Raw genomic sequence first — 105,212 nt, forward strand, 5'->3', positions numbered from 1 at the left:
CTTTCGTTGACTGTTCAGCTGGTTCCCGCCTCCTCCTTGCCCACCTAATCCTGTTACACTCTCATTCTTAGGAACGTGACTGTTGCACTAATACCACAGTTTAAAAGATTTTCAAAAGAATCACAAAGTGAAATATGATATTTGTAAGACATCAAATACAAACATCTGATTTATGCACCGATAACTGCTGCTGTCAGCCCCAAATAGCTAAAAACTTTATATTTACTTTTACCTTAGGAAATTCTCTAAAACTTTACCCACTGTTTTCTTGTCCGTAAACTTGCTTGTGTGAATAATCCAATGTGAATTTCTGCAGTTAATCCAGGATGGACTTCAAAGACATTAGTCATTAATCTTACTGTTCATACAAAATCTTTGTTTAAACACTGGACCTTAACACTTACTTAGTTTACTAATTTTAAATCATGACTTGCACTGCACATAAATAACTAATATTGGCATTAAATTCATGCTGTTTATCCAGAGGGGAACAGGCACCCACAGTGAGCCTGGTTTCTCCCAAGGTTATTTTTTACCATTAACCAACATCTTATGGAGTTTTGTGTTCCTTGACATAGTTGTCTTCGGCTTGCTCACTGGGGTTATAAATACAATTATTATTTAATTATTTATTTTTATACACAATTTACAATCATATTTAATCAAATTACATGATGACTCTAAGACTTTATAGATATTACAGTTCCATTGTCTGTTAAACATGATTTTCTGTAAAGCTGCTTTGAAACGATGTGTGTTGTGAAAAGCACTATACAAATAAAAATGACTTGACTTGTTCAGAATAAAATATGCAGTGCCGCAGGAAAAGCATGCTAAAGAAATCATCAGAAATATATGTTATCGACTACTCATCATAAAGCGGAGGATCTCAGCTTTCTAATGACACCTAGATTGAGCTTCTAGTCCACTCAGAGGTTGAGATATTTGATGAAAAAAGGGGGGTGGTGCAAGAACTGAAAATTTGACTGAATGTCTATGGACGAACACATCTGCGATGGCTAAAATGCATTATAGCACCACCTACATTTCAGATCAGCATTTTGTGATGGAAGGAGATAGAGGAAAACTGCTTTTTTCTAGTACTTCCTGCCATCTAGTGGAATAAATAAGATTATTTGGACAATGATGGGGTGAACAGTACCAAAATTACATGCTTACAAATTTAAGAACAAAAAAAAAGTAGTTTCTGTTTGTCTTAAGATTAAAAATCTTGCTCTTATTTATTAAGAATTGGAGTCTTTTTTTTATTTAGGGGGGTTCTCTGAAAAATTTGACCACTTTTTTGCAATTATTCCACAGTATGTGTAAATGGTGAGATTTTAAATTTGAGTTTGCTCAAATCATCCATTTGATTATCTAAACAGCCAATCGTGTCGCAGCAGTGAAGCGCATAAAATCATGCAGATACGGGTCAGGAGCTTAATTTAATGTTCACATCAACCATCAGAATGTGGAAAAAAATTTGATTTCAGTTATTTGGAGCGTGGCATGATTGTTGGTGCCAGATGGGCTGGTTTGAGTATTTCTGTAACTGCTGATCTCCTGGGATTTTCACGCACAACAGTCTCTAGAATTTACTCAGAATGGTGCCAAAAACAAAAAAACATCAAGTGAACGGCAGTTATGTGGACAGAAATGCCTTGTTGATGAGAGAGGTCAACAGAGAATGGCCAGACTGGTTCGAACGGACAAAGTCTATGGTAACTCAGATAACCACTCTGTACAACTGTGGTGAGAAGAATATCATCACAGAATGCTGTTCTGAGATGCGGGTTGGTGCTGTTTTGGTGGCACGAGGGGGACCTACACAATATTAGGCAGGTGCTTTTAATGTTGTGGTTGTATATACAAAGTAATAATAAAAGCAGCTTATTATGTTGTGTGTTACATTTTATGCATGTTCCACAGTGTTTCAGTTATTGTCCTGTTATGGTCCTGTTCCACTGGTTGTCCTTTTGTCATGACAGGACTTGACATACCTTGCAGCAAGGTTTGAACTTGCTGGGGTTTCTCCAAGTAGGTATGAAAGTTTGTCCTGTTGCTTCTGACCGATGTTTAAATATTTTTCTTTTTTTCTTTTAATCATTAGTTTTGGTCTATCTGGTGTTTTGTTCTGGGGTTCAGCTGGACATGTTTTGGACTGTAAAGTCAGCTCTAAGACCAACATGTATGTTAGACCCAATGCCAACCAAGCTCTTAAAAGAGGTATTTCCTGTAATCTCAAAACCTCTTCTTAATATTATTAACTCCTCATTATCTTTACGGCATATCCCAAGAAACTTTAAGATAGCAGTAATCAAACCTCTTATCAAGAAACCACAGCTTGATCCTGGAGTGTTGGCTAATTATAGACCAATAATTAGCTCCCATTTATGTCAAAAATAGTAGAAAAGATAGTGTCCTCTCAGCTATGTTCATTTATATATATATATATATTTGAAGAATTTCAGTCAGGATTTAGACCCCATCATAGTACAGAGACTGCACTTATCAGAGTTACAGATGACTTACTTTTATCATCTGATCACTGCTGTATTTCTCTTCTAATGCTTTTAGATCTTAGTGCTGCCTTCAACACCATAGATCACGACATTCTCTTGGATAGGCTTGAGAATTATGTTGGCATTTGTGGACAGGCATTAGCTCGGAAACACTTCTCATATTCAACAAGGACATTTTTTACAGTTTATATTTACAGTGTGTATTTCACTAAGTGAAATTGTGTTGCTGTCATTTTAATGAAGTAAACTTTGAATTTTACTTTGGAGTTTACTAAACTCAGATTATTTTGACACTCAAAATTATTTGTTGAGTTTTGTCATATTATGAAATGCACCACATAAACTCAATATCTTGTGTCACAAATGTAGCATCAAATAAAGTTCAAAACATAACTTTATAATTAAAATCTTTTTTTTTTTCAATGAACAGTATTTGCTGAAAAATGTAAATTTGGTGTGAATACATGTATTTTTAGGGGAATTTAACACTTTTGGTAAAAAACTGAAATTAATGTTCAATTATACTGTATTTACTCTGTAAAAATATTTTTTTACACTGGAAAAAAATATTTTTTACGGACCTATTTTTACAGATATCTCAGGTTAAAATGTAATTTTCACATGTGAAAAACATGACGTTTACCTTAATTTAAAGGAGAATGCCTGTTTTGTTTTGTTTTTCAGTAACAGCAGCAAAAACAACTAGTGAGCGACTGTTTACTAGGGGTGGGCAATATGACCAAAATCTTATAACACAATATGAGTAATTTTATATCACAATAACGATATATTGTATATCACGATATAGTAAAAATTTTCTGTAAAATCAATATAAATGGATTTATGTATTAAATAACCATATTGTAATGCCTATTTTTGGAACTCCAGTCAGTGAATTAAATACTTTATAAATAAAAACGACTTCCTCTTTATTTGGAACAAGGTAAACAATGTAAAAGTAAAATCAAAATCAACTTTATCAAAGTGCTAAATTTCAAAGTCTGCCACATTTCAGTTTGAAATGTTGTTGATCATTATTAATATTATTACTATAAACTTTCATCAAGAAACTTAAGATCTTCTCAAAGCAATGTGACAAAGAAAATAAAACAGAAGTAAAAAACAAATATACAGTGAAAATAAATATCAAATAAATATCACATCTTGCAAAATAAATAATTGACTGAATTAATGCAGAGTTCATCTTTTGGCTTTCATAATATTCTTTTGCGTGCTTCATTTTGAGGTGGTAAAACAGATTGCTTGTATTATAAGTGATTATCATCGTACAGTTTAAATTTTTCTGCTCTGTGCAGGCTTTTGTGAACCCACACCACAGATGTCACACCTGTGTTGTTTTAATAACAAGCTCCTCTTCATTTCCTTGACCTGTTTGGGAGTCGTCCCGCTCTGTGGAGATTTCTTTCTACATTTGGGGTTTTCCTGGGTCAGAAATGATTCAGTAGAGCGAGTGATCCCACTTTGAGCTCTCCTGTCTCTGGAGCACAAATATCGGAAAGCCTGCTGGATTCACACGCATTTCGGAGCTCCAGTGACAGCGCACGCCACAGTCACGTGAAACATTTGTGTATCAGATGAGAAGAATATTTAGCGCTTTTAAAGTGCCAAACGTGCAATGAAGGTCATTCAATTTGCTTGGGCGGCCACAGAAAAAATGGAAATATTATTCATGTTTGTTCTATTTTCTCAGTCTCATGTTAAGCCCTGTACACTGATAGATACGTCCACACCACCAACATGAATATTTACATATCGCGATATACACAATATAGCATAATCTCTATCGATTGACACATTATATTGTCGTCACGATATATATATATATATATATATATATATATATATATATATATATATATATATATATATATACACTACCGGTCAAAAGTTTTGAAACACTTGAATGAAATGTTTCTCATGATCTTAAAAATCTTTTGATCTGAAGGTGTATGCTTAAATGTTTGAAACATATTAATTTATTTCATTATAAAACTAAAATTGTATTTAAAAAAATTTTTTTTTGAAATTGATGACTTGGACCAAATAATAAAGAAAAGCAGCCAATAAGTGCCCAATATAGATGGGAACTCCTTCAGTACTGTTTATAAAGCATCCCAGGATGATACCTTAAGAAGTTGGTTGAGAAAATGTTAAGAGTTCATGTCTGCAAATTCTAGGCAAAGGGTGACTACTTTGAAGATGCTAAAATATAACACAGTTTTGATTTATTTTGGATTTTTTTAGTCACAACATAATTCCCATAATTCTATTTATGTTATTCCATAGTTTTGATGACTTTACTATTATTCTAAAATGTGAAAAAAAAAAAAAAATTATAATAAAGAATGAGTGTTTCAAAACTTTTGACCGGTAGTGTATATATATATATATATATATATGCTGAGCCCTACTGTTTACTGTTTTCAGAAATAATAAAAGCTATTAAAACAATTTTACAACTGTTTTTCTTTTGAAAATAATATTTAACCCCAGCCCAACACTATTTTGTGGTAGAGAAAATAACAGTTCACAATATTTTAGACGAAAGAGAAACCATTTGCTCCACAGCATAGAGGAATATATTTAAAGCACATTAGGACAGTTAAACACAATAATGTGAGACACTGCACAGATTAAGAGAAATGCGCATTTCATTGGTGTGGACGGACATTCTTCCTCTCTTGTCCAAAAAGACTATTTATTATTTATACTGCAAAAACGACTTAATGCTTTCTGATATCAGAAACCCATTAACGCATGCACACCTCCATTTTCACATCAAAAATGCTAATTTTTTTATAAGATTTATCCTATAAGTGAGACTTGAAGTTTAATTAATTAATTCATTGTATACACACACACACACACACACACACACACACACACACATATACATATATATTAATATTGAAAGGTGAGTAAATATGTTGGTAGGTCAAGTCAGTTATGTTTTTCATTAAATAAAAAGGCATACAGTATATAATAATACATAATTCTTATAGGAAAAGTACACAGTTATCAAGTGAAAGTAATATATTATTACTGATAAAACCAAATGAACTACTGAACTAAACCGTTTAATTGCTGTTGTGTTTTAGTTTGACTCTGCTGAAGAATCTCCTGAATCCAGCTGTGTGTCCATGAAGAGTGATACATCAATGGGTCGACCGATTAACCTCAGTTCAGGAGAGGGTTGTGTTGATGTGAGCTGAGGACAGTCTGATGGTTTAGAGAAGTAAATCACTTCATCAGTCTGTTTTCTCTGGAGGAGTCTGTGTTGCTGATGTGCACATATTCACCTGTACACTCAGACAGCAAAATCCCTGGTGTTAAATATACACTCCTGGTGTTCATTTGGGTCTCACCTGCTGGTGTTAAAAACTAACATTGAAGCAGTGTTGAATCTACACTTTGTAGTGTTGAATGTTGAATTGCCAAAACAGATAATTAAATAAAGCATTCAAAGTGAGGATTTCTTAAAAGAATTATGACATAAATAGTTTTCATTAATCAATTAATGTCATACAAAGTCCAGTAAACAGAAAAAAAGTGTTGTATACGCTTTTGCCTTCAAAACAGCACCAATTCTACTACTTACACCTGGACACAGTTTTTCTTGGTTGTTGGCGGATAGGATGTTCCAAGCTTCTTGGAGAATTCACCACAGTTCTTCTATCTAGTTAGGCTGTCTCAATTGCTTCTGTCTCTATATGTAATCTCAGACTGACACGATGTTCAGTGGGGGGCTTTGTGGGGGCCATGACATCTGTTGCAGGGCTCCCTGTTCTTCTAATCTAATCTTTTCTATTTGCAAAATTAATGTTTGGGAGACTAAAATATCACACTAACGCTGAAGATATAAATAACCATCTTAAGACAAATGTTTTTGTGAAACATCTTATGTGCCTAAGACTTTTGCACAGTACTTTATTAGATTGTGTGTACTTATATGGTTCATATAGATTCCCAGGCTGAGATTAACTTCCATCTGATTTTCACCATATGCAGTTATTCATTAATTCATACACTTGATGATATGTCTTTAATAAGTCACTGTCCTGTTGGCCTGCGACTTCCTATTCTTTTTCAGGTGTTTATACCTCAGGGGGTATGTTGTCACATAGTGTGGCGTGATGGGACTCACGTGACATTTCCCAAAAGCGCTTACTGCAATGTTGAGTGAACTGAATCGGAAGCAAACGACTCTGGTTACACATGTAACCTCGGAAGTGGAGAACATCCTTGTTCTCAAACAGTGAAGTATTCAATCGCCATCTAGGGGGTGGGTGTGGCTGGTGCTCTGCGAGAAAATTGATGCTGATGGGGGCATGATCCGAAATACTGATAGAATGAATAACTGTGTCAGTGATTTTATGTGTGATAGAATTGTTTGTCAAAGTAATCTACAGTACACTGAAGAGCCACAACATTATGACCACTCACAGGTGAAGCAAATAACATATAACGCTGATCATCTCCTAACAAGGCCACATGTCTGGGTAGATTAGATGGTAAGCAATTTTCAGTTTTCGTAGTCAACGTGTTGAATGCAGGAGAAATGGGCAGGAGTAAAGACCTGAGCGACTCTGACAAGGACCAAACTGTTATGGCCAGACAACTGGGTCAGAACATCTCTGAAATGGCAAGGCTTGTGGGGTGCTCCAGGTCAGAAGTGGTAAGTACCACCAACAGTGGTCCAAGGAGGGACAAACCACAAATCAGCGACAGGGTGTTGGGTGCCCAAGGCTCATCGATGCACGAGGGCAACGAAGGCTATCCTCTCTGGTCCGAACCAACAGAAAGTCTACTGTGGCAGTCACAGAAAATTCTAACGATGGTTAAGGGAGGAATGTCACTACACACAGTGCATTGCACCCTGCTGCATATGGGGCTGCGTAGCCGCAGACTGGTCAGAGTGCCCATGATGACCCCTGTCCACCGTCAAAAGCAACTACATTGGGCACATGATCATTGGGACTGGAGCAGTGGAAGAAGGTCGTCTGGTCCGATGAGTCCCGTTTTCTTTAACATCACGTGAACGGCCGTTTATGTATGCGCCATTTACCTGGGGAAGTGATGGCACCAGGATGCACTGTGGGAAGACGACAAGCCAGTGGAGGGAGTGTGATGCTCTGGGAAATGTTCTACTGGGAAACCCTGTGTCCAGTAATTCATGTGGATGTCAATTTGACACATGCCACCTACCTAACCATCGTTGCAGACCAGGTACACCCCTTCATGGCAATGGTATACCCTGATGGCAGTGGTCTCTTTCAGCAGGATAATGCGCTCTGCCACACTGCACACATTGTTCGGGAATGGTTTGAGGAACATGATGAAGAGTTCAAGGTGTTGCCCTGGCTGTCAAATTCCCCAGATCTCAATCCGATTGAGCATCTGTGGGATGTGCTGGACCAACAAGTCCAATCCACGGCGGCTCCACCTAGCAACTTACAGGACTTGAAGGATCTGCTGCTAATATCTTGGTGCCAGATACCACAGGACACCTTAAGGGGTCCATGCCTCAGCAGGTCGGGGCTGTTTTTGGACCAACAGCATATTAGGCATGTGGTCATAATGTTTTGGCTCATCAGTGTGTATGCGAATATGATTTGTGATACAGCGAGTAGTATAAATAGTCCTTATGGTTCTTAAGCCTCAAAATATCTATCAGCCCATAAAGGATGAAGAGTGGTATATTTTGCCAGCAAGATGATTTGTGAATTGAAGAAATTAAATAGCTCAGAGAATAATAAATGGATGAAGGCTTAACTGTATTAGGACTGTGTTGTATTTTCTTTTCCTATGGTTCCATTGATGATGATGATGTAATGACCTTCTGTGTTTGTCATTGTTGATCTATGGGAGAAGGCAATATTATGTCTGATAAGGATGGATACACCTCATTTTTTGGAGTTAAAGGTGGAGTGAAAATCCAATCCATCTAGCTATCAATTTCTAAGACTCTGAAAAGTGGGTTTCCTGTAGAAAGCAGATGTCTGATTTTCATTTACACAAGTGATATTATTGTTCTTTTAGCTGGAGAACTGATTCCTCTTATATTCAAAGATGTTATTATGACACATAAAGCCATATGAGTATTGCTAATGGACAAGATATTGAGATATGTGTGCCAAGTGTGGAAATATGCATTATAGGAGGCGGGGTGTGACACAAGACTGAGAGACACGTGGCAATACAGAAACTAAGCAAAGCCACGCGCTCTCACAGACACAGCAGATCTGACAATGACATGAGCACATGTCGCCAGAGACAATGGCAACATGCGCTCATGTCAAACGACAGACAAGATGGGACATTTGTGCAAGGGTTCGGCCACATATAAACAGGCAACAAAGACCAAAGTGGCCGAACCCCAGCACAACACGACAACAAACCAGGACGCACAGCACAAGGCGAGTGCAACACGAAGCACGCCCGAGGTAGCAAGAGACAAACACAAAACAATTGACACAAATGCATGCCGCAAGAATGACATAAGAGCAATGCACTCATGCCAATAACCAACAAGACAAGGGAATGCATAACAGCGCCAAAAAGGGAGAGCCATGCATTCTCTCATAGACTAGACAAAAACACTAAACAAGGATGTCAGAATGAGCCACAAAGACAACAAAACACAATCAACATATGTGGCTGAAATCTGACATTGCCCCCCCCCCAAGGGACACCGCTTGGCGTCCCAAGGGAAACACCAAACATGACACAAGACCAACAGAACAAGCACAAACACAGAACAGACAGAAAACAGGGAAAGGAGGGCAGGGAACTAGGATGGAGCCGGTAGGACAGACCAGGAAGAAGTCGGCAGGGCAAACCAGGGCGGAGCCAGCAAGACCAACCAGGGTGGAGCTGGCAGAACCAACCAGGGCGGAGCTGGCAGGACAGACAAGGGTGGAGCTGCCAGGACAGACCAGGGCAGAGCCGGCGGAACCAAACAAAGGTGGGAGGGAGGGGGAAAACAGGATGGGGGATCCGGACCGAGGCCAGAATCCGGTGGCCAAGGTGGAAGTTCTAAGGCCTGGTCCGGATGAAGCACCCAGGGAAGATGCTTCAGGAGTGGGTCAGGGTGAGGTGGCCAAGGGGGAAGTCTCTGAAGATGGTCAGAGTCCGGCGGCCAGGGATGAGTCCTCAACAGTGATGAGAGGACAGACACACTGAGCAGGGCAGGCAGGGTAATGACCGCTGGGGAGAGTTCAGGAGCGGCCAAAGGGAACTGGACGGGCTTGTCACAACATGCCTAGACTACCTTTAAAGGTGTGTCAAATATCCTATTTATGTACTCAAAGAACTTCAAGATATATTTCAAGTGCCTCAGAGCCTTTCTCTTATGATGAGTTACTGAAGAAACCGCTGATAGTCCTTAGAGGTCTTTAGAGTTCTTGCATGAACTAAGAATAAAGCCATGCTCTTACTACATGATTTTTGGTCGGATTTTGCTGTTGCAGACTGATTTCCGAGGTCTGCGACAAAACCACCAAATTTCCAGTACTCGTTATGGTTGGCCCCTTCAGGGTCTTGTGTCACCCTGAAGGGGGTTATTTTGCTATAACAACCGGCTGACTGTACATTATCCCACTTATTACATGGTTTCTAACCAAATAAATAAATACATGTACATAAAATATTGATTTGCAGTGAAAGTATGTAATTTGAGAAGAGAGAAATCGCTAAAATCCAGCTAAAATCCAGTTCTATAGTTCTGTTGATGTTTATCAACTCATATACCCGGATGAGTGGTCTGATACGTGGATCTGCAGTGGTTATAGAGAAATATCAGACGCTAGATGGCGCCATTGACCAATCAAAATCAGGATTCCAGAGAGCCGTGTTGTAAGTAAGGAATAATCCATGGCTAGGTGTGCGATAAACAATTTTAAACTATTGTTATTCTTCCAGTCAATATTTGCACTGTAAAAATCAATAACAGCTGTAACTAATCAATGCTGGCAAGTGACCATGGTATAAGTGAGATAATCCACAGCTAGGTGTGCATTAAATTATTTAACGCTTCGTGTCGGGTGGTTCTTCATTTTCACATTGTGCATTTAAATAATTTAATGCACACAAAAATATGACTGGATCTACTTGTGCAATAAACGGTTTAAAGCACACATTCAGTCCAATCAGAATTGAGTGTTCAAACAGACTGTGGTTTAAATCATTGGTAATTAGAATACAATTACATTCCAAAAGTATTTTGATTACTGAAGAGATTACTTTGCATTTTATTGTCATTTGTTTCATTTAATATTTAGTCCTTTCAGATAGAAAACAATTATACATATAAATGATGCGTTTCAAAGTGCATTTGAACAGCGGTGAAACACTTTCTTATGATGTGTTACATTCATACGAGCAGACAGAGAAGTAAGTTTGAAGTAAGTCTGGAGCAGAAGAAATAGAAATAAACCTTGTGTAAATTGTCAGCTTACACTAAGCTAAAATGCTATTTCTAGCCATTTTACATGCACGTTTCCAGGCACGATCGTATTTTCTTATCAACAAAATTTACGTTGGATCATAATTTCTTCTTTTCTAGTAAGACCTTTGATATTAGGGCAAAAATCATATTCTTGATAATAATTTTTGTATTGTTTTCCTGTAAAATCATTAAAACATGATCAGTTTGATTCATCTTGTTTTAGAAACAACACTGCATAAGATATTTAGGTTTTTCAGAGAATGTATTTTTAACATGTGTATTTTGTCTTACTGTACTGGCAGAGTTTTTATAGTCAAAACAAGTGAAAAAAATCTACCAGTGCTGAAGAAGTAATCCAAAGTATTTAGAATACGTTACTGACCTTGAGTAATCTAACGGAATACGTTACAAATGACATTTTACAGCATGTATTCTGTAATCTGTAGTGGAATACATTTCAAAAGTAACCCTCCCAACCCTGAGTACAAGTAAATAGCATCAATTACAGAACAGTTATTTAAACCTGTGGCAACTTATTTGATTGGTGGTGCTCATCATTTACTCATCCTAAAGCCATCCCAGATGTGTATGACTTTCTTTCATCTAATGAACACAAACAAAGATTTTTAGAAGAATATTTCAGCTCTGTAGGTCCATACAATGCAAGTGAACGGTGACCAGAACTTTCAAGCTCTAAAAAAGAGAAAAAGGCAACATTAAAGTAATCCTCATGACTCCAGTAGTTTAATCAATGTCTTCTGAAGAGATGCAGTTGGTTTAGGGTGAGAAAAGACAAACACATAATTCCTTTTTCACTGTACATGTTGTCATTGCTGTCTTCAGGCATGATCATGATTTCAAGCTCGATTACACTTCCTAGTGCTTGACGCATGTGCAGAGAGCTAGATGGCACTAGGAAGTGTAATCGAGCTTGAAATCATAATAGCCAAGGAGACTACGGTCAAGATTTATAGTGGAAAAGGAGTTATATTTTGGTCTGTTTCTCACCAAAAACCAACTGGATCACTTCAGAAGACATTGATTAAACCACTGGAGTCTTATGGATTACTTTTATGCACCCTTAATTTGCTTTTCGGAGCTTCAAATGTCTGGCCACCATTCACTTACATTGAAAGGACCTACAGATATTATTCTAATAAAACATTTTGTGAGTATTCCGCAGAACAAATGAAGTCATACATATCTGGGATGGGATGAGGGTGAGAAAATGATGACGAGTTTTCATTTTTGAGTGAACTATCCCTTTAATGAAGCATTCAAGTCACATCAGAATGATCATATTTAAGAGATTAGTGTACATGAAAACCACCACAAAGTCATAAATCCAGTGAGATGTTCTTGGAGTGCCGATTTTCTGAGATGGGGGCATATCAATTTAAGAAGTATGGCAAGAATCAAGCAAATTGGTGACTGTACAGTTTAGATTGAATGCATTTTTCATTTTATTGATGAAGAATAAAGCTTGCCAGAAAATAAGACTCATTTAGCTAGTTTATATGAGGTGACAGGCTTACAGAATAACATTTCCCATCAGTATATGTGGCCACACAAGAATGGTCAAATAAGACATGCCTAATGTGCAGTGTGTATGTGAATACATGTAGGGCCTATATGCCATTGCATCAGTGCTGAAAAAGTGAAAAATTGCAAAACGGACCCATTCTGTCCAACTAAAATCACTTGAACGCTCATTACATCAAAATTACGACTTCAAAATTGTAAGTACGAACTTCCCAGCAGGATTTGAACGCAGTTTAAACCACAGCATAACTGAAATAGTGTTTATATTGGCTATGTGGATTAAACATATGTGGATTAGACAAAATATGAATTGAAAACAAACTGTAACATTAAAATAGGGGCCTGAGCCATTTTAAGTGACCAGAACAGAGACTTGTGGAGTGGGCTCTTTTCATTTGGGCCAATAAGCAACCACCCAGAACACCTTAGCAACTGCATAGCAATGTGCTAAAAACTCAGTTAAAACAACTTAACAACAGCATATCAACAACCTGACAACCACCTAGACACTCTAGCAACTGCAGAGCAATGTGCAAAAAACACAGAAAACAACATAGCAACAGCATAGTAACAACCTGGCAACCACGTTCTGTAGCAATGCGCCAAAACACACAGCAGAGATTACCTTGACAACTGCATAGCATGCCCTAGCAACCATCCAGAAAACCCTAGTTACCACATACTGTAGCATAAATGTGCTACAAACAAATATAACACTTTAGCAACCACCAGAAAACTAGTTTTGCTTAGGCAAAGACCATTCATCCATCTTCATAAAATCTAAAAATAAATATTGCTGGACATTTTCATGAGCACTGGTAATTATTCATACACATCGCACCTTGGTTAAATATAAAATGTGAATGCATGTGATTAACTTTTATATGAACAGGTCTCCTGGAAAGGCGGGAAACTGATCACACAACTTCATTATTTAACAGCTTTCATAATGTTTAAGCCTAAACTTATCAAATTAATTAGTCAAAAAAACAAATTAAACGCACACGAGCAGTTTTCTGTCTTCCCCAGTGGAGACATCTGGCGCGCGCTTCGATTTTGATTCAGATTCGTGATTTGCAAAACGAATCATTCAGACCACTTTTTGAATATTTTGATCGGTTCAAAGGGATCAAATGTAAAAGATTCGACTGAAATGATTCTTTTACGAATCAGACATCACTATCGCGGATCTGCATGCATTTTTGCACGTGCAGCTTGTTATTTTTTGCAGTGTTCAGTCGCAAAAGTAACTAAAGGGTTTGGAGAAATTTTCCGGAGTAAAAGTATCAATTTTCTCTTCAAAATGTAGTGAAGTAAAAGTCCAAAGAAATATTTATACTCAAGTAAAGTTCAAATATTGCAAACCTGTACTTAAGTACAGTAACGAAGTATTTGTACTTGGTTACTATACACCTCTGGTATCAAGCAGTCAAAGATCCATGTTTAATGCATGAATATATTCATAAATAATTCAAAATAGTCCAGATGGGTCCCCTTAGGTGTTATGTTAGGAATAGTTAGTCACACAAGGCATGCTCTCTTTATCTGCGTGCCAGTGGGTGCAATGATGCATGTTGTGGGGTGTGTAAAAACAAATGAGCAATGTTTCATGATGTCACGTGCAGACAGATATCAAAACGGGACGTTTCAGCAGGGTGGCAACTATAAATGCTCTTTTTAGACTGGGGAGGAAGTTTTGAGTTATGAAATTTACAGTATTGCCAGTATTTTTCATTTATCTTTACAATACATTTTATTGTATTTATTCATCGTTCAAAACCATTCAAATATTCATTTAAAATGGAAGTGAGATGGATGAAAGATCGAGAAAAAATATCTCTTTTAAAGATTGAATATAATCTGATTGATGCATGCTATATCAGTGCATGTCACTTCATTGAGTGCCCCAGCTCGCACGTGACAGATTATTCAAACATATTAATACAAACATATAGGAAGATTAGAGGCAACATTTAATACAACTATTTAATCACATTTTTAAATAATCGTTTATTTTTTAATTATTTTTTTATTCATTTACTAATTATTGTTATTATTGCATTAACATATTTCAATTTAATGATTTTGATTTTATTCATATAATTCTTTATTGAAATTAATCTTTCATATCATCAGATCATAATTTGATTTACCACCTAATTAATCATCAATTGGCGAAAATGTAACATTTTGCACATTGACTAAATATTTAGTTTTACAGTTAACGTACAATACAGTTTTCAGGTATCGACTGATTTGGTCTGACAGGCAGAGATGACGATTAAGGAAAACTCGATGCCAGTGCGGAAGTGTGCCCTTTCTCTGATCATCTGGATAAATTAAATGGAGAAAATAATCACATAGAAATGTAAGTGTATTTCTGTTGAGCAGAGAAACATTGTGCTACACTCTTCACTATTTTTCTTGATGCACTTGAGTTTTTGATTTTCGTATGTGTTGCAGTTTGAGCTGCAACACATATTCAAAAATATTCAAATGTCCCTAATCTGTTTTTACAAAATCACCTGAAACAACGATGTTGATACAGTATAAAGTAATCTTTCTTTTATACTGTCTTCATTGTTTTCATGTGGACGATGTAGTTTAGTGGTTAAAGACGAGAGAAAGGTTTTAACCCTTTGAGGGGTTATCACCTTATCCTTGACAGTCCTAAAGGGACTAAAACCACAAATTAAGAATTGGCTCCCTTTTAATTATTGAATACTTGAATTCTCAATGTTGAATTGTAATGACAGGACGAGGAATTTACTGCATTACAATTCAAGGAAACACAGTCTCACAACAGAGGAATTTCATTAGTCCAACACAAGTTTTGTGACAAAATTAGACCAATTATGCATTTTATCCCTAGATATGGTGAATATACAGCGCTGGAAAATATTAAGAGACCACTGGAAAATTATCAGTTTCTCTGGATTTACTATTTATTGGTATGTGTTTGAGTAAAATGAACAGTTTTGTTTTATTCTATAAAGTAGTGGTTGACCGATATATCGGCAATAATTCGGCCGATATTCTGACTTTTTTTTATTAGTGATACAGTTTCCCCCTTTTGCCGATTTTTCTTTTTTCTTGAGGGCGCCGAGAATTGCCTGCTTGCATGTGAAGTGACTGAGACATATAAACAACCAGTCACGGTTCGTTTTGTTGTTACATGCCATTGTTTTACTAAAATAATAGAGCGGTGTGCAACACAGTCTCATTTAAATGGTCCGCATATCAGAGCCACGGCAGACACGTTTGAGCTCATAATGTTAAAGTGCTCACCTGTTTCATTGTCCCTCATAATGAGGAGAGACCTCAACAGTTCACTGTAATTTTTAGATTTTCTCCCCAAATTGGAATGCCCAATTCCCAGTGCGCTCTAAGTCCTCGTGGTGCCGTATTGACTCGCCTTAATCTGGGTGGCGGAGGACGAATCTCAGTTGCCTCCGCTTCTGACACTGTCAACCCGCGCATCTTATCATGTGGCTTGTTGTTACTGCGGAGACAGCGCGTGTGGAGGCTTCACGCCACCCACCGTGGCATCCATGCACAACTATAGAAAAATTTCTATAGTTGGCATTTAAACCCCAAAATGAAAATTCTCTCATCATTTACTCACCCTCATGCCATCTAAGATGTTTATGGCTTTCTTTCTTCTGCTGAACGCAAACAAAGATTTTTAGAAATCTCAGCTCTGTAGGTCCATACAATGCAAGTGAATGATGACCAGACCTTTCAAGCTCCAAAAAGGAGATAATACAAAAGTAAAGTCAGCATAAACACAATCCATCAGACTCTAGTGGTTTAATAAATATCTTCTGAAGTGATCCAGTTGGTTTTGAGTGAGAACAGACCAAAATATATCTCCTTTTCTCTTCACTTCTTGACAGCATTCTCCTTGGCGATCATGATTTCAAGCTCGATTACACTTCCTATAGTGCCATCTAGCGCTCTGCGCATGCGTCAAGCACTAGGAAGTGTAACTGAGCTGGAAATCATGATCATGCCTAGAGGCTGCAATGGCAAGATGTACAGTGAAAAGGGAGTTACATTTTAGTCTGTTCTCACCCAAACCCAAGTGGATCCCTTCGGAAGACATTGACGATACGAGTTTGAGACGACATAATGGTGAGTAAATGATGAGAGAATTTTCATTTTTGGGTGAACTATCGCTTTAATATCATCTAATGTTTCTGAAAATACTCCATATGTTGTGTGTATGAAAACATGTTCATGGGTAATTTTGATCCATGCTAAAAAAATGACATATATTATAATAAACTTCCCTCGCAAAAGGCAGACAAAATTTCTTTGAATTACATTCAATTTTAATTCACCCTTAAATTTTATGTATTTATGCCTCTGTGTGTGCTATTAGGTAAAAGAGCTTTGTCCATCTGTGCTGTCCAGCTGGAATCATCATGTCCTCGGCTGGTCCATCACAGTCATCCCCTCGACATCCTGCGGCAGGGGATGAAGCCGGTGCGACGAGTGATCGTGGGAGTTACTCCTCAGACAGACACGCTGGTCTGCTGCTGGCACAGATGAACAAGATGCGTCTTTGCTCAGACTTCTGTGACGTTAGGCTGCTGGTGGGCGGGCGAGTGTTTGGCGTCCACAGGCTGGTGCTGGCTGCCAGCGGCCCTTATTTCTCTGCTCTGTTCTCTGGAGCAATGAGCGAAGCCCACGAGGAAGAGGTTCGGATCACTGGAGTGGAAGCTGATGTGTTTGAGATGATCCTGGAGTTTATTTACACTGGTATGCTGATGTTATAGTAAATAAAATCAACCACATTTCAGAAATTTCCCCAGCTGAAATTTTTTTATTTTGTTAAAGGGGTCATAACATTTTGTATAGTTTTATTATCTTCCCTGAGATCCACTGATAATGTTAGCAAAGTTTTTTTGCAATAAAACATTCATAATTTAGTAATATATTACAATTTTCCACTCTGTCTCTGGCCCTCAGTCTGAAACACTTGGTTTTGGCCTAAACGCGTCCTTTAAACTTCAACGTAAATTCCCACTGTTCTGATTGGCTAACAGAGGGTAGCCCCTCAAATTCAGCCATTTATAAACTTAATCTGAAGAGAATGAACAAGCTCCAAAGCATTATATAAAAAAAAAAATCAGGGTTTACACATAATGCACATCCAACACATTGCATCTGAATATATTAAATTGTTCATCTCAAGCACAACTGTTAACACTCACACCCTGTCTGCAATGGACAGAAGAGTAGCGTCTTGTCAAAAGCAATAGAACCCATTATAACCAATGATGCTGTCTACCATGGAAGTGTCTGTTGCAGCGCGTCGCGTTGCACCGACAGTAAACAGATGTCCCGTTCCATTTTGCACTGCACGCACAGGCGCTACTATTGCCAACAACACAAATAAATGGTTTCGAAAGTTTGTGTCGACGGTGCCAGGTGTTTACTTATGTTTTTTAATCAGCTCCAAGTGTTTTTAACGATCCCATCCTTCAACAACAGTTCCTTTGCAAAGCTTGAATCGTATTATGACTGGTTCACAGACAGTCCACATTGATATTAGCCGAAAAAGCATGCAATCCACGCTGAAGACACATCCAGTTTCCAGAATCAACCTGCACTGAAATGCACATTGCCAGAAACGCATCTAAATGGCCAAAAATGTCCATCCAGCGCATGTTTTCATATACCAACAATTAAAAATAGCGCAGATGGGCGAAAGAACGCATCTATGTTGCGTTTGTGCTCAAAAAGGCAGCAGCTGAATGACAGAGAATCGCTTCTCCTCTTCAGAGTTGTAACTTGACACAGCATCTTTTAAAAGCGGCCTGAGATATGAATCAAGCTGTCAAAGACATCTGTCTGTGCATGCTTAAATACAAAAATAATTTAAAATAGTCCAGATGGGTCCCCTTTGGTGTTAGGAATAGTTAGGCCACAGTAGGCCTTGTTTGACCTTCTCTCTATGTTTATGAACTGAAGCCCCAGTAGGCGGAGCCAAGGGTGCATTGATGTGAAGTAGGTGTTAATGTTTTAGAGCTGTAGAGGCGGTCTTGAATTAATGACGTAGGGTTGTCGTGGAAGTAGAGAACGAGGCATTTTTGCAGCTTGGTTTCAATAAATGCTTTCATTGCACTGGGGCTTAAGTTTTGAGTTCTGAAATTTTCAGTATGTTTTTATAGTAAAAAGACTTCTTATATGTCAAAATATCAAGGAAAATTTGATTACTCATGACATGACCCCTTTAATACTTTTACTGGTGAACGATAAACATAAATGATGGTGAAAGCCAAAATATTAAATGGATCAATTTTTACTGAGTATTCCATTTTTTGGTAAAGGGGGGTCAAAATGATCATTTTTGCCTATGATTTTGGAGCAAAACTACAAATAAAAATAAAAACTTTAGAAAGGTGGCAGCATCATTATTTTAGTTTTACACAGAGATTGGTAGATCTATTACTAAAATCAGTTGATATCAACACCCCTTGTTGCATTATATGCCAATGGCTTTGGTCCAGAAATGGGGGAAAAACACTTTTTTGCATTGTTTTTCCAAAGTGTGAGTGCCTATAACTCATAAATATATCTTAATATCCCTTTAGATTATTGTTCAGAACAAACATGACTTTTTATATGTTCATATTTATGGCCCTATATGGTTCAATCCCAGAGAAATGAGGCTCTCAATATGGCTCCATGCATACATTTTTACCATTTTCAATAATCGAAAACCAAATGTGGTTCACATGGTATGAAGCTAGCATTTCTCGTCCAACAAAACAAAGTACCAGTAATTTTGAAACTATATATTTATTCACATAAAAACATCAATGTAAAAAAATACACTTTTATAAAGAAACATGTGGCTCTTCAGTTCAATAACCAAGTGTTAAACTTTGGTACGTGATCTGTTCTGCACCATTGGTGCTACAGACATGAATGATGGTGGTTGTAGATCTGGGCTGATAACCCAAAAGTTGGTTTCGAACCCATATACTTCACTGTGATCCAAGAACCAGCACCATTGTATCCTTAAGAAAGACACATAACCTCAGGTTACTCCAGTGGAAAAGTCCCTGCAATAATTGTACTGTTAGTCACTTTGGATAAAAAACAATTCTGCTTAATCAAGAATAGTGTGATCCAATGTAAATATTCCACCATTGTGTTCATCCTCTGTTGTCAGTTATCTTTTCTCAGTGTATGAATGCAAATTGTCAGTGTTACAGTAAGTTAACACGGTTCTTCTCATCTTTTGACTGCGACAGGCTGTATTGATGTGACAGTGGACACTGTGCAGGAGCTGATGGTGGCCGCAGACATGCTGCAGTTGAGTGAGGTGGTGGAGATATGTGGTGAATTCCTCCGAGCTCACATGGACCCCTCAAACTGTGTGGGGATCTTTCAGTTCCTGGAGCAGATCGCCTGTATGGACATCCTGCAGTTCACTGAAGACTACATCCATGCTCACTTTTTAGAGGTGACTGCTGTTTCCAGTCTTAAATATCACAATAATTAAGTATAATTACCGGTAAGTCCCTTTTGGATTCTTTATACTGTAATTCACAGGTCTGTGCATATCTGTGAGTTCAAACCTGGGATACTATGAAGGAGCTGAAATTTCTGCTTTTCACTCACTTTGAATAGTATATTGTATAGGACAGTTTTAGTCAGTGTAATAAAATGCAAATATAAAGTTTGTCACTGTTGAACGTCTTGGAGTTGGATGTCTTGAAAAGTGCCTGAACACCTTCAGGTCTTTACCTTGCAGTTCAATCATATTTGTTTGCACGTGTCAGGTTTGCTCATCAGAGGAGTACTCAGGCTTATCTAAAGATCAGCTGGTGAAGCTGCTCCGCAGTGAGGAGCTCAGGATCGAGGATGAGTATCAGGTGTTCACTGCTGCCATGGACTGGCTGCATCATGACGTGTCTCACAGGAAGAAGCATGTGGTGGAGGTCCTGGAGCCTGTGCGCTTCCCCCTGCTGTCACCACAGAGACTTTTTAAGTATATAGAGGGTGAGTGAATATTACTGTGGTTTAGCCATAGAGAAGACTAGTGCACTCCATTTCATTCCTCGAATTCTCCCGTCTTTAACCCTCCTGGGCTGTTTGGCCATTTTGTACCTTTTTCTTTTTTTTTTTTTTTTTTTGGCAGATGCTATTTACACCCAGGTTAAATAGTGGCAGATATTATTTGCACCTCAACCCTGGTGCAAACAATGGTAGAAACTATTTGCACCCAAAAATAAAGACAAACATACAGTATATGGGCATCACTACACCAACCCCTACCCCTAAACCTAACCTTAACCTTCCCTTAGAAAAAATAGCCTTGGTTTTAATACAGTAACCATAGTTTCACCATGGTATTTTGTAGTAAAATTAAAGTAACCACAAAATTAACCATGGTTACTATATTACCACCAAATTACTGTAGGAGCACAATGGTTAATTGCATTAAAACTATGGTTTCTGCCAAAAACATGGTTACTACAATGTTACTATAGTAATCCAGTGATGCAAACTTCACACAAGCGACGTTGAGCCGCGGTAGGGAACGATTGCGATCGACAGACCCCACCTCCAGATTAAACCCTTCCCTGAACTCCCAGACATTCACCGTGACTAAATCACTGCGATGAAATCAACCTGTATATTAATATTTATTTGTGGAAACAGGAAATCAGATGGTAAAAAAAAATATTTTATATGTCTTCTGTTTGTAACACCATGGTCAGGTTTGACTGTAAATATAATGTGACTGACACTTCAGAACGATAAAAAAAGTGAAACTTTGACAAATAATAGTTAAGATAAATGTCTAAATATATATCCAAATGAATAACTTGTAATAATCTATGGTAAATCTAAAATTAGATAATCTAAATTTAAGTTACAACAGACAGTCAGACCACAGTCTTTATTGGTTATTATTTTTATGACATGATTTTCAAGTCATGTAATTGTTCTTTTTTACCACCAGATGTCAGCAATCTACCATCAATACATGTCACATTTTCATATTTTCTTCATGTTTCAATTTATAGATGTAAGTGATTTTAACATAAATTTCCGGTCAAAAATGACCGTGAACAGCAAAGGTGTCGACCTTTATTAAAAAGCCCAGGAGGGTTCAAATTCATTACATTCAGCATTATGTTTGTTTCTAATCAGTGTCGGATCCTGGTTTGTTATATTTGGATAAAGCAGCACTCACAGCACTCGTTCTCACGGGGCAGTGTCTCTCTCTGTCACAGACATGCGCTTCACCTCACTCTGCTTTAGGTTCCAGTTAAATCACAAATTAATATGCATACTAAATATGTCCCTGTTTCTGATATGCATACACTGATATGCAGTAGCAATTTTGCTTGGTTTATTAATGTTGTATACACAGACAGGTTTTGAACCTGAAACCACCTTTTAGATCTATTCGGCTATATTTATCCATGTATGTGTATTTTATAATTGGTTGACCTGTTTTTTTTTTCTCTAGCAAATACAGTAGGCTGCAAAAGTCTGATGTCCACTATTTGCACTCTTCTATAGCCTTGTTTAGTACAAAAATCAAAATCATGACAAATTATATTATCAGCATAACACATGCAAGCTTGAGTGCATGCTGTCATTAAAGCAAAAAGAGGACATATCAAATTCAAGGAAAATTCCCAAGTTCATGTAAAAATTTCAACCTGTTACTCATTGTCATGCTGATAATATCATTTGAAATAATCTGTTTTGGTATTAAATTATGAAAGTGTGAAAAATACAAGCATTTTCACTAGAAGACCTTTTGCACATTAGCACTGTATTTGCTTGACAAAAAAAGTTTATATTTTATATATAATATGTATTATTATTAAATCTAGGGCTGTCCATCTATAAAAAAAAGGTTATCAATTTTAATATATTAATTAATTGTAATTGATCGTATGTATAAATATTTACCTAGTATATAATGATTAAATAATTATAAATAATGTATTTAAATAATTATAAAAAAATATATTATTCATATAATAATTCAGACAATTAAAAAGCATTACATTATTGTTGCAGACAATACAAAAAGTTGCTTTAGAATGCAATATATTGTTTATTTCCATTTTACTGAATACATGCCTATCATTGGCCTACAGTCCACAGCAATCCATTTTGCAAAAGAATTCTTCAAATTGTAGATTTCTTATAAGGGCTTTTCTAAGGATGCGTCAATGTACAGATGTGTCAGATGGATGCTTTTGGTTGCATTGCGTCATAAACAGTGTTTTTAGGATGCTGTGTCAAGTTAAACGTAGTTTGAAACTTAGAAAAACACGTCTCGAGATCCCTGACAAGAAAATATCCTATTCATATTTAACATATTTAACCCCAAATCAATAAAAAAATATTAAATTATATTTGACATAAATTAAGCCCATATTTAGGGCATTATTTTCAGGACACTTAAACAAAATTTTCCACACAGTTGTCATTACTGTAACGCATCCGGATGTTTTACTATTCCCATTGTTTTCAATGGGAATTTTCATCACCGTAACAGTAAAAAAATGCTTTTGTGCAAGGATTTTCTTAATTATAATCAGCAAAAATGAAAGGCAGTACTAAGGGAGAACTATTATGATTTTTTATGTTACATTACAATAATGATTTACAATTTAAATAATATATAATTCTCCTCACAATGAGCATCTTTTTTTCGCATTGCAGTAGCTAGAATTGGGAGCTAAGATGAGCGCAACTGTCATGAAAATGTCACAATGGAAAAAATCTTAATGGTCCAAAAAACAAGCTTAATTTCTATAGTGAAATATAATTTCTTATTTGTTTTTCTTGATTTTGGAGTGAAATTGGACATTTTCTTGACAAGTTTCGATTTAACGACGTCATTGAATGTGACTCATCCAATCAGGATTTAGTGATTTTTTTTTTTAGTATACATGTAGGTTTTATTACCCAGAGGTGACGTGAACACTTTCCCTGACAGGTATTTCTGACTTCAGTTTGCGAGTTGCATTGCAAACCCTGTTGAGAGAGTACACAGAGGTCAACAAGTCCCCGAAAGAGAGCAAACCACTCAGTCCTCTGCAGACCGCCAAAACCCGACCCAGGAGAAAAGCCCGCAAGTACCTCTATGCCATTGGTACTTCAACTTCTGTCTGCAGTCATATCAGATAAGATGTTATAATCATCTGTTGTTCCAATTCAACATCTCTCTCCTTCATATTAAATGGACTTGTATCTTGTAGGTGGTTACACTCGTTTGCAGGGGGGTCGCTGGAGTGACAGTCGGGCATTGAGCTGTGTCGAGCGCTTTGATTCTTTCAGTCAGTATTGGACTACGGTGTCATCTCTACATCAGGCCCGCAGTGGTCTTGGGGTGTCAGTACTGGAGGGCATGATCTATGTAGTGGGGGGTTGGTATATATTTTCTGTGCATTTTCTTTCATGTTTTTGTTATTGTCACTTGTTCTTATTAATCGTGGTGCCAAAAAACAAAAAAAAACAGTTCTTGACACTGTTGTTGTCAGTCCCTCTCATCATATTGTATGTTTATGCATGTAATATATACACTGATCAGCCACAACATTAAAACCACTGACAGGTGAAGTGAATAACATTTATTATCTCATTACAATGGCACCTGTCAAGGGGTGGGATATATTAGGCAGCAAGTGAACAATCAGTTCTTGAATTTCAAGTGTTGGAAGCAGGAAAAATGGGCAAGCGTAAGGATCTGAGCGACTTTGACAAGGACCAAATTGTAATGGCTAGACGACTGGGGTCAGAGCATCTCCAAAACAGCAGGTGTTGTGGGGTGTTCCCGGAATGCAGTGGTTAGTACCTACCAAAAGTGGTCCAAGGGAGGACAACTGGCGACAGGGTCATGGGCACCCAAGGCTCATTGATGCGCGTGGGGAGCGAAGGCTAGCCTGTCTGGTCTGATCCCACAGAAGAGCTACTGTAACACAAATTGCTGAAAAACTTAATGCTGGCCATGATAGAAAGGTGTCAGAACACACAGTGCATCGCAGCTTGCTGCGTAGCCGCAGACCAGTCAGAGTGCCCATGCTGACCCCTGTCCACTGCAGGAAGCACCTACAATGGGCATGTGAGCGTCAGAACTGGACCATGGAGCAATGGAAGAAGGTGGCCTGGTCTGATGAATCACGTTTTCTTTTAGATCATGTGGATGGCTGGGTGCATGTCCGTCGTTTACCTGGGGAAGAGATGGCAGCTGGATGCACTATGGGAAGAAGGCAGGCCGGCGGAGGCAGTGTTATGCTCCGGGCAATGTTCTGCTGGGAAACCTTGGGTCCTGGCATTCATGTGGATGTTACTTTGACACGTACCACCTACATAAAGATTGTTGCAGACCACATACACCCCTTCATGGCAACGGTATTTCCTTATGGCAGTGGCCTCTCTCAGCAGGATAATGCGCCCTGCCACTCCTGTTTTATTGTAAATCTTGACATCTGCAGTCTCGTTGGTGCATTAATGAGAGAAGCTCATTCACACTTCCTTGAACTTGATGACTGTACATGCACTCTTCACCCTTCTATTAACTTGACAAATCAACAAATTTTCAGATCTGGTCCTTAGGTGTATATTTATTGAATTTTTTGTAAGACGATGATAAACAGCCAGCCATCTTTTGTTGCAAAGGAGAGAAAGACTCCATGATCTTTGACTGTACGGAGCGCTATGATCCAGTGACTAAGCAGTGGGCGGCAGTGGCATCTCTGAACTATCCACGCTGTGGTGTAGGAGTCTGTTCCTGTCATGGAGCTCTTTACGCACTTGGTAAGCAAATTCAGATGCTGTCTGGCAGGACAACTTCATTAGCATGTTGACACAACTTTCAGGGTGCTGCACCATTCATGGTTTTGTCCAACAGTAACTTTATTGAATTATAATTATGTTGGCTCTATCAAAAATCCATCCATCCATCCGTCCATCTGTCCGTTCATCCATTCATCCATCCATGCATTCATCCGTGCATCCATCCATCCACCCATGCATTCATCTATCCATCCATGCATTCATGTGTCAATACATGCATCCATCCATTCATACATTCATGCGTTCATCCACACATCCACCCATGCATCCATCCATCCATGCATTCATGTGTCCATCCATCCATCCAACCCTGCATTTATGCGTCCACCCATGCATCCATCCGTCCATCCATGCATCCATCCATCCATCCATCCATCCATGCATTCATTCATATGTCCACCTATGCATTCATGCATCCATCCATCCATCTGTCCATCCATCCATCCACCCATGCATTCATGCATGCATCCATCCATCCATTCATGCATTAATGTGTCCACCTATGCAGTCATCCATCCATGCATCCATTCATGCATCCATCCATCTATCCATTCACCCATGCATTCATGCTTCCTCACATCCATCCATCCAACCGTGCATTCATGTATCCACCCATGCATTCATCAATCCACTATCCATCCATTCATGCATGCATCCATCCATCCATCCATTTATGCATTCGTGCATTCATCCATATACACCCATGTGTTCATCCATCCATCCATCCATCCGTCCACCCATGCATTCATGTGTCCATCCATGTATTCATGTGTCCACCTATGCATTCATCCGTCCATCCTTGCATTCATGTGTCCATTCATGCGTCCACCCATCCTTCCATCCATCTACCCGTGCATTTATGCATCCACGCATCCATATATCCACCCATGCATTCATGCATCCACCCATGAATTTATCAGTCCTCCCATCCATCCACGCATCCGTCCATCCATGTATTCATGCGTCCATTCATGCATCCGTCCATCCATGTATTCATGCATCCATCCATGCATCCGTCCATCCATTCATGCATCCATCCATCCATCCATCTATCCATCTATCCATCCACCCATGCATTCATCCATTCGTCCGCTCATCAACCCATCCAGTCTTGACAAACTTTACCTGTCTAGTGTTAAATGTGTGTATTGTTTCAGGTGGCTGGATTGGCTCAGAAATCGGGAAGACCATGGAGCGATATGACCCAGCAGAAAATAAATGGGAGGTTATTGGGAGTATGGCTGTGCCTCGATATTACTTTGGCTGCTGTGAGCTCCAAGGTGTGTCCTCCTAAATAACTGAACACTGAAGGCTGGTTACACATACTAAACACTCACTGTCAATAAATTACTTTTCAAAGTTTGGTATGTTGTCCCTGTACATCAATAATGGCCACTTTATTTCTTAAACCTATTAAATTTAAAAGTCTGAGATTAAATCATGTCGAAATTCACACAGATGAATTTATAGATGAGAAAGAGTTCATATGAACTGTATCGCAAAGGAATTTTGCCAGCGCCTTGCTAAATCCTTTAGAAATTCAAGCTAATGTCATTGTAGTATGTACCAACACTGGCGTACTGTCTTACTGTGTACTAAAATGTATACACTTTCCAAATAACTAGTGAAGTTCATACTTTCAGTGTGTTGTAGAAATCAGAAAATTGGGATCCAGCCCTTCTGTTCTGTGTGTTGTTTCAGGCTTCATCTATGTCATTGGTGGCATCAGTGATGAAGGCACGGAGCTGCGCACAGCTGAAGTGTATGACCCCATCTCTCGGCGCTGGAGCGCGCTGCCTATCATGGTGACCCGGCGGGCGTATGTGGGTGTAGCTAGTCTCAATAACTGCATCTACGCTGTAGGAGGCTGGAATGAGGCCCTGGGCTCACTGGACACTGTGGAAAAGTACTGCCTGGAGGAGGTGAGGATGCTGGGTGTATTTAGTCTTTAAAATGTAACCTCTTAGAATCTTCAAGTTCTATTTCTTGTCTTTGATGCAAATCCTGTGATAATGTTGCTTTTATATTAATGCCATATATGTTTCTGTGTTTTCAGGAGAAGTGGGTGGAGGTGGCATCAATGGCGGTCCCGCGTGCTGGCGTAACAGTTGCAGCTGTTAATGGTCTTTTGTATGCGGTGGGTGGTCGGACCTCTAGCCGAGACTTTTCAGCACCAGTCACTGTGGACTCAGTCGAAATCTATGACCCTCACCTGGACACATGGACTGAAATCGGTAACATGATCACCAGCCGTTGTGATGGTGGTGTGGCTGTGCTTTGATTGGCCACATCTCACTGTTGACATTCACCAACTGATGTTTTCACTCTCACCCAGCACTTACTCAACTCAGCTGTAATGAATGATTATACAATGTCTAATTTGTCAGAATTTTTAACTTATTGAAGACAGACACCTGGTGTAATCCATCTGATGTGTAAAACTGTGAAGTTGTGGAGACACAAGGTAAAAGTATTGAGAGTAGAGTTTGGGTAGAAAGAAGTATCGTATATCATTTTTTTTAACACAACCTGTACGTTATTTGTCTCTTACCACATGCAATTAAAATGTTTGTGTAACAGCACATTGTGCTGTAGTTTTAGACAACAATTATTTGCCATTAAGTTGACTGTAATTCTGATTGTGGATTATTGTAATGGTTACATTTTGCTCAACTGTCAAGAAAACAGGTATAAGAATTGACATTTGAAAAAATAAATAATCTGCTTCAAAATGTCAGTCATTTCACCTATTGAGTCAAAATTCCTTTATGTATCGTTGTTTATGTGATATTGTTTGTGGTCTCATTATCATCTCTTCTTGTTGGTGAACTATTTTGCATAGTTTGAAAGCCCAAAGGACTGAGTTTCTGTTTCATATTTGCCTTTCAAAATATGTTTTATTTGTTACATTTCGCACTTTTTTGTATTGTTACTTATTTCCCACAGTCTCACCACCTAGAATTTGTAAAAACCTGCCTGATGGTTGTAAAATATTTTTCAATAATAAATTAAAATACTAGGATTTGTTTTACCAAAGTTTTGCCACTCCAATAAGACTCTGATGTTTGACTCAACAGCAAACACACACAGATTCAGGATTTAACAGCAGAATGTGCATTTTGAGTGCCTGGTGTATTCTGGAAATTTGATTTCACAGAAATAGAGCTAATATTAGACCAAAATGAAGACTTCATTTGTTGGGGTCATAAATTAAAATGCACAAAATGCAGTATTTAGGAAATGTAAAGTTTAAAGTAATATGTACATATTTTTCTTATATTTATTTCAATACAACTCATTGTTAAAGATTCACTTGGCTATCTTGTACAAGTACAATGACATTCTGAAACATTGTGGTGTGAAGGTGTAGCAATATCTAGGATGTATAAGCATATTAAGATATTTAGTATACAAGTATATACTACTAAATCCCATTGACTTGTGATGCTAATTGGAACAGCAGAGAACGATCAGTATACTCTCTCTCAACTGATTGCAAACATTTTTGAGTTTTTATTCCTCAATTTTCATATTGGGGACCTGACCGTTACCCCACAACAAGTCTTATAAATTAAAACATACTATATATAAAATAGTAAATAATACATTGAATATAAAATATATATAGTGTCTAAAAACTTTTGCTTATATATATATATATATATATATATATATATACACACACACACACACACAGTAAACAAGCAGGTTTAGTATCAGCACATTTCCTATTAAATATAAAAATATTTAAAAACTAGTATATATAAAAATATAATATATAGATTTAAATTATACATTTTCTATTATAAGAATATCTAAAATATATATTATACATTTACATTTTCAATTATTACATTTAATTTATTAGTATGTATGTATATATTATATATACATATACACACACAAGTAGTATAAAATATATTTTGTTAATTTAGTCTTTTAAATCAGCTTTGAATTTTCTGATTTTTCTGGTCATAACTCTGGCAAAATATATTGTACTTAATGGTTATGAACAAACCATGTAACAAAAGTACTTTGTGTCATTCATCAACAGCCAATTTCAATTACACAATATGAATTTGAATTGAGAAATAATAACATCAACACATCAATGTAATAGTGTAGTTTTATTACACTTACACGGTACATATTAGTAGTTCTAGAATAAAAATTAAAACAATGTTTAGAAATGCATTTCTCAAACAGATTTCATATATACCACAAAATGTTTGACAGGTTTCTCTCTAACACAGCTTAAGGAATTGTTTGTAGATGCACAAAGGAATGAGATGAAACTGAGATAAAGTTCTGCAGTTTTATACAGAAGTAACAAACCCTAGAGAAGTCTTACTTTCAAGCCAAACACAAAACTAGACATCTTTAGCTGTAAAAATTAATCGATGCACACTTGTAGTGTAATGTGCAATAATTACATCATTAGAATTTGATTGACAACACATACACGGATCATTATGGAATTCAAAAACAGCTGGCTTCAGGTAATTTGTTTTACTTAAATTTGGCCATTTTATGAAAACCTTTATTCCATTTTGATAAACTTTTTAATTTTTGTCTATACATCAAAATTTACATATTACATCATAATTATGCTCCCTGAACAAATTGTAACGCAACTGATGGGTAATGTACACAGTACTTCAAGGTTTGAGAGAAACTAAAACTTGAAGGAGATGGCAACCTCACTTCTGCTCAACTTCAGCCACAGTGTGTATGTGCTAGTTAGATACAAAAACACATTTTAAAGTCAATCCATACATTAATAAATTAGGTGGACAGTGAGATTTTGCCATACATGGCAAAAGATACAGTGATTTGATCATTGATGCCTATTTGATCAAATTAAAGATCTTTTATGATCTATAACTAGGTCTGTTTTTCAGCATCAGGCACTTTTATTATAATAAATGTATAGTTTTGTAATAAACAGAAGTGTGTAACAAATTCACAAGGACACATTTGGGCAAATAGAACTGTCAGTGTTTTGTAGTTTGTTAAAAAATACAATAAATTAATAATAACAATAAAAAAAATTAAAATAAAATCATATTTGACCCCCAAATCAAACCAAAATTAAATTATATTTTTTTAAAAGAAAATATTGTTTGATTTAGAGTTGAAATGTGACCTCCACAAGTGGGATCCACTCTATACAAACTATGTTTTTAAAAGGTTGTACATTTTGGTTTCCAAACTATTTTAAGTACACATTTAATTCAGACATTAGACTCATTAGAAAGACTTGATGCATCTGAAAATCTATGAAAGCGCAGCAAACAAGCCAGCATCGACCATATGAGACTAAAAGCTTTCCATATGTACATAACAGCACACATCTCAACATAATGTTTCTTAAGACTTACTATGGTGCTACACGAATTATGGCTGTGTTTATAAGATGCCCTATACAAAAAACAATGCCTACATTAGCATTTAACTCTTTATAAAACTCTCAGAGCTGGTAAACAAGGTACAAGTTATAATTATGGACAATTATTCACTTAAATATGAACAAAGTTGGATGTAATATGCATGTGATACACAATTATGCAAAGCAAAAGGGACACAACCATTACCATTAATAAAGAATGAGTTATTAGTTAAGAAAAAAACAACCTTTGCACGACTTATAAGCACAGGTATAATGCTCTGAATTTTGTAAATATTGTGAATAGAAAACTGCTTATTCATGTGTATGCAGCAGTAACTATGACAGGTTACCATAAAACATAATCAGCGTGGAAAAACGTATAAAATAAATTAATCAAAATGATAGACATCTCAAGTCTGCAATTTGAACTGTGCATTGTCTCGTCCTTCAATAAAAAAAATGTCAAAACACAAACCTGTTTCAAAGAAAGACTTGAGTCATTTCAGCCATTCAGCTATTTTCTATTCAACATGGAATTTAACATTAGCCTGTACCTTTAAATAAGTGAATGCATTTTACATTCTGCTGCTGTTGGAGTTAATTAAATCTTCCCTGGGTGGAATGTGCTGATCTGAAAACTATGATAGTGACGGAAGTGAATGGAGAGGTTGCTGTGGTTAGCATGTAGGTTTTCATCTAAGCCTTGTTGGTGTCTTTGACCTTCTGGATTTCCTGTTTGAGGAAGAGAAACCAAACAGAACTTAATGCTGATTGAATGTTTGAAGATGTCACAGAGAAAATTAGATGATATCTTAAAAAAGAAATTAATTAAATTGCTATTAGGACTAAGTGATGAACATTTAGATAGAAAAATTACCTCAAGAAGAGCATCTTTTAATTTGCCGTAAGCCATGTCAAGATCATCATTAATGATGACCAAATCAAATAAACCCGGCTCTTTGCCTGAAATATGGATATAACCATTAGTAAGTGTGCTATCTTATTATCAAAGAGCACTTCATTAAAACATATTATACATTGAAAAAAAAATTGCTTTGAATTTACATGATTTAATCATGTACATCGGTTCCACATGAATCAATTAAGTTACATCAACATATTTTTCCTCTTGGTTTAGTTCATCAATTCTTTGTCAAAAAACTATTTGTTCATGTAATTTCAACATAATGGAATAAAGTTTTTATTAAATGACCAAATTCAGTAGCCTTGAAGTGATTTATGTGCCCTAACATGATTCATTTCTTCAGTTTTACACATTTACAAGGTTATGCTAGTTAGCTAACTTTAAGCTATAGCAATAGCATATATTAGCATGATAAATGCTAGTTAGTAACTGCTCCTTAATTCCTTTATGTAGTAAAGCAACAAAGCATGTTGATAGTGTATCCGTCCTCAACCTAAGCAAAAGCTCCACTCTTCACCACAATGGTAACCCAGAAGTGGTTGTAAGTCCCAAAATAACAACATTAAACACTACTAAGTTTCCCGCTTTTCTCATCTTGCTCAAAAATGCATAAAATAAAGTCCCATGCAAAGCAAACTGGGAACTACAAATTCCCTGACCAATCTAGTAAAGTGCACATTTTAGAGCACTACATTAATCGAAAGCATATAATCCAAGTTTAGAAGAGAAACACTATTTTGTTGTGTAGATCACAAATAATATGATTTAGTAAATCAGACTAGAGGTAGACTGTTATATCGGTTTTACCAATTAATCGGTGCCGATAGTTGCTTTATGGAACTATCAGTTATCGGCAGAAATTTCCCAATAGTTGGTCGCCAAATATATATATATATATATTGATTAGCTTTGATTATGGTGCGCATTCGTCGTGGCATTGTTTCGACAACCTTATGCAACGTCACAACATTTATTTCCGTCCAGATTTGCATTTATTTTTGGCCGAGATCTTGTATTGATGACGGGAGAGTTGAACCACTCTGTGAAGTCTTCTCCAGCACATCCCAAAGAAGACTTTCAATGAGGTTACGGTCAGCACTGTGGTGACCAATTCATGTGTGAAAATGATTCCTCGTGCTCCCTGAACCACTCTTTCACAATCTGAGCCTGATGAATCTTGGCATTGTCATCCTAGAATATGCCTGCGCCATCATGGAAGAAAAAACCCATTGATGGGATAACCTGGTCATTCAGTACATTCAGGTAGTCAACTGATTTTATTGCCAGATAACGTTGCTGAGCCTAGACCTGACCAACTGAAGCAACCCCAGATCATAACTCTGCCTCCAGATGCTTGTACATTGGGCACTATGCATGACGGGTGTATCGCTACATGCGCTTCCCTTCTTACCCTGACGCGCCCATCGCTTTGGAATAGGGTAAATCTGGACTCATCAGACCACATGACCTTTTTCCATTGCTTCACAGTCCAATCTTTATGCTCCCTAGAAAATTGAAGTCGTTTTTTTCCGATTAGCCTCACTAACAAATGTCTTTCTTGTGGCCACACAGCTGTTTAGTCCCAATCCTGTAAGTTCTCGACGCATTGTGAGTGTGAAAATGCATTTACTTTCACTATTAAACATAGCCGTATGTTCTACCAAGCGTTTTAGTGATCTCCAATCACGATCATTCAAGATTTTTTTCTGACCACATATCTTCTGTGAAGCTGACGTATCACCACTTTGCTTGATGCAGGCCAGTAATTTGCCCCTTCTGAAACACATTAACATCTTTTCCACGACCACGGGACACATCTTTCGACATAGTTGTTTAAGAAATAAGAAGCTACATACTGCATCAGTTATGGATAAAAGAATTGTTGCCAGCTGAAATATATTAATCACTGCAATAATGATCCAATCATAGGCTCTTAAGTATCTGCTTATTTAAATCCAAACGGCGACTTTTTTTTTGGCCAGTTAAAAGTACAGCACCTTAAATCTTAATTTTTCTGGTTATTATTTGGATGTTTGTTGCACACTAAACTACTTTTGGAAGTTCATTCATTTCGCCCGTCATAGTAAGGAAAGACTAAGATAAGTTTCATCATTCTATAAATCGAAAAAACAAAAACACTATCGGGAGATTAATCAGTTATCTGCATTTTCCACCACCTTGGTTATCGGTATTGGCAAAATCCACTAACGGTTGACCTCTAAATTAGACAACCTGCATTTTCCCATTTTTCAGTGCAGGGTTACACACTTTTTGACCAGTGAATTTCTATGACTTGTCTAGTTGTTCGTGTTTACTGTACTGTTTAAGTTTTTTTTTTTTTTTTATAAATGAGAAAAAAGCAATTTCTAGCATATAAAATACTTCAAAGCCAATTATAACTAGAATGCATAGTATATTCACTATAGAAATGTGACTCAAGAGTTTTCCATTGGAAATCACAATTTTACAATTTCCTTATATTTTCAGGTTTTTGATGACAATGGGAACACTAGGGTAATAACACTTACTTATTTCCATGTCAACTTTTGCTGCATGTAAACGCTTTTGTAGACTCTCCTCAGACTCAGTTTTTCTGTCTCTTAATCTTTTTTCCTGGAGAAAAAACAAAAAACAAAACACGAGGTAGATTAAAGTTTAATTAAAGAGAGAAATACAACAAAAAACCCCAGTATCAACACCTGAGAAAGAGGACATTTTCACAAAAATTTCAGAGCACTTCCTACCAGGATGTCCATTGATGGAGGCTGGATGGACACATAGATTGGGTTAAGATCTGTTCTCTTGATGTTCTGCACGCCCTGCATGTCAATGTCCAAAATACAAATCAAATTCTTGGCCTGAACAGCCTGTACAGCTGCTTTACTGTGAAAGAGACAAAGATTATGTTAGGTTGTTACTAATGGGTTTGGAATGATTTGAGGGTGAATAAATGACATCAGAATTTTAATTTTTGGTCGAACAATCCCTTTAAAAAAAGAAAACAGTAACATTCAACAAGACATTCAATATTAAAACAAACTTAAAGGAATAGTTCACCCAAAAATGAAAAATTGCTGATAATTTTCTCACCCTCAAGCCGTCCAAGATGAATCCGAGTTTCTTTCTTCATCAAAACAGAATTTAAGATTTTTAGGATTTCATTTCAGGCCTCCTCCTCTAAACAATGCAAATGAATGTACTCCATTTTTTGACGGTCCAAAATGCATATTTAGGGTGCATCAAAATAATCCACATGACTCCAGTCGATAAATAAAGTTCTTCTGAACGCAAACGATTGATTATTTTGAGAAACAAAACAATACTTATATACTTTTTAACTACAAATGTTTGCGTCCGTACATCTCTGTGACGCGCGCTCACGAGAGAAATGACGTAAGCTCGTTGGTAAGGTCACGCATCACTTGGAGGAGGAGTCAGGAAGCGCATCATTGTTTACATTGTTTTTGTTTTTTTTTTTATTATTATTTGGAAATTATTATTATTATTTTTTATTATATTGTTCTGAAATTGTTTTGGACTGTTTTGGTTTGTGAACAGCGCTTAGTCTGTGGTCTGTGGTCTGTGCAAGTTTCTCTTGTAAACAATGACGCACTTTCTGCCTCCTCCACGTGATGCGTGACCTTACCAACGAGCTTACGTCATCCCTCTCATGAGCGTGCGTCACAGAGATGTATGGAGGCGAACATATGTAGTTAAAAAGTAGATAAGTATTGTTTCTCAAAATAATCAATCGTTTGCGTTCAGAAGAACTTTATTTATCGACTGGAGTCATGTGGATTATTTTGATGCACCCTAAATATGCATTTTGGACCGTCAAAAAATGGAGTACATTCATTTGCATTGTTTAGAGGAGGAGGCCTGAAATGAAATCCTAAAAATCTTAAATTCTGTTTTGATGAAGAAAGAAACTCAGATACATCTTGGATGGCCTGAGGGTCAGTAAATTATCAGCAAATTTTCATTCTTGGGTGAACTATTCCTTTAAGATAAATTATACTGGTGGTCAAAAGAAGTACTTTGCATTCAGTGCTGTCCCTTCATATACAAACATAAATCATTTTGCAAGGTGGACTATACCTCGTTCCATACATGTTCCCAGAAAATTCAGCATTTTCAATAAATTCCCCATTTGCTATGGCTGCCTGCATAACTTCTCTGGTCACGTAATGATAATCTGAAAAAAATAAAAAAATTAAATATGAGGGGGCCTGGGTAGCTCAGCGAGTAAAGACTCTGACTACCACCCAGATCTACTGACAGTCACGAGTTCGAATCCAGGGCGTGCTGAGTGACTCCAACCAGGTCTCCCAAGCAACCAAATTGGCCCAGTTGTTAGGGAGGGTAGTCACATGGGGTAACCACCTCGTGGTCGTTATAATGTGGTTCTCGCTCTCGATGGGGCACGTGGTGAGTTGTGCGTGGATGCTGCGGAGAATAGCGTGAAGCCTCCACATGTGCTATGTCTCCGTGGTAACATGCTCAACAAGCCACGTGATGAAAGGTGCGGATTGACGGTCTCAGACACGGAGGGAACTGAGATTCGTCCTCCGACACCCGGATTGAGGAGAGTCACTACACCACCACGAGGATTTAAGAGTGCATTGGGAATTCCAAATTGGGGAGAAAAGGGGAGAAAAAAAATAAATTAAAAAATTAAATAAATAAAAATAAGATTTAAACATAAGGCCACATCCACACTAATAAGTTTTCATTTGAAAACTTCTGTTTTGGCCTTCAATCCACACTGAGACACCAAAAACTGAGCTTTTCCAAAATGCTCTACCAAGTGGATATATTTGAAAATGCTATCTTCGCATTGTAGTGTGGACAGCGAAAACGATGATGTATTTGATGTATGCGATGCAGTCATGTGATCCATTCAACCCAATACAATCAAGATGGCAGTTGTAGAGGCGATGTTGTGCCTGATATTCACTTTGTACAACCTACACATTGCATTCCTTTAAAGGCGACGGGAAGTTTACTCAGAATTTATCTGGTGATGGAACACGAGGACAATTGCGTTTCAGACCGTACATGGAACGGCGATTTTTCACATCATTCGTTTCAGTGTGGACAAGCAATTTTTGGAAAACTCTTGAAAACAGCAGTGTGGACGGAGAGCGTTTCGAAAACAAAAATGCTGTTTTCAAAAGTTTCCAGATTAATGTGAACGTAGCCGAAGTCACAATCTGAGATTAGAGTTTGAGTAATATATTATTTTGTCATTGTTATCAGTTAAAAAACGACAACAAATTTTTTTAATGCAGTTGATTACAGTCAACACATTTATAAGCAATTTTGTTTATGTACATTTATGGGCCATCAATGTGTATAATATTACAAAATGCAGAGCTCCATTAAGCTGCTAACCACCTTTTTATGGACAAAGTCTTCTTCTGCTGTGCTAATCCATGTGCATATGAAGTACAAGTTCAGCAAGATGGCGGTGCGCATGGACGCAGCGGCCACTTTGGGACACAAAAAACATTATTCCGTGTTTTTTTCTCTCATTGCCCTGCAATAGCTGATTGTTTATCTAATAAAGTTTGTTACAGGCATTTTTTATAAAACACAACAACTGTGGAGAATAGATCTAGTAGTAGTACAGCACACTAAATATAAAATATAGTACACTTATAAACTTTTTTGTTAGTGTAATTTATAACTTTATGCAACCAAGCTAAGCTAAAGGCTATCACAATAAATTTGCTAACTCTCAAAAAGGTATACAAGCAACACAAAGGCCGTTTTCATGTTGACAATACATGATTTTTTTTTTTTTAACCACAACAAAATGTTTTACAAACGTTGCAATTTACGTGTCTTTTCATTGCTATAAAATGCTATAATGATGTTTTGAGGCTAAAGGTAGATAAACTGCACATTATGTGTTTGTTACACTATTTTATTATATTTAGGTGTGGTTTCTACAATATTTTTACATTATTCTGTGATGTAACCTAACTGCAACGTTGTGAAAATGTTTTGTGCTTACTGGGTTGTGTCTTATAAGGACAATGAAGAAAATCTTTTTAGTTCACTTCTAGATCACAGTCTTACCTTTACCATTCTCCTCTCCTGGACGGGGGCTTCGTGTTGTATCTGGTAACGAGACAATTCTGGGTCAGATGAACATTTATTTAGAAACTTGGCTACTGATGGATGATTTTTTGCTATTTTTCTTGGTTTTCAATGATTGGTATAATCTGACTCATGATAAGACTAGAAACACTAGGGATGGAAATTGTATGGAATTTACAGATTCATTATCTGACTTACGGGAAACACTGAAGCCAAATACACCATCAAACTCCTTAAGCAGTTTCTTGAGCAGTGTGCTTTTCCCAGCCCCAGAGGGTCCAGTCATGACCACCGGCCTCGGTCCAGCCATCGCTAGTCACAACAGAGACAAAGATAGAGTTTGTTGAATTACTTGGGGACCTTTCACACTGGCAGTTTAGTCCAAACCAAAGTACTGTTTGCATGAAAAATTGGTAATATGAAAGCTGTTTTTCAAACAGGGGGAGCAAACCGTGGTACCGGACCCAGGACTACCTGTAGGAGGTGGTCTGAGTTCAGTTGCAATGGAACTGTGGCACAGTTTGCTTAAGTGAGAACACAACCTGTACTCCGGTCCTCACTTGCTCAAGAAGTAAAATAACTAGCATATGCATTTTTGCATGACAACATCCAAAACCTTCACATTTACTTTCAGCATTAACTTTCACATTTAAGTCACTGTCATTTAAGGATGACTCAGGCTAAACAACAATGAAACCACTGTCTTGTTGTTCAAGTCTAAGGATCTGAGCTTTGAATGATCATTACAAACTTTAAAAGGAAACTTTCAAATGTTTTTCATTCTAAAAGAACAGGAAGTAGAGGCTACACTTATGTCTAACCAATTCTTACTGACAAAAGTCAGTAAGACTGAAGTCAACTTTAACACTTAAAACCATGAAAGTGCTGAGCTAATCTTAGCATGTTCCATTAGGAATACTGCAGCACAACAGCTTGTTAGCTCTGACTGAGATAATGAGTTAAGAAGCGCACTAATTGGAGACGATCCTCTGAGGACAGTTTAATGACCACAGTGAAAGTGGAAAAGGAAAAATGGCAAGAAGGTCCTATTGTACTCAAGCTATGGCTGCTCGATTATGGCAAAAATCATAATCACAATTATTTTGGTCAATATTGAGATCACGATTATTTAACATGATTACTCATCGACTTTGGAAACATCATGCATTTATTTAACTTTTTAATTTTTTTTAAACATCTTTTCAACATTGGATTTTCTTGAACTTGAAATGTAAACTGCACTGTAGGGGAGGTGGCTATTGTCATATGATAATTATTTTATGTCACGTATGGTAGTCAAATAAAGAAAAGTCTCCATCGCCAACATTTACAGCAGGGGTGCTCGCACTTCTATGGAATGAGATCTACTTTTTCATCATGTTATTGCAGTAAGATCTACCATGTACAATAAAGACTATACATTATCACAATTAGGGATGCACGATCCGATACCTGGATCGGTATCGGCTTCGATGCTGACGTTTTTAAACGGATCGGGTATCGGTCCGACGAGCCCGATCCAAATCCGTTACTGTGTGGTAGTCATGTTCGTTACTGTCAAGCTCAAAAAATTATATAAAATAACCATAAAAACACAATTAAAGTAGTTCATATAACTCGTGCATTTTATTCAATGCCACTTGAAAACATATGATAGCTCTGTGAATCACAAAAGGCTGCGTTTAATAAGTAAATATATAAAATGCACGTGCAGCTCCAGCGCGTTATTGAATGGCACTGCTGTTTACACACACATGCTGTGCACAATATTTGAGCGCTACTCACGAACAACATCTCAGATGTAGATGCTCAATACTTCGGTTCACTTGAATGCTTTTTTTTTTTTTTTTTTTCCAGAATTCAAATAAGAAGCAAATTAAACTACTGTGAACATGCCTACAGACAGACAAATACAGGACTTCCTGGAGAGTTCAGAATGTCAAAATAAAAGCGTGAGGGTTTAAAAGTTTAAGGTGTCATGGAGAGGCTCACGGAGGCAGAGATATGAACTCAGTAGCAGGGTTTATTGAACAGATGATTGAAACAGTGATGTAAACATTGTGAGTAAATCCAGTTGAGCAGAGTGGCAAACAGCAGGTGAGTAATATCCAGACAGGGTATAGACACGATGATCAGATAACTCACAACAGTCTTATGATACCTGCAGGCAATAATGACGACAACGGTATGTTTGACATAGTAGAAAGGTGTGTTGTCTCAGAGATACTATCGATGAGAACAGACAAAGCGTGTGTGTGAAAGCTGGGTATATATGCAGTCCTTGATTAGCCACTAATGATATGCAGGTGCGTGTAATCAGAACTCAGGGGCGAGTGAGTTCTGATGGCAGTGAGGAAGAAAGAGAGAGAAACTGGTGGATTCGTGACAAAAGGTGCACGATTGAGATATATTACTATTATAATATATTATTATTATTATCATTTGTTTACAAATTATAATATTTAAGTTGAATGGGTTCCAAAAAATAACTGTGTGAATGAAAAGTGAGCTGATGTCTACAACTAAATTGAACAAAAAAAGAGATCTGAATCCTTTAAAGTCCAGATACAAGTTGAAAGAAAGAAAAAAAAAAAAAAAGGTTTCTTTTCTACTGATGACTTATACTGGAATTACTGTTAATTTTGCTGCTACATTATCCAGTACACTAGTTAACAATAAAGTGTTTCTTAATAAGCTATACATTTATACTGAAATAATGTGTAGTTAGAGGTTTGTGTTTCTTTACATATTAAAGAGTACACCCAATTATTTCCACACAATAATGTAAAGATATTCTAAACTGACTACGCAAAAAAACAACACTGGTATCAGATCGGGATCGGCCAATACTGAGATTTCCGATATCAGAATCGGAAGAGAAAAAGTGGTATCGGTGCATCCCTAATCACAATACCAAAATTTCAGTAGTCGCTAGTGAAATGTGATGATTCTCAATACCAGCTTTAATAGCACAACAAATAATAACACTAACTAAAATGTTAATTATGGAAGAATGGCTTCCAGTTCTTAAGTGATTATTCTAGACTAGTAAACAGTCAGTAATAAAATAACAATAAGAAACAACAATGAATAGAAATAGATTAAAAATACAAATGAAGAAAATTCAGTGCTTTCTTAACAGCTTTAAACGTTTGTAACAGCAGTAAGCCATCAAGTATTCAACTAAATATTCAGAATGAAATGCAACATAAAACTACTACTGTTCTTCACTGTATGATTAGAATACATTAACACTTTTTAAAGCTACTAAAAAGTTACCCAGTCAAGAGCAGTGAGTATTTTCTCGTTTTCTTGTTCTGGTTGTTTGATTATTATAATGACACACTAGACGGCAACAGGTCTATTAGCTTACATTTATACTTACAAGTCAGACATTTATCATGACTGAAGATTAGTGTCTCTTCCATACAAAAAATTCACTCTCCAAAAGGTATTTTTGTTTTGTAGGGAATAGCTACATAGATTTACATATTTAAATAATATTTAAAAATCTATTACATTCAAAAAGCACTCTGTATAGCTTACTTACCTTGCTCAAGTATTAACTCGTCACTTGGGAGTGCATCAATGAAACAAATAAACATGCACGGCACTCAAAATGATCTGAACATGAGGGTGTGTGTACGTATTGATAATCTGCTCTGATAAACTTGCTGGACGCCAAACCCGTCCAACAGCCCAGCCCTCTTTTCACAAGACATTACCATGGCATCCAAACAGCAATAGCAACTCAGCACTAAGAGACACACCTGTTTCAATAACACAACAGTTGTGTTGTGAGTAGCAATGTTTGTAAATTAGGATATTTTCCATGATGGAATAATTGACTGAATATTCACCCAATCATTTCAAACACAACTCAAAGTGGCATCATTCAAGTATTAGGCTAATTCTAGCTCTAAATTGAGACAAAAGTGCAATTTAACTGTACATACTTTAAAAAAAAAAAAAAAAAAAAAAAATTATATATATAATTAATGTCATTATTATTCAAACCACAAGTAGGCCTACAAATGATAAACTAAATACTAAACTAAGCTAAGCTAGTGTAAATAAGGCAACACTGTGAAGCTCTCTCGTTGGAGGAGGAAACAGGGGCCGGATAAACAATTATTTCCCACACTTTCTCCGTTTTACACACACACTACTGGCTTTTCAGCCGAACATTCAACACACACACAGTTCACTTGTGTCGCTCTCTCTCCCCTTCAGTGGTCTGGACTGCGCTTTTATCCTTCTCAGCTCTCACTGCAAACACAAACAGCTGTTAGAGATAATTTCCCACAGGTGTCAATCCTTACAGTTCTTCCTCTCGTGACCTCACTCTCCACAGATGTCTCTCGGCCACTCCCCCATCACCACATACCCCCGTCGCCCGACTCAGGCCGGGGAACCATCCGGCCTGTGACTTACTTCCCCCAATTTCTAGAGAATAATATCTGCCACAGCCATCTGCGCCCCAGCCTGTTGACCAACACAAATTTAAAAGGTTGGAGAGCTTTATACCAACGGGTGTTCTGCGTGTGGTATACTTCATGCGATCGAGCCACTGGAGCAGGGCATGGTCTGAACAGCGGGTGAAAGCATGCCCCAACAGATAGTACCGGAGGGTGAGGACTGCCCACTTGATGGCCAAACACTCCTCCTCTATCATGCTGTATTTAGTCTCCCTCGGTGAGAGTTTGTGACTAAAGTACAGCACGGGGCGCTCCTCCCCCTCCACCATCTGGGACAGTACCGCTATCAACTCCCTGTCCGATGCGTCTGTCTGCAAGATAAAAGGGAGAGTGCAATAACGGCCTGCCGCAAAGTGCAGCTTTCACCTGCGTGAACACCTGCTGACACGGCTCCGTCCACTGGACCAGATCTGGTGCCCCCTTTTTAGTAAGATCAGTCAGCGGGCTGGTGACGGTCGAATAGTTAGGCACAAACCTACGATAATAGCCAGCCAGCCCCAGGAACTCTCACCTCGTTTTTGGTCTTAGGTCTCGGGCAGGCTGGAATCGCTGCGGTCTTCTCAATTTGGGGCCACACCTGTCCATGACCCAAGTAGAAACCCAGATACCATAATTCCACCCATCCAATTGCACACTTCTTAGGGTTTGCTGTGAGTCCCGCCCATCTCAATGACTTCAGGACAGCCCTCAGATGCTGCAGGTGCCGCTGCCAGTCATTACCGTAAATAAAGATATCGTCCAGATAGGCAGCGGTGTAAGTGGCGTACGGTCTGAGGATTCGTCCATGAGCCGTTGAAATGTAGCTGGGGCCCCGAACAAACCGAAAGGACGACAAATTGGTGTAAGCCAAACGGTGTGGAAAATAAAAAATTTTCACATGATATGGGAGTTAAGGGGATCTGCCAATATCCCTTTGTCAAATCCAGTGTCGAATAAAAGCGAGCCACGCCTAACTGCTTGAGTAGTTCATCAATCCAAGGCATTGGGTATGCATCAACTTTAGACACTGCATTGAATTTTTTTATAATCCACACAAACCAGACCGAGCCATCACTCTTCGGAATCAGCAAAACCGGGCTGGCCCAGTCACTGTGGGATTCTTCTATTACCCTCATATCTAGCATGGCCATTAATTCTTCCCAAACCACTTTTTGTTTTGTGTTCAGGAAATCAGTAGGGACGACTGCGTACCACAACCCCTTGAGTGGTTTCGATATAGTACTCTATGAGATTCGTATGACCAGGAAGAGGCGAGAACATGTCGTAGAATTCTCCTTGAAACCTGGCAACCTCCGTGACTTGTGACGTTGAGAGGTGGTCTCCACAAGTGACCGGGGTGACTTGATCGGTGGCTTTTAAGTTCACCTCCGGTCCAAGCTCCTCCCTCTCCGGAACCACCGTCATCAATGTGCACGAACTTATGAATCATATTCTTTAGTGTCTGATTAATCACTCGACCAAGCCGTTCGTTTGGGGGTGGTACACGCTGGTCCGAATTGATTTAATCCCCAAAAATGTGTACAATTCGCGTGCCCTGATCAGTAAGGATTTCTTTCAGAATCCCCACTCGGTAGATTATTCAGAAGAGTGCCTCCGCAACACTACATGCTGAGATGTTGCGCAGAGGCACTGCTTCCAGATGTCACATTGCATATTCCACCAGAACCAACACAAAGCAATGCCTGCATGCCGTCCGCTCTAATGGCCCAACGAGGTCCATGCCAATTCTTTGAAGGGGACCTCGATTAACGGGAGGGGGTGCAATGGCGCTTTTGGGGTTGCTGTGGGATTCACCAACTGACATTCACGGCATGCCACAACAGCTAGGAACATCCTCACGAACGCCTGGCCAATAGAAACAGGTCATCAGACTGTCTAGTATTTTTCCCTGCCCTAAGTGACCCGCAATCGGATTATAATGAGCCGACTGGGATAACATTTCCCGACGGCTCTTCAGTACTAACAATTGGGTTGTATCCTCCTTTGTCTGAGCATCCTTCGTCTGAGAATGTCTTCACTGTTTATCCTTTTGATCTTCATTCAAAATATTCACAAAAATCTATCCTCTAATGGATATGAAACAATTATAAACAAGTTAACAAAACACAAATATTTTTGTCAAATATACGTGTGCCACAATTATTGGCACCCTTTTATTCAATAATTTTTGCAACCTCTCTTTGCCAAGATAACAGCTCTGAGTCTTCTCCTATTATGCCTAATGAGGTTGGAGAACACATGGCAAGGGATCGTAGACCATTCCTCCATACAGAATCTCTCCAGATCCTTCACATTCCGAGGTCCACGCTGGATCTCCTCTTCAGTTCACCACACAGGTTTTCTATGGGGTTCAGGTCAGGGGACTGGGATGGCCATGGCAGAACTTTGCTTTTGCGGTCAGTGAACCATTTTTGTGATGATTTTGATGGTTGTTTTGGATCAGTGTCCTGCTGGAAGATCCAACCTCAGCCCATTTTAAACTTTCTGGCAGTCATGTTTAGATTGTTTTTTTTATCTGTTGGTATTTGAGAGTCCATGATGCCATGTATCCAAACAAGATGTCCAGGACCTCTGGCATAAAAACAGCCCCACAACGATAAAGATCGACCACCATATTTAACCGTGGGCATGGGGTACTTTTCCATATGGCTACCTCTCTGTGTGCGCCAAACCCATCTCTGGTGTTTGCTATTATTTAGCATTTTTGTTTTATCCGTCCATAGAACCCGGTCCCATTTGAAGCTCCAGTAATGTCTTGCAAACTGAAGATGCTTGAGTTTGTTGTTGGATGAGAGCAGAGGCTTTTTTCTTGAAACCTTCCCAAACAACTTGTGGTGATGTAGGTGACGTCTGATTGTAGTTTTGGAGACTTTTTGACCCCAAGACCCAGCTACTTTCTGCAATTCTCCAGCCGTGATCCTTGGAGAATTTTTGTCATATAGACAAACATAGACAATATTAACACACAAAGGCCGTTCCCCTGCTGCTGCCAGTGCCCACGGCCATGGAGGCATTTCCTGTCACTGCCTATGCCCAAGGAGGCCATTCCCCCGTCACTGCCGGTGCCCACGGAGGCCGTTCCCCCGTCACAGCCGGTGCCCACGGAGGCCGTTCCCCCGTCACAGCCGGTGCCGACGGCCACGGAGGCCGTTCCCCCGTCACAGCCGGTGCCGACGGCCACGGAGGCCGTTCCCCCGTCACAGCCGGTGCCGACGGCCACAGAGGCCGTTCCCATGTCACTGTCAATGCTCACGGCCACAGAGGCCTTTCCCCTGCCTCTGTCAGCACTCACGGCCACAGAGGTCGTTCCCCAGTCACTGCCAGCGCTTTCAACCACAGCGGTTGCTGCACAGCCTATCCAGTTCCCTTTGGCTGTTGATGAGTCTGTCCAGTTCCCTGTGGTCATTAAGTCTGTTCTCACTCCCGTCCTGGAGCCACCTGTCCTCGATCCCGTCCTGGAGCCGCCCATCTGGATCCCTGTGGCAGTTGATAGGCCAGTCCAGTTCCCTGTGGCTGTTAACGAGTCAGTCCAGTTCCATGAGCCTGTCCAGTTCCCCCGAGGCTGTCGGCGAGCCTGTCCAGTTCCCCCGAGGCTGTCGGCGAGCCTGTCCAGTTCCCCCGAGGCTGCCGGCGAGCCTGTCCAGTTCCCTGATGCTGCCGACGAATCCGTCTAGTTCCCTGAGCCTGTCCAGTTCCCTGTGGCTGTCAATGAGTCTGTACAGCTCCCTGAGGCCGTTGACGTGCCTGTCCTGTTCCCTGTGGCCGTCACCGAGCCTGTTCAATCCCCCGTGTCCAGTCAAGCCTTCTTGTCTAGTCAAGTGTCACGTCAAGTCAAGTTGGCACATCAAGTCATCATGTCCAGTCAAATCATCCTTTCCAGTCAAGATGTCACTTCTAATCAAGCTATTACGACAAGTCAAGTTGCCACGTCTAGTCATCACACTGTCAAATCACTACACCTAACCAAGCCACCAAGCCGAACCAAGCCACTAAGCCAAGTCAAGCCGCCAAACCAAGGCAATACACTTAGGCAAACCATAACACCAAATCAAGCCACTGCACCAAGTCAAACCGACATGTCAAGTCGTGCCATCAGGTCAAGTCATCGCTTCCAGTTAAGACATCACTTCTAATCAAGCTATTACACCAAGTCAAGTCATCAAGACAAGTCAAGCCATTACACCAAGCCAAACATCACACCAAATCAAGCAGCCAAGCCAAGTCAAGCCATTACACCAAGCCAAACCATCACACCAAGTCAAGCCACCACGCCAAGTCAAGTCATCTCAAACCAATTCAAACTGTCAAGCCAAGTAAAGCCGTCAAATCAAGTCAAGCAGCCAAGTCTAATTATAAAAAGGATTGGTAATGGATGGCTGCTTTTGAAAGACTTTCCTGTAGAATCATACATACTTTTAATGACAGCGAAGATTTCTTGGCTTGTGATATTTCTGATTCCCAAAGGCCATTAGAACTGTGTTCTATCACAAAAAAATCTCATTTTGAGGTAAAAGACAACATTCAAATAAAGATAATCTATGATGCGCACTTGACACTGAAAGATGTGGAATGGCCTGGTTAAACAGATGACATATCAGTAGTCGAATGGACCACTGCAAAGATATGGCTGTCTGAATAGGTCTCATCAAAAACATGGTACTGTACCGCTGCACATAGAAAGCACTGAACAACATTTGCATAAAATGTCCTGCCTGACCAATTTACCCAACACGAAATGCGATTGAGAATCACCCGTTTAGTGAAACACCGTGTGAAATTGAATGGAAATGGACAGATTATTGACACAAGATGTCTTTAATTTAATTTACATTAAACTACATCATGATGCAGGATATCCAATGAAAACAAAGCAAATCTCCTAAAATATCTTTAAATGGAATGTTTGATTAGAAAATAGCATTGCGCCTTATTCCAGTGAGCTCTGAAGCGACATCTCCGAGCAGACACAGCTGAGAGTGACAGAAGGCTATTGAAGGTAACGGGGGTTGGAAATCCTAACTTCTTTTCACTGTCAAAATCACCAGCCACAATCCTCACTGCCTTTGACTTTTCAAACCAGTTCTCCCACCATTTGTCTTTACACTCTATTGGGTCTCTATAGACAAAAGGGTCTCAAGATGGAGTCTTCTTGTGGTGTTACTTAAAATTATTTTAATAGTCACACAAGCAAACAATCAACACATGAAAACAAACGGGAAACATCTATGTCACTGCATAAATAATTAGCCTTTAAGTGGATATCAGACCACATTATAATTCAAAACAACATCTTTAATGACATCCAAGCACGCATACGCCCTGAAAAAAAAAAAAAAAACACCAAGACTTACAATGGACATGAAAACATGCCATATTATTCTGACAGAGAAGGTTTCCCAGATAAGGCTTCTCTATTGCTTATCAATTTGCAACTGTCTGCATTTATCTAGAGCTCAAAATTAGTGTCCTGCACAACACCATTTCCATTGCATTGGCTAATGCTATAGGCAACAGCTTCCTGTAATGAAACCAGTTGAACTCCTACTTTAAATAAATGAAATCCACGTGAAATCTGCACCATCATTTTAATGAAAGTCAAACAGCAATTCCCCATCATGTGGTCAATATTAGCTGGTGCTTGAAAATCCACACTTGTAAAGACAGCTAGTTTCCTTATTAGCTTTACAGGGTTTAATGAGGTCAATGCAACAACTAACAGAGGACATACAGTGGGGGTTAAAGAAATCTGAGACCACATTGGAAGTCTGGAGATTTTATTAAACCTGTAAATAAAGTTTAAGGATTTTGAAAATGTTAAAACAAAGAAATTATTCCAGGTCACTAATCAAATCGTCATAGTAACGTTGATACTTTGGTAAAGTTGTAAAATTGGCAATAACTTTACATAGAAAATATTAGTAAGTGATTTAATAACACTAAAATCATGTTTACATGCATATTGTTTACGTGTTGTGGCTATACTTTTGAAAAAGTGAGTATTTTAATGTTCAAAAATTACCCATTTCCTTCCATTGTAAGTGCCTCATTGTAATCCAGATGTTTGCTTTTTTTAAAGAAAAGGAGGAACGAGTCTGTAACGAGGAGGAGGACGGGGCCGGGCCAGGAGTGCACATGGCCGGCCCCCAATCGGGCTAATAGGAGAGGGATAAGGCCAGCCGGATGCGGCAGTTAGAGAGAGAGAGAGCCACGCGCAGCTGCCGTGTGTGTTTATGTTTGTGTCTTTTAAGTTTTCATTAAACATTATTTTGATTGTTCAGCAGGTTCCCGCCTCATCCTTCCCAATCATAACCCCGTTACAGAGTCAAAATAAAAAAACAAAATAAAAGCTACAAATGCTGTTGATTGAGCTCAACTTGTACTGAACACAGAACATTCCTTTATTGTTTTGCTGTGTTATTTAGAAGAATTTCTGTTATGTTAAAGTTTTTGAGGGTTACCATTATGGTGAATAGTGGAGCTTGAGCTTATAGATTGAGGACAGGTACAATTTAAGTTTGTTCTACTTGCTTTAGTTGCAAATGCTATGCTAATCTTAGCATCGTGGGTGTTTCTCAATTCTAAGAATGCAGGGAATGGACTTGTGTTCTTATTAAGACCAGTCTTGCCAAGCATCCTTGTAAGAACGAACTCGGAAGAACAGGAGGACGTAGAATGCATCTATTGCGAGCTTTGAGATCTTCCTGTTGCGCAGTTAACCAACACAACACATTTGAATCCAGTGAGAGAACTACTGGCATCATCACACCAGTGTCAGCATTAATATCATCACACCAGTGAGGTTTTGCAGGACTAGTGACACATTAAAAGAATAAAGTCTGTAAACACTTGTTTTCTCAATGTTTATTACTGTATTAAAATTATGCCCCCCCCCCCCCCCCAAAAAAAACAACAAACGTTGACAGAGTATAACGACTCTCACGAGCCGTCATACTTTCGCGAGCTTACAGCGCAAAACTCTTGAAGAAAAAACAAAACAAGAAATGTGCTTCGTCTGCCACCGTAGTACCGAGTTCTTGCCCACAAGTCACCATATGATGCATCCTCGTTTTCAAGGACACATCCGGGTAATTTCCTGCATTCTTGAGGATTAGAATCGAACTTCGGCAGTGGATGATGACGTAGAACTAGACCACGAGAACTTAAGAACACAAAAGAACGCACATTGGAAACAGCCAGTTTTTCCAACTAGCATTCACTGTACTAGCTAGTTCTAGCTAGCTAGGTTCCTTCTACTTGGAATATTTAAGTTGAGCTTACATAGTTATTTTAAAATCAGCCAAAGAGTTAAGTGCCATTAAAATGTATGAGTTAGCTTACTCAATATTTCAAGCTAAGAGCAATTCACATGCGTGTAGTGCAAAATCAATATTTTAAAGTTCTGTTAACTTAAACTTGGGAGCTTATTAACTAAAAACACAATAAGATTGGTGTAACTGATTACCTCAAATTTTTTGAGTTCTGCTAACTTATTAGGCAAAAAAAGTGGACAGTCTCCGCAGTATACATCCACATTAGTGTAAGAAATTCACTTTTGTATGAGGAAATAGTTCACCCCCACACCCTCCGTATTTAATTTCAGGGGCATTTTGTGCACACCCTAAAACATTATTTTTAAGATTTATGCATTTTAATTCCATAACAAAATTCTATCAAATTGAATTGTTCAATGTTTAACAAAATTAAATGAATAAAACTTACAATTAGATTTTTTTAAATTATATAACATTAAAAATTACTCAATTTAATTTGACGGTATTCATTATGAAATTGATATGCTTGAATTTTAAAAGTATTTTAAAGTATATAAGTATATACATTCATATTTAATGCGAAAATACGTATATATTGGACTATAATAGAAAATCATAAACTAAATCAGTTACAAAAACAAAACAAAAAAAACAATCGATCAATCGATCGATACTGCACTAAAACTGGCATGCATTACCCATTTATTACACATGCATTACATATGTACTACTATGTATTACATGTATCTGATTTAATAGAAACAAAAAGCAGCAGCTTCACTTTCCATCATGTGATGAAAGATCAAAATCAGCTGTCAGTAATAAAGCATGCTGTACAATTAGGCATTATGCAAAACCAACATTGCAATTCCACCTGAAACCGCCACCACTTTTCTACTGAATAAAGATGATTTGTATGAATGCAACTGTATTTCAATCGATAGCTCAACTAAACTCACCTGAAAAAAGACGGGAAATAAACCTCAAATACATCGGAGGGGAAAAGTGTGATTTGAAACGGGGAGAAAAGCTCTCCCTCCGCCTGAACTCTCCCTCTCTCACTCAGCTGACTGATTTTCGCATGAGAGCCATTACTGACGCCTCAGTGACGTCATCAAGCGTAACAGGGCGCGCCTTTCATAGATCTTTAGAACATCCGCATTTCCCGCCCTTCCTGAAGCCGCGACAAACCTGGCAACGCATATGATTATGCGATCAGATATTCTTCTACGGAAATACAGCACTCACATTTAGACAAAGGGGATTTTTTTTTTTGTGGTCGTGTCGTACGGAATAGGACTTTGATATTTTTTTGCGGCTGTTTAAATGCTGCGCACGCTATATTTGTTTCCAAAAAAAAAAAAAAAAAAAAAAAAAATACATTTTGTTGACAGCTAGCAGTTCCCGGATGTTGCAGTCAACTGAGGCCTGCTTCTTCTACTACACGCGTGTAAAAGCGTCTGAGCGCATTCAAGACACTGATAGCGTGTCTAAAAAGCGCAAGAGTCATGTTTGGCTCATCGAGATCAGGAGGGGTGAGAGGGGGTCAGGACCAGTTCAACTGGGATGATGTGAAAGTGGACAAACACAGAGAAAATTACTTGGGTGGGTATCCAGTTAGCTGTTGCAGCTCTTGCTAGCAGCTGTATAAACAATGTAACGGTGGGATCTACGAGTAAATGTCGCAAAACCAGGATTACATTCAACTAAACATTGATATGCACCTTGCATACTTCAATATGTTATTATATATTATAATATATGCATATCACAGTTCATGTAGCGGATTCGTAATATAACTCTATGCAATGATACAAAGATAACCTGTTTAGAAAGTAAATATGTATATTTGGATATTATGATAATAATTATAATGAATGGTTGAATTTTTAAAATGTATTTATTCAAATATATAGCTAATCTATTGTGCCAGCATGTTTTTCGTGTCCACGTCAGTTTGCCTTGTCCTTAAAGTTCACATTGCATTAGACTTCAGTTTCTAAAGAACGTCCTTCATATTTATCATGTAAATAGAGATAATCTTACCTTTCTTGGTATAATCTCTCATTTCATCGTCTTTTGTGTATTCTTGTGTACAGTTGTGGCTTTTGTAGGTGTAGACGTGTTGAACTTTGCAGTTAAAGTATCTAGAGTGGTAGGAGACTTGAACACAACTCGGAAATTTACGAACGCTACTATGACAAAGGCTTTGCTTTTGAATATTAATGAGGTCATGTGTCTGTTGCTTGGAAAGCGCATGCGTAGCTCATTTATATTACTTTTAGGGAGAGCGTAGCTCATGGTTATTTATTAGAACCTAACGGGGGAGACGCTGTTTAATATTCATGAGCAATCCTTCTCCATAGTAGGATTCTTAATTTTTACGCATTTGACGTAACAAAGTTTTGTTTTTTTTATTTTGTTTTTTTAATCATTGGCAGGACATCTTACTGACCTTTCATTTATCTACAAAGTCACTCAAACATCTTTTCTGTCGAAGTCGAAAGATCAATACCATCATTTTGGAGTGAGCTTGTGCTTCCATGTCATTTTAAAGATGTTTTAGCTATGTCCTTCCTTTTTTTTAGTTTTTATTACATATATAAGGAATTATAAATTAAATGTAACTCAACATAACTGGTTGACATGCAAAATATTTAATGGTCCTTACAACTGGGCTGATTTCCTTTTAGCAAAATATAATTTCTTATTTCTCCTCAATATGTTCTTGACAGGTTTGATGAGATTCACCAAGGTTTTGTGATAATTTTTTAGGGAATTCCCTCATGGCACCGGTTGGCCGCTGGCAGAAAGGGAAGGATTTGACATGGTATGCCAAAGATAAAAAAGGTGACGCATTGCTGTCTAAAGAGCAGGAGATGGCAGCTGTGCGGGAGGCAGAACATGAGGCCATGATGGCAGCGCTGTAAGTATGATTGATTGATTGATATATGAGTGAAGTGTGGAATATGATGAGCATAAATTCTCAAATTTCTTCTCTGTTTTTGTCTGTTTTTAGGGGCCATAAAACAATCAAACGGCAACCAACCGGGCTTACCAAAGAGGTTTGCATTTGTTAACATCCCAACAATTGCATTTATTAACAATTGGGGATTTGGGTTATTATGATATATGTTTCCCCTGCTGTCATTTTTGGCAGGATCTTGCAGATGTATGCAGGAGAGAAGGGGAAGGAGATGAGCGGGATGTGGACAGGATCTCTGGCCTTGGAAGTTCCAGGTAAAACTAGTGATGCTGAAAGTTTAAAATAAAGTCACTGTTCTATTTCAGGATAGGAAATAGCACTGGGCTGTGTTTCCCAAAGCATCATAAGCCTAATTAGATCATAGAAACCATTGGCACCAATGGCCTCTACGATGCTTTTGGGATATGCAGCCCTGGTCTGTGAGGTATTGCTTTCCTTATATTGGCTTGACAAAGCCAACATACTGTTATTCTACAAAGTTGGTTAAGTAAAAAAAAAAAAAAAAAACCTAAACAGAGACCAAAATTTCTTACACTAACTCCTCCTAGAGCTTTCAAGCGGCATCCACCATACTTGGTACAGACCTTCAGACTGATCTGGAATAGAGCGCAACAGTGCCCGCCCACTTTTTCAGGTCTGAAAAAAGTCTTAAAAAGTCATGAATTGCACTTTCATAAATTAAGGCCTTAAAAAGGTCTTATTTCGGAGCAACAAGTCTTAAGGTCATGGTATTAAATGTTGCACGAGGGATTGGTTACTTGTTGCGTTTAAGTCGTTTTAAAGTTAAGAGTGATTTCTGGGCATGAATAGCCCCCATACCAAATTTGGGGTCTCTAGGACACTCTATCCACCTTATTTTTCAGCGTTACTAGGGTGCCGCCATTATCAACCTTGAATGTGGACCACTTCGGGTATAAGCAACTTCCAGCTATTTTAGCTGTACACAAATACTACATTATGCTGCTTTATATTACAGGCTGGCAATAAATGTCAACATATTATTATTATTAATTATGATTTTCATAAACGTATTGTTTTTTTGCGCATATAGTTTTACTGTTTATCGCATTTTGCCATCGTTTTATCACACACTGTTGCACTGGCAGAATGAATGAAATCAGGCGTTGACATGGACAGTCCTGGGCATGTCTGACACGCCTCCACAAACTTTACACAACCAGCAGAGAGGAGAAAGCTGCTGGAAAAATGCTGCTTCAACTTTCTTTGCACCAAAACTGCATCTTGTTTCAACTTGGCAAAATAATAAATGCATTATTCTCTCCGTTCTTGTCAGAGAGCATTCTCTCTTTCTTAGCGGTGTATAGTAAACAGACACGCAGATCAGACATTCAGCATGACTTATGAAACTTCGCCTTTGGAAATAAATAAATAAAGGCATCATCGGAGGTTATGCAGGTACATATGAACGGTGGTTTACATGGAGACAAGAAAGACTGCATCGTCATGATCTCGGTAAAGAAAGAAGCAGATTTTATTACCATTTCTTCAATACAACACACAGCAAGAAGTGAATGATTTACTTTTTTACTATAAATGCTGTCGTTAAAAATTATCTGACATTGGCACATACAGTAATTCTGCTGTACATCCTGTGGTTGTGTGATAGTTTATAAGCCCATATTACTAAATTCTGGTATTCTAACCTTCTATTTATTTACACTGCGGTCAACGCCAGCAGAACTTTCTCACATTCGCCAAAAATGCAGCCGCTGCTTACTTCCACGTTGCAAATAAGGTGGATGCGCATATCTTTTGAACCATTTGTCCTAGAAAAGTTCATCATTCTGATGATGAAGTGGAAATGAAAACTCTGCCCATTACAGTGGCCGCCATCTTGGATTATGACATTTATTGTTTATTCGCTACCTTTCCTTCAAACTTTGTCTGATGTGCCTAAACAATGGCAATGCTATTTAATTTTGTTGAAAAGTTACATTAACACAAATTTAACAAAGTTGATATGAAACAGGAAGTGAGGCTATATCTCGGGAAAGGATTGTCCTATTGGAACGAAACTAGGTATGCTTCTACAGGAAAATGATCTGAGGTTACATGCAAAGTTTGGTGACAGTGCCACCTATGGGTCAAGTAATGTGAAAAATGGCTATTTTTGCCCATAACTTTTGAAATGTATGTCCAAAAATATAATTTTTCCCTTATCAGCCATACTGCCTCTCTGGCATATTAATTTATATTCAAAAAGTTAAGTATAGTTTGAATGCATTGTCAGATTTATAAGAAATTTGGTGTGCATTTGACATCATGTCTTGAACGTACCTGAGCAGTTTGGAGACAGCGGCACTTATAGTTCAAAAGGTAATCCACACTTGTGTGCTGACTCCAACCTTGGCATGTCTCTTTGCAGTTCGTGAATCATATCAGCTGAGTGGCACAGTGAGTACATTTCTGTAAATGTATATATTATTGGCTAATCTAGGACAAGGGATTTATAAAATCATATATGCTCCTTTTGTTGAGCTTCTAGATTTAATGACTGTAACAGGGTTCAATGGAAAGGAGGAGGCGGGAACCTGACGAAGCATCGAAGTAATGTTTTTAATAAACAAACACAAAGACACACAAACATAAACGCATACAGGGCAGCTGCAGGTAGCTCTCTCTCTCTCTCTCGAACCGCCGCATCTCGTTGCACTTATCCCTCTCCTCGGCTGATTAGCCTGATTGGGGACTGGGCATGCATAGTCACGGCCCAGCCCCGCCCTCCTCGTCACAATGACCAAAATGTATTTGAATAAGATATTGGTTTTACATGTTTGGTGGTGATCACTTTGAGGTGTACCACCAAACAGGGGTGTTGTTTAAACACTATTCAAGTGAAACAGCAGTGTTGTAGAGGAATATAGCTAATACAATGGGTCTGGTGGTTAGGGGCAGAGGTATTAAAGCCTTATCATGTTACTGTTTGTAAAATTAATTAAAAAGTAATGGAGATCTGTTAAGTTGTGTTTTTAAACTTTGAAGTTTGTGCTTGTGCTCCCTAGGCATTTACATTTAGAGAACAATACAATGGCATAGTGTTCCTTTGAACTTTTTACTTAAACTTCCTTTAGATGGTCTTAAAAAAATCTTTAAAAAAAGTCTTAAATATAGTATTTTCCCCATTAATTTCTTCAATAGACTTTTGATAAAATCCTTCATTAAAGAGTTGTAAGCCATGAAAAAACCCACCAGCTACACTGTAAAATAAATCCAACTTCCATATTGTCAGGAAAACTCTCTTTTAAAAGCTGATTGAACTATCAAATGTAGAACAAGTTAAGATTACTTAAAAAAAAAAAAAAAACAAGTAGTTCAACATTTATGCCTTTCAGTGTGATCAACTTAATATTTTAAACAACAAGAACATACAATGTTAAGTTTTGTCTTGAAGGTAGAACTTGCAGGCTTTTGAGCATGCTCAGTCTGATCACTGAGGAAGCCAATTGTGGCAGAATAATTCCATCTGCTTAACATTGCTACTAGTGTATAAATGAATGGGACTTTTAATTCCGGAACCAGACTGTTGCGCTCTATATTGTGCTATATCTTTTCTAACTGATCGGACTTACGGTTTTTGGACAGCAGGTCAAAAATCAGAAAAACCCCAAAGATTTACATTGATGGAATGTTCGTGGCCAACGGAATGCTCGTTAATTCAAACTCCAACTGTCAAAAATTCAAATGTAAACAAAGACATAAAAGGCCTTTAATCTAGTCTGTATAACCGTTTAACTTCAAACTTTTACATTTAAAACTTCTTTCAGACAAGGATTTGTCAGTTTTACCTCAAAAATGTACCTCTAGTTTATAAATATATGTATGAATGTAACAGAAATAAATAATGAGACTCTGTTGTTCATGTTCATTAGGGCTGGGCAGAGAGGAGTGCCACTTTCCAAGCAAGAGAAGGAAGCAGTAAAAATGGGTTTACCTGTCTTTACAGTATGTGCAAAATTTAATCCTGAGGATGTGCCACTTAATATCTCAAAACTCATATAAAATAAGCACAGTAAATCAGCATAGATCTTGAAGTTATTGTTATTTTGCAGCATCACAAAGCTGGTGGACCGCAAGAAACAACCAGTAAGATGCCAGAAGAGACCAACAGACAAGATGGAGATAAAAGGTATGATATTAGATGTGATCCATAATTGTTTTTGTATTTTTTGTCTAAATGAAATCTAAAGCATATTGATTTTCACATTGACATTTTGTGTTGTGTTTGGTATCAATGCCTCATTTATAGCCCACAGTTAACATTTTAAATTATCACTGAGAAGAGTGGAAGATCTAGAGACTTTAGATAATTTTTAACATGAGTTCTGACATTTGTCACAGATCTGAGAGCAGTAAGAAGAGCAAAAAGGAAAAGAAGAACAAGGAGAAGAAAAAGAAGAAAAAAGAGAAAAAGAAGCACCGTAAAAGGGAATCATCTTCAGATTCAGACTCTGAAATCGACAGTAAAAGGTAATCAGATCTTTATTTTATCGTTACTATAGTACAGCTGTATCAATAAACTCATAAAGTACTTGAATGTCTTTTTGATATATAACTGCAGTGTTTTCGTTCTCTGAGCAGTACCAGAGTTTGTTCACAAGAGGGCTATATAGTGCCATTTTATTTGAGTTCTCACTGTTCAGTTTCTAATGTCTTTTTTCTTATCAGCTTCAAATGAAACAGGCCATCATTTTTCAGAAGCCAGTTTTTAAACTTTAAGTTTGAAGTAAATTATCACACTATAGATCTTTTCCAAAACCCAGTGTGCTGCCTGACTGCCCATTGCCTACATAGGCAGTGACCGATTTGGAACCCTCTACATAGGCAACAACTCTGTGTGTCATAAAAATAAAACTCTTCCCGTGATTTACATGGGTGAGTTGACTTTTAAAACTTAACATTTAACACCTAGTTGTAAAGCACACACAAAATGGGTACAAATAGTCAATTATTATTAATCAGTATTTTCAGTATTGTAATTATTTATATTTATAATTGACATTTCTCTTGCTAAATCCACCATCTGGAGTGAATTTTTGAGTTCATTGGAATGCATTCTGAAATCGCATTATCTCTAAAGGAGACATGCTATGTTGTCTTAAAATCTGGCCCAAACAAGGTATCTTAAGGCAACATAGTTATGCCGCTTACCGTTTGGAACAACCGCTGTGTCGGGAGTTAAAGACATTAAAGATTTTAACACAACACAGGACAGAAAACAGTGCTCATCAAGATATTTCAAGGGGTTTTCAAAATGCTGCCTACTTAGCCAGCCCACTGGGTTTTGGGATAGAACCAATAGGTTTAGGCTGAAGTTTGTTACATTAGAGAACATGAATAGCACTGGTTTATAATAGTATTTATGGACCCTGAGATTGATTGAAATTTCATATTTCTGTTCCAGCTTTCAAACTAATTGGCTTTTGCATTCTGTTCAGATAAACAGTGGCCCCAAAAAGTATTGTTTTGGACATTTAAGTCACACTTTAAAAGGTCTGAATGTCATTGCATTAGATAGAACATATCAATCCAAGTGACATTTTCAAACAAATGCTGCTAGAGCTTTTGTCATAACTAACTTTATTTTACTGAGCCATTTTTGCAATAACTTTTAATCAACTGGTGTCAATGTGATTTTAGTGGCTGTATGACATCAGTTCTCCTCAAGTTCACACTCTGTGATGTTTCACTGTCTGTGTCACTCCACTTGTGTTCGTAGCGTTACAAACTAAAGTGTAAGAGCAGTGCAGATGTATAAGAGCAGCTAGATGTGGGGATTTTTTATTCATCCCTGTGACATTAAGATTTCAGCCAGTAAGTGGTGACAAAAGACCATCTTTTATGTGTGTATGTGTTTACAAGTGAGTAGAGTTGACGTTGAGAGAGACTGCGTTGTTAGTGCGTGAGAAATAGCTGAGAAATAGAGTTAAACTAACAGCTTCAGCATTACAGCCGGAGTAATCACACATGCTCAGGGCGTCTACCTGATACAAGATTCAAAGTTGGGAGGACATGTAAACTTTCAACATGGCAGGGGAGAGGGTTTCTGTGTCATGTCAAAATAAGAGTTCCCCAAGTAATATACAATAATGAAACTGGGGTCCTCCATGTTTTTGGAGCAGATTTCTATCACACTACAGCTGAGGAATAGAGTTAAACTAACAGCTGCAACCAGTGTTCAAATTGAAAGTTAAGGGACCCCCCTTTAGGCCAAAAAAATTTAAGGAGGTGGGAGTTCCCCTGGTGTTTGATCAAACCTATAATACTAGAAACTTAATACTAGATTTTGTTTCCCTCCAAATTATTGCCCTGACATAACGTGACATTCTCCATCATCTGTTCCGGCTTTCATTATTATTTTCAGACGGAAAAAATCAAATTTCAATAACTTAACACGTCCATGTGTGCCACGCACTGTTTTCTAAAGGAATTTAAACTGGCACAGTGGATTCTTATTTTCACCTCACAATAATGATAAGATATAACTCTGATTTATGATTTTTGGTACACCTAATTTACTTCCATTAAATCATAGTTTCTCTTAGAACTCATAAAAAAAATCAAAATGCCTCATTTGAATCAATATATTAAATTATTAAGTGCATTTTTGGGACTACACTGTAGGGATTCTTGGGAAATATTACTGAGTTGGAGTTATCGTAATTAGCCGCCATGCTGATATACAGCAATAACAGTGCTCTAGCTTGTGTGATATTGCTTTAATCTAATGTAATGAGTAATGATATTATACATCACCATGTAAGGCTAAAGTATCCAAGTCATTTTTAGGACCACTTTATAATATGTCCAGATTATGTCTCTGTGATTGTTACAGTAGAAAGTGTCCATATAATGTCCAAAATAGTGTATGTTTGAATTATAGTTCTCCCCTCTCTGCCAAACAGAACTAAACTTCCCATGCTCACCCTGGAATAAATGATTGTTTAGGTGTGTTTTGTGCTCCACAGGCGGAGAAAAGATCCACGGGACCACCACAGTCCTAATCCATCAAGGAGCAGTCAGAGTGGAGCCGGAGCTCGTGACAGCCATTCAGTAGGGGGGCCAAAGGCCGCCCGTAGGAGCCCGAGCCCCCATCAACAGCACCGCCGCCGAAGGCGCGACAAGGACTCGTCCTCCGACGGCCACCATGCTGGTCGAGGGTCCCCATCACAAAGTCACCGGCGGCGCCACGACACTGACTCAGACGACTGATGCTCTTGAGCCCCCCCTTGCCCCCTCTTTTGCCCTTTTATGGATCTGATCAGCCCCTCTGTGAAACTCGGGTCAAATTAGGCCACAAGGCATGACGGAGCAAAGATTTAGATCCAGCACACTATGTGTTTTGGGTAAATTCCACAAAATTGTCCTGTAAATGTTGAGCAAAACTTAACTGTCAGATAAAATTAGCTTGTGGTGCGTACAGTGTTCTCATTTTGGATGCAAAGCGCAACCACTTTTCCTTTAGTTACTGTATAAATGTGCAAAATCTGTCAACTTTATACTAAATATTTGTTTTTCTTTTTTGACTTTGAGGTAAAATGTGTCCTAAATATGTGTTTTCGGAAGATTGACCCATTAAATCTTTTTTTCACTGCGTAAGGAGAGAACTAGAAATCAATTTGCCATAGAGAACATGTCATGACCAAACAAAGTAGCATGTGGCACCACAATCAATTTTATTCTTGTATGTTTTGTGAAATAAACCGTGTTTTTATAACACACTGTAAATGGCTTGATTTTGTACAAAGTCATGCCAACCTGGCCTGGCACTTGGCTGGGTGGTTGCTTCTAAAATGCTTCTGCTCTCAAAACCTCAATACTTCAGAAGATATTGTTTTCTCCTGCCTTGTTTTCTCAATCCATGTTGTTTTTATTTGGAGTACTGCTTGCTGACTGTTGGAATGTATTCCTGCCGCTATAATAGAGCTGAGTGTTTGCATTTGCATTGAGTTCCTGTGAAAGGCTGCATTCTGTTGGCAGGCACCTGGGGCCGTGCGAGAAAAGAGCGAAGTCCAGACAAAAGACAAGTGCAAAAATCCAGGCCCAGGGATGGCCCGAGAGCCACACACAAACCCCAAGCCGCTGGATCAGCAGGAGTGGGCTGAACAAAAGCCACCCTGTAAGAGAGCCAGCAAAAAAGAGTGGAACCCCTCCTGTTCCCACCATCATGCCTTCTCTGCCATGTATTACGGGCTTGGCTGCATTATCCATGGCAGCCTAATCGGGCCAAAGGAACGTTGTCCTAGATTGCTTTCCTTCCCCCTCGTTGGGCCGACAGCCCCGGCGCCTGATTCCAGGCTTCTGACCGCAGAGGCCCGGCCGATCCTATTTGTCACTTATTAAAGTGCTTCTGCTGAGAAGGTGAGGGAGGCGTTTGGGGAGCTGGAGGGTGTTTCGGTGGAGAGTTAATGACAGTGAGACACACAAGAGAACACCTATACACCAGGCACACTTGCTGTTCATCTCCACCCTCCCCTAAACCAAACCCCACGTTATCTACCAGAGATACTTCACTTTAAAGACTGTAGGTTTGTTCATGTTTCAAGCTTAAGTTGCCAAACAAATATTCTGTTCACTCAGTTAATTTCCTGCAGGGGATCTGTGGGTAATTATATATAAAGAATACAGGATTTTATCTAAAATTATTCTATATCTTTCAAATTGTATTTCTTAATTTGGTGCAATAATGTATTATTTGTAAAGCATTTTAGAAGGCAATACAATCGCGCACAACTGCATGAATTAAGCTAAATTAACACGCCAGACATTCAAACTCCATTTATTTTATTTTAGTGTTTATTTTAGCCAGACTTCATGTATTACACTTTTGGTTCACAATAACTGGTGGGTTAATCTTCCTTTCCACTTCCCGTGGAATGTATCGATGTAGCATTATTCCTTATGATGTTTGTAGTGCCATTCCATCTAAACATGTACACTCCCTTCGAATTGGAATCTCACTTAAGATGGTTGAATACCATGTGATGTCCACTTCACAGGGCACTATGAGTCGATTGGAATGCACCTACCTGTTTCATACAGTGCGACCAATGTGGTCTGATTCCTGAATGAATGACTATTATGAGCCCATTCTTTTAAATCTACAATGCAAAACATACAGTGCTACCTCCCGAACAAATCACTCGTATGAACCAGTTCTTTTAGTGAATGAAGTTTCATCAAGTTTCATCCAATATGCCATTTTAAATATTTCATTGATTTATTCAAAATGGCATGCTGTGAAACACAATGACCACATAATTGGACTATAGGCTTATTTTCCTCAATATCCTAGATTTACTGTGCATTATCACATTGAGAATCAATGGATGCATCCAAAACCTTTGCTTTCAAAGGTTGCATATGGAGTTAGAATGAAAATAAGGTGCATTTCAAACTGTTCTGAGACCAGTTCTGACAGGCAGCACACTGGAGGTTAAGTAATTCCCTAATTAGGGAGCACGGAAGCATCCTAAAGCTTTCCAATGCAGCGCATTCACTCCTAAAATCTGGCTAAAAGTTCAGTTTCAGGCTGCAGATGAACACTCAACATGTTTGGCAGACACAGGACAATGGTAATCAGTACTTAGATTAAGAATTTTTAATGTATCATTTTATTTTAACATGGTTGGCAGTGATTGGATGATGTTGGCCATTACTTTGAATCAGAATATTTTATGCACGTTTCTGATGTAATGTCTGTAATGTCTCAAAAACATGAATAACCAACACTCCTGGAAACATAAACAATTTGATAAAATATACATTCTATAGCTTGGTGCTTTTTAAAATTTCACATTTTAGTCCCACTGACTGTACAGATGTAATTTCTAGGAAAACTATTTGGTCTAAAAATGATTTTAATTATTTATTTTTGCTTGTTTATTAGGTGCTACTAGTTACAAATCAAAAAGGGGAATGGAAAATGCACACAGCAGTCACACTCGGGTCCCAGGAGGTTAAGTTGTATTTAGCCATGAAAATAGACATGGAAGCTGGCTTGGCATTAATAACTAACAAACCAAGAAACAAACCAACCATACATTTCATCAGCATGTGTAAGTATGCCAATAATAGAGGAATTCATCATGAAGGCATGTTTTGCCCCATAATTTGAATTTCATGGTTTGGTTTGCAATGGTTTGCATTTTTAATTTCTGACCCTGGTGTAATCACAAGCAAGACTTTGATCTGTTACAACATTATATCAACTCATTATTTGGTAACAGGCTGCTGAGGGCAGTGAATCTAGTGACATTTTTATTTCTTATTTCCAAACATTTCTTCCTCAAAAGTTAAAGAACCGGAATTGGAACCTGAATCGTTATATTCCTTACTATTCCCATCCCTAACTCTGAGTGTCTTGGACCACTACACTGATGTTTGTAGTGAAGATCCCTTATCCAAAGAGCACCAGAAAGAAAACTTCACAGCCAAGCTGCACTCCTTGCATGCTTTGTTTCACTGCCAAAACTTGTATTTTTGAAATTCAGTTGGAAGCTAGTGGCACAAAACATACCTTTAATTACTTTTAGAAGTTGAATTTCAAAATCTCATTAGATTATTCGAACATTAAATAGATCCAATAACAGAAAAGCTAATATTTTTTAAATGATTAATTTATATTCTCGCTTTAATAAAATTGGTGCAACTATCTATAAAAATTCCCAGGAATGAGGAAATGACTTCATTACTGCAATTCTGTTGTGGTAAAGAATTGCCATATGGCAACATTCATATTTTCTCAATTTGTTCTTTTTTTGTAAATCTATTTTAGAAAATAAACTTATCAGAGCTGTTTCAAAGTTAATAACGAGTGCAACAATAAAAGTCCAGTTTTACACTATTATCTTTAATTACAGTGCATTTGTCAAAATGAATAATTAAAAAAAGACATATATGTTAATAGTCACACATATTTTGCTAAGAGATTCACATTCAGTTTTTGACCCCAATAAATCAGTATCTATCAAATCAGAGGTTAATTGGGAAAAGAGAAAAAAAGAGAAATAGTAAAGTGTCCTTAAAGGCATCAGCTCAAACATTGCTATAATAGTGACCATGTGAGTAGACATGAAGATTTTTCAACGGTTGTCTCTGAAACGTAAAGGCACCAGGTGTGCTACTCTGAAGGAAACTGACCCCTATATGCAAAGCATACGCCCATACAAAGTCATATTGCTATTAACATGCCACATTCTCTATTTTTTTCAGGAACATGAGGAATTCAAAATATACTCATCAAAATGTATAACTCGTTTCATTAGACATCAAGTTATCAGGTGCTTAGATGAGGTTGCCATTGTTTAATCTTAGTGGTGGTTAGGTTTTTAGTTTATATGTAAGCAAGACCCATAAACCCCAAAGTATTAAGGTAAGAGAGACATCTGCTGAGGAATACATGTAGACATTTTTGCTCTTAAACCTTCATTCTAGGAGCATTTATTGAAATGCTTCATTTTCTTTTACAGGGTGAATCTTGCAAAAACATGTTTGGGTCACATTTAATCACAAATAAAATAAAAAGACATTTTGCATGACAATGAAACTCATTTACAATAAAACTTACTGTAATTTAAGTAAACATACAACAAATACTACCATGATGTAAAAAATTTGACAATTTAAATATTCAGTATGTATATATGACAGATTACAGTATGTAAATTTATTTTTTTTGCAGTAATGTGATTTGGGAGGAAATGTGCTTAAATAGTTTCAATGCAAAAAATCTTGAAGTTCCTTATTATTTATTTATATTCTGGTGTGAAATATGACCCAAACATGTTCTGGACAGGTTTCCTGAGATACACTGACATTTCCCACATGCACACACACAACACTAAAGTAAAAACTGTCAACTGATGTGCAATGGGAGTCTGATAACAGATAGAAAACTTATCTTTGTGTAACTGGCTTATTATTTAAAGGCATCACACTTATGGCTCCTGAAGTATCCTGACAGTAAAGCTTGAGGTCCTATCAACCTTTGCTGAGTTTTTGGTTTTCTCTTCCTTTAATCTGAACCGTAATCTGTGCAGGTAGTGTCCATACTGGTTGATTTCCTGTATTTGATTTGAGACCAACAAAACAGCTTACAGTACATGTTTGAGACAGTCTTGTTAAACGCACAACAAAATAATACATGTGCAAGCTTCAAATGAAATGTATTGGAGTTTACAGGACCGATGTTCTTAACTCCCCTTTTTCAATGACTCAGACAATAACAATGGAAAAAATGATGTAAATAAAATGATGAAAGACTAAGTTGATATTGCATAATGGTGCTCAATAAACCGCCTCGCAACAAAAACACAACTATTTACATTATATGACAGGTATGATATGAGCGCATCTTCCAGCACCGTCTGTTTAAAAACACTGGAGTAAAGCAAGTGTTAAGAACAACAAACTAAGAAAGAGTAGAGTGAGGTGATTATTTCTGGTTTTTGAGTTGGTTGGACAACCAGTCGAGTCCCTCATAGAGGCCGTCGCCGCTGGTGGCGCACGTGGCCTGAATGTACCAGTTCCTGTGCCGGAGCGAGTGCAGCCCCAGCTTGTCTGTGATTTCTGCAGCGTTCATGGCGTTTGGAAGGTCCTGTTGGAAAAAATATTATCAAATCTGTAACAGCATGCAACTGGAAGAAACAAACTGTTCACATGATCACATGAAAGCTGTTTGTACCTGTTTGTTGGCAAACACTAGCAGGACTGCTTCCCTGAGCTCATCCTCAGCCAGCATTCTCATCAGCTCCTCTCGCGCCTCATTCACACGCTCTCTGTCGTTGCTGTCAACCACAAAGATCAGACCTACAACAAGATGAATTGAGATACAGTAAGCTACATGTAGTATTATGAGGGCAAATTTGTGAACAAATCGTTTGTTGAGCCAGTGTTTTTTGCAGTGCTCCCACCGACACATTTCCATGACTTTTACTGTCCTTCATGATTACTGGATATTTATTATCTATGTCTACATCTATCAATCTATCTTATACATATGACTAGGGCTGGGAAATTGAACACATTAATTTCTGCGATTAATAACTGACTGTTTAAAGCATTAAAACAATGAACGCAATTAATGCAGTATCCGTTTTTCCCCACTACCTGTGGCAAAAAGTGGCATATAGAAATTTCCAGGCGGCACTGCTGGACTTCACTGCACATTGTAGCACAGAAACTATAGCAGCTTTTCCACCATCGGGCCTAATGGTTCTGAGCACAGTACAGAACGGTTACAGTAGCATTTCCACTTGAGCACGGTTCGGCACGGCACGGTTATAAACCGTTCTTGGCACAGAATTCTCAGCACGGTCAGCTAACCGTACTCAACCACTCTTAACCATGCTAGCGGAATGGCTTTAGTACGTGGCGACTCGTTTAGTGTATCGTCATGGTTTTATTATGATAGTTTAACTAGTATTGTAAACTACATTTCTTTTTCTAAACACCTTTTCCGTCAGGGAAGTAGATTACTAACTCATTTAAACTCAAAATACATCAACATATATATATTCTCATATACTATTTTCATATAATATTTTGTTAATAAATATCATATTTAGCTAGTCTGGGAACTTTTACCTTTCTGCAGTTCATGTCCGGTGGCAAACACAAGCCCTGAGCAAATGATGGTAAACATCTTGCCTTTTTCTCTTTACTTTCCTTTTTGCAACATGATCCGTGTCTTTGCTGTTTGTTAGCAAAGTAAAACCAGGGGAAAAAGCAGTCCTAACAACTTGAATATGCGATCATCCTCCAGAGCGCACTCGCTCCAATGTTTACCTCTCACGCCGTTGCCAACAGGCGGATTTGTTGAGTACATTCTGCTGATTTCACTGCACCACAGTGGAAAAAGATACCGTAACCATGCCAGCTGGCCTAGATCGGCATGCAATGAGAACTGTTTCGCCCCATGGTGGAAAAGCGGCTTGACTGTGTGGAGCAGTGCACGCTTGTTCTTTTTGCATGACGCATGTTCCTGGCATATTGTAATAAACACAAGAGTGGATTTACTGTACAGAGAGGGTTAGGGACTTCACCTGCAAGTTGTGGAGACTTCACCCACAAGTGGTGAGCCAGGTGTGGGAGAGATACGGGCAAGCTGCCGCATCTCTTTGCATCGCCCGAAAATGCTCACTCACTGACATCTGCACAAGTGACTACGTTTCCATGGACATCAGAAAGCGGTTTATTGCAAAAAGCAGCGTTCCGTTTACATGCACTGTATTAGCAGCATAATCTTTACTCCCGTATACATGCATCTCGGTCAGTAAGCAGCTTTCTCCACAGCAATGCAATTTATCCGCGATGCTTGTGTAAATAAAAAACATGGTATCCGAGAATGACTCTGCGATTTTATTCTCTGTTGCTTCATTTTATTTTCAGATATTCCAGAGTTTTTGCTGTGTTTGTTTCCTTAACTTTCTATCGCGACCTAAAGCAGAATTATTCTGCCATAGTGGGGTTTCCCTCTTACGTAAATCTCTGGGATTCCACCAGTGTACGAGCGCATATACGTGAACATGAGGGACCATCAATACTTTACAGTGGTGTTTATAAATGGGCATAGTTTAGTGTCTCTGCTTTTCCCACTGAAATGTTGAATTCTTTCCGCTGTGTTGTCTTATTGTTGGGCTCCATCCTATGACGTTGGTTATTCAGTCTGTTCACACACAAGCGCACTCTTCAAAAACCTGTAAGAACACTGCTCATGGTTTTACATGGCTACATTAAGCCACGTTTAATTCATACATTTATAGATCGTTCATTATCGGGTTAATGATTTAATGCACTTTACACTGCTATAGTTTATATTAAAACACTCTCCACAGCAGAATGTTCATTTTAGTGACAAAAAACGGCTTCCTTGTCACGTTAGAGTGATATCTTTGTTTTACTGGCAATATAGCTCATCTGTGATCATATTTTCAAAAGATATGGCTAGACATGCAGCCAACCAATAATGTTAGAGCGACAGCAGTAGGAACGCCCACTAGCAACATTAACTGTAGCATGTACTATGATTAATCGTGATTAATCAGAAAACTGTGTTCTTAATTCAATCGATTTACAGCCCTACAACTAACATATTTGGAAATCTTTTCTCAAACAGGTAGGAACGTGTATCTGGCAAAAAACAAACAAACATCTTTATCTGGCAATCAGTGGTGGTCTCAAAATGGAACACAAAAAGTGAAACTATAAAAGTAAAAATTACCTTATTTATAGATCTTAATAATAATAAAAAGCGATAGCAGCTGTATTTAACCAAATTTGTATTCACTATAAAAAAAAAAAAAAGGCTTTTGACAACATTTAAAAAAAAATTTTTTTTTTCATTCCTCTACAGCAGGGCTAATCAACTGGCGGCCTGCGGGCCAAATCCAGCCCAACAATCATCTTTTTCTGGCCATCCAACTGATTTTTGACGCCTCGCCCTCTGAAATACCAGAGCGCGCTCTGTACAGTTCATAGGCGCGAGCCTCAGCAATCAGCGGCGAGTTTAACAACACTCAATGGCACGTGCAACAGTATTCAGTCGTCATCAGTTGTCCAGACCGAAGCACGTGTTTAAGCTAGTTCAGTTACCCTGCTTTGCTAAACATGGATCGCACCGTTTATGTGAGCATTCGATCGCGTCTTTTTCAATCAAATGTACAGTTGTGCTCAAAAGTTTGCATACCCTTTGAGAATTGGTAATATATGTACCATTCTAAAGAAAACATGAATGCGCAGGCAAAACACATTTATTTTATTTCTTATGGGATTCATATTCAACTGTAGTTTATAACAGAATGGCACATTCATAAAACAAAACATGGCAACAAAGAAAAAAATGAAATGACCCCTGTTCAAAAGTATGCATACCCTTAGTTCTTAATAATGTGTACTGCCCCCTTTAGCATCAATGACAGCATGCAGTCTTTTGTAATAGTTGTCTATGAGGCCCCAAATTCTTGCAGGTGGTATAGCTGCCCATTCGTCTTGGCAAAATGCCTTCAGGTCATGCAAAGACTTTGGTCGTCTTGCATGAACCACACGTTTGAGATCTCCCCAGAGTGGCTTGATGATATTAAGGTCAGGAGACTGTGATGGCCACTCCAGAACCTTCACCTTTTTCTGCTGTAATCACTGGAGGGTCAACTTAAGCTTGTGCTTAGGGTCATTGTCATGCTGGAAAGTCCTAGAGCGTCCCATGCGCAGCTTTCGTGCAGAAGAATGCAAATTGTCTGCCAGTGTTTTCTGATAACATGCTGCATTCATCTTGCCATCAATTTTCACAAGATTCCCTGTGCCTTTAGAGCTCACACACCCCCAAAACATCAGTGAGCCACCACCATGCTTCACAGTGGGGATGGTATTCTTTTCACTATAGGCCTTGTTGACCCCTCTCCAAACATAGCGCTTATGGTTGTGACCATAAAGCTCTATTTTGGTCTTGTCACTTCAAATTACAGTGTGCCAGAAGCTGTGAGGCGTGTCAAGGTGTTGTCGGGCATATTGTAACCGGGCTTTTTTGTGGCACTGGCTCAGTAAGGGCTTCTTTCTGGCAACTCAACCATGCAGCTCATTTTTGTTCAAGTATCGTCGTATTGTGCTCCTTGAAACAACCACACTGTCTTTTTCCAGAGCAGCCTGTATTTCTTCTGAGGTTACCTGTGGGTTTTTCTTTGTATCCCAAACAATTCTTCTGGCAGTTGTGGCTGAAATCTTTCTTGGTCTACCTGACCTTGGCTTGGTATCAAGAGGTCCCTGAATTTTCCACTTCTTAATAAGTGATTGAACAGTACTGGCTGCCATTTTCAAGGCTTTGGATATCTTTTTATATCCTTTTCCATCTTTATAAAGTTCCATTACCTTGTATTTTTCTGCTCCCCTTGGTTCAGTATCTAGCCTGCTCAGTGCATCCACGTGAGAGCTAACAAACTCATTGGCTATTTATACACAAACACTAATTGCAATTTAAAAAGCCACAGGTGTGGGAAATTAAACTTTAATTGCTATTTAAACCTGTGTGTGTCACCTTGTGTGTCTGTGACAAGGCCAAACATTCAAGGGTATGTAAACTTTTGATCAGGGCCATTTGGGTGATTTCTGTTATCATTATGATTTAAAAAAAAGCCAAACAACTATGTGATAATAAATGGCTTCATATGATCACTATCCTTAAATAAAAGAATCAATGCCAAAATTTCACAATTTCTGCCAGGGTATGCAAACTTTTGAGCACAACTGTATTTATATCAATTGCTTAGTTGTGTAGAGTGCGGTCAAATCTACAGATGTAGAAAAATAATCACTGCAGTTGTTACAGAAAAGTTGTCAGCACATATGCACATCTTAGGCAACAAAAGAGAAATCGATTATGAAAACTGACCGTTCAAAGAAATTGTGCTGAAAAGTTTGCTTTTATTCACTATTCTTAAAGTATAAAAGGGGCTTGTCTCATCTGTGCAGGGTCTCATCAAAAAGTGATAATGTGGAACTGAACCTGCAAACATCCGGATTATATTTGGTTCTACATACAGCTGTGAGTCAGCCATCTCAATCACGAACAGCATCGACTCATTTTCAAATCTGGCTCGTTTGGAGCGTTTGTTCCGGAACCTGGCGCGTTTTTTCCCTTGTTTCAGTTCGTTTAGGCATATATGAACACGGCAATCGCACCCAGATCAGCACCAAAACAATTGGTCTGAGACCGCCTGAAGGAGGAGGTCTCGTACCGATTGCAAACGAACTCTGGAGTTGTTTACTTGTGGTGAGAATGCAAACTGACCCAACGGACCAACGAACCAAATAAAAACCATGAACATAACTGAGGGATCTTTGGAGAAGACATCTTTAGATCCACACTTCTCTGTAATTCATCATCAAAACATGGATATAGCCTTTTGGCAACTATATTAGATATAATTGCACATTTAAAATAGGAGCTGTTTTATAATTCCTGAGGTAATTTCAACGCGATCGTTTCTCTCTTTTGGATAGCGGCAGAACACGGGAGGACTTTTTTGACAAATAAAAAATATTTTTACGCGGCTTTACTCTGCTGTTTGTGTGTGTATGTGTGAGAGAGGGAGAGAGAGAGAGATCTGTAAGAACAGGCACGTTTCAATGGAGAATTAATGCAAAAGCAACTAATGATGGATAAAAATAACCATGACGGAAACTTTACAATAATGTCATATCCATCCAAGTGATGGATAATTTGTATTTGGAGCACAACCTCTAACTGGTGACGCTCGAAGCTGGTTTTGAATTTCCGTTTTGAAATGCAACATTTGCAACTTGTGAAAGCGAATCGAACCAAGAAGAAAATGCAACACTGTAACAATTTAATCCCCGTTTTGGAACAAAGCAAATGGTCTATGGGTCTGAAAATGCCCTCAGTTTGTCCATCTTTTCCCTATGATTATCTGCAGGCCTAATTTCCCCCTCACCGAATAGGATGATACTTTATAGAGAAAATGGAAGAACATTTTAGCTTTTCTTTTTCCAAAAAGAAAATTAAATTTAAATGTATTCTTAAGTAAACATGACATTTCTATATGGCCATTGTTTTCATGTGGGTTGATATTGTGAGAGGGCTTTAGCAGATCTAAATGTTCCTCCTCAGCTTTCATAATTTGTAAAAAAAAAAAAAAAGAATAAAAATAGACCTAAATTGTTAAAATGATTATGTTTTTTTTTTTTAAAATAAAGTTGATCAAAATTATTTGATCAACTTTGACCACCAAGAAAGTAGTTGAAGAACCCTGCTCTACGGGAACCACCCTGAACAGATTTTGTAAATTGAACCTGAAATATTGTAAATATGTGGGAAATCTTACCTTGTGTGTTCTGGAAGTAATGACGCCACAATGGTCGAATCTTATCCTGACCACCGACGTCCCACACGGTGAAACTTATGTTCTTGTACTCCACCGTTTCAACATTAAAACCTTGAATATGAGCGACAAATTAAAATTAAACAAATGCATTTCACTCTTTCAAAAGTTCTGATACAGGAAGCAGATTTTAAACACCTACCGATGGTTGGGATGGTGGTTACAATTTCGCCGAGCTTCAGCTTGTACAGAATCGTTGTCTTTCCGGCAGCATCGAGACCCACCATGAGAATTCTCATCTCTTTCTTGCCAAAGACTTTAAAGAGGTTTGCGAATAAATTGCCCATGTTTGATAAATGCTGTTTTCACACAACTGAAACTGAAAACAAAATCACAAACTGGTTCACCAAATCAGCTTACACAGTTTTAAACAGAGCAGCTAAATATTAATTTAAGAACTCAAGTCCATTTCATTACAAGTCATTCCTGATTCTCCAGGAGAATAACAGGTACACAACTGCTCACTGCTGTAGTAAACCAGGACAAGCTGTAATATACACATCTATTAAACAAAATCTATATAATATTAATCATATTTTAATAATTGAACTCAACACATTGGACAGGTTTATGATATGACATTCTGTAATTAAAAAGGCTGATGGTATTAAAGTCTCTACAATAATTGTAAATGTTAATATTTCATTTTAAATCAATAAAAATCGTTTTTATATTGTTATATAAAGGAAAAGGGAACAGTTATAGGAAGCATTAAAGTCTGCAATGTTAAAAACAATTAATAATACACTTGATCTCAATAGTTTGAGCAGGCCGATGTATTTAATAATCAATGGGACAAAAATATTTAAATACAAAGTTGACAGAAGTCAATAGTTTGTTGTTTTCTTTGTCACAGACACGACAGCTTTAATTCAGTTTTCTCTTTCCACTGGTAATACGTTATTTAACAGGGGTTTAACTTTCGTTCGTTTCCCTTTTGATAAAATGCCGAAGACAATCGTTCAATTTTAAGTTAAATAAGTTTTTAACACTCACAGTTGTAAGTTTCCTCCTCAACTCCGAAGCGTTTCCTCCGTCAAGATGTCGGGTTTCCGGCCACGTCAGTGCGTATCGCGTCACTTCCTTCAGAAAAGACGATAAAAAGCAGAGAGCTCTAGTCAGGTTCGGTATTACATGCGTGAGTGAACGTGAGTTTTCGGGCTTTTGACACTTGACAGTACTGGAGAATGCTTTAGTTACTTTTTTTTCAGCAAGTATTAACGGCAGAAACGTTTGACAATAGTCACCAAAGAACATGTTAACAATGTTTTTAGAAAAAAATGAATGAACTGATTTTATTTACCTCATGTCAGTGTACAGGGGCGTAGAATACATGGGGGACGCGGGTGACGTGTCCCCCTAACTTTCAGTAAAACCAAAGTTCTTCCCCCACACTTTTTCACAAGGCAAATGTGTTTACGCTGTGTCTTTCATACAGCAAATGTATAAATGTGTAAATGCAAAAGTTACAATTCACTGGTCAATCATGTAATTAATTCAATTAAATAAATGTAATTGATTGAGAGCCTTAAAAATATATCTTATAATTTTATGTTCGTCTTGCACTAATAATTCTGTCCCCATCACTTTTGAAATGATTGCTACGCCACTGTCAGTGTAATGCCGGCAAAATAACTAGGTATTTTTTGAATTAGCTTGTAATATGATGTAAATGCCATGGGACGTGATTATAGTAAATATTCAGTGTCATGGTATAGCCTATAACAGGATGTTACCATCTTTTACCATGGTATCGCTGTACTTATTTGCAACATAGTAACATTTTCTCTTGAATTTGAAAATTTGAGAACTGCCCATTAACAATTGGGGATTAACTGACTTGGGAATATATATATATATATATATAAATGTGCAAAAGTTTTAGGCACTTAAGACATTTCACAAAAACATTTGTCTTAAGTTATTTATATCTTCAGCTTTAGTGTGTCAATAGGAAAAATACATTTTAGACTCCCAAACATTACTTTTGCAAATAGAAAAGATTAGAATACAAGATCAGGGAGCCCTGCAACAGATGTCATGGCCCCCACAAAGCCCCCCACTGAACATTGTGTCAGTCTGAGATTACATAAAGAGACAGAAGCAATTGAGACAGCCTAAATAGATAGAAGAACTGTGGTGAATTCTCCAAGAAGCTTGGATCATCCTATCCTATCTGCCAACAACAAAGAAAAACTGTGTCCAGGTGTACCTACGAGAATTGGTGCTGTTTTAAAGGCAAAGGTGGTCACACCAAATATTGATTTAGCTTTTTTTATGTTTACTGGACTTTGTATGATGTTAATTGATAAATTAAAATTATTTATGTCATTATTTTTGAAGACATCTTCACTATGCAACATTTTTCTCAAGTGCCTAAAACCTTTGAACAGCATTGTATAATATACGTTACAAATTACATTTTACAGCATGTATTCTGTAATATGTAGTGGAATACATTTCAAAAGTAACCCTCCCAACCCTGTGTGTGTGTGTATTATATAAGGCTTCATTTCCTTAGACTCGCATGTGAGTATGTTGAAAGCAGAAAACTCACTCAACTCTTTTCATGAGATGTTCCCAAGGCCAGGTTAACAGCTGCTACACCTCTGGGGGTGGAGGTTTGAGACCTCAGCTCCCTGTTTCCTCCACGCTGGCACAGAAATATTAACACGGCAGTGTAGCAGCACAATGCACCCTGTGTATGTACTAATGGCAGGTGCATATGGATGCTGAGAGCTGCTATAACAGCATGGAACTAGAACTTGACAACCAACCAATTACTTATTAGCTTTATAATAAAGTCCTTTCTAGGACTGGCTTGCCTAGATTACAAGAAAGTGGCATTGGTCTGGGGTATCATATGGGGTATTTCCAGAAACATTAGATGATATTATTTGAAATGTCTTCTGTAGAAATCTGTATCGTATGCAAATTTCATTATATTAAATAAACTTACATAAACTTTTGTGTGCAGCAGTAAATGAATCAGTCCACTAGAGGGGGCAGCATAGCAAGATCACAGCAGGTACTGTATGAAACTAAAGAAGAAATGCACCAAACAATAGCTTGACATCTAAATTATATTATATATCCAAGTTGTTTATCTGAGTTGTAATTCCAAAAATTTAATAAACACATATTTATGTTCTGTAGTGAAATAAATGGCTTTAATTACAGAGACTTTGGTATGTGATTAACACAGACATCACAATGGACCCTTGTCACATTTCTGGATTCGGAACACAGAAGTGAAATATACAAGGGTGAATGTCGCCACTGGACAGAGGTAAGTAAAAGAACATAGAAAATATTATTTTTGTTCTTATTATATTTGTATGCCTTTGAACAGAGAGAGAGAGAGAAAAATAAAACAAAGAAAGATGCTAAATGTACTGACACTCCTAAAATGTACTCTCACAACTTTCATATATATATATATATATGTATGTATGTATTCAAATGTATTATTTAGAATAGACAATGATAATAAAAATAATAAAATGCTCAATGAGGACTAACGGCGAAGCAGTAATGAGTTCCATACTAAACATTAATGATGTAAATTTATAGGACAATGTAGTACAATTTATAGATTTCAATAGGAAACAAGAGTCTAAATTCTACTGTAGATATTTGTCTAATCTGTGACGAGTTACAAGTTGTACAATAATTGGTTATCAGTGTTTTATGGTTAAGAATAATATTAATAATTATAATAACTAATTTTATTTATTTATCACACATTATACATTTTGCACATATACAGTGAAATTCTTTTTTTCACATATCCCAGCTAAGCTGGGGTCAGAGTGCAGGGTCAGCCATGATATGGCGCCCCTGGAGCAGATAGGGTCAAGGGCCTTGCTCAAGGGCCCAACAGTGGCATCTTGGCGATGCTGGGGCTTGAACCCCCGACCTTCTGAGCCGCTGAGTCACCACTGCTCCACTTATATACTATAAGTATATGCACTGACTGAGTACTATTTTCCAGAAATTATGTTTGCAAATGATTTTAACTTGCAAAACATATGTTAGAACAAACCCTTTTTACATGGTCATTCTTATATTTATTAAGCACATCAGCGGAAAAACCATTATTATATATGTGAATATCACAAGATGTTTTTTTTTTTCCGGAAAATACTATTTGTTTGGGTGTTTGCTGGGGCTTTTCTTATTTCAGCTTGCACAATAAGGTCTGCTTTTCGTTTTGACACATAGACGTCTTTAACAAGGTAAGCCTTAATCAAATCTGGCTGGCACACATCGCTATCCAAGGTCATTAGTTTAAATAAATCTACATATAACTAGTCAGTGAAAATGATCTATTATGATGTACTGTATGTGTGAGTATCACAATATGTAACAATATGCACAATAAAACTTTGGTCCTCTGTGATTGTAAGTGAAATAAGTAAACAAAGAAATGTCAGGGCTTAAGACTTCAGTGGCAAAACAGTTTAATTTGACTAGGCAAACTTTTGTGAGAGGCAGTCAGCATAGTTTTGTAATGGCATAAAAAAAAAAAACAGATGTCAAGCCAATAACCTGGGGCCATATTAATAAATGCACTTAACAAGATCAAGTGAACCAGATCCAACAGCAACAAAGTCCTGTTCAGGGTGAAGGAAGACTGGAATCAGTGACAATAGGAGTCGCATCCATCCTCCTCCAACAGTTCAACAGCAGCAGATGGAGAGAGAGAGAGATTTTGACATGTTCACTTTCAGCGAAACACCTGTATGGCTTTGTGTCAAATCCACATCGAAGTTGCAGTGCCGCTACTTCAACAACAAAGAAAACAAAAGCCACTGGATTCACTGAGTTCACTGTTATGAAAACAGTGTGTAAGACATTTGCATGTCAACATAATTGTGTGTTGAAGCTCATGTACATCCACAAAGAACCTTTGCACAAACCAGAGATTTGCTGCAAGTTTGTGCTTTGCTAAAGAAATAAACATGAGATATATAATATAAAATATAAATCAATAAAGAGGTACGATATATCTAATGTCACATTAAAATAAACCTTAAATCTAAACCTAAATTCTTAATGTCACTACTGGTACCCTACCTAAAAAGTCAAAGTTTGTAGTTAGAGTACAACTGATTTTGTGTACAGATATACTTTTGCAATAATTTACAGCCAACAATAACATTTTGTCATTACAGTAGAAATATCACCATACAGCATTAGAGAGCAATTTTTGTTTTCGGTCATTTGTCACTCTTTCATGGCTCAGGAGACTTAATTGAACTCTCTTTTATGTTTCATTAAAGTATCAACGTTGTCTCAGATTTTTCTCCTATAATTCCTTAGGAAAAATAAAAATGGACACAATTTTGTTGACAGTGTAAGAGCTATAAAATTAATGTGGATAATAGGGCTGGGTATTGGTGTGGATTGAAACAAATTATCTTGTAGCTAATGCTGTTAATTATACAGGGAACTTTCTAACTTGGTACATTACGAAAATATAAATTTAACACATTTTACTTTTTCATCATTTTGGTCACATTTGATCTTTTTAAAAAAATTGACACATTCATTGTATTCCATCAATCATTATGATATCTTGAAACTGTATATTTTATATTATATTGCATATATACTGTACAGTATATAATATATATACAGTTGTGCTCAAAAGTTTGCATACCCTGGCAGAAATTGTGAAATTTTGGCATTGATTTTGAAAATATGACTGATCGGGTCTTTTATTTAAGGATGGTGATCATATGAAGACATTTATTATCACATAGTTGTTTGGCTCCTTTTTAAATAATAATGATAACAGAAATCACCCAAATGGCCCTGATCAAATGTTTACATACCCTTGAATGTTTGGCCTTGTTACAGACACACAAGGTGACACACACAGGTTTAAATGGCAATTAAAGGTTAATTTCCCACACCTGTGGCTTTTTAAATTGCAATTAGTGTCTGTGTATAAATAGTCAATGAGTTTGTTAGCTCTCACATGGATGCACTGAGCAGGCTAGATACTGAGCCATGGGGGGCAGAAAAGAACTGTCAAAAGACCTGCGTAACAAGGTAATGGAACTTTATAAAGATGGAAAAGGATATAAAAAGATATCCAAAGCCTTGAAAATGGCAGTCAGTACTGTTCAATCACTTATTAAGAAGTTGAAAATTCGGGGATCTCTTGATAACAAGCCAAGGTCAGGTAGACCAAGAAAGATTTCAGCCACAACTGCCAGAAGAATTGTTTGGGATACAAAGAAAAACCCACAGGTAACCTCAGAAGAAATACAGGCTGCTCTGGAAAAAGACGGTGTGGTTGTTTCAAGGAGCACAATACGACGATACTTGAACAAAAATGAGCTGCATGGTTGAGTTGCCAGAAAGAAGCCAGTGCCACAAAAAAGCCCAGTTACAATATGCCTGACAACAACCTTGACATGCCTCACAGCTTCTGGTACACTGTAATTTGGAGTGACGAGACCAAAATAGAGCTTTATGGTCACAACCATAAGCGCTATGTTTGGAGAGGGGTCAACAAGGCCTATAGTGAAAAGAATACCATCCCCACTGTGAAGCATGGTGGTGGCTCACTGATGTTTTGGGGGTGTGTGAGCTCTAAAGGCACAGGGAATCTTGTGAAAATTGATGGCAAGATGAATGCAGCATGTTATCAGAAAATACTGGCAGACAATTTGCATTCTTCTGCACGAAAGCTGCGCATGGGACGCTCTTGGACTTTCCAGCATGACAGTGACCCTAAGCACAAGGCCAAGTTGACCATCCAGTGGTTACAAGGTGAAGGTGAAGGTTCTGGAGTGGCCATCACAGTCTCCTGACCTTAATATCATCGAGCCACTCTGGGGAGATCTCAAATGTGTGGTTCATGCAAGACGACCAAAGACTTTGCATGACCTGGAGGCATTTTGCCAAGACGAATGGGCAGCTATACCACCTGCAAGAATTTGGGGCCTCATAGACAACTATTACAAAAGACTGCATGCTGTCATTGATGCTAATGGGGGCAATACACAGTATTAAGAACTAAGGGTATGAAGACTTTTGAACAGGGGTCATTTCATTTTTTTCTTTGTTGCCATGTTTTGTTTTATGATTGTGCCATTCTGTTATAACCTACAGTTGAATATGAATCCCACAAGAAATAAAAGAAATGTGTTTTGCCTGCGCACTCATGTTTTCTTTAAAAATGGTACATATATTACCAATTCTCCAAGGGTATGCAAACTTTTGAGCACAACTGTATATACACTCACTGGCCACTTTATTAGGTACACCTGTACATCTACATAGTCATGCGATTATCTAATCAGCCAATCGTGTGGCAGCAGTGTAATGTAAAAAATCATGCATATATGGGCCAGGAGCGGATGGGCTACAGCAGCAGAAGACCCCTCCAGGTACCACTACTATCAGCTTAGAACAGGAAAATTAGGCTGCAGTGGGCACAGGCTCACCAAAACTGGACAGTAGATGATTGGAAAAACATCGCCTGATCTAACAAATCTGGATTTCTGCTGAGATACACAAATGATTGGCCCACTGCAGCCTCAGTTTTCTGTTCTTGGCTGACAGAAGTGGAACCCAACGTGGTCTTCTACTGTTGTTACACATGTGCTTCAAGATTCGACGTGTTGTGCATTCTGAGATGCTATTCTGCTCACTACAATTGTACAGAACGGTTATCGGAGTTACTGTAGCCTTTCTGTCAGCTCAAACCAGTCTGGCCATTCTCTGTTGACCTCTCTCATCAACAAGGCGTTTTTGTCCACAGAACTGCCGCTCACTGGTTGTTATTTGTTTTTCGCACCATTCTCTTTACACACTAGAGACTGTTGCGCATGAAAATTCCAGAAGTTCAGCAGTTACAGAAATACTCAATCCAGCCTGTCTGGCACCAACAATCAAATCACTGAGATCACATTTTTGTGGTTGATCAACCATTGTGATGGTTGATGTGAACATTAACTGAAGCTTCTGACTCATATCGGCATGATTTTATACATTACACTGCTGTATATATACAGGTGTATATATAAATATATGACACAAAACATGAAAGCGGCTTCACAATTGCTTTACAGTCTTCCAGCTGATTAATATTGTGGAGGATGAGAGTTTACGAGATTTAATGTTAAATGTTAATAAAGCATTATATTGTTACTTATTGTTTTGTTTTCTTCCTAAAAAAGGAAATAAATGCATTTTGACAAGAAGTATACTGTATATAGAGTCAAATTTCAGCACTTTCAAAATCTGCGATTAACCATGAAAAATTATTTGATTAATTGTGATTAAACTAACCCTAACCTCCAAAAGCGTCTATCTGACGCAGGTGTACATTGACGTGTCCTTAGACAAACCCTTATCCTTAGACAAGCCCTTATAATAAATCTCGGACTGACTGACGAGTTAAATTGCAAAATGGATTGCTATGAACTGTAGGCCAAAGATAAGCTTATGTTCAGTAATATGGAAATAAACAATATATTGCATTCTAAAGCCACTTTTTGTATTGTCTTTAATGCTTAATTTGTGTGCCTAAATAATGCATTTGAATTTTCTGTATAATTACTTTTTTAAATATCAATATTTTATGTATAATTATTTAAATATAACTATTTATAATTATTTAATAATTTAATCGATATAGTGAATTATTGTTATTTGATTTTATTCTCAGCAAATATTTATGTATGTTATTAATTGCGATTAATTCGATTAATCTACATACCAATTAATTTGACTGAAAAAAAGAATAATCGATTGACAGCCCTAATTTACATTGATTTGTAGAACACATGCTAAAACCGGTAGTGTCTCTTTAAGAATAGTGGCAGTTCAGCAAGTGTCTCACAGAAGTGTTTTGGTTGAGCACACATTAATGAGAGCAGAGTCTAATGGTTTCTTTAGCACACCCCTGCTAATTTTGATTAGAATGAATGTTTCTTTTTTGTTGTTTTTTATCAACAACTGACTGTAAAGAACAGAAAGGGTATTAAAAGAGACATCTTTCAATGACAAATGGATTGTGTGGATCTCGTCTTTGGACACGCATTACATGGTTGTTCAAATGAAGATCGCAATTAATCTTAAAGTATTTTTTCCCCCAGTCCTAGTGGCTAGCATAGCTCAGATAATTTAGTTTTACAGTAACTTGATGAGAAATGTTTGAGTTCATATTGAGATTACAGGAACTTTGGTATCTTGGAAAATCTTAACAGTTTGAGACTTTGGGGTCACTTCTAAACTCTGGATTATTGGGGTTTTATCTCAGGAGAAAAATCTGAAGTCATAGTCGCAAAAGTCTCCATTTGCTCTTTATTTAATCTGATTGCTGTCTAGGTGAAACAATTGAGGTACTGACTTTGTGATTTTTCTTTTCAATGGGATATAAACTTTTATATAAGGGAAATTTAGATAAATTGGACCACTCTTTATCACTGAGATGAATGAGAATGTATAACATTTTTACCACTCATCCTAATAGATTCATTATCATTAGGGACCAACAATAACTCAAGATAAAAGACAAATATCTAGAAAAGCAAACAATCCTGGAATGGCTCATCATTCTGTGCAGCAGGTTTTATTTATAGGGTCATTCACCACAAAAAAAAAAAAAAAAAAGATAATCCCCTTAGATTTGTGTTTGGTAGCATGGAGCACTGCTTCAGTGGAGGAAGACCGCCAAGGGACAAAAATGGGCCTCTCAGTAGGAAGTAGGGCTTGCAGCTCAGTAGGGTATAACCACGTTCCCCTCTGAGACGAGGCCTGGAGAGCAGAATATCGCACAGTGTGAGAACAGTGTGTTCTTCAAAGGGATTGTGGAAGAATGTGTATGCATTGAGATGAGCTTGGGGTGTCAAATGCGAGCCGTGCTGGCTTTGTCAATTGAGAACTTTGGTGAAGTAACTCGCCGTCTGGTGTGCTAGGCGTGTCTGTCATAATAATAATGTGAAGGATGACAATAGCAAAAGCTTATCGCCATTTGTTCCAATTGTAAACCAGATGCGGGACAAGAACGGCGCAACTTGCTTAATCGCATAATGGGAAGCGAGTTAGTGTGTAGTTTTTCGTCAAAGAACAACAGACGTGGAAGCACCCCTCGGTTCTCATAGTTTGTGTTACAAAAGATACTAAAAGGGTACAGGTTAGGAAACAAACAACATTATGACCACACCTCCCCTCCCCTCGCTGGCTCCTCGTATTGGCAGCAGGAGTCGTTGGGCACCCTACCCCACGCCTCGCACAGTAGGGGTCAATGTGGAGAGGGGCTGGTACGACGGGTATAAATGAGCCTCTCAGTGTCGCCTGCCAGTCACCATTGTGTGGTGATTACTGATAGCCTGAAAGGTCGTTAAGGGGATTTACATCGCATTTTGCACCACTTCCACATTCACCTCAAGAAACGTGCGTAGCCTTCGTAATTTTTCTCTGTGTCAGATCAGATCGGATGCTGAGCTTCCTTCCACAATTCAAAACGTTTTCTTCTGTTCCGCGTAACGAATCAAGGTTGGAACACAATGCATAAAGAGGTACAGTTTTACACTTGTGGCAGAAATGGGGTTTCCCGTAACTGGGTCAGATCTTAAAAAATAAAAATTTCCATGATCTTTTGAAATAACAGTTTGAAGTACTATGTAAACAAAAATCCAACTTTCAGACCTCAAAACGTCCTGCCCAATCCAGAAAGAGCATTTATTAAAAATGCTGCAAAAACGATTTGTTGCAACATCTTCACGATTGTGATGTCACAACCATGACTATATTACCATTGGACCACCAAATTGATATGTAAATGTGGGGGATATTTGCCAAACATTGTGCTGATGGCACAGTCTTGCATAGCTAGATTTTGGACTATTGGCATAAGGCCTGGTCCACATTGCAGCTTATTCTGGCCAAGAACCACCCACTTAAACAGGAAGAGACTGCCTTACTGACCAGAGCTGCGTTTCCCAAAAGCATTGCAAAGCTTAATTGATCGTAGAGAAGCTTATGATGCTTTTGGGAAACGCAGCTCAGTGCAGTCTTGTGATGAAGACGTCACTGTATAGCAAATTTTTGCCTGGATAATTTCGTTTTCATCACAGGCTCAGCAATCTCCAGTTTTATTGTTCATGTTTAACCACAATATGTTTTTATTATACATATTAATATATTAGTTTAGTTACATTTAACTATCATAAATATCAATATCGAAATTTTAGATCCCCTAATCCAATCCCAGTCCTAACCCAATCCACTTAGAAACATTATAAAACAAATAAGAGGCAGGCAAATTTAGTTACAATTTTAGTTACATTACATTATTATATTAATATTTTTTGATCACCTAACCCCACCCCCACCCCTTCGCCTAAACCTAACCGATTCTCAACAATATAAAAGACGTAACAAGCAGGAAAAAAGTAGTCACAATAATTTGAGTGCTGAAAATCTTCTGTGAAGACAGTGACTTCTCATTAAAAAAATTTACATCAGAACTTTAGAATGTCACAATTGCGAGAGCCAATGGACAATGATAATGGGACCATTATCATTAAATAAAGACTTTAATTTAGATCTGTTTCTCACACAAAGCCACCAAATGGCTTCGGAATATTTTTATGGTGCTTTTCATATTATTTGAGCCACAACGCTGACATTCTGATAACCCCCTTTGTGGGCCATGGCAATTTAAATACAATTTAAATATTAAAGCAATGAGTAAATAACAGTATTTTTAGATAATTTCATTTTTAAATTTAGCCTTGGGCAAAGTATTGAAATCCTTTTAAATAAGTTGAATACGGCATCAAAGTGACATTTAAAATACAGACCAAGTGCAGCGTTTTGGGGGTGCAAGTAAAAGACTAAGCATGGCATATTGGTGGTGCAGGCAAAAAGTTACTATAATGAAGTATCTTTATGAGAGTGTGTTGTACTGACATGTAAAGCGACCAACCACAGTTATTTATTACATCATTATTTATTTATTTATTACATCATTTAGGGGTGGTTACCTCAATAACAGATCATTGAGGGGAAAAAACTGTTAAAATAACTGCAAAGCATTGTCTGTACATGACTGGCTGTAGGGAAAACACTGAAAGAATTATCACAAATGTGTGTAGTGTAATCAGAATTTCTGCCCGTCCAAAATAAAGAAGCACTGATTATTCTTCAGACATACTGTACGTATATCATAAGACAAACACAGTTGTGCTTGTGGACATCTACATTACCTGCTACAAAAATAAAAATAAAAAATGGGAATCTTTCAAAGACTAAGCATAACCCTCCTATTGTCTTAAGAAACTGTCCTCCTTTTGTCCTTCGGGTAATTTTTGACCCATATTGAAAACCATTCAAAATGCATAAATTCTTGATTATTGTACAAAGCCATTAACGACTTTCCCTAACGGAAATGAAACACTTTCTTATTTATTCTGCTTGTAGAAAATCAACAGTGTACATTTTAGAGTTATAATATTAGTATATGTCTATTTCACAAATGAATCTCTATTGCCTTTTCCAACATAAAAAATTGGCAAAATTTGCACGTCCTTAGCCCCATTGTACCCTTTGATAAAAAATCATGCTAGTAAACGTACAGTATTTACTACATATTACCTGTCCAAAACTGTTAAAAATGTTTGTGTGTGTGGACATGTGCATGTGTGCACAAAACCCCATTTTATAGAAAAATAATCCAATTTGTGGGAAAGATGCAGTACCCACGTGGGGAAGCTAGAGAACGGTATGGGGCTAGGGGCTAAATTTGAGAAAATATGAAATATTTTTAGGTCAAATTTGATTAATATATGTACAACAAACAAGTTAAAGCTGCATAATCTTTCTAGCAAGTCAGTCCACTGCCGGCCATTTTTGGAACGCTCTCAGGAGGCTATTTCCAGTCATGACAGTACAGCTCCTATCTACTTGAATGGGGAAACACAGAAGTCTCCATAACTTCCTTTCTATATCGGTTGATCGATGGGCGTTCCAATTTCTCCCATTTATTTTAATAGAAATGGCCCCTCTCTGCTAAATAGTCTTTGAAATCATCCAGAAAGTCGGAAGGTGAAAGGCAGATAGGATGTTCCAAGCTTCTTGGAGAATTCGCCACAGTTCTTCTATCTAGTTAGGCTGTCTCAATTGCTTCTGTCTCTATATGTAATCTCAGACTGACACGATGTTCAGTGGGGGGCTTTGTGGGGGCCATGACATCTGTTGCAGGGCTCCCTGTTCTTCTATTCTAATCTTTTCTATTTGCAAAAGTAATGTTTGGGAGTCTAACATTTATATTTCCTATTGACACACTAAAGCTGAAGATATAAATAACCATCTTAAGACAAATGCTTTTGTGAAACATCTTATGTGCCTAAGACTTTTGCACAGTACTGTACTTGTAAAATTGTATGAGCTGTGTGCAACTGACTGAAACTAAATCGATGTAGCCAACAGAAGTTGGCCAAAAGGCTGAAGTATGAACCAGTACCACCCTGCTCGACATGGTTTATGGAAAATTTAGCTTGCTGAAGCAGACCTGGTGGAGTTCAAACATTAGGCATCAAAGACAGCTCCACTTGGCAGTGTGTCCCCCATTGTCGTTTTGATGCTAGGCAATGTGTAAGCCACCCTTGCCTCACGGGTTTGTGTCCTCTTTGGATGAAGGCTAACAAACGGCAGCCGAATTCCCCTAACAGGGTTAAAGGGAGTTTAACCATCTAAAGAGCCTCTCAAAGCTTCATAGAGCTCATCGCTCGAAGGTGGTCCAGGTGTGTCTCCTCACTGCATTTCACATCACACTGATATATCTCTTTTGATATTATCAAATCCCCAGAGAGAGGATTTACTCCTTGATGGGCATAATTTCTTTAATTATATTTAATCCTGCATTTGTGGCAGAGTCAGTCTATTGATTGTAAAGTATGCATCACTTTTGACAGTTAAGAACTGCGTAATGCATTTGTAAGCAGACTTAGAGCCCTCCTGTTGTTTTTATCGGAATGAAAAGACACTATGTTAATCTCACAAATACATGAGGACATTGATAATGGAACAATTCGTTTTTTGCCATAATGCAATGACTTGTCTGTGTGCCAACACCTGTAGCGGCTTCCAACAAGAAGACCTTTGGCATTCTCGCTTTCTCTTGCTGCTGCAGAGCACACCTGTCCTCCTTAAGGCTAAATAAAATACCTCAGTAACTGGCAGGCGGCAACAACTACTCATTGCCGTCTCATACGGCGGTGTGGTAACGTCTCAGGAGACATTTCGCTTCATTAAACCCCACTGACAGGCTGTTTGACACTGCGTGCAGGGTTAAATGTGTCAGGCCACTATGAGTGAGCGGTGGGCTACACTGATTAGCACACAGATTACAACAGAACAGAGGCAAACCATTGAACATCATAATTACAAGGGCTGTTTGCACCATGAAAGGGCTCTTAAGGGACTTTTGTATCTCTCTGTGTGTGTGGGTATGCATGTTTGATCTGTGTAGAAGGTGGAATGTCAGTCCAGGCAGTGCTTGAAAGATCTACATGCACATCTGTGCAGAATGCAACATCAGTGATGTTTGGGTGGAGCAAAATCATTTGGATATTCATAGGAATTTTTATGCATGCCATAACTGATTTGAAATTGGATTACTGCACACAGTAACCTAAGGTTAATCCTCAGTTTTAACGTCCTTCTGTCATGCACTGATACACTACTTGTAAAGCTGTATCTTTACTGTCAGTTTAAAGAAGGATACAATTTTATTTTATTTCTTGATTTTTGATGATAACTTGACTTGACTTGTCCTTCTGACTAAATTGTTTCATCCTTGATGACCAATTTCTGAATCTAAATGACTAGGGTCAGTTCATACAAAAATTATTACTTTGGGAAACCCGTACATCATTCTTTGTGGTGTGGAATACAAAAATTGGTGTTTTGTATTGTGTTTAATATAATTCTGTTATGAAAATGACAGTGATGGAAATTACGTTTTTTACATTAAAAAAATAAATAAATATGGCGGACTCCTTTGTCTAGCTGAGGCTGATTTCATAGTTAACATTTTATGTATCCGAGATACACACAGTTAAATTAAGTTCCCTATCTGTCACTCACTCGACGTTGTGTCGATGTAGTGACACTAGGGGTCACTCTTAGGAGCCCCAAACACCTGGGAATTGGTGAGTGGAATTTGCATGCCACTCCCCTGGACATACAGGTATAAAAGGAGCTAGTATGCAACCACTCATTCAGATTTTCTCTTCGGAGCCGAGCGGTTGTATTCAGTGCACTGAATTCAATTCCCTCCAAAGACGCACCTCAAAACTGCTGGATTTATGGTGCATTTCAGTGGCTTCTCCCCCTCTGCACTTGTGGAGTGCAGAGAACGCCCCTGGGCGCTTCGGCAGAGCGAAAAAAGAGAGTATATTCTAAAAGAGTATATTTTCATTCACAAAAAGAATGGCACACACGGAATGTCTTTTTAAAGATGCCTTTCCTTTTTTGTGTTATTCCTGGTTGCGGTTGTTATCTCTCTGCTTCTGACGGCCATGATCGCTGTCTTACGTGTCTGGGTGCTGCCCACTTGGAGACATTGTTCGTGGATTGGTCATGTCCTCATTGCGAGAACATGACCATGGCAACATTGCGGTCGCGGCTTGCTTTCGTAAGAAGGTCACGGTGCGGTCTCTCGGGCAGGCGATGTCCATCCTGGTGGTCCAGGAGCGCCACCTTTGGCTCAACTTGGTTGAGATGCGAGAGGCTGACACCATTGAGGACTTTGCCCAGCAGTTCTCGGCGGTGAAGAAGCAGACGGAGGCCATACAACACATCCTGCCCCAGCGCGGCTCAAGACCCCACACCCCGTCTGCTCATCGCCAAGGGCGTCCTCCTGCAGCAACAACACTGGCTCCGCCGCAGCCATGCCCCCGTGGCCCGGCCCCGGTGTGGAGTCCAACGCAGGAAGCAGATGCCACCCATCTCACGGCCGGCCGCCAAGAACCCGAGGAAGGCTTTGAAGCACCCTTGAGACGGGCAACCCAGGGGCAAGGAGACCTGCTTCTCTGGAGCTGGTGAACAGACCACTCCATCCCCCGGTGGAGGGCCGGGAGGAGAATCTTTTGTTTCATTTCTTGCCGCATGCCCAAGAGGCTGCGGTACCCAAAAGTTCGACAAAAGAGTGGTTTTCTCGTTTCCTGGGTCACATGTCCAGTGCGCACGGCCATCGTCATGACCACCGTCCACCGTCCCATTTTTGCAGGTATGGTGCTCCAGTGGCAGACCCCCCACCCCTGTGCGCCCAGCTGTGGCACAACACGCCCACACGGGATTGGTTCCGGTGGACTACAGGGACGAGATTCCTCCTCCCCCCTCCTCGGCCAATCTTATGGTGGGCGGCAGGAGCCAGGTAAGTGCTTCGATGTCCCTGGACTCAGCACGGCCACGGGGCTCGAGTCCCCTTGACATGGCACCTCGAGCTCCGCCCCACCGCGAGGCCCCACCCGCCGGTACGTCCGACGTGATCATTCCCTTGGTCCCCCTTGCCTGGAGTTTGGGCGCGTGGCTCGCACTTTCCAACCCATCGCGATGGTTGACCTGGACCGTCTGACTCGACTATGTGATTCAGTTCGCCAGGCACCCACCCAGGTTCAGCGGCGTCCGCTTCACCTCAGTGAAAGGTGAGAATGCCGCTACCTTACATGCGAGATCACGACCCTTCTGCGCAAGGAGCCTGTCCCTCCAGCCAAGATGAAGAAAGGGTTCTATAGCCCTTACTTCATCGCACCGAAAGGCGGTGGGTTGCGACCAATCCTGGACCTGCGAGTACTGAACCGGGCTTTGCACAGACCCCCGTTCAAGATGCTGACGCAAAAACCCATTCTAGCGAGCGTCCAGTATCAAGATTGGTTTGTGGCGGTAGACCTGAAGGACGTGTACATCCACGTCTCTGTCTTACCTCGACACAGACCCTTCCTGCAGTTTGCCTTCGAAGGCCAGGCATACCAGTACAAGGTCCTCACCTTCGGCCTGTCCTTGTCCCCTCGCATCTTCACGAAGGTCGCAGAGGCAGCCCTTGCCCGCTAAGGGAAGTGGGCATCCGCATCCTCAACTATCTCGACGACTGGCTAATCCTACTTCACTCTTGAGAGTTGCTGTGCGCACACAGGGACCTCGTGCTCCAGCAAGTCAGCCGACTGTGGCTTCGGGTCAACTGGGAAAAGAGCAAGCTCTCCCCGGTTCAGAGCATCTATTTTCTCGGTTTGGAGTTGGACTCAGTCTCGATGATGGCGCGCCTCACGAACGAGTGCACACAGTCGGTGCTGAACTGTCTGAAGGCGTTCAGACGGAGGACAGCGATTCCACTGAAACTTTTTCAGAGGCTCCTGGGGCATATGGCATCCTCAGCGGCGGCCACACCACTCGGGTTGATGCATATGAGACCACATCAGCACTGGCTTCAGACTCGAGTCCCGAGATGGGCATGGCTTGGGACATATCGCGTGGCCATCACTGATCTGTCACCGCCTCTTCAGTCCTTGGACTGACCTTGCATTTCTACGGGCAGGGGTTCTCCTAGAGCAGGTCTCCAGGCGCATCGTGGTTACAACAGACGCCTCCAAGACGGGTTGGGGCACCGTATTCAATGGGCACACAGCCGCCGGCTCCTGGACTGGCCCGCGGCTGCGTTGGCACATCAACTGCTTAGAGTTGTTGGCAGTAATGCTCACTCTGCGGAGGTTCCGGCTGTTGATCCAGGGCAAGCACGTGTTGGTCTAGATGGACAATACAGCGACGGTAGTGTACATCAACCGTCAAGGCGGTCTACGCTCCCGTGGCATGTCACAACTCGCACGCCGTCTCCTCCTCTGGAGTCAGCAGTGCCTCAAGTCGCTACAAGCCACTCACATCCCAGGCGACCTCAACACCACAGCGGACGCGCTGCCACAACAGGTTACCCTCAGGGGAGAGTGGAGACTCCACCCCCAGGTGGTCCAGCTGATTTGGAGTCGATTCGGTAGATCACAGGTAGACCTGTTTGCTTTCTGGGAATCCTCCCACTGCCCGCTTTGGTACGCCCTGACCGAGGCACTCCTCGGTATAGATGCACTGGCACACAGCTGACCCCTTGGACTACGCAAATACGCATTTCCCCCAGTGAGCCTACTTTCACAGACCCTGTGCAAGGTCAGGGAGGACTAGGAGCAGATCGTCCTAGTAGCACCCTACTGGTCCACCCAGACATGGTTCTCAGATCTCATGCTCCCCCCCCCCCCCGGTGAATTCCCCTGAGGAAGGACCTTCTTTCTCAGGGACGGGGCACCATCTGGCACCCACGACCAGACCTCTGGAATCTCCACGTCTGGCCCTAGGACGGGACACGGAAGACCTAAGTGGCCTACCACCCGCGGTGGTAGACACGATCACTCAGGCTAAGGCTCCATCTATGAGGCGCCTGTATGCCTTGAAGTGACGTCTGTTCGCTAAGTGCTGTTCTTCCTGATTCAAAGACCCCCAGAGATGCGCAGTCGGATCGGTGCTTTCCTTCCTGCAGGAGAGGCTGGAGGGGCGGCTGTCCCCCTCCACCTTGAAGGTGTATGTAGCCGCTATTTCGGCTCATCACAATGCAGTAGATTGTAAGTGTTTTTGCAAAACATCAACATAAACACCCACTATTCTGATTGGCTAACATCATGCAGCCCCTCAAATTCAGCAAACTCAATCAGAAGAGAATGAACCTCGACATTATAAAAAAACAAAATTGCTGGGTTTACACAACATGCACATCCAACACATTGCATCTGAATATATTAAACTGTTCACCTGAAGCACAACTGTTAACACAGGGCACCATAAACTGACAAACAGTCATGACATTTGAAATATTCACAAATTAAATTGTTTACTTACATTTTTTAAGTGTTTTTAACTGCCCCATCATTCAATAACAGTTCCTTTGCAAAGCTTGAATCGTATTTTGACTGTTCACAAGCAATCCATGCTGACATGATCAGCTGACATGATGGGCCTCCAAATTCTAGACATTTGGGGGCCCTAGGCAAAATTTATGTTGGAGGCCCCCTGCATCCCTCCTCCCCTCCACCTTTCAGAATAAATAAATAACACTTGAAACAAATATGATTCCTAACCTTTTTATTTATACAACATCTGTTATTAATATTTGTATATTTTTACTAATATATCCATATTAATTCAACTTTAACTAAGGTAAACACTAAAAAAAGAATTAAAGAACGAAAGGTCATCTGGACCATCTCTTATTCCTTTGTTAAGGATGCTATCATGGCCATGGCCCCCTACAGAGGCACTCTTCTGCTTTTTTTTTTAAGCAAAGTCATCAATAACTGCTTCATAAGCAATCTGCTGGGCGAGTTCTCTGTTAATGCTGATTAAAGCAAGTCCACTAAGCCGTTCCTGATTCATTGTGAAGCGCAGGTAATTTTTTACAAGCTTCAATTGTGAGAAACTTCTCTCGGCAGCTGCTATGGTTACTGGCAGGGTAACTGCAATTCTGAGAGCAATCCAGAGATTTGGATATATCTCCTGCATTTGCTTCTGGTGAAGAAATTTCAGAAGCTCCATGGCTGTGTTTTTTGATGATAATGGTGGAAGGTTGAGGATCTCCTCTGCCATTTCCATTCTAGAGATATCTACATGTCCTTCCTTGCTGAATGCCTTCTCAATGTCTTCACAGTGTTTCTTCACTGTACCTCTTGACATGGTTGCAACATCATTAAAATTCAAAAGGATACCAAAAGTGTCCCTGACATTTTCCATGGTCTGAAATCTCTCCTCAAGAGAATGAAGTGCAACATCCACAACTGTGTTAAAAAATGTCACTTACAGTTTCCGCAGTGCGTCAGTCAGAGGCTTATCAGCAGTCTCATAAGAGAACTGCTTCCTGGTGTTACATAGTCTTTTCTGTATGAGAACTGCCTCTATGTTCATTACCTCACAGAGATCCTTTGCAGTTGCTTGTGCTGCAGCAAAGCCAGAGGCCCTATACTGTGAGAGCGCTGCTTTGGTGGAAGTATTCAGGTTTGAAGCAACATCCAATTGCATAGAGAATGACTGGAAAAGCTTATTGACCTGGTTGGCAAGTGTCAGAATGTCACACCACATAACAGAACAAATCAAAAAGCGATAAGACCCCAATTCTTCACCAAGAGCTTGGGCCTCCACTTTAGAAACAGGGTCAGACAAACTCTGCCGTACTTCTACAAATGCTTCCCTGATTTGGGCAACCTGGAACCTGACAGCCTGAACACTTTGTAATCTGCTCTTCCACCTTGTGTCACTCCATGATTTAAGAGTGATGTCCACATATTTTTCAAAATAGACCATCTCTGAGTGGATCCTGAAAAGAAGCTGAATAGTTTCTGCAGATGTCCAAAGAATCCAATAGCATCCCTTGAAGCTCTTGCAGCATCTGCCAGAACCAGGTTTAATGTGTGTGCCCCACATGGACAAACAGGGCTCTTGGGTTCTTTTCAAGCAGCTTGGCTTGTATACCTTGATTCTTGCCCTTCATATTGGAGCCATTGTCATATGACTGACCTCGACAATCCATGAAGTCAATCTGAAGGTCCTTCAGCCTATTTAGGATTACCGTTGACACATTTTTGCCAGTTGTCTCTTCCACAACCAAGAATCCCAGGAAATGTTCTTTATTTCTGGCTCTGGCTGTAGTTCCACAATGTGTATAATGATAGACATCTGTTCCTGGTGGCTAATGTCTGGTGTACAATCAAGGATGATTGAAAAGTACCTTGCAGTGTGGATTTTTGCAACTATTTCTTTGGCCAGTTGACTGCTCATCAGATTCAGTAGCTCATTTTGTATGTCTTTCCCCAAGTAGTGTGTGTGTGTGTGTGGATAAAGAGCCTAGTCTTTTGCTGACCATCTTGATTAGTGGACTAGCATATAGGCATGTTACGGTTATGGAGGCCCCACCTCCAAGCCCGAGGCCCTAGGCAATTGCCTACTCTTCCTATAGGTAGTGCCGGCCCTGCATGAGCTGAAAAAAATGCACACACAGAGTCCAAAGAAAACACACTGAAAGACGTCCTGTGTTTACATACACCAACAATTAAAAATAGCGCAGATGGGCAAAAGAACACGTCCAGGACAGAAGGAGCAGCTGAATGAGAGAATTGCTTCTCCCTTTCAGAGTTGTATCTTGACACCGCGTCTTTTAAAAGCGACGAGTTACATGACAGCGGTCACAGAGTCTGTGTAGTTCATGTTTATATACAAAATTAAAAAAAAAATAGTCCAGATAGGTCCCCTTTGGTGTTACACAAGACCTGCCATCTTGACTTGAACTGCACGTCAGTGGGCAGGGCCAAGGGTGTGATGACGTTGTGCGATGTGTAAATACAAATGAGCAATGTGTTGCGATGTCACAAACAGATTTCAAAACGAGACGTTTCAGCAGGGTGGAAACTATAAATGCTCTTTTTAGACTGGGGAGGAAGTTTTGAGTTCTGAAATGTACAGTATGTTTTTATAGTACAGTTTCATCTTATATGTCTAAATATAAAGGACAATTTGATTCTCCATTTCATAACCTCTTTAAGATAAAAAGTCAAAAGTTTGAGATAAAAAGTTGGAATTATGAGATAAAGTAATCTCATAATTGTGATTTAGTATCTCAAAATTGTGACTTTGTATCTCATAATTTTGATTTACCAAAGCATGATTTATTTTTTATTATAATTTTTTTTTTTTATGTGACAGAAATGGCCTTCCATGGTAGCAAATCTCACTTGTGCACTTGTAAATCCAGATGCAAGAGAGCAGATAGCCAGGTTTGGGCGTGACCAATGGAGCTGGATCAATAGATGCCGGACCAATCAAAACAGATTATATTACATACTTAGTTGATAGATGTCTACTTTATAAAGAATTCAGAGTAAGTTATAATAAATCTAAGTACTGCTTCATTAGAAATAGTATATCAATTCAGAATAAAATTTATTAATATAGGTCATTTTTAAATGTCTTTTAGTTAACTTGAATTATTTTGTTAGTTCTTGTTAAAGGTCTATTTAAACATTTCTTTTTAAAGGTCTGTTTTAACAGCCCACCTATGCGGATCAGTAATAAGAATCAAGCCATAAGAAACTGACGCTTTATACTTTAAGATACATAATTGCCTGATCACGATTATTTGTGCAGACTACAACATTAAAATAAAACAGCAACATTCATCTTCAGATTTGTATTTTACAAGTTTTCATATCAGGTTGTTTGTAAATTTCAACTTACAAGTACAAATATTTATTGTCTTAAATTCAAATCTACGAGTTTTGCTACATTTTTACCTTCATATAAAATTGTTTGATGTGGTGGAAATGATGACATAACTGTGAGACAGCTGTAATTTTTTGAATAATTGGTAGAAATAATTTTCACATAATAGTGAAATAGTTTATTTCACTTTTTGTTTAGATTATCACAGTTTTCAACATGTAATAATTTGTTTTTATGATGAATTTTGTTTTAGAGTTTGATAGTGAAAGTTTGGCTCTGGGAAAAGGTTAAAACACTAAAATCTATACATAAAAGGCAGTTGAAATTACCAACAAAAAAAAAAACAAATGAGAAAGGCATGGTAAAAAAGTTTTAAAGTCAGCTTTAAAGTCCCTCTCCAGTCAATAGTTTGACCCCTAAAAACTCATCTTTGTTAATCAAAATTACATATTTACAGTTTTTTTTTTCCCATGAAAATAATCCCTTCATGCCTTAAAATGGCTTAGAAATAACTCTACACCTTTGCCTCATTTAGTATGCGCGGATCTATGAATATGCAAATGAGTCCCCACCTCCACCTCCACTCACCCCTGCACTGCTCGCCTGCAGCTGTGTCCCAAGGATAAATTGATGGAACCGTGTTGGGCTTCAATATGTTTAGTGGAAAAACCCATCTGTTTTTGGGTAAAATTTTCAAAGAGTTCTCTGGAAAATGACTACTGCAAAGCTGAGTTTTCTCTGGAAGTTTTGCTGGGACATTACGATTTTTACAAATAAACTCTACCCATTTATCTCGGATTTTCAGATCCTTTGGTAAAACATGAGATCACCATTTGTCCTTTCACAACTTTGCATCCGAACATGCAACAGAACATGTCTTGCAAAATACTGGTACGTAGCTACACCTAGCTTCTCCTGATACCCCTTGCTTTGCCGTAGCGTATGCTAATGATATGGAAAGCTCCACCCCGCAAGTTGACGGGATTGGTTCCTTACGTTTGTGACATATGAAACCCTGGCTGTCTGAATCCGTGTTTTTGAGATTGTCTTTGGAACACTGCAGTTTTAAGGCAAAAATGATCAGCCATGGCGCTGACTGCTGGTTTCACTCATGGTATGTCTTCTAGCATATAAAAAACACCATATGGACATGTAAACAAGGTTAAAAACTTGATTTTCACTGGAGGGGGTCTTTAATGTGATCTTCATTTAACAAAAAGAAAAAGGTTAAAAGGATAAGAATGAACCCCTGGAACATAAATACATGCACGAAGTTAAAGAAACTTCTATTCATTGAATGGGGATGGACACTGTTATCATACAAGTTGTATACACCGATGAGCCAAAACATTATGACCACCTAGTATACTGTTGATCCTCTGCATGCTGCCAAAACAGCGCCGACCCGCTAAGGCATGGACTCTACAAGACCCCTGAAGGTGTCCTGTGGTATCTGGAACCAAGACATTAGCAGCAGATCCTTCAAGTCCTGTAAGTTGTGAGGAGTAGCTGCAGTGGATTGGACTTGTTGGACCAGCACATACCACAGATGCTCAATTGGATTGAGATTTGGGGAATCTGGAGGCCAGGGCAACACCTTGAACTCTTCATTATGTTCCTCAAACCATTCCCGAACAATATGTGGCAGGACGCATTATCCTGCTGAAAGAGGCCACTGCCATCAGGGAATACCATTGCCATGAAGGGTGTACATGGTCTGCAATGGTGGTCTAGGTAGGTGGGACGTTTCAAATTGACGTCCACATGAATGGCCGGACCCAGTATTTCCCAGCAGAACATTGCCCAGAGCATCACACTCCCTACACCGGCTTGTCGTCTTCCCACAGTGCATACTGCTGCCATCACTTCCCCAGGTAAATGGCGCACACGGCCATCCATGTGATGTAAACTCTGTGTTGTGACACATTCCTCCCATAACTATCATTTACATTTTCTGTGACTTGTGCCACAGTAGACCTTCTGTCGGTTCGGACCAGACGGTATAGCCTTCGTTGGCCTCGCACATCGATGAGTCTTGGGTACCCAACACCCTGTCACCAGTTTGTGGTTTGTCCCTCCTTGGACCACTGTCGGTAGGTACTCACCACTGCTGACCGAGAGCACCCCACAAGCCTTGCCATTTCAGAGATGCTCTGACCCAGTCGTCTGGCCATAACAATATGGCCCTTGTCAAAGTCGCTCAGGTCTTTACTCCTGCCCATTTCTCCTGAATTCAAGATGTTGACTATGAGAACTGATTGTTCGCTTACCATCTAATCTACTTAGACCTTGACATGTGGCCTTGGTAGGAGATGATCAACGTTATTCGCTTCACCAGTGAGTGGTCATAATGTTTTTGCTCATCAGTGTATATGAGTCATGTGCTATATTCCAAATCTTCTGAAGTCATACAATGGCTTTAAGTGAGAAAAAGACAGAAATGTAAGTTATTTGCTGATAATCCTCTGCTGTAGCTCTAAAATCTAATTTGCACATTATATTTATGGCACATCAAGACAAATGAAGAAGATTTTCAATGAATAATGACTTTGTATGCTATTGAATGGCTTCAGAAGACCTGCAATATAGCGAACAAATCGTATGGACTACTTTTATGGTACTTTTTGGTCGATTTTGGAGATTGACAGCATCAATCAGCATTCACTTTCATTGTATAGAAAAGAACAGATTGAACCTTCTGATAAACATCTCAGGTTTTGAGTAAGGAACCATGAAATATAAATTTGCCACAGTCACGTAGTTTTCATGTGATCTGTCTGGGAAGAACCATTGGATGGATGGATGCAGGAAAGATTAATTGACGAACAGACATGATCACAGTATTGTTGTGAGTCACAAATCAAAAATCTTACCACCCCAACCTACAAGAAAATCAACTACTCCTTTTAAAGCTGACTTTTAATTATTATTTTCAAGCTGTAACATGCCAATTTTGTGTAGCTTCAAGCTGCACCCATCACTCATTAAAACCCTTTTCAGTCTACTAATCAATTTACCAATTGGCACAAAGTAATACAACAAAGAAATGTGTGAATGTCCATTTGGATCATTACAAATTGCACAGCCATGTTGTAATGAAAGTAGTCTGGCCTGAAATAAAGACTTTAAGCATTGTGAGGTCCAAAATCCCAGTTAAGACTCTCCATTTCTGAAGCTAAAATGGATAACACCAAGAATCTTTTATCCTTTTATCCGGTTCAGATCCCTTAATCCCGTGGCCATTTCAGTTTTCTATTCAATGCAAACAGCACTTGTTTGGTTGTCCAGCTCTGGAATGTATCTGTGCTGTCAATGAGAAGCTGAGACACTTAAGAAAGAGCAGCTTGATCGAGCCAAAAACAAAATTAGATCTCTTTGAGTCTTTTAATGAGATGGACTTCAGCATTCACATTTAGCCTGACCAATACCAATGCCAGTATCCATGAGAAAAGTGTGAGTGGATTACAATTTTTTTTTTTAATCTTGATCATTCAGATTGCAATATGTGCTGAATTGTCACTTGGCCAAATCTTTATTAGTTCATACCTGGGTTAGGGTTTCAACAAAAATTTGAACGAAGTATTAGACTTTAGTCATGTAACTCATCCAGCACTGTTTGTGCTACAGGTGCTAAGGGAACTAACCGGTTAAAGTTCTAACTGGTTACCATTTGGACTTATGACTTTTGCTCAGCAGATAATAAAACAGACCAAAAAAAAAAACAAAAAAAAAAAACAAAACAAGGAGACTTGGAGATGAGCTCTTTTTGACTTGGGCAAGCAACTACCCACAACCTGCTAGTAACCACCTAGCAATGCGCAATCTAGTATTGAGGAGGCCAGTTTTGCTGGGGCAAACAGTGCTCACATTTGATATTTATTACATATATTTTAAATATAAAATATAGCTCTGTATCTATAAAGAAATATGGAGTTGAGAAGGTTGCATGTTGCCGACACCTCTGTCCTATGATGACGTTTAAACAGTGGAAGAAAGCCATTTAATTGATTTTTTCCTTCCTAATCCTCTATAATTCCCAATTTAACCCCTAATTTAAACCTCCCAATAAACAAATTATTTATTCTCTATTTGTCTTCCTTTAGTGTTGAGCGGTCAAAGCGGTGGGGGTGGGTGGCAGGGCAAGCCGGCACCAATAAAAACAGCACTAAAATGCAATTATAGTGCTCTGAAGAATGGCCAAGCTTAGCAATTTGCCCGGGTTAAAGCAAGGAGATTGTAAGTCTGAGGCCACTTGGAATTCTGTGCCTGCCCTGTGTGGGAAAAACAGTGGGACTGCGAACAGCACCCTTTGTGAGGTAATTACTGGAACTAGCCATGTATCGCAGCAGCGGGATTCACTAATGATAACCTCTCTGCTCGCACCCCCTCCAGTCACCTTGTCATTAATATACTTACGCTGATATAAGCACACTTCACTGCTGTAGCTCTGAATGAAAAGCTGCTGCTCCTCTCATATACAGGTAAACCGATCTAAATTGACTCTACAAATAGAGAGTGCTGAATAGATAACATCTACAGTTATGAGTAAAACCTGAATATACAAATTTATTAATTATTATCTCTAAAGGAAACAGAGACGACACAGATTATCATGTATAGACTTGGTGAACAGAATTTCTGTAAGCCCTAAATAATAAGTACAGACTTAACTAAAATAAATAAATAAATAAATAAATAAAGTTCTACTCAATGATATCTAGTTTACTTTTTACAAAGATTTGATGGCACTAACCTGAAAAACTTTGGTAAATCAGGTTATTCGTTTTCTTCAAAAGTCCTCAGGGGGTAAAATTCACCAAAAATAAATTGCGCCCGGTTATTTGCACGCACTGTCTGCACTGCTTTAGCGCCCGATTCCGAATTCCGATCTTGCGGGATGATTCTGAGCGCTGTATAGTGGAGGATGCAGCAGAGCATTGCAATCTGACACACCCTGCTGTGTTTGTACAGCATCACTCCACTATTGTGATCCAGACACCCGAATCATCTCTTTAACATGTTGAAAGTGCGCGACTACACCACGCATCTGGATATATGCCAGGTTATAAAGCAGTTCTCCATCATTTGATCATTATTTAACTGCTGCCATTATCAATAGAAAATGTACACCATCATCTCTTTTAAATAAAATTCAGTTTACTGCCTGCTTTCATCTGGTGGTAATAGTGCAATGTAATTTGTGGCAGGCAATTTTTTGTGAATAAAGTGCAATCTACTGTATAATGAGCCTAATTTACATACAGTAGATAGGAGGTGTGATTGTGCAGAAAGGAAGGATGATGACTTAATTTTTTTTAATATATATATATATATATACAGTATATATATATATATATTTTTTTTTTTTTTAAATTTTTATCCCCTTTTCTCCCAATTTGGAATGCCCAGTTCCCACTACTTAGTAGGTCCTCGTGGTGGTGCGGTTACTCGCCTCAATCCGGGTGGTGGAGGACAAGTCTCAGTTGCCTCCGCTTCTGTGACCGTCAATCCACGCATCTTATCACGTGGCTCATTGTGCATGACACCGCGGAGACTCCCAGCATGTGGAGGCTTATGCTACTCTCTGCGATCCACGCACAACTTACCACGCGCCCCATTGAGAGCGAGAACCACTAATCGCAACCACGAGGAGGTTACCCCATGTGACTCTACCCTCCCTAGCAACCGGGACAATTTGGTTGCTTAGGAGACCTGGCTGGAGTCACTCAGCAAACCCTGGATTCAAACTCGTGACTCCAGGGGTGGTAGACCCAGGCCCCCGATGATGACTTAATTTAAATACTCAAGATGCAGGGCAATTCCAGCACTGATTGTGCCTACTTAAATTAGATTGCGGTTGGTGAAAATTGGTTTTGGCGTTCAAGTCCTCCTGTGAAGTTCACACTTACGTGGTTGGAAATTTTAAATATGATGTGATGTGTGTTCAAGTAATTTTAATCGGAAAGAATGGACCCGTTTTGCAATTTCATATTTCTTTGTCTCTTCTTCATTTACTAATGAAGGCAGGAAGCTTTTTTAGCACCAATGCAACAAAATGAAGTGCAAAGCCACTCATTAAGGCTACAATATACTTCCGGAGGAGTTCTTCTTCATTCTTCGTTCAGGGGTAAATAGAAGTTCGAAACAGCCGAGCAACAGTAAACTGTTTGCGAACATTCAGACACCTGCCATACTGATGTGGTAGGCGTTTAGAAGTGCATTTAAATATTAGGACGCTACATGTAAAACCTTAAAAATGTGTTATCAGTGACTTTATGCCTCATTCTAGAGAAGAATTAACACTAGATCAGTAAAAGAAGCTGTATTAACCACTCAATAATTAAAGTAAAATATGCAGTAGAAAATGTTTAATTTGTCTTGTTTACATTGCAAATTCATGACGCTAATGCGCTAACTCATGGTGCATACGCGGTCATAACATGCACCGTTTACACTCTGTTATTGTAATTTATGATGACACATACTACTGCAAAGATAGGTTTATAAAAGAGAGTAAATATTCAGAATACAGACAAAAGAATGGTGATAGAGGCATATCTTACTTTAGATCAGGGGTTCTCAACGGGGGCGGTACCGCCACCCAGGGCGCGTTGAAAGGATGCCGGGGAAGCTGAGAGCAAATTAGTATTATCAGTCATAATAGTCAAATCTATTGTCAAGTTCCTCTTTGCATTAAAACATTTATCTAGACTTGGAGTAAATCAGTTGGTTCTCAATTATACGGGTTGGTATGCATTTGTACCGTGGTTCTTCTGATTTTGAAGTCTAGCGACGCATCTGAAGTATCTGGTTTAGCAGCGTCAAATACACAGGCGAAGGCACAACCTCGGCTAATGCACCTGTATGTGTCTGTAGATGGATACAGCTCATTGGACAGAGCAGCGCGAGCACAAAGCTCCTAAAGCTTGAGCTCTTAAACTCGCAGCTTTGCGAGAATCAGTGAGAAGCAAGGCGCGAGAAGCGGAAACCATTTGATTTCGGCACAGATTTCTACATCACCACCCTTGAATTTACTATAGTAACACTTACTGTACTTTAGGCAGAAATAGATTGATAATAAATATGGTCATATCACTACTTCAGCTCTATTAAATTTGTCATAGACTACATTAGGGGAATGAGGGAACATAATATATTTTTGTTACAACTTATAAATATTTATATTTTGTATTTATTGTTTTTACATGTGTTTAGAGTAGGTCTACTGTTTATAATTACAAAAGTGCCATAGTTTGTTTTATAGAAATCATGTTACATCTAACCATAGTAGTGAAGATCCATTCTTCCATGTGTTTACTATGGTCTTGTTAAAAATACCACTGTTAAAACTATAAAAATAATTAATTAATAAATTACATTTTTCAAAAAGGCAAATGTAAAATATATTAACAATATCACTTTTATTATTAGTCTCTGTCTTTGCATTTTCATTTTATAGGCCCCAGATATAGCCCTCCATCTGCTTGAATTCAAGAAATGCAAGGTTTGGTCTCACATTCATGATGTGTAAGCCTGCTGAATTTATTAATAAAACTTTAAAATTATCCAATACATCAAAATTGCATTGAGCATATTAAGCAAATAACACAGATATTGAGTTTTGTATTTTATGTATTTTTCTTTTTTTTTTTTTTGGTACAACAAAGTCTCCGCTTTGTGGAGTGTTCATCAAAAAAAGATTGAGAACCACTGCTTTAGACAGATGTGTGAATGGCTTTCGCTGCAGATGGCACGAGTGAATGGGCACTTGAGAGTATTTGAGTAGATTTGATTCCATTTGATTCAGATCCGGTGACTGGGAAAGCCACTGAAGAACAGTGAACTCATTGTCATGTTCATGAAGCTAGTTTGAGACAACTTTTGCTTTGTGACATTGTGCATTATCATGCTGGAAGTAGCCATTAAACATGGGTAAATTGTGGCCATGAAGGGATGCACATGATCGGCAACAATACTCAAATAGGCTGTGGCATTCAAGTGATGATTGATTGGTATTTTTGGGTCCAAAGAGTGCCCAGGAAACATTCCTCACACCATTACACCACTGCCACCAGCCTGGATTGTTGACACAAGGCAGGTTGGGTCAATGGATTCATGCTGTTGGTGTTAAATTCTGACCTTACCATCTGTGTACCTCGGCAGAAATTGAGATTCATCAGACCAGGCTATGTTTTTATGTGTCTTCAACTGTCCAGTTTTGGTGAGCCTGTGCCCACTGCAGCCTCAGCTTTCTGTTCTTGGCTGACAGAAGTGGAACCTGACGTGGTCTTCTGCTGTTGTAGTCCATTTGCCTCAAGGTTCGACATGTTGTGCATTCTGAGATGCTATTCTGCTCACTACAGTTGTACAGAGGGGTTATCTGAGTTACCATAGCCTTTCTGTCACCTGGAATCAGTCTCGCCATTCATCGTTGACCTCTCTCATCAACAAGACGTAAAAGACAGAAAAGACTCCAGTAATCTCAAATGTGTCTCCTCTTGAGTGTCAGTAGAGGTCTCAACAGTGTCTCAAACCATGCACAGATTTGCCACAAAGCTCAGAGATTTCAATATGAACTTTTAGAAACATATGAGATGTTAAGCTGATACTTACAGTAAGTGAAGCATTACTGAGAACTCCATTATGTCCATTATTTGGGATGTTATGTGACAAGATTTCTTTTAAAAGCTCAGAAGGCACAATTTTCTCATCACATCTGTCATGTAGTGGCCAAAATAAGAAATACAACAACAAAACAGAAAAGGAAAAAAAGAAAAACAGAGCCATCTTTAATGATACATTCGAGGTTAGCCCAAGTTCCTTTTGGGTGATTCCAAATGGAGCAGGCAGTCAAAACATGACACGTTACTGAAACAACTGTGAGTGTCGGTTCCCAACGTACTCATTACATACTGTTCATAATCATTCATCCAGCACACTAGCTGAACCCTCCCATTACACCAGCATACTACACCAAAAATATCACATCTGAAGTGTGTTTGACCATTAATATTTGGAATTAATTTACAAAATGCTCCAGTACTGCACTTCCCACCACTGTATTTTTTGTCAAACATGCACCAAGGTTCATTGCTTTGATAAACAATGGATTTAATTACATTTTTACTTTTTTGAAGAAAATGCGAGTGTGACTTGCCCAAGCAGGTGTTGTGGAGCATTGCTATGTGGTTACCATGGTGTGGTGAGTGGTTTGTATTGTGTTGCAAGGGTGTTTTGGGTGGGCCATTGCTAGGTGGTTGCTTATTTGCCCATGTCAAAAGAGACCACCCCAAGGCCTTTATGATATTTTTGGTTTCTATATATTTCTCAGGCAACCTAGTCTCATAGAATGAACATTACTATAACTACATTTTTGCAAACTGAGTTTTACATGCTGCTTTCTACGTTTTGCTACAGTTTCCTTGTAAAATTAACACTAGAGGAGATGCAACAAATGTGCATTTTATTTACTTTCGCACAAATCACATCTACAACGACTGATTATGTCTTTATAAACACTTATTTTTTCGCACTGTTACTCTCACACTGCTATGTTATGATATCGAAACACTTTTACTCTAACGCATCATTTGAAAAACGATGCATTTTAAAGCTTATATTACAGACCCACCTACATTTACAAACTTATTCCAGTTTGATTAACTTCTGCGGTAACTCACCTGATAGAGTGTTGGACTTTGAGCCTCCAGCCCAGCCATGGGCGGTTGGAGTGAAAGAGAAGCCAAAGTGCCATATAAGCGACATGAAATGGTTGCTTCAGTAAATGTGCTTTTCATGTCGAATTTGCTTTTAAAACACTATAGGCTAGGTTTAGGCATTGGTTAAGTGTAAGGACGTCTGTTTTGTTCACCTCTCATTTATATTTTTTAATCCTATCGGTTAGGTTTATGCACTGGTTTAGGGTAAGGATGTCTGTTTTGTTCACCTCTCATGTATCTTTTAGGAGACTATTGGTTAGGTTTAGGTTAAAATCTTAGGTTAGGGAGGTGCATTTTACCCATTAAAACCATCTAATAATCACCTTAAACACCTTGTCTGATTACAACATAATTTCACTTGCTTTTGGTGCCACCCACTGGACATTTCACTGGGAAGCTGCAACCAAACGTGTAATGAAGTGTGCAATTTTGGTTTGCAAAAATGTTGCCATTGTCACGTAAATTTCATGAGATCAGGCTGTGCTCAGGACCCTTCTTCAATGCAAGTCTATTGGATTTAACACCCGTTTTATCATTTTTGCTATTTTAATCCTGTATTGAGATGCATTGAAATGCCACTGTAAAAGTCTGCTCAACCTCAAGTCTTTAGAACAACAGTGAGCGTATGTAGGCGCATAAAGACAGAGGTGGAGGACACTGATTGCAATTAGGTCCATTGTCTCCTGTTTATATGGTTATTGGGTGGTACCACTTCAACTGTGTCAAAGTTCTCACACTCTTCGCGTGGAGTCTCTCACAGTGGAGCTGGCAAGTCCTCGGCAGGCAATTACCTGCTAACTAGGTTGCTCTCACCTTGGTGACAAGATATTTAGGTGTGGGTTTTTTTTTTTTTTCTGTGTGAAACCAGACAATTTCCCCCAGTCTGAGGGGTGAGATGCTCGGCTACCAGCATTTCCAGCTCATTTGTGAATCGGTCCCTTTTTCTGGTTTCTGTCTGTCTGATGGGAGATGGGAAATGCCAAAACAGTAACACTTTCTTACCTTTCAATAAACCTAAACTTTTTTAACAGTATATTTATTTTTGCAGTTTATGTGTATGTTTGAATTGCATACTACCATACTATGTTTTTGGGAAAAGAATTGTTATGCTCTCTGTGTACAGTACTGTTCTCAGTATGCAAATTGTTGCATTCATTGGAGAGGTTGACCGATAGTGGATTTTGCCGATACGATAACTAAGGTGGTGAAAAAGGCAGATAACCAGTTAATTGGCCAAAAGTTTTTTAAAACCAACTGATAGAATGATTAAAATAATAATAATAATTCTCAGTCTTTCCTTACTATGAACGGCACAGAAATTAAGGCTACAAGAGTCCAAAATGAATACAATCCCAAAAGCAGATTATTGTGCAACCAAAATCTCAATAATAATAATAATAACAAAAATGTTTTGGTGCATTATGGAGGACATGGCTACTTTACAATGCTCTTTATGTATTTACCAAATTATGCTTTTTATTGTATATATTTTAACCAGATGAAGAGTTTATATGTATATGTTTCACCAGGTTTATTGATGAGGAATAAAAACATTAGGACAAAAAGCAACTATCGGCACACATTAATCAGTAAATTCCATATATCAGTCTACCTCTAATGCATAGAATACCAGAATAACCTACTACGTTTGCTGAAAGGTGCAGTATACAACCAGACTATCTTTCTTGACTTATTGTTTGACCAGACTGCCAAAAGTAAAGACAATTTTTGTTCAGAATTAAATTAAAATGCTAAATAATAATTTATTTCAAT

The 105,212-nt window shown here is 38.7% G+C and overlaps 4 protein-coding genes across 6 annotated transcripts; 2 read left to right on the forward strand and 2 right to left on the reverse strand.

The window, feature by feature from the left end:
• The first annotated feature begins 14,811 nt into the window (after positions 1 to 14,811).
• On the forward strand, positions 14,812 to 28,425 carry ipp (intracisternal A particle-promoted polypeptide). The gene is made up of 10 exons (XM_051699532.1): positions 14,812 to 14,899; positions 16,916 to 17,295; positions 19,800 to 20,011; positions 20,331 to 20,550; positions 23,522 to 23,677; positions 23,784 to 23,951; positions 25,204 to 25,341; positions 26,538 to 26,660; positions 27,082 to 27,302; positions 27,437 to 28,425. The coding sequence occupies exons 2-10, from the start codon at positions 16,959 to 16,961 to the stop codon at positions 27,659 to 27,661; spliced, it is 1,800 nt and encodes a 599-aa protein (XP_051555492.1). The 5' UTR covers positions 14,812 to 14,899; positions 16,916 to 16,958; the 3' UTR covers positions 27,662 to 28,425.
• A 1,067-nt stretch (positions 28,426 to 29,492) lies between these two features.
• guk1a (guanylate kinase 1a) lies at positions 29,493 to 51,754 on the reverse strand. 3 transcript variants are annotated; one of them, XM_051699582.1, is made up of 8 exons: positions 51,595 to 51,754; positions 37,998 to 38,111; positions 37,779 to 37,820; positions 35,793 to 35,889; positions 34,439 to 34,577; positions 34,223 to 34,307; positions 31,647 to 31,732; positions 29,493 to 31,501 (listed from the first exon to the last, which is right to left on the reverse strand). In XM_051699582.1, the coding sequence occupies exons 1-8, from the start codon at positions 51,614 to 51,616 to the stop codon at positions 31,466 to 31,468; spliced, it is 621 nt and encodes a 206-aa protein (XP_051555542.1). In that variant the 5' UTR covers positions 51,617 to 51,754; the 3' UTR covers positions 29,493 to 31,465. The 3 variants fall into 3 exon arrangements, with proteins under 3 accessions (XP_051555542.1, XP_051555541.1, XP_051555539.1); XM_051699581.1 differs by lacking the exon at positions 51,595 to 51,754 and adding an exon at positions 50,508 to 50,646; XM_051699579.1 differs by lacking the exon at positions 51,595 to 51,754 and adding an exon at positions 41,350 to 41,439.
• Positions 50,800 to 60,280, forward strand: c6h1orf35 (chromosome 6 C1orf35 homolog). Its single transcript, XM_051699576.1, has 8 exons — positions 50,800 to 51,153; positions 52,324 to 52,474; positions 52,568 to 52,613; positions 52,709 to 52,788; positions 56,425 to 56,497; positions 56,605 to 56,681; positions 56,894 to 57,022; positions 59,521 to 60,280. The coding sequence occupies exons 1-8, from the start codon at positions 51,057 to 51,059 to the stop codon at positions 59,762 to 59,764; spliced, it is 897 nt and encodes a 298-aa protein (XP_051555536.1). The 5' UTR covers positions 50,800 to 51,056; the 3' UTR covers positions 59,765 to 60,280.
• A 3,103-nt stretch (positions 60,281 to 63,383) lies between these two features.
• Positions 63,384 to 72,511, reverse strand: arf1 (ADP-ribosylation factor 1). Its single transcript, XM_051699585.1, has 5 exons — positions 72,442 to 72,511; positions 71,588 to 71,764; positions 71,389 to 71,499; positions 65,238 to 65,362; positions 63,384 to 65,150 (listed from the first exon to the last, which is right to left on the reverse strand). Exons 2-5 carry the CDS (start codon positions 71,730 to 71,732, stop codon positions 64,989 to 64,991), a joined length of 543 nt encoding a protein of 180 aa, XP_051555545.1. The 5' UTR covers positions 71,733 to 71,764; positions 72,442 to 72,511; the 3' UTR covers positions 63,384 to 64,988.
• Between the last annotated feature and the right edge of the window lie 32,701 nt (positions 72,512 to 105,212).

The sequence above is a fragment of the Myxocyprinus asiaticus genome, chromosome 6 (assembly GCF_019703515.2).
Source record: "Myxocyprinus asiaticus isolate MX2 ecotype Aquarium Trade chromosome 6, UBuf_Myxa_2, whole genome shotgun sequence".
Classification (NCBI taxonomy): Eukaryota; Metazoa; Chordata; class Actinopteri; order Cypriniformes; family Catostomidae; genus Myxocyprinus; species Myxocyprinus asiaticus.

Excerpts from the sequence above, each read along its gene's own strand:
- c6h1orf35 (XM_051699576.1), top strand. The coding sequence starts at position 51,057 with ATGTTTGGCTCATCGAGATCAGGAGGGGTGAGAGGGGGTCAGGACCAG. Across the intron at positions 52,614-52,708 it reads CAACCGGGCTTACCAAAGAG|GATCTTGCAGATGTATGCAG; the intron begins GTTTGCATTTGT and ends CATTTTTGGCAG. Across the intron at positions 56,682-56,893 it reads AGACAAGATGGAGATAAAAG|ATCTGAGAGCAGTAAGAAGA; the intron begins GTATGATATTAG and ends CATTTGTCACAG.
- ipp (XM_051699532.1), top strand. The coding sequence starts at position 16,959 with ATGTCCTCGGCTGGTCCATCACAGTCATCCCCTCGACATCCTGCGGCA. Across the intron at positions 17,296-19,799 it reads CCTGGAGTTTATTTACACTG|GCTGTATTGATGTGACAGTG; the intron begins GTATGCTGATGT and ends TGACTGCGACAG. Across the intron at positions 23,678-23,783 it reads CAAGTACCTCTATGCCATTG|GTGGTTACACTCGTTTGCAG; the intron begins GTACTTCAACTT and ends TGTATCTTGTAG.
- guk1a (XM_051699579.1), bottom strand. The coding sequence starts at position 41,404 with ATGTTTATTTGTTTCATTGATGCACTCCCAAGTGACGAGTTAATACTT. Across the intron at positions 35,890-37,778 it reads AGGAGAGGAGAATGGTAAAG|ATTATCATTACGTGACCAGA; the intron begins GTAAGACTGTGA and ends TATTTTTTTCAG. Across the intron at positions 34,308-34,438 it reads CTCCATCAATGGACATCCTG|GAAAAAAGATTAAGAGACAG; the intron begins GTAGGAAGTGCT and ends TTTTTTCTCCAG.
- arf1 (XM_051699585.1), bottom strand. The coding sequence starts at position 71,732 with ATGGGCAATTTATTCGCAAACCTCTTTAAAGTCTTTGGCAAGAAAGAG. Across the intron at positions 71,500-71,587 it reads AACCACCATCCCAACCATCG|GTTTTAATGTTGAAACGGTG; the intron begins GTAGGTGTTTAA and ends CTCATATTCAAG. Across the intron at positions 65,363-71,388 it reads TTACTTCCAGAACACACAAG|GTCTGATCTTTGTGGTTGAC; the intron begins GTAAGATTTCCC and ends ATCTTGTTGTAG.